This window comes from Myotis myotis, unplaced genomic scaffold, assembly GCF_014108235.1.
Source record: "Myotis myotis isolate mMyoMyo1 unplaced genomic scaffold, mMyoMyo1.p scaffold_m19_p_3, whole genome shotgun sequence".
NCBI lineage: Eukaryota > Metazoa > Chordata > Mammalia > Chiroptera > Vespertilionidae > Myotis > Myotis myotis.
The window spans coordinates 125,387,314-125,531,492 of NW_023416335.1; the positions used below are offsets into that span (position 1 = coordinate 125,387,314).

The 144,179-nt window shown below is 41.3% G+C and overlaps 2 protein-coding genes and 1 pseudogene across 11 annotated transcripts; 2 read left to right on the forward strand and 1 right to left on the reverse strand.

Moving 5' to 3' along the window:
* Nucleotides 1-7,740: 7,740 nt before the first annotated feature.
* Nucleotides 7,741-52,545, forward strand: UBE2N (ubiquitin conjugating enzyme E2 N). Of its 3 annotated transcripts, XR_004965807.1 has the most exons (5): nt 7,741-7,955; nt 50,544-50,790; nt 50,980-51,120; nt 51,286-51,432; nt 51,824-52,545. XR_004965807.1 is itself a non-coding variant. In XM_036297571.1 (4 exons), exons 1-4 carry the CDS (start codon nt 7,926-7,928, stop codon nt 51,321-51,323), a joined length of 456 nt encoding a protein of 151 aa, XP_036153464.1. In that variant the 5' UTR covers nt 7,741-7,925; the 3' UTR covers nt 51,324-51,752. The 3 variants fall into 3 exon arrangements, 2 of the variants coding, with proteins under 2 accessions (XP_036153464.1, XP_036153463.1); XM_036297571.1 differs by lacking the exon at nt 51,824-52,545 and having other exon boundaries at nt 51,286-51,752; XM_036297570.1 differs by lacking the exon at nt 51,286-51,432 and having other exon boundaries at nt 7,748-7,955.
* Nucleotides 34,139-81,488, reverse strand: NUDT4 (nudix hydrolase 4). 8 transcript variants are annotated; one of them, XM_036297563.1, is made up of 6 exons: nt 80,994-81,488; nt 67,439-67,549; nt 66,197-66,241; nt 63,395-63,482; nt 35,970-36,114; nt 35,770-35,823 (listed from the first exon to the last, which is right to left on the reverse strand). In XM_036297563.1, the coding sequence occupies exons 1-6, from the start codon at nt 81,090-81,092 to the stop codon at nt 35,796-35,798; spliced, it is 516 nt and encodes a 171-aa protein (XP_036153456.1). In that variant the 5' UTR covers nt 81,093-81,488; the 3' UTR covers nt 35,770-35,795. The 8 variants fall into 8 exon arrangements, with proteins under 8 accessions (XP_036153462.1, XP_036153456.1, XP_036153454.1 ...); XM_036297569.1 differs by lacking the exons at nt 35,770-35,823; nt 35,970-36,114 and adding an exon at nt 34,139-34,179 and having other exon boundaries at nt 63,395-63,479; nt 80,994-81,481; XM_036297561.1 differs by lacking the exons at nt 35,770-35,823; nt 35,970-36,114 and adding an exon at nt 60,001-62,848 and having other exon boundaries at nt 80,994-81,481.
* Nucleotides 81,489-109,622: 28,134 nt separating this feature from the next.
* LOC118650578 lies at nt 109,623-116,031 on the forward strand (annotated as a pseudogene).
* Nucleotides 116,032-144,179: the final 28,148 nt, after the last annotated feature.

Consider the following 144,179-nt stretch of genomic DNA (forward strand, 5'->3'; position numbering starts at 1 on the left):
ACAAATGTATTTTTTTGGAGCTCTCATGTCGCAGGCCCTGCACTGAAGCCCCAGGGGTACAGGGGTGACCATAATGGAAGAAATCCATGACTCTGAGGAGCTCAAGTATAAATGCCCTAAGATATTACCTGAAGGGCAATGCATTCACTATTTTAGGACCAAAGTAAGGAACCTGGAATATTAGAGGGTAGAGGGTGGGGAAGTAGAAGGAGGCAGTATAATAATGTTCTGGGGAGTAAAAGGTTTGCTCTAATTCCTCTAATTCCTCCAACACTGCATTCTTTTTTTTTTTAAATATGTTTTTATTTTTGTTAATCATTGATTTTTTTGAGAGTTAGAGGGAAGAAAGCAGGGAGGGAGAGAGAGAACATGGATATGAGGTAGACACATCTATTGGTTGCCTCCTACATGCCCCTTCTGGGACAGAGCCCGAAACCCAGGCATGTGCCCTGATGGAATGGAACTGGCGACCTCTAGGTACATGGGACAATGCTCAAGCAGCTGAGCCACATCGGCCAGGGGTCCAACACAGTATTCTTGCGTTCTCTTTTCCTATATTATAATTAAAAGGCACCTGTAATTTGAGTCTGGGAAGGAACGTGGAAAAAAACCATGGACGAGAGTGAGGCCTGACAAAGAGCTGAAGATGATTAATTAGCTAAGAGTTCTGCTTAGCACTGTTCAGCTCATTGAAGCTCTCCGATCACTATAATTTACTCAAATGCCATGAGCTAGCATCGTTTTTATAAATTTTAAGGATATAATACTTTTTGATCAGTGTTGAAAGAGCTTTGAATACCTCTTAGACTGTTGAAATTAGTGAATTGGATTCTTATTTTAATGGTTTGAATAGGTATCCACGTGGCTCAAACTAAAAAGGGTACAGGAGTAAAGAGTGAAAATTCTTCCTTTTACCACTGGTCTCCAGCTGTCCTCTCCTCTGAAAAAATCCATTCAATTAGTTTTGTGGATATCCTTATTATAAACCATATTTTATGGATATCATAAGTAGAACTCTAAAGCAGCTTTCCAATGTGAGAATAAACCTCATCTTGGCCCTGTGGCAACCTGTCCTGGAATGTATCCTGTTTTACAAAACTTTAATGAATCAGAAGTTCAGACTTTATTTTACTGATGAGTATAATATGAGCTGTTCTCAAGGAGGAAGAGTGGGAAAAACACCTAGAAGAGACATGAACATACACAGTGCTTATACCCTAACAATCTCTGCCATCAAACAATCTCTGCCAAACTAGGTTATACTGTCATTTAAAAAATCTGTTTTTTTAAGGAAATTATACCCAGTTCTATCAATATCTATACTAATAATAGAGGAATATGGAAATTGTCTGGGATGCTGTCACAGTAAGAGTAACGACAGAACAGGACAGCTGCATGGGAGACCAGACTGGCAGGGGGGTTAGTGAGGGACGACCAAACGACTGAACAGCAGGCTGTGTGGGGCAACCAGGCTGACAGGGGAGGCATTTGGGGGCAACCAGGCCAGTGGGGGTGAAGGGGGCAGTTAGGTGCGATCAGGCAGGCAGGCAGGTGAGCAGTTAGGAGCCAGCAGTCCTGGATTGTGAGAGGGATGTCTGACTGCCAGTTTAGGCCTGATCCCCAGGATCAGGCCTACAAAATAATAGCCATGCTAAGTGCTATGTTATCTTCTATACACATATAATTGAAACTTCAAAAAAACACAATAAAGTACATTTTATAGATAAAGAAAACCAAGGACAGGCAAAATTCGAAATCTGGGCAGGGACTCCAAACCCCTCACTTTTTTTTAAATTGATTAATTCAGAGAGAGGAAGGGAGACAGAGAAATAGAAATATTGATGATGAGTGAGAATCATCCATGGGCTGCTTGCTGCACACTCCAAACTGGGGATAGAGCCCGAAACCCGGGCATGTGCCCTGACTGGGAATTGAACTGTGACAGTTTCATTGCTCAATCACTGAGACATACTGGCCACGCAAACCCCTCATTCTTTTTGTTTGTTTTGTAGTTGTTTTTAATCCTTACCCGAGGATATTTTTCCATTGATTTTTATGGAGAGTGGAAGAGAGGGAAAGACAGAGAGAAACATTGATGTAAGAGAAACACATTGATTGCTTGCCTCTTGCACAAGCCCTGACCAGGCCCAGGCCCGGGAGAAGCCTGCAACCAAGGTATGTGCCCTTGACCAGATTTGAACCTGGAACCTTTGGTCCACAGATCAATGTTCTATCCACTGAGCCAAACTAGGTGGGGCAGCAAATCCCTCATTCTTAATCTGCACGTACTTATTCCAGAGAATAGCCAAAAGAAGGCGGGTGACTATTTTTTGTTTATATAGTTTGTTCTTGTTTATTCAAAAATTTTCACTAAAATATTAGGATCCATTAAAATTACCCATGATGGTCCTAACGGGTTTGGCTCAGTAGATAAAGCGCTGGCCTGCAGACCAAAGGGTCCCAGGTTCGATTCTGGTCAAGGGCTCGTACCTTGGTTCCAGGCACATCCCTAGTGGGGGGTGTGCAGGAGGCAGCTGATTGATGTTTCTGACTATCCCTCTCTCTTCCTCTCTGTAAAAATATCAATAAAATATTAAATAAATAAATAAATAAATAAATAAAATTACCCATTATGTTTATGCACACGAACAACAGTGTGGTGATTGTGAGGGATGTGGTGGGGTGAAAACACAATACAGTGCACAGATGGTGTGCTGTAGAATTATGCACATGAAACCTGTATAATTTGGCTATACAGTGTCACTTCAATAAATTCAATTAAAAAAAATTACCCATGATGTTTAAATACACATACCCAGGTCTCAGCACTGACCTAAAGAATTAGAATCTCTGGTAGGGTGAGTGGGGAGATGGAGAGAGGGGAAAGTCAGCATCTGGGAGACTGAGGCCCAAAGGGAAACAGAGGCAGTGGTGGTCAGGGAGAATGGCAGCTGCTTTTCTGGCAGAGGCATGGGTGCCAGGCACAGCACAGAGAACTGGGCCAAGCTTACTGAGAGCCTGGGAGACCAGACACTGGCTGGGATTATGTTTCTCTCTCTCTCTCTCTCTCTCTCTCTCTCTCTCTCTATATATATATATATATATATATATACAAACTAGAGGCCAGGTGCATGAAATTCATGCACAGGTAGGGTCCCTAGGCCTGGCCAGCGATCAGGGCTGATCAGGGCCTTCCTTACCCCCAGCTGCTGGCCGGAGCCTTCCTTCATTCCGCGCTGCCCCCTGGTGGTCAGCACACGTTATAGTGAGTGGTTGAACTGGTCCGTTGAACTCCCCAGGGGACAATTTGCATGTTAGCCTTTTATTATATAGGATGAGTCCCTTGGTACATGTATTTAACCATGGGTACGTGTGTGTGTCTGTGCAGTATACATGTGGTCTTGCCACTTTACTTTCAAGAGGTGGAGTCTATGCCCCCTATCATGTTTTTTTTTTTTTTTTTTCAGTTTTTCATTGATTTTTTTTTGTTAATCCTTTCCTGAGGATATTTTTCCATTGATTTTTTTAGAGAGAGTGGAAAGGAGGGAGAGAGACACACACACACAGAGAGAGAGAGAGAGAGAGAGAGAGAGAGAGAGAGACATTGAATGATTGCCTCCTGTATGTGCCCTGAGGTATGTGCCCTTGACCGGAATGAACCTGAGACCCTTCAGTCCTCGGCCCAAGGCTCTATTCACTGAGCCAAGTTGGCTAGAGCAATGCCCCCTACCTTTGAATTGGGTGGCCTTTTGTAACTTAGGTAACCAGTAGATTGTGGTAGGAATGATGCTATGTGACTTCCAAGGCTAAGCCAAAAAGATGATTCAGCTTCTGATTCTAGTTTTGCTAGCTAGAACAATCACTCTTGGAATCTAGCCACCATGCAGTGAGGAAGCCCAACCTGCCTCAGGGAGAGACCTACTTGGAGAGGAATTAACAGCCAGAACCAACTTGCCAGCTATGTGAACCGAAGTGGAAATGGATCTATCCCCAGTTATGCTGCCAAGACTAATGTAGCATCGAGTAGAGATGTGCCTTCCTGCCAAGTCCTGCCCAAATTTGAAGATTCAAGAGCTAAATAAATGCTTGCTGTTATTTTAAGCACCAAGTGAGCTGGTTTGTTAGGCAATAATATACTTCTAACCTAATAGTCATTCTATCTTTCTTCCTATATGGATGAATTCTGGGCTCTCTCTAAATATTCTGATAGTGTTAGGGGCAAATTTAGAATAGTGGGGACTAGCAATCATTATAAGAAATATTAATCATGCTCTGTTAACCATGATTGTTCTATTCTAGTTAGAGAAAGCACATACTAGCCTGGCTGAGTTGTATGCCCCTGGACAAGGGAGTTAAGGAATCCAGTCCATTCTCCGTATTTGAGAACTGCCTATTATCATGGAAAGATTAACCACCTTATCGTCTAAAGTTTAGACTCTAAACAATGGAGTCATGGAGATGCCCACATTGCCTGTAACCATTATACCCATTCTTATTCCTTTTGCCTACTTGCCTATGTCATCTGTAGACGAAAAGGGGCCACATGCTAACCTGACTAGCTCTGGGAAGGCCTGTGTGGCAGCCTTGCAAACTCAGAGACTTAAAGTAACCACAAAGGATGGTCTGAAATTAAAACTTTTTAAACTAAAAAGCAGCATATCGCTGGTATATTCCCTGACAAAGTTCAATCTTTATCTTAACTGAGCCTGTCTATTGTATTTTTGCATCTATAATAACATCATTGGAATGTCAAAGTACTTTCCCTTTTTTCAGACCCCTCAAAACACAGGCACCAGAGACCACAAATCCCCTCGTAGTTATTGTTGGCTGTTAACTATCCTGCACCACTTGTGAGAAATCTCAGCTGTCTGAATTAAAATAATGGACTCAGGACAGAAGTATGGGGAAAACGAGACCTTTAATACGTCCTCAAGAGGTGGTGTTTGTCAGGTTGTACAGGCACACATGGAGTAGCGGATCACAGGCAATTTAATCCCTAAGGTGCGAGAGTCCCTCCTCCGTTTCCTCATTGGCTGAGTTCTAGGGGGTTAACAGTTTCCTCATAAATTGCCTCAACAGTTTCCGCATAAGTTTTTGTCTCTTATTGGGTTATTTTAAAAAAAATGGGCTGAGGCCTTTTATAGTTTCCACCTCCCCCTGTCTAGTTGAGGCGGGTGCCTTGCGGGGGGGGGGGGGGGGGGGGGGGAGGGGGAGGTGGGGTCCACCATGCTGCTGGCTCACTTACACAGTTCTTTGTTTTTATAGCCTCTGTTCTTATATCCTCTTCCCTCCTCCCTACGGTCTGTTTGCCTTGGGGAAATTTAGTAACCGTTTCCATTAAAAGTTGACTGTGCTGAAGATGGATCACAGAGGCCTACTTTCTACACCACTTAAGTAAAAGAAATATGTCCATAATTTTACTTTTTATCTAATCCCAGAGGTTTTCCTGCTTTGCTTTCTCCCACCTCCCTAGTCTATCACCAATGGATATCATATAACCCATTTATGTCTCCTCTTGGGATTGTAATGTATAAAACAAAGTACAAAACTGCCAATCTCCGGAGCATTATCTCAATCCGTTGAGATTCTGCTTCCTGGCAATTATCGACAGTTTGGCTCAAACTCACAAAAATTCTTCACAGGTTTGAATGTTTCTTACATTAACAAATCTTTGTCTTTCTACCCAATATAAGCAGCTGGCTTGTGGGGGGGGGGGGAGGGTGGCGTGCAGAGCAGATTTTCCCACAATGTCAGCATTATTGGAATAAATACTCATACATGATTCACCCATCTGCTTAATTGGCTCAAGTAGTGACAGGGAGCCCGTACCCAATTGTTGTCTGGTTTCAAAAGTATCCTTGTCCAATTTACTTTACTTTCCCAGATTCCTCTAATCACAGAATCACACAGTTCAGACTTCTGGTTATTTGAAGTGCTCATTATTACCTTTGAGGTTTGGTTTCTCATCTAAAAAGCACTGGTAATAAGAAAGCCTATCTTATAGACTATATAATTGAGATAATTCATGTAATCATTTAGCATTGTGCCCAGCACAAAATGTTTTCTTTTATTATTCATATAGATTTCTTGCATTTATACCCCTCATTTCTTTTTTTTTTTTTAAATATATTTTATTGATTTTTTTACAGAGAGGAAGGGAGAGAGATAGAGAGCCAGAAACATCGATGAGAGAGAAACATCGATCAGCTGCCTCCTGCACATCCCCCACTGGGGATGTGCCCGCAACCCAGGTACATGCCCTTGACCGGAATCGAACCCGGGACCCTTCAGTCCTCAGGCCGACGCTCTATCCACTGAGCCAAACCGGTTTCGGCTACCCCTCATTTCTTTACTGCACTTTTTTTTTTCCTTATAGCTTAACTAGAGGTCCGATGCACAAAATTCGTGCAAGGGACTTGCCGCAAGGGCTGCCTCTGTCTCAGCCCCCCGCTGCCACAGCTTCTTCCAGAAGGTCATCTGGAAGGATATGCTTTTATTGTTATAGATGCCACGTCACAGGCTATTTTCTATGACTGGCTTGCTCTTCCCTACCAGATCAGTTACAATCTTACCTCATCTTTTAGGACTCCCACTTCTCCTTTGGGAAGCCTTCTCTGACTTCGCTAAGTAATTAATACCTCTCCGTGCTCAAAAAGCGCCTTGGAAGAACCTCTATTATAGCCCTTAACACATTGGGTTGTGATTAATTTTTCACTGGTGTTTCTTCTCCACTGGACTTTAAGTTCCTGGAAGGCAGGGTCAGAGACTTTGTATTCTTATCTTCTAACCTAGTACCTGGCACACCTTCATTCACTATCTATATCTGTACGACTATGCCAGGAAACACTGTCGGTAAGCAGTTAAGGGGTCCAAGTTTTGGCAGGCTTCCCCAGGGGACAAAACAGCTCCACTGTCTCCTGCAAAATTTTGGAAAACGTTAGTTAACATCTCGGCCTAATTTGTGAGGTGGAGACTACAGACCTTCTTAAGACTGCTGTGTAGATTAAGTAAAATAATATCTGCAAAAAGCCCAGTACATAGCATTCAAACATCAGGATGTCACGAAATGCTTACCCAACCACCCCAATTTTGGGGCCCCTGCACACTATGGGTAATCCCTACGGCTAAGCGATTACTCTGGGCTCTCTAGTCCTCTCCTTGGTCTTTCCTCCAGCTCGTAACTCTGCGTCTCAACCACTAGGTCCAGAGGTTCAGAAGCCATTCTTCCTCCTTGCTCCAAACCCTTCTGTTTTAGCCTTCCCCAGGCTAAAGTGTGTGTCTAAGAAGCCTGATTTTTGCGAACTTTAGATATCAAAACTCTCTGGCTAGGGTTTTCCTGAGTAACTTGCGAGCCGTTAGAAGATTTGCGACCACATTTTGGTCCTCCCCCTCTATGAGAAAGAAGCCTGCGTTCCAACTAGTAGCCCGAGGTCGTTCCCTGCAGCGCCAGCCCCGGCCGCGCTCAGAGCAGGAACATTGAATGCACAAACGAACGAACGAATGAATGGGCTGCGTCGGCGGCCGGCGGCCGGGCCTCTGTTACGTCGCCACGGGCGCGGCGTGGCCGCGGATAGGAGCCCGCGGAGCGCGCCGCCCGCTCCCACCATCGCACGGAAGGCTCAGTCTGGAGCATCGAAGCTCCCGCCGCCCAGCGCGCCCCCCCGCCCCAAATCCCTGCCCCGTCGCGTGCGTCACTTCCGCCACCTCAGGGCCGGGGCTGGGGCGGGGAGCGCGGGGGAGGGCCCAGGTCTGAGGGAACCCCACCCGCATCCGCGTTCGAGCAGGGACTACATTTCCCGAGGGGCCTCGGCGGCGGCGGCGGGCGCGGCAACGTCCCCCCGGAAGTGGAGCCTGGGACTTCCACTCGTGCGTGAGGCGAGCGGAGCCGGAGACTAGACCGGAGGCCGAACTTGGGATCTGACAAGATGGCCGGGCTGCCCCGCAGGATTATCAAGGTAACCGCCCAGACCGGCCTCCGGCTCCCTGCTCTGCTCTTGCCCGCTGGGCAGCGCGGTTGCTCGCTTCCGCCGGCCCGCGCTGGGAGGCCGCAGGCAGGCGGAGAGGGTCTGGCCAGGCGGCGAGCGAAGTCTGCGCTGGGGAGGGGGCGCGGGGAGACTTCCGGCCGCGGCGGGGCAGCCCCGCGGCGAACACCGGGGCTTCCAGGCGGCCCCCTGAGAGCCGGGAAGGCCTGGCCTGCGCCCGGGCGGAGGGTGGGGTGGTGGGGTTCTGGTCTTGGGCGCGGGCCTCCGCGGTCTTTCAGACCACCCCCAGGCGGAGGCCGCGGGCGCGCGGGAATCGCGGCGGGGCCCGGACTTTGGGCGGGGGTGGTGGCCCGACACGGCTCCTCGATCCCGGATCCCCCTTCTCAGCCGGGGCGGGAGCTCAGGGGCGCCGCCGCCGCAGGTTCAGAATGAATGAAGCGGGAGGGTGAGGCCGGGCCGGGCCCTGCACCCGGGAGGGCCGCGCGTCCTGCCGCCGTCGGCACATGCTCGCACCGGGCATCCATCCTGGGTCCGGGGAATGGGGGCTCCAAGCCCGGCTGCCCCAGCTTCCGCGATCTCTTCCTTAAATCCGCTTCCGCTCGTTGTCTCCGCGAAGTGATTTTACTCTGGTTTGCAAACTCAGACCTGTTTTTGTTCAGAGGAAATAGTTCAGTAGGGAACTGGGGGGCTCAGGTCTGGGGACCTTTTGAAATCTTTTGCCTCTCGATTTTGTACGCTTTTAATTATTAGATCGTTCTTCTGCTCTTTGTTAATACTATACTTGGACAAGCACATATTGAACCCTGAAAAAATTCGGAATCGTGGTTTTGTAAATTCTTTACATAGGTCCTCAAAGGTGAAATATTACTTGAACTCACTAAAAACCTTGCATTTTTTGGTGCCTTTTAATAAAGGAAGTAAGTTGAATCTCTGTCTTGTTTAATATTAGGTGGGGCAAAAGTAGGTTTACCATTGTGAGTACGTGAAGCACTTTATTCTTGTATGATTTTTATTAACCGCTGTGTTTTCCATAGGAATACCTACTTATGCCCCACCCTGTATGTAAGTTAAAGGGATTAAATTGCAGCATCACTTTGCTTGATAAAACCAGGTGAATGTGTGTGTTTCAAAATTTGGGGGAGAAAACTATGTGAAAGAAAGACCTGTTGAAGGATGATGGGTTGGGTAGTGCTTCCTGCAGTTTCAGTTAAATATGTATGGGTGTCTCTGATCTAAAAGATGCTTAATTTAGAGAAACAGGACATTTTATGAGATAGAAATTATAATAATGTGGACCTTCATAGTGAGAAATTCGTTGTACTGTATTACAGATTTGTCTTGGACTTTGTCCAAGGAAGTTTATTGCTGTATGCGTTCCGAGGGCCTTACAGTGTGGTTTTAGTTATAATGCAGTCACGGCTGCAGTGGTCATGTTTATTGAGGGCTCAGTTGAAAATGAGGGGTGGAGGGAGGCTAGAGCTGTACACCAAATATTCTCGAATTATTATTTACTACTCAGGTTATTGATTAAGTACATAATATAATTTGACATTCAAGATAATTCTCCAAAATACATAATGAATTAAAGGCTTAACATATTTTTCCACTTTTGCTTGATTCTTAAGATACTGTGCAGTAACATGAAAGCCTTGATGGAAAAATAAATTCTGTCTAACCTTGTTTAAAGTGATAATGACTTAAGGTAATAAGTTCGTTTTCATAATTCAATTCATTTGGCACACAATAATGTTGTTTACACTAGGCATTTACATTTCACTATTTAAACCAAGACAGCGATAACTCATAATTTAAATTTTACAGTATTTTGTTGGTATCATCTCTTTAATGAAAGGTGCTGTGATTTGGGTTTTATCTTATAAAACTCAGGCGGTTCTTTATGCCATTTGTAGCTTAAAAGAACTTCTTTCTCCAGTCCGTAGGAAGGATTAAAAGATTATGCTGTGTGTGTTTTTTAGTGCCCATGCTTATATGATGTAGGTTTTTCCATAATCAATGAAAATGTCTATTTTTTTAAAATATATTTTATTGATTTTTCACAGAGAGGAAGGGAGAGAGAGAGTTAGAAACATCGATGAGAGAGAAACATTGATCAGCTGCCTCCTGCACATCTCCTACTGGGGATGTGCCCGCAATCCAGGTACATTGCCCTTGACCGGAATCGAACCTGGGACTTTTCAGTCTGCAGGGCGACGCCCTATCCACTGAGCCAAACCGGTTTCGGTGAAAATGTCTATTTTTAAATATCAGAATTTTAAAAGTTTGCTTCTTCTCTCACAACCACAACACAAATTTCTTTGTGGAATTTAATGGTGGTGGTGGTAGGGTAACTCTACTGTCCTGAATGATAGGAACATATCCTTCATTGGACAACTGTAATATGATGCTATCTATCTCAAAATGGTCATATTTACCTTTGCAAAATTCTTTAACCATTTGATACCTGCAGGAATCTTGTGATGTGGACAATACAGTTGATAGTCTAAAACCCCATTGAAATCACTTTTGGCAAGAGGAAGAATTTGGATATTGATACAGTATGACCTTCCTCAGTCTCTTGTTATTATGAAATGAAATAATGTATGTAAGAGTACCTTGAGATCTGTAAGTAACTACACAAATATAAGAATTACTATTCATCCAGTTGGATTTCCGTTTTCAATCCAGTAGCAAATCTTATAGGCTCCACTTTCAAAATATATCCTGAATCAGACTCATTTCATCATCTTTCTGAAACCACTGTTCAATTCCATCATTTGTTGCCTGGCCTACTATATCAGTCTTCTTTCGGCTTAAAAGGAGTTTTAAAAAAAAATATTCTATTGATTTTTTACAGACAGGAAGGGAGAGGGATAGAGAGTTAGAAACATCCATGAGAGAGAAACATCTATCAGCTGCTCCCTGAACACCCCCTACTGGGGATGTGCCTGCAACCAAGGTACAAGCCAGCCGTGGGCAAACTACAGCCCGGGCCGAATCCGGCCCGCTTGAAATGAATAAAACTATTGAAAAAAAAGACCGTACCCTTTTATGTAATGATGGTTACTTTGAATTTATATTAGTTCACACAAACACTGCATCCATGCTTTTGTTACGGCCCTCCTGTCCAGTTTAAGAACCCATTGTGGCCCTCGAGTCAAAAAGTTTGCCCACCCCTGGTACAAGCCCTTGCCCGGAATCGAACCTGGGACACTTCAGTCCGCAGGCCGACACTCTATCCACTGAGCCAAACTGGTCAGGGCAAAAGGAGATTTTAAAAAAAATATAGATCATGTCACTACCCTGCCCAGAATTTTACAAAGGTTCTGCATCCATCACACTTAGAATAAAATCTTGACTACCCCCTCCCCCCCCCCCCCACCTCTAATACCTACAAGGTCCTCCATGTCACTGGGATCTGCCTACCTCTGAGATTATCTCCTGCACTTCACTCCTTTTGTTGCTCCACTTCAACCACACTGTTGCTTTGCTGTATCCTATACACTGGAACCTTGTTTATTCAGGTCACAGGGCTTTCCTCCTGTTTATTGCATTGCTTATTGTTCAGTTCTTGGCTTACATGACATATCTTCTGAAAGGTTTGCCTTAGGATTCCTAAGACACAGTTTTCCTCTCCCCCTCCTCCTAGTTTCTCTTCATTCTCATATTTGCCTCTCTTCTGTCTAGCATTACCACTACTCCAAGTTATATTACTTACTTTTTATCTCTACTTCTACTAAACTCTATGAAGGCAAGGAGTCTTGAATGATTTGGGCATTACTCTAATGTGTAGAACATGTAGTAGGCACTAATATATTTTATTGATTTCTTTTAGAGAGAGGAAGGGAAAGGATAGATAGAAACATTGATGAGAGAGAAACATCAAATATCTGCTGCCTCCTACATGCCCCCCACTGGGGATCGAGCCTGCAACCCGGGCATGTGCCGTGAACAGGAATCGAACTGGTAACTTCTTGGTTCTTGGGTTGACACTCAACCACCGCGCCACACCAGCCAGGCAGCACTGATATATTGATTGGATGAATGGATGTGCTTCAGTCTCTTTGGAAGAAAGCTTTAGGAAAGTTATTCTATATCATAATTTGACAGTGTTACTACTTAGTAGCTTCTATCTGAACCAATCACTGAGCTAAACAGTCTCTTTTTCCACCCATAATCATTAAAAAACAAAAGCCAGTCTTTTATTTTGTTGCTTAGGAAATATTTGAATTGAAAGGTTCTGAAAGGTACATAAGAGGAAGATTTAAGGTTCTAAAAGGTACATAGAGGAAGATTTAAGACTCTCATCTGTCCCTTCAGCATTCCAGTTTTATCCTCCCCAGACAACCACTATTTTTATTGTACTAATATATCCTTCTAAAGACTAGAGACTTGGTGCATGCATATATGTTAATCCCATTCCCTTCCTCATGCAAATACCTTGATTCTCTGCTCTCTCCCATTATATAGAGGTGAGTAATGCTGTAATGAAAAGTCTTATATATAGTGGTATTTTGCACATGTTTGAGTTAATACTGAATCTTAGCAGTTCTGTGTTCAGCTAGACGCAGCGGTTCTCAACTTGTGGGTCACGACCCCTTTGGCGGTCTAACGACCCTTTCACAGGGGTTGCCTAAGACCATCCTGCATATCAGATATTTACATTATAATTCATAACAGTAACAACATTACAGTTATGAAGTAGCAACGAAAATAATTTTATGGTTGGGTCACAACATAAGGAATTATATTTAAAGGGCCGGAAGGTTGAGAACTACTGAGCTAGAGGTTTAAAAAATTTTTTAACTCTTCCCTCCAGGGCCAAAGGGACGGAGCAGTTAAAGCTTAAAGTCATATAGGTTAAAGTGTACCTAAAGTAAGAGGTCTTTCCTAATTCCTCTGTCACAAAAAAGAACCAGTTATTTTGGGAACAAATAAATGAGATCAGTAGTTGTGGCCTTGGTCAAAAACAAATTTATTTCAGCTTTACATGTTGCACTGATAGTGACATTCCTTTGTCTTCTCAAAATTAATCATGAAAACAATAAAATATAACCTTAGCAAACTGTGGTTAACTTACTGAAGGAGTTGCCAATATTATCACCGATAAGGGTTTAATCTCCAACATTTACAGGGAACTCATACAACTTAACAAAAAGAAGATAAACAATCTAATAAAAATGGGCAAATAGATACTTTTCGAAAGAAGACAGAAAGAAGGCCAAGAGGCATATGAAAACATGCTCAAAGTCACTAATCATCCGAGAGATGCAAATCAAAACGACAATGCGGTACCATCTCACACCTGTCAGAATGGCTATCATCAGCAAATCAACAAACGACAAGTGCTGGCGAGGATGCGGAGAAAAAGGAACCCTCGTGCACTGCTGGTGGAAATGCAGACTGGTGCAGCCACTGTGGAGGACAGTATGGAGTTTCCTCAAAAAACTAAAAATGGAACTCCCATTTGACCCAGTGATCCTACTTCTAGGAATATATCCCAAGAAGCTAGAAACACCAACCAGAAAGGATATATGCACCCCTGTGTTCATAGCAGCACAATTCACCATAGCTAAGATTTGGAAACAGCTAAGTGCCCATCAGTCGATGAGTGGATTAAAAACCTGTGGTACATCTACACAATGGAATAAATACTACACTGCGGTAAAAAAAGAAGGGATTCTTACCATTTGCAACAGCATGGATAGAACGGGAGACCATTATGCTAAGCGAAATAAGCCAGTCAGAGAAAGATAAATATCACATGATCTCACTCATTTATGGAATATAACGAACAACATAAACTGATGAATAAAAACCGATCTAGAGACAGAAGCATTGATCAGCCTGTCAAACCTCAGAGGGAAGGTAGGGGAGGGTGGGGGTAAGGGGGAGAGATCAACCAAAGGACTTGTATGCATGCATATAAGCCTAACCAATGGACACAGACAACAGGGGGATGAGGGCATGAGTGTGTGTGTGTGGGGGGGACTTGGGGGATTAATGGGGGGGATGAGGACACATATGTAATGCCGTAATTAATTAAAGATAAAAATAAACTTAAGGAGTTGACTTACTTGGTTAAAACCTAGCAAACTAATCTGAGATTAGAATTTCATCAGTCTTTCCTAAAATTTACTTTTCTGTTTGGTGAGGTTTAGTTTCAAATTATTAAAAACCTGATATGGGAGTCTCAGGCCTGGTGCCATCTTCCACACCCTCATCTTGAGAGGGCCTGAGGGGCCTGTCCGCTCTCACCTTGCTTCTGGGCTTTTGGACTGTTTTATTTCTGCTGTGATTTTTTTCCCACACCCAAATCCCCTCCTCCCTCACATTCCAGGTAGCTGAGACTCAGCACTGCCCTGACCAGGGTTTGAGGCTGCAGATGACCAGTACTCAAAAACAAAAACAAAAAGAAAACTTGATATGATCTGACTTTGCATTGAGACTTGAGTTCTGCTTATTTTTTACTTCAATAATTTTGATTTTAAAAACACAGCACTTTTTCCTATCACTATTTAAAAGCCACTCATTTAAAATATATACAGTAGTTTTTAGTAAGAAAAGTGATCCAGAAAACTGCGACTTAAAAAAAAAAACTTCACCGAGGATATGTTTTTATTGATTTAAAAGAGAGAGAAACATTGATGTAAGAGAAATATCGATTGGTTGCTTCCCCTTTAGCACCCTGATCAGGATTGAACCCAAAACCTAGGTATGTACCCTGACCAGGAATGACCAGGAATTGAACCTTTGACCTTTCACTGTATATTGGACAATGCTCTAACCAACTGAGCCATGCTGGCAAGGACAAACTGAGCCTTTTTTTAAAGTCTTGCAAATTGTTGGTGGATAATGTATCGTCATCCGTTGGCCCCTCTCTCTCCACCATTTAAAGAAAGGCATGAACAACTTACCATGATGATGATGGACTTGTTATAAATTGTAATTAAAACAACCTTAGGAAACAAAATAAACTCATAGTAAAAATTTGACTAGGGACAGTATGGTTTTTAGCTCTTTTGGTTGTTCCAATTGAGTTTTCTGACCTTCTTAGGACAATAAACCATGGTTTTTGTATATGACTTCTAGGGATCCTGTCTCCATGGATTCCAGGTTAAGAATCCCTAGACTACTTTTGGTAATGATTAAACTTCCAAGCTTATAAGGATATTGTTTAATATGTTACCTAATGTTTTTATTAAATATGAGCACAATTGAAAAGTTAAAATAGTAGGTGAGTGTTATTTTTTAAGTTTCTCTGTGTCAAGCACTTTCTTCAGGTTAGAATGATCAACTCTCACGCTATAGAAATTATCAATTACTTTCTGAGTACCCACCATGCTAAATGATGATAGCATCAGAAATGCTATGTGTTTACTTTGTGGAAGTTCTGAGTTATTTTCACACTTGTGACCATCTATAGCCATAGAGATTTAACACAGTAAAGATACCATCCTTTTTCTTTTCTGATGAGTCTGTAGGCCAAAGGAGTTGGATCACTAGGAGTCCCCACTTGCAAGTCAGTACCTTTGCTTTTTTCTTATACCTAGTAGTTTGGTTTACCGGTGGGTAAATGGGTTTAAGAAGAAAACAATTTACCCTAAATAGTATGGATTCTGAACATACATTTAAATCTGTTATTTATTATGGGGTGGGGATGCATATGCCAGAAATGAGAAAATGAGATTAGCATCCAGCAGGGGCTTTGAACATTACAGTTGTAGTCAACACAATTGTGATGTAGGTGCCTAATTACTGTTATATAATTTTACTTTCTAAGCACAAAATAGATCTAAAAGGCATAGTATATGTAGTAATGTGATAATCAAGAAATCAAATTATTTTTTGTGTGTGAAAGTTGAATCAGTGGCATTATACAGTTGAAATTTTCTTTGCAAATGTAGTGAATGAAGGACATCAGCGTGGATATACAAATTAGGAGATGTAATAATGGGGAGACAGATAACTTCAGCTAAAATCTCAGCAGCTTTAAAATATATATATATATATATATATATATATATATATATATATATATAAACCTCTAGGTGCACAGGATTTCACCTAACCAACTGAGCCACAGTCTTAGCAGCTTCTTAAATGAGGTTTTTGTGTGTGTGTGGTTTTTTTTTTTTTTTTTTTTTTTAATCCTCACATGAGGATACAGTGGGGCCTTGACTTACGAGTGTCCTGACTAACGAGTTTTTCGAGATAGGAGCTGTCTCTCGGCTGATTTTTTGCTTTGAGTTGCGAGCTAAAATTCGGGTTACGAGCCAGCTTCAGACACCCCACCACTAGTTGGTGCAGCGAATGTCACAGTGAACGCCACAACATCAGCCCAGCATTCAGTTCATTGTAATGGTGAAAATTGATTTGACATACGAGTAATTTGAGTTACGAGCTCGGCCACGGAACGAATTAAACTCGTAAGTCAAGGCCCCACTGTATTTTTTCCATTGATTTTTAGAGAGAGAGGAAGGGAAGGAGGAGTGGGAGAGAGAGAGAGAGAGAGAGAGAGAGAGAAACATAGATTGGTTTCCTCCCGCAAGTGCTCTGACCTGGCCCAGGGTTGAACCTGCAACCAATTGGAATCTAGCCGGAGACCCTTTGGTGGGAGGGCCGACACTAACCACTGAGCCAAAGCAGCCAGGGTGAAGTTTTTTGTTTTTTGTTTTTTTTAATGTTAAATATAGTCATCTTTAATTTGTAGATTAGATAGGATGTAGGATCACCATGACCATAGTGTAAGAGAGTGAGAATCATGGCCCTAGATAGAACCATGACTTCTCTGGTGGCAGAAGTCATTAGTGTGTGGTTGGAAGAATTGGATAACTGGTTAAGAGCCCTCAGAGAATCAACAGAAAGAATTCATTAGTCATTCTTTCAAGAGCTACACCATGTCATTCAGGCATCGTATATTTGCTAAAATCCTATTCTAAAATCTTCTAAGGGTACTTGGCATAGATATTTTTATAATTCTGAATTGGCCTCTAATTCAGCTGTTTCTAAATAATTCAGATTCAGCTATAATTTAAAGTATTTTAGATGTTGATTTCAGAATCTAATGTTGACACATTTTACCTAATGTTGACACATTTTACCTTTTAAAAAAGTTGGCTATTTCCTCTTAGATTTTTAAACTCCTTTACTTTTCAGTACCATCACAATGTCACTATTAGAGGTTTAGTCTATTTTGGGCAAATCAAATCTATTTTCAAAGTCTTTATAATCTAGAAATTGAAGGCATGATTACCAAGGGAATACTAGAAAGAAATATAATGTGTTATTTGTGTCTTGAGACCATGGGTGCTTTTTATTTCTTTACTACTTTTTAAGATTTCTTTATAGTCCATACTAAAAAAAACGTTGACCCTGTAATGTTACTGTTTTTACTGATCCTTGAGGACTATTGGTATTACCATTCCCTACCCCCTTTTACCATGGGGTGGGGCAAAAGTGGCTTTCGTAAACTAGTAAGAGCCCAAAGCCAAATTTCGGTCTTTTGTAACATTGTGATTTGTATGCCTCTTTATTATCCATTTATAATATATGTTTCAGTTCAATTAAATTAACATTTATTGAATACATAATATGTATTCAGCACAAAGCCAGGTGAACAAGATAAGGCATCCTTACCTAGTAGAAAACAGTTGTGAAACACAAAGTTAGAGTGAGGTATGTTATGAAAGAAGTTACACATGGGCTTTAAGGATATCTAAGGATGAAGGAAAGATACCTGTTGAGCAAGTGTTTTAAATTTGAAGAGGAGGGAGAGTTTCGGGCAAAAGGAATAGATGTAAAAGTTGGAAGGAGAGAGAGAATGAATGAATGAATATGAATGAGAATATATATAAATGCATAGCATATTCCAGAAATCCAGTGTGTGTGGTGCCTACTATTTAATTACTAACTTCAGAGAGTTCGCATTAAGCATTCTTGGGCAAACAAAGGTTTGTTGGGTTTTGAGTTGTTAAATTAATACTTAGTCTTTGAATTATATTTATCAGAGTGTGGCAACTATTCTCTAAGTGGGATTGGTTTTACAGTTTTTATTATGTAAACAATAGAAATATTTTATGGAGCACTTAACTGTATATGAGGAATTGTTCTAAGCATATTACATGCTTTAATTTATTTTAACAGCAATCCTATGATGTGGGTACAGTTTTATCTCTATACTAAAGGCCCAGTGCATGGATTCATGCACCGGTGGCATCCTTCGGCCTAGCCTGTGAGGATAGGGCCAAAACCGGCCCTCTGACATCCCCCAAGGGGTCCCGGATTGCAAGAGGGTTGTTCTCAGGTGATGCACCCCGGAATCGGGCTCCCTCCTCTCTGGTTCCAGGTGCGTCACCTGAGAACCACAGCTGCCAAGTCACTGCAGCTCCTGCGTCAAGCGTCTCCCCCCTAGTGGTCAGTGCATGTCATAGCTACTGGTTGGAGCAGCTGCCCCTTGGTGGTCATTGTTCATCATAGCTACCAGTCGGATGGTCGGATGGTCACTTAGGCTTTTATATATATAGATTACGGATGTGGATAGCTGCACAGAGGGATTAAGTAATTGATGGAGGCAATCTGGTTTTATAGACTGTGGGTACTGTAGGTCGAATGTGCCAGAACATATCTGCTCCTATGTGATAACTGAGTATATGTATTTTTTTTTAAAACATCTGAGCAAGGATATGAGAATGAGTGCTCATTTCTTTCTTTTTTAAAAAATATATTTTATTGATTTTTCACAGAGAAGAAGGGGAAGGGATAGAGAGTTAGAAACATCAATGAGAGAGAAACATCGATCAGCTGCCTCCTGCACGCCCCCTACTGGGGATGTGCCTGCAACCAAGGTACATGCCCTTGACTGAATCGAACCTGGAACCCTTCAGTCTGCAGGCCGACGCTCTATCCACTGAGCCAAACTGGTTAGGGCGAGTACATGTATTTTTATATTTTATCATTTAGATGCATGAAGTGAAAATATGTTCATGTGCAGAGTCTATAGTGCTTATTTAGCTTTCTTTTTTTAAAAAAAATCAAAAGTCTACTTATTGTAGTTGGAGTTTCTGTTTTGTTTGCCTTAATATGGTATGCTCCTGCTCTCTAGTGGCATATTTCTTACCTGCCCTCCTGGTTGTCTGGATTTGGGGAAGTGTGGGGTTCCAGTGAGAAGGAACTAAAGAGCAGCTATTTCTCTCCTGGCCTGCCTGCCTGCCTGCCTTCCTTCCTTCCTTTCAACATACTTATATTTGATAGCTCACTTGCTGTTTCTTACCAGCAAAATTCATTTTAGGAATCACCGTGTTAGACTATACCACTCTAATATTAATTTTAAACAAGGTTTTTTGTGTGTTTTTTTTTCATTCAGTAAGCCTAAAAATGAATTACAATTAAATTGAATTTTGTGTTTTCCACTCAGGGATGATGTACGTACCTACTTAATTTAATTTTTGCTTTTACAGTTGAGGCACAATGATTTACATAAAGCTTGAAGTTTCTTTAGATGTGAAAGAGCTAGTACCCCTATTTATATGTATCTTTTCAAATACAGCACTCTGTCCGTTCTGTCTTTATTGTTGCAATTCAGTCAAAGGGTTAAACTGAAAGTGCTGCAAGCTCCATTCAGGTTCTGCCATTGACTGTGATAGATCAGTGAGTCTTTGGCCAAACCTTGCATATTTCTTATCAGAATCTTCTCCTAGTTTAATTTTGTGGGATGCCAGTGTATTGAGTGGTAGGAACTAGAAGATATTTTCTGTGAATACTGGTTTTTACTTTTATTTTTCAAACTATAAAAGACAAAGTTTTCTTAGAAAGTCACAGAGGTAGAAGTGAGTCGTAGAAGAAATGGACTCTGGAAACAAAGTTACAGAGGCAAGCCCTAGCCGGTTTGGCTCAGTGGATAGAGCATCAGCCTGCGGACTGAAGGGTCCCAGGTTCGATTCTGGTCAAGGGCATGTACCTTGGTTGCGGGCACATCCCCAGTAGCGTTGTGCAGGAGGCAGCTGATCGATGTTCTTCTCTCATCGATGTTTCTAATTCTCTATCCCTCTCCCTTCCTCTCTGTAAAAAATCAATCATAATAATAATAATTATTATATATATATATTTATTTATTTACAGAGGCAAAAGGGGCGGCCCTTGGAGCTTAGGAGAGAGAAAGGTAAAGGTAAAGCATTTAGGGGTAAGAGGAGGGGGACGGGAAGGATGCTGGTGTGCTCCTGGGAGTGAGAGCGCCTATGAACACTTGTTTTTAATCAGAGGACTTAGTTCATGGTTGTGTATCAGAATTATCTGGAACACTTACAAATTTAACAGTTGCTAGCCCAAGCATGTTTTTTTATGTTTCGTTTTAAGATCTCTAGATTTTATTGTGTGCCTTGCAGAAACAATGGCCTTGAGTGTACGTGGCTTTAGTGCAAAGATGGGTAGAATGTGGAAATACAAGTAAAATCATACAGCCAATACCTTCTCATATATAGAAAACAAAGGCAACAATGAGAACACCAAAGATGTGACTATCTGGATGGGGGAACCCTCAAGATTGGTTTTTAAGGAAAGAGATTTTTAGAAGTCTGAGATTTGAGCTAAATTTTGAAAGATAAATAGAAAAGTTGGGTGGGGGAGTATAATGCCATTGGAGGTTAACAGCAAACTCTAGGAAGATATTTGAGCAGTGCTAAAACTATAACATGAGTCAGCACGTCTTTGCATGGACCACAGACACTTCAAATGTGATCGTTCAACTTGCAAAGTTTTTCTTCAGTTCATTACTGAACTACATTCATGAGTTCATTACTAAAAATTCAGTTAATAAATATGTTATTTGCTGAAAATAACCAAGTAGTACAGGTAATTATCTCCCCTTCACTTTCTTTTGCTATTCCAGCCTGCAATTCATAGGTAAAATACTATTTTACTGAATATGAAAGGAAAATCTAAATGCTTCATTTATTTTTTGAGATATAATTCACATACCATAAAATTTACCCCTTTAAAATGTACAATCCATTCATTTTAACATATTAACAAAATTGTGCAACCATCACCACTATCTAAATAGAACATTTTCATCGCCCCAGAAAAGAAGCCCTATACCAGCCGTGGGCAAACTACAGCCCGCGGGCCGGATCTGGCCCGTTTGAAATGAATAAAACTAAAAAAAAAAAAAAAAAAAAAAGACTGTACCCTTTTATGTAATGATGTTTACTTTGAATTTATATTAGTTCACACAAACACTCCATCCATGCTTTTGTTCTGGCCCTCTGGTCCAGTTTAAGAACCCATTAAGGCCCTCGATTCAAAAAGTTTGCCCACCCCTGCCCTATACCCATTAGTGGTCACTCTCCACCTCAACCCCTGGCAACCACTTATCTACTTTGTTTCTATGCATTGGCCTATTCTGGATATTTCATATAAATGGAATCATATATGGCTTTTTAAAAAAATATATTGATTTCAGAGAGGAAGGGAGAGGAAGAGAAGGAGAGAGGGATAGAAACATCAATGATGAGAGAGAATCATTGATTGGATGCCTCTTGCACATTCCCTACTGGAGATCAAGCCTGCAACCTGGGCATTAGCCCTTGACAGGAATCGAACCTGGAACCCTTTAGTCTGCAGTCCGACGCTCTATCCACTGAGCCAAACCAGCTAGGGCATATATGCCTTTTTGTGTCTAGCTTCTTTCACTTAGCATGTTTTCAAGATTCATCCATATTGTAGTATGCATTCCAACTTCATTCTCTTTAAAATTTTTTAGCTGGAGTTTTTTAATACTTTTAGGAAATGACAGTGCTGAATGAAGCAAAGCAGAAGTTTCAGCAGGTAGATAATCCATATTGGCTCTCATAAACTAGTTACATTTGAAACCTGTATTGCTTAGAAAATGTCCTTCAGTCTTGTGAGTCCCCTCCCTTTTCCCCCTGGCGACCCCCCCCACCCCCCAGGAGAAGACTACATTTATTATGTGGAAGTGGGGATTTTAAAGACTGGTTTAATAGAACGTTGTTCTAAGAAAGCAGTTTGTTTTTTTAATTATTGATTTGAGAGAGAGAGAGGAAAGGAGAGGGTGAGAGTGAAACATCATCAGTGAGAGAAACATCAATCAGCTGCCTCCTACATGTCCCCTACTGGGGATCAAGACAGCAACCGGGTGTGTGCCTTGACCTGGAATTGAACCAGTGACCTTTTGTTGCATGAAATGACACTCATTCAACTGAGCCATATTGGCCAGGGCTAAGAAAGCATCTATATATATAAAAGCCTAAGTGGCCATCTCAACCGAATGGACGGCCGAACAGGCTGCGTGCGGCGACCAGACCGGCAGGGGGGTTAGTGAGGGACGACCAAACGACTGAGCAGCTGGCTGCATGGGGCGACGAGGCTGACAAAAGGGTTAATGAGGGAAAACCAAATGACTGAACAGCAGGCTGCAAAGATGGTAGTGCCCACAGCCACAAGATGGCCGGCAGGGGAGGGCAGTTGGGGGCAACTGGGCCTGCAGGGGAAGGTAGTTGGGGCTGACCGGACGGGTAGGGGAGCGCAGTAGGGGGTGACCGGGCTGACAGGGGAGCAGTTAGGCGTCAATCAGGCTGGCAGGGGAGCAGTTAGGGGGTGATCAGGCCGGCAGGCAGAAGCGGTTAGGGGCAATCAGGCAGGCAGGCAGGCAGGCAAGCGGTTGGGAGCCAGCAGTCCTGGATTATGAGAGGGATGTCCGACTGCCGGTTTAGGCCCAATCCCACAGTCAGACATCCCCTGAGGGGTCCCAGATTGGACAGGGTGCAGGCTGGGCTGAGGGAAAACACCCCCTGACCCCCCCCCCCCCCCGCACAAATTTCATGCACCGGGTCTCTAGTCTTATATAAGAAAGGTGTTCCATTTCATATGCTGCATTTGTCTACCCCCCCCCCCCCACCTTTAAAAGATTTGTCAGTAGTAGTAAATCTTTATCTTTAAAGATTACATTTAATTGCTGGCACTGAGAAATTCAAGCCACTTCTGGTGAATAAAATCACTTTTACCTCTAGGATTAGGAAACTTTGCTACCTTGGCTAAGTCACTTTTCCTGGCCTCAATTATTTCTAATTTCTATTTTAACTTGATGATTATATGATCCCTTTGGCCATAATTTAAAATAATTAGAAGCTATAATCATACAATCCTGGAACTGATTTTCCCTTTTGGCTTTTAAACTGGCTGTTAGGCATTTCAGAGAAAAAAAATTTACACAGATGCTGAGCAGTAGCAGTATAGCTTTCTAGTAGAAGGTCTGTGTCATATCTGCTGCAATAGTTTTAAAGCCTTTAAATGTTCATGTTCTTTTGGGGTTCAGACCTTGGAACTCGTTATGTGTTCTCCTGATCACATTTAGTTACTTCGCTTCAGTCCATATTGATTCCAAATCCAGCACAGTTTCAGGTTTCTCCAATTGCCTACTTTATCACCACTTGCAGACATTTTAAATGTCTTGCAGACATTTTAAAATCAACTTTTACTTTCAAGGAATGTATTCATTTTGCGTCTCCTTCATATGTCTCAGCACTTGTAGTGTTTCTTTATTATTCTATCAACATTAATCTAGTTGCCCAAGATTTACTCCTCTTCACTATTCTCTCCTCTCTTCCACATGCAGTTTGTTATTAAGTCCAATTGATTCCAACCTCAGAAAATGCCTCTGCTTCTCCTAACCCATTCCTGCCTTTCTTTCTCCCAGTTATCTTTGTATGTGGGCTCAGGATTTTTTTGCAATAATTTAGGAACCCTCCTTCTCTTACCTTCTTTCCTTTCCCACTCCCCTCCCTCCCTTCTCCCCTTTCCCATGCTCTCCTCCCAAAATTTTGACACTTCCACATTCTACTGAAAATACAGATGTCATCATGTTGCTCTCCACTGTGTATAAGTTGTTCAAAATCATTAACTTGGTATATAAGGCTTTTCACAGTCTGGTCTTTTCACCTTATTTATTTCATTGACAGCTCCTTCTTTGTCTCCCCTTTCATACAACCTTTGATACTGATATTGTTTACCAGTCAAAATGATGTGTTTTTTAACTCCTAAATTATGCTGTGATTGCAGAGGAACACCTGTCATATGAAATGTGACTGCCCAGGTACTCTGTGTTGGTTGGGTTTGTTTCCTCTGCTCTTCTGGGGGAACCTTGATTGTAGTCATCTTGTTTGTATTCCTAATACTAAGTAAATTATAGTTTAAGATCTAGAAGTACTATATTTTATTATTTCTACAGGTGCCATGAAAAGAAAATCAGGGATAAAATTTAAGTTACTTGCTTTATTTTCTAGGATCCTGTTAAGGCACTCTGGGAAACAAGTGTCGGTCCTGCCTGTTATTATAGTGAAAAAATATTTAAAATTTTTTTACTTATGATAAATAAAAACTGTACACATTTAAGGTGTACAAGGTGATGTTTTAATAAATGTGTACATTATGAACTAATGCCACAAACTAACATATCTATTACCTTTTTGTTGTTATTAGAACACTTGAGATTTCTTGTAGCAAATTTCAAGCATGTAATACATAATTATTATTTTTTAATATCTTTATTGATTTCAGAGAGGAAGGGAGAGGGAAAGAGAGATGAAATATCAATGATGAGAGAGAATCATTGATTGGCTTCCTCCTTCACCTCCCCCAGTGGGGATCAAGCCCATAACCCAGGCATGAGCCCTTGACTGGAATCGAACCTGGAACCCCTCAGTCCACAGGCTGATGCTCTATCCACTGAACCAGACCAGCTAGGGCACATAATTATTTTCTAAGGCATTTTTAAAAAATATATTTTTATTGATTTCAGAGAGGAAGGGAGAGGGAGAGAGAGATAGAAACATCAATGATGAGAGAGAATCATTGATTGGCTGCCTCCTGTATGCTCTCCACTGGGGATTGAGCCCGCAACCCAGGCATGTGCCCTTGACCAGAATCAAACCTGGGACCCTTCAGTCTGCGGGCCGACGCTCTATCCACTGAGCCAAAGCAGGTAGGGCCAATACATAATTATTCGTTAACTATAGTCATCATGCTGTACATTAGGTCTCCAGAACTTACTCATCTTATAACTGAAAGTTTGTACCCTTTGATCAATCTCTTTTCCACCACCTCCCAGCTCTGGTAACCACCATTCTCTCTGTTACTAAGATTTTGACTTAGTTTTGTTTTGAAGATTCCACATATAAGTGAGATTATACATATTTGTCTTTCTGTGTCTGGTTTGTTTGTTTGTTTATGTATTTATTTAAAATCTATTTTATTGATTTTTTACAGAGGAAGGGAGAGAGATAGAGAGTTAGGAACATCGATGAGAGAAGAACATCGATTAGCTGCCTCCTGCACAAGGGGATGTGCCCGCAACCAAGGTACATGCCCTTGACTGGAATCGAACCGGGAACCCTTCAGTCCCCAGGCCAACACTCTCTCCACTGAGCCAAACCGATCAGGGCAGTGTTTGGTTTATTTTGCTTACCATAATTTTCTCCAGGTTCACTCAGGTTATGCAAATGTCAGAATTTCCTTTCTTAAGAGTTGATTTGAAAAATAATTCGCTCTTTTTGACCATCAGAAAAATAAAATATTTGTTACTTCCTGGGTCAAGGTTTTGAGCATCATATAAATCTTAGAAGAGCTGTAGCTGGTTTGACTCAATGGATAAAGCGTTGGCCTGCAGACTGAAGGGTCTCAGGTTCGATTCCAGTCAAGGGCATGTACCTTGGTTGCAGGCTCCATCCCTGGTCCCCGTTGGGGTGCGTGCGGGCGGCAACCATCAATGTGTCTCGCTCACATCGATATTCTTTCTCTCTGTCTTTCCCCCTCCCTTCCACTCTCTGAAAATCAATAGGGAAAAAATAACCTCGGGTAAGGATTAACAATAAATCCTAGAAGAAAACATAGACAGTAAAATTTCAGACATCTCACATAGAAGAATTTTTGCCAATACATCTAAGGCATGAGAAACAAAGGAAAACAATAAACAAATGGGACTACATCAAACTTAAAAAGCTTCTGCACAGCAAAAGAAACCGTCCTCAACATGAAAAGGGAACCCACTATATGGGAGAATATATTTGCCAATCATACATCTGATAAGGGGTTAATTTCCAATATATATAAAGAACTCATACAACTCAACAGAAGGAAGACAAAGAACCCAATTAAAAAATGGGAAAAAGACCTGAATAGACACTTCTCCAAAGAGGACATGGGATGAACAAGAGACATGAAAAAATGCTCAATGTCACTAATCATCAGAAATGCAAATTAAAACTACAATGAGGTATCACCTCCCATTTGCCATAATAGTTACCATCAGTAAATCAACAACAGGTGCTATTGGGAATGCAGACTGGTGTAGCCTCTGTGGAAAACAGTATGGAGATTTCTCAAAAAATTGAAAGTTGTACTTTCCTTTTTTTTGTTTTAATATGTCTATTGATTTCAGAGAGAGGAATGGAAAGGGAGAGAGAGAGAGAGAGAGAGAGAGAGAAACATCAGTGATGAGAGAGAATCATCAGTTGGCTACCTCCTGCGTGCCTCCTATTGGGGATGGAGTTGCAACTGGGCGTGTGTCCTGACCCGGAATCGAATGCCATCTGGTTTATGATCAGTGCTGAACCACTGAGCCACATTGGTCAGGCTGAAACTTCCTTTTGACCCAGTGACCCCACTTCTGGGAATATAGCCTAAGATCCCGAAACACCAGTCAGAAAGAATTTATGCACCCCTTTTTTAATAGCAGTGTTACAATAGCTAAGATCTGGAAGCAGCCCAAGTGCCTGTTAGTAGACAAGTGGATAAAAATACTGTGGTACATTGACACAATGGAATACTATCTATATCTATAAAAGCCCAGCGACCCTTACGGCAGAATGACTGGTCGCTATGATGTGCACTGACCACCAGGGGGCAGATGCTCAGTACAGGAGTTGCCTCCTGGGTGATCAGTGTGTTCCCACCGTGGGAGCTCTGCTCAGCCAGAAGCTGGGCTCATGGCTGGCGAGTGCAGTGGTGGTGGCAGTAGCCTCTCCCGCCTCTGCAGCAGCGCTAAGGAGCGAGCAGGTGGGCGGTAAGGAGTGGCGAGCCAAGTGGTAAGGAGTGAGCAGGCAGGTGGTTAGGAGTGAGACGTCCCAGATTGCGAGAGGGGGCAGGCCGGGCTGAGGGGACCCCTTCAACCCCCCTCCCCATGCACTAATTCCGTGCATCGTGCCTCTAGTCCTATATAATCCTATATACTAAAGAGGTAATATGCAAATTGACCATCACACCCTTGCACAAGATGGCTGCCCCCATGTGGTCACAATATGGCTGGCAGGGGAGGGCAGTTAGGGGTGACCAGGCCCTCAGGGGAGGGCAGTGGGGGCGACCAGGCTTGCAGGGGAGGGCAGTTGTGGGTGACCGGGCCAGCAGGGGAGGGCAGTTGGGGGTGATTGGGCCGGCAGGGTAGGGCAGTTGGGGGCAATCTGGCCAGCAGGGGAGCAGTTAGGCCTCATTTAGGCTGGCAGGGGCGTGGTTAGGGGGTGATCAGGCTGGTAGGCAGTTCAGCGGTTGGGAGCACAGTCCCAGATTGTGAGAGGGATGTCTGACCGCAATTGGACATCCCCCAAGGGGTCCCAGATTGGAGAGGGTTCAGGTTGAGCTGAGTGCATGAATTTTGTGCACCAGGCCTCTAGTACAGCTATAAAAAAGAAGGCTCTCTTACCCTTGAGATAACATGGAGGGACCTGGAGAGTATTATGCTAAGTGAAATAAGCCAGTCAGAGAGAGAAAAATATCACATGATCTTACTTGTATGTGGAATTTAATGAACAAAATGAACTGACAAGCAAATAGGTTCAGAGACATGGAAGCATGCAACAGACTGACAGATCTCAGAGGGAGGGGCGTGGTCAGGAAGAGATTAACCGAAGAACTTATATAAATGTGTGCATAGCCTATGGACACAGACAATATTGTGGTGAAGGCCTGGGTTGGGGTGGGGGCTGGGTGAGGGGAGAAAAATAGGGGACATCTGTAACACCCTCAACAATAAAAATAAAATTAAAAAAGCCTATAGACTTTTGCTCTCATGGTTCACACACATACATACTATCACTTTGTTTTCAACTGATTAATTGATAACTGTGAATTAATCATAAGAGGGTCATAAAGCAGGGGGTCATTGGAGAACTCCGGTGTCATCCCCCTTCATTTTAAGGATTGCCCTAGCAGGTTTTCTTATATTTAGGATGCAACAGTACCCTACCAGCAAAGAACACAGTCCTAGCCTATGAGTAGGCTTTAGCTTCCTATGACCCACAGGTGTGTGCTTAAAAAATGTAAATATTTAGGCTTACTATCAATGAAAAAGTAAAACTAGCGTATGTTTCCTCTTATGAGTTATTTGTTACAACAATTTTAATATTCTGAGAGTGCCCACACACACTTCTTTACTTTATAATACTTTATTTCTTGAGTTGGATCATCAAGCCAATTATGGTTATATATTTATGTGTATAAATTATGACCCGTGTATGTTAATCTTTTAAACATTACAAGTATTAGTAAGGATGTTGAATATTTACTGTGTTCCTTATACTGATTGTACACAGTTCCCCCCATTGTTTATGGCAGATTGGAAAAAATACTGAAGTTATTTCTGGTTGGCATATGTAGTCAAAGAATAATTTAGTTCAGGTATTTGATTTTAGTAGATGAAAGCAAATGTAGATGGTTGGAGCAAGAAGGGAGGGATAATGTGGAAACACACCAATACTCATTTAAGAAAAAATAAGATTTTATTGTGTTTTTTTTTTTAAAGAATAGTTTATTGATTTTTTTTAAGAGAGAGAGAGAAGAAGGGAGAGAGAGAGGGAGAGGGAAACATGCATGGATTGCCTCCTGCAAGCCCAAAACCCAGGCATGTGTCCTTGACTGGGAATTGAATTGACACACTCCTGGTGCATGGGATGATGTCCAACCAACTGAGCCATACCAACCAGGTCCAAGATTGTATATTTTTTAAAAGCCCCAAACAAATGTTGCATTCTAAGTCCAGAGATTCACTTTATAATTGTAAATTTGTAGCTGTTTTACATTATCATGCTGCTTAATCTCTTTTATTATATCATAGAGTTAGTCATACTTCTGTTGGAAAGTAAAAGAAGTGCCTTGAAAAAATGTGATTGTGAAAAATGGAAGTGTCTTGAAAAAATGTTATTAATTGTGAACAACAGAAATGTTGCTCATTTTGCTCAGATAAGAGCCTTACCACCCTGGCCAGGTGGTTTGGTTGGAGCATCATCCCATACACCAAAAGGTTGTGGGTTTTATTTCAGGTCAGGGTACATACCTAGGTTGTGGATTCCATCCTCGGGATGCAATTGATTGATGTTTCTCTCTCACATTGATGTTTCTCTCTCTCTCTCTCTCTCTCTCTCTCTCTCTCTCTCTCTCTCTCTCAGATTAATGGAAATATATCATCAGGTAAGGATTAAAAAAAAAGTCATACTGCTTGGTTGGCGTGGCTCATTGGTTGAGCGTTGACCTGTGAACCAGGTGGTTGTGGTTTGTTTCCCAGTTCAGGGCATATGCCCAGGGTTGCAGGCTCAATCCCCAGAGTGGGGTGTGCAGGAGGCAGCCGATAAATTATTTCTCATCACTGATGCTTCTCTCTCTCTCTCTCTCTCTCTCTCTCTCTCTCTCTCTCTCTCTCTCTCTCCCTCTCCCTCTCCCTCCCTTCCTCTCTGAAATCAATAAAAATATATTTTAAAAAAGAAAGTTATACAGTTATCATGTCTCAATTGAAAATGCTTTATAAGTGAGAAAGATCAAGAAAGAATATTTATATCCTCTGACAGGAAGATCCTAGAGTTTATTCCCTTTTTAATCCTGATTTTTGCAGCTTACCTTTTTCTTTAGTTTCATATGACTCAAATATTTGAAGGTGTTAACTCAAAGGATTAGCTAAGCTGTGTGTACAATTGCTGGGCCCTCAATCTTTTACCCTGGGTACGGCAGAAGTGTGGTTGTGGAAAAGTTGGTTGTGTGGTGGTTGGAAGTCTCAAAAATCTTCCTAGATTGTGAAATTCTGTTTGGGCCATTCACACCTTGGGTGTGGCTTACTTTGACCATAATATCAGATTCTCTGAAGAGCATCTAGGGAGGTATGCTGCTTTGTAAGATGAGGAAGGATGGATCTTAGTATAGGGTTGGTCTTGACTTCTTTGAAACTCACATATTCATACCAGTAAACAACCTTTTGAATCCTGAATTTGATTATTTTCAAGTTATTGCATCTGGGCATTGTGGCTTCTGCCCCTGTCAACTGGAAGGGCTCCCAGACATCTGGGGACCTGAGATGTTTGCATGGGCACCATCTAGGGTTGGCATTTCTTTTAATGGAATAACTGCCCTTCTACTTCCTAGCTGTCCTTGTATCCTTTTATAAGTGGAGGTCAAGAGGAGGAGTAGTACTAGGTGGTGTGCAGCCCACTGGGCTAATTCTTGCTCTGGCAATTCTGCGAACATGTGGGAACTGTCACATATATAAAGTTGTTACGTAGGTGACAGAATGGGAGAAAAGAGAACGCTATGGTGTTTTGGAGTTAGTAACTGTAGAAAGCAGCTATCACTCCTAAGACAAAACAAAGGTTGAAATTATTAAAATATAGAAACCTGGGAGAAGTATCCCCAGTGGGATCCAGATCTCTGAAGAGTCTGGTCTTCTAGGGCAGTGGTTCTCAACCTTCTGGCCCTTTAATACAGTTCCTCATGTTGTGACCCAACCATAAAATTATTTTTGTTGCTATTTCATAACTGTAATGTTGCTACTGTTATGGATCGTAATGTAAATATCTGATATGCAGGATGGTCTTAGGCGACCCCTGTGAAAGGTCGTTCGACCGCCAAAGGGGTCGTGACCCACAGGTTGAGAACCGCTGTTCTAGGGCGTGCGGTGATGACTAATGTAAGCTGTGTCTCTCAGTTGCGATAAACCGTGCTTTGGATGAATGTGCTACAGGGACGTTGGGTGATGCACACAGGCATCTCATGGGCCCAAGAAGCCCTGAAGATGCAAGTCCCCTCTTGCAGCTTCCCTTTAGCAACGCCCCCCCCCCCCCCCGTCCCCACCCCACCCCCCAAACACACATCTGCAGAGTTTAATGGGAAATCCATGGCAAAGCAGAAATGTGGTTTGCAGAGTACCACCCCCAGAATTGTGAGAAAAAATTACATTACTTTACATCTGGCACAGATATAGATTTCCCAGTGTGGAGGGTTTTAAAAAAATATTTATTTTTATTGATTTCAGAGAGGAAGGAAGGGGTTGGGGGAGAGAGAGAGAGAAAGAAACATTAATGAGAATCATTTATTGGCTGCCTCCTCCTGCACACCCCCAGTAGGGAGTCGAACCCCCAACTCTGGGCATGTGCCCTGATTAGGATTCCAACCGTGATCTCCTGGTTCATAGGTTGACTCTCAACCACTGAACCACACCGGCTGGGCCCAGTGTGGAAGTTTTAAAGATAGAAAGCTGTCTGATCACCTGACCCCACCTTTGAGATGTGGCAGTACTTGACTTGCCTTCAGTCTTGCAGAATTAGAAATTTTTAGGGTTTTTAAAAATGTTTGTTTTTGTTTTGATAAAGCTTAGGGGAAGGACCCTTTCCCCACTCCCTTGCTTGACGGTCAGCTGTTGGGTTTTTTTTTTTTAAAGTGAATTTTAGTGTATATAAATAAATGTCTTTGTTCTAAATCAGTTGAATCTTTCCCCTACTTGATTGGGCCAGCTCTCAAATTTCAAGACAGAACTATGTGCCTTCAAGCTAGGATGTTAGAGGAGAAAGTAGGATTAGAGAGAGACAATGCCAAGGGACTTAGGCAAATGGTGCCCCAAGAGTTTACCTTTCCCCCTGTCCTTGGTGACTCCCTCTGCATCAGCTCCAAGGACACTTATACTGTTAGAACAAATTTAGAAACCTTTTCTGTTTTTAGCTCTCATCCGCCTTTTTTAGTGATAATCCTTGGTCATTCACCTAACATGAATACATAGGTATAAACACTGCTGGATGCTGAAGATTCCAAGTTCTAGCTGTGATATGTGAAAAGAGCCCTTGATTCTAGAGTGGGCTTCTATTCTGTGTTCTGCCACTTGATAAAATTTGGTGCACATTTCCAGATAGTGTTTTCAGAAGTGGTTCTGAGGATTAAATGAAACATGTATGTGAACATTCAACTCAGTTTTAAGGATTAATCCATGTGTCAGTCCTTGGAGTTCATTTTTACTTGTTTCATTGATTTTAGAGAGAGAGAAAAAGAGAAACATCGTTTGGCTGCCTCCTACACACACCCCAACTGGGATTGAACCCTTATGTGTCCTGGGAGTAAATTCAACATAAAAGTAATACTAATAAAAGTGTTAAAAAGTCCACCAATTGCAAGCATTTGCAAGTTCAGTGATTTTTATAAAAGTTAGGAGTTTAGCAATAAATGGCCATTAGCCACCTTATCGGCTCTTGATATTTTTTCCTCTCTTTCTTCCCATTTCTTTCCTTCTGCATTGCTCTATTGCTCAAAAATTCTTATTCCTGGTCAAACAGTATAGCTCCTGCCCACAAATCCCAACAAATATTCAGGTGAATAAGGAGCCCTGCCTTCCCAAATGAAGACCCAGTGCCTGCCCTCAATAAGCTCTAGATGCACATTACACATTTTTTCCTTTTAAATTAACTTAATAATGTGTAATTTACATATAATCAAGTGTATCCATTTAAGTTAAGATTTAGAAATGTCATTTATTCCATCACAACGCTAGTTAAAAGATTATACTGTTGGAAGGATGTTTGATATTTTTTCTGGTGTTACACATTATATTTATAGTCTTTTCCCATAGGCTTTGTTGTGATCATTACTTCTGGAGGTGTACCATTGAGCCCCTACCCAGTTTTTCCTGCGAATAAATTCCAGGAGGTGAAATTGTTAAAGGTTAGGTCAGCTTGTAGTCCCAAAAAGCCATGCATATATAGTCAGTTTTCTCCACAACATTAAATAGCATTGTTTTTTTCTTTTTATCTTCTGAGTTTTAAGGATTGTCTTGATGACAATGAGACATTGTCACTTTCAAAATAGGATACTCAAAATGCTTATTCAATTTCCTTAGGTGATCTAAAAAATATTTATATTTTTGTTGATTTGGGAGAGGGATAGAGAGATAGACACATCAATGATGAGAATCACTGATTGACTGCCTCCTGCATGCCCCCTACTGGGGATCGAGCCTGCAACCTGGTACCCTTCAGTCCACAGGCTGATGGCTCTATCCACTGAGCCAAACTGATCTAGGGCTTCCTTAAATGATTTTATTTAAAAACACTATTTGTTAATTTTTTGGGTAAGTGGTACTTGCACATGTTCCAGAATTCAACTCATTAAAAAATGTCTTCCGCCCTGGCCTGTGTGGCTCAGTTGGAGCGTCGTCCCGAGCACTGAAAGGTTGCTGATTCTAATCCCAGTTTGGGCATGTACCCAGCTTTGCAGGTTTAATCCCTCGTCTGGGTGCATATGGGAGGCGGCCAATTGAGGTTTCTCTTTCTCTCTGTCCCTCTCCCTTCCTCTCTGTCTCTCTTCAAAACAAAACAAAACAAAACAAAACAAAACAAAACAAAACACACATGTCTTCCACAACTGTGTCCCAGTTACCTAATTCTTTTCCTCAAAAAAACCTCTTTTTACTTGGATTATTTAAATCAGTTATTTTATGATTTTGTAACCTCTTATTTTTATTTAGGTGCAGTTTTACATCATATCTTACCAGCTCACATTATTAGTAAGCCCAAAGTCTAGCATTCATATTATTTAAATGTATTGTTTCAGGACTCAGGCCATTACATGAAGTGGATGAATTTGACCCAGTATTACTGTAGACAGGGTTCTATCACATAATATGTCTGCCTCAGTATGTATATTTGTGTTTATTTCAGTTATACAGGCATACCATGTTTTATTGCACTTACAAAACACTTGTGTTGTTTTTTATAAATTGAAGGCAAGACCCTCCCAGCAAAAAGATTACAACTTGCTTTATTAAGAGACTCACTTTATTGCTGCAGTTTGAAACTGAACTCACAGTATCTCCAAGGTATACTGTATTAAAAGTCTGAGTTGTCTGGGTCATTTCCTCCTCTGAATCAGTAGCACAGGACAAAATAATCCTCTGAAATTACAGAAGAATAAAAAATCTACTGAGTTATATATCCCAGCTGGATCTCTTAAGATTATTTAACTTTCAAGCCACATTGGTAGTCTGTGAAATATTAAAATTTTTAATCTCATGTTAATTTGGTTTCTTGAGCAGTTTCATTTCAAATTCTTCTAAAAACCTTGTGTTTAGTAAAGGACTGAATTTTTAATATGCTAACCAGTCAGTATTGAGCAAATGATCATTACTAAAATAGAAGGAAATGGCTATAGATCATCAAAGCTGCTAGTGGACAAAAGAATCTTAAGTCTGGTATCTCTACTGCCTAGTTTTTGGTCCTTTAAGTGTACAACCTTTAGGAAAGATATCAAAGCCAAGGCTTTTGAGCAAAAGTATGGAATAGTTTGTGAAGGTTGGGTTTGGAATTTTTAAAAGTCCCTTTTTCCTACATACTCCTGCCATTTACAGCCACCGTCTGGCTCCGTAAAGCCTTGGGCCTAGTGTTTTTGGGGATTCTTGAAGTTATTTCTATTCTTTCAACTGATATGGAATGTATGGCACTCTGTAGAGCTCAGCATTGGAGCTGGAAACATTAGACCTGGGCCTTGGCCTATAGCATTGATGGTGAACCTATGACATGCGTGTCAGAGGTGACACGCAAACTCATTTTTTTTGGTTGATTTTTCTTTGTTAAATGGCATTTAAATATATAAAATAAATATCAAAAATATAAGTCTTTGTTTTACTGTGGTTGCAAATATCAAAAAATTTCTATATGTGACACAGCACCAGAGTTAAGTTAGGGTTTTTCAAAATGCTGACACACCGAGCTCAAAAGGTTCGCCATCACTGGCCTATAGGAATTAGTATTGTTGGGGAGGCAGATAGTGGGGTAGCCCAGTATGTAAGGGATGTCTTTCTATAGAAGGTGCACCCCTACTTTTCATTAGTGTTCAGTAGCATTTAGTCAGTTGCTTACTTTTTAACTAACAGTTGGCTTTCAGAATGGTAGAAAAGCTGCTTTGTGGACAAAATAATGTTTTATGGCTTAAACGGCTTAGGTCTCCTAATTCTCAAGAGCAAAAGAATTTGGGGTATGTGTGGTTTTATGTGGTAGGAACACAGAATCTGGGGCCAGGATCTCGGCTTGACTTCTAGCCAAACACTGGCTTGGACATCATCACTTGACCTCCCTGCTGCTTTATCTGCTTAATATACTAATCTACAGCTACAGTGGTTGGGAGGTTTAGAGTACAGAGCAAGCATGTCAAACTCAAAGGCTAACGTGGGCCAGATATACAAGGTTTAATTTTATGTGGGTCGCAAAAAAACAAAAGCTTCAATTTTCATAGAAACGTAGGTTTATTTAGGTAGAGACATGCTGGATACAAAGGGCTGAAATAAATGAGTAATCGTTAACATAAAATAATAGAACATTTTAATAAAATTAATATTTTTTCTTGAACATTAACTTACCAGACACTGAACAACTTAACTGCACAACTTAATAAGCGTAACGCAAATAAATCTATTTTTCTTGTTCTCCGAAAGCGAAATATTTCCTGTTGTGCACACCAAACAAGTCAGTCCAAGACTAACGATGTGGCAATCGGCTGCTAAAATATTCGCTGTTAGTAGTAGTGGAGAGAAATGGTGCGCCTGTGTGTAAGGTGCGTAAGGAAAATGAATGCAACACGATTATAGTAATCAGTCATTAGCGAATGTTGTAGTTCATTATTAATAATTATGTGTAACAGGATATTGTAAAAGTTAAGTTACGAAATTTTTATTAAAACGTTTCTTACATACTGTTATATTGGCTGGGCTGCAAAAATATTTGTTTATGGGCTGCAGGGCTGTGAGTTTGACATGCTTGGTGTAGAGAATAAATAGGTTCTAACATAACACTGAACCATATTTGATATCTGATTTTGCAAATATGCTGCTTCACTATAAATATAAAAAGAATTAATGTCTTTCAGTATGGGAAAACTGTATTCATTTATGTATTATTCCCACAAAATAGATAACATTAAACATAACCCTCTGGCCCAGCCGGTGTTGCTCAGTGGTTGAGCGTCGACCCATGAACCAGTGCAATTCTCAGTCAGGGCGCATCCCCAGATTGTGGGCTCAATCCCCAGTAGGGGGCGTCCAGGAGACAGCTGGTCGATGTTTCTCTCCTCTCTCTAAAATCAATAAAAATATATTTAATAAAACAAATAAGCAAACAAAAAACATAACCCTCTGAAGTGGAGCATAGATTTTTGTTGTTAATCCTCACCTGAGGATATTTTTCCATTGATTTTTTTTTTTTTTTAAGAATGAGAGTAGAAAGGAGGGGGCGAGACACAGAGAGAGAAACATTAATGTGTGAGGGATCAAGCTTGCAACTGAGGTACATGCCCTTGACTGGAATTGAACCCCAGACCCTTCAGTCTGTGGGCAGATGCTCTATCCACTGAGCCAAACTGGGTAGGGTATGAAGCACAGATTTTTAAAGCACAGTGAATGCCCATTTATCAACATGGGTTGGAAAGTGGGATATTTGGGGTAATATGTTTCCATTTTATTAGAATTATCATATGTAATCAATTTTCCATGAGTTAGACAATAAAAAAACTGATTTTTATAGCTGCTAGACTGAAATTTAATTCTTTAATCCCAACTACTTTAGGATCTTGCACTGCGTAACTTTAGGGGGTGTGATTCATGCAGATTATGGTGTGAATGGTAGTCTCTTGGCGCTGTCCAGTTTGGCAGACTTGTTCAAGGAAGCTTATCTTGGAGGAGACAGAAACCCTGATATCTGATTGCTTCCCAATTTATCTCAGTATGCAGAGTGTGACAAAAACTTATTCTTCCTTCTTGGTGGCTTAAATTTTGGACAAAATTATGTTATTGGCACAATTGGATTCCAAATCTGGAACAACTGTAACTTGTTTTTATTTGCCTCTCCAAAAATTTCAACTGCTCTGCTTCCATCTGTCTTGTCTGTTAATATAAGCATAGGCCTTTCCTATGGAGTCCTCAGGCATTAAGCACTTAAATTTGTTGTGATTACCCCTTTGGGAACCTGAAATAACTAGTGATCAAAGAAAGGGACTAAGATTACATGTTAACTGTAGCAGTGTAGCCACTAGCTTGTCGGCCAGGAAAGGTGCCTGTTCCTGCCGTATGGTTTGCAAAGCATATTGATTCATTTGCCTATAAAGCAACCAGGAAAGCAGAGTACAATGACAAAGTAAAAAAGACAAACAAGGGTAAATATATTAAATTTTTTAAGGACTTTTTATCAGAACAAAATAAAAACATAACTAGAATGTTAACCAGATTTCGATTGCTAGGAGTATGGCTAATCTTAAATTGATCTTCTATTTTTCTGTAATCAGCAAGTGAAAAGAAAAACTTGGAGGGAAAGTGGGAACCATTAGCAAAAATTTCTTTTTTATTTAAATATTTTGCACAAAAGGAAAAAAATTGTACATCAACATATATGCTGGGGATATAGGTATAATATTCTTCCCCCTTGACAAGGAAGATGAAGTATTCAACAGTTAATTACAAGATCAAAAAGTATTTACAAAAAAGGCACCTTCCAGTAGAAAATAGCCTATAGCAATAAGGTTTAACTCATTCCAGCAATAAAATGTTCAGTCACTTTTCAGTCTAGAACTCTAGATAGAACTTTTGAAATGCTCAAGGTACTAAATTTTAGAAGGCTTGGGATGTAAATGAATTTGTGTGGTTGGGTAACAAATTGGTACAATTAGAATTGGGATTACATTCAGATGTCTTATCTCTGACTTTTTCCCCTAGTAAGTACACTGGGCTGCCTAGTGGAAATTAGCCCTCTAATTTGAAATCAATCTCTCTCTCTCTCTCTCTCTCTCTCTCTCTCTCTCTCTCTCTCTCTCTCTCTCTCTCTCCCACACACACACACACACACACACACACACAATTATCTCTTACTGTTTATTTTCATAACTAGTTTAGGCTTTGTATTTTTAGAAAGAATTGTTGAGGATGCTCCACTAGAACCTCGCTGTCTAAGGTAACTAACTACTGCTGTTCTCTGCAGAGTGGAACCTTCTTTTGTAGTTTGCTTTTGATGCACAGGTTTTGACTGAGCCCAGGTCTCACATGCTTAGCTGCAAGAGAGTTAGGAAATAAGACTAAAGCTTCTAATGAAGGAGGTGAGAATCCATGAAGATTGGAAGGAGGAATGTTATTTCCAAACGAGGGTGTTCTAGCTATAGGGTGGCCAAAAGAAATGACAAATGTTCACTTTGAACCTCATTTTGCCTTATGCTGCCAGACAGTCTTCTGATAAGTTTTTTGTTTGCTAAAAAGTTACCGTGTTTTCCCGTGTATAAGACGCTGTTTTTTCTAAAATTGTTAGACCGAAAATCGAGGGGCGTCTTATACATGGAAGTCAGCCAAGGAGGGAGCCGCACCCATGCGAAGCTGCCCACACCTTGTCAAACAGGCTTCCTCCAATCACGGGCCTTATTGTTACTGATGTCAGCTGATGCCATAATTGGAGGTAGAGGTGGAGAGTGCACAGATGCAACAGGGACTGGAGTGTTCTGAGCCCATAAAGATGTCAAAAAATGAAAAGATAAATACCGGTAAGCGATTATCTTATTCTGCAAAATTCAAACAATGTAATCAGCTATGCAAAAGAGCGTGGAAGTAGAGCTGCAGAGAGACAATTTGGACCTCCTCCCACTGAGTGTATGATCAGACAGTGGAGAAAACAGGAAGAACAACTCCTTAAGATGCCAAAAAAGAAGAAGGCCTTAAGAGGAAAACCAGCAAAAGGGGCAAACTTGGACCAGAGGCTTAAGACTTGGATTATGGAGCAGCGCCAGAGTGGCTTATGTGTGTCAACCAAGCTTATTCAATGTCAAGCAAGAATGTTTGCAAGCAAAATGAACACTGTTGATCTTATAGGAAAGGCAAATGGTGCTTCAGTTTCATGAGGGGAGAAGGGTTGGCCATGAGAACGAGAACAAAGTTAGCTCAGAAAATGCCACCAGTTTATGAGGATGATCTCACATATATAGACAGTGACTCGTAAGACAGCAGTGATACAATAGAAGTTGAAGAATTTGATAGATCTGGAACTAATGATAAATAAGAGAGCAGTGGTATGTAAACATTATCTGCAGTAATTACTAAATAAAAATGTGTTGTTTTATGTTTAAAATACTGATTTCTTAATTTTGGATTAGAAAAGTGGGGGGCATCATACATGGAAAAATATGGTACTTTAAATTCTCACATTCTTGCTCAACATGTGGCTCAGTGGTTGAGCATTGACCTATGAACCAGGAGATCAGGGTTTGATTCCCAGTCAGGGCACATGCCTGGGTTGTGGGCTCAATTCCCAGTAGGGGGCATGCAGGAGGCAACTGATCTGATGTTTCCCTTCCTCTCTCTGAAATCAATAAAAACATTTTTATTTTAAAGAGCAGAATTTTTTCTATTTCACTTAATAAGACTGTATACTTATTCAGTTGCAGTCTCAAAAGGGGAAGGATGATATTGTGACTTAAATTAATTGACCTCTTTCATAAAGCACTTAATTGTGATTATGAAGGACTGAAAATAGCCCTTCCTTAACTTCTATGCTGTTACTGTCCTGCCAGACATTTGACATTTATTGTCTTTTTGTTAACTGTCTTTCTATATCCCATTGAGATTAGGAAAAACAAGCTCTGAAGCCAGACTGAATAGAGCCCAATAGCCTAGATTTCAGTCTTGGCTCTGCCATTTGCTAACTTGGTTATACTCTTAAGTGGCCACTCTTACTTCTCTTCCTCATTTGTAAAATGGGTATGAGGAATAAAGAGTTAATGATACATGTAGAGCCCTTAAGTCAGTGTTTGGCACTGTTAGTTTTTATTGTTACTTGGACTTCTATTTATTTTTTTGCATATCTGGGAATAGTACTTGATAATTGCATAGAATCCCTGACTTGAAGGAATTTACAGACTAATGCTGGGAAGGGAAGGAAAAGAAACAGAGTACAGTATAACCTGATGTGTTCAGTAGGGCAGAATAATTGGGGGGTTGGAGGGGAAAGGGGGGGAGACAAAGAAATCAAGGAATTCAGCCTAACAGTTTCCTTGTTAAAGGCACAGTTTGTTAGTAGGATTTTCAGATTTACTCATTGAATAAACATTTATAGCACTTAACCACCACCATATGCTGCTGGAGTTGCCATCTTCAAATAGTTTAGGGTCTGACAAATAAACCAACAATTATTGTGATAGTTTTAGGAGTTGTGGTAATGCACAGTAAACTGGAAGTACAGGGTAGACAGTTCAGGTCTGAGAAACAATTTGGTTAGATATTTAGCCTTTTGGAGTCCCTCTCTGACTTCCAAGTCTCCGTTCTTTTCACTGAACTTCACAGGAGCATTGATCTGGTTTTGGGGTGAGGGGTAAATTAGAACATAGAGATTTCTAGCCCATGGTGTCCTATCCTGTCTCTTGGAATACAGGATACTTTCCTGTTCAAGTTAGTCAAGTAGGGTAAAATAACTTGTATGAGTGTCAGTTTTTTCATTTGCGAAGGAAATGGGGTTGAAATAAGTAGATGTTGTCTTATGTCCACTAGGGGGTAGTGTGGACTATAAAAATTAAAATTATTTCTTAACTCTTACACTTTAATTTTGTCATGAGGTTGCCTTGTTTTAGTTAATTTTTGTCCAAGCATTTTTTGAATTGCTACAAGTATTTTCAGATACAGTCTTGTGACTATAACAAACAAAAACAAATATACTAATCTCTGTTATAGTGATTCAGATGTGCTGAATAGAATTACTTATTGTATAGAATTTTTTTGAGAAAATAGTGACCATTTAAAGTTTTTCTAACAAATTTTTCTCACTATATAAGCTAAATTCTTCTTAATGACCTCTAAGTAACTTCATTATAACAGGATTGTTTTGTGTTTTAACTGTCCTATAACCATGTAAGCCCCATGTGGCTATTGAGCAGTTGAAATGTGGCTAGTTCGAATTGAAGTGCTGTAAGTATAAATCACACACTGTATTTTGAATGCTTATATTGATTACATGTTGAAATGATACTATTTTGAATTACCTATTTCTTTTTACTTTTTAATGTGACTTAGAAAATTTAAAATATATGGCTTGCATTGTATTTTTGTTGGATAACACTGCTATAGAGGAAAGTATTCATCAACCATTTCTGTCATGGTGTACCTGGAGCTGGCCTTATGACTTACTAGAGGCCCAGCTAGCAAAATTGTGCGAGACCCAGATCCGCTGTGCTGTCGGGACCCCAGACCCGCCCTGCGTGAGCCACGGGCCCTGCCTCTGCAGCGCCACCAGCCCCATGCAAGCCCTGAGTCCCGGACCGCGAGAGGTGCTCCATGCACCTCCTGGTGACCGGTTGTTCGGTTATTACACCGTTACAGTGTCACGACCACAGGCCTTTTATGATATAGATAAGTAAGTAGTATAGTTAGGAAATCGAGGACAACTTTGGTTCTCTTTCTAATCCCAAACAGAATACATACAGTCAGTTCTATAATGAGACATATGTGTTCCTAAAATTCATTGTCTTAAGCAAAATTGTGTTATAAAAAAATGTTAGGGGTACTTAAAAATGTTGTTGGTAACATTTAGAAAATGCCCACTCACATATACAGGGTGAACTTCTAGATACTTTCAAGTACTTTACAGTTGTGTATATAATGAAAATTTGATTTTTGCCTTATTTGTAAAGGAGCCCCTGTTTGTTAATATTTTAGAATCACTTAAAAGATGTAGTCACAGAGGTTGGAGTAGACAGAGTAGGTATCATTGAGGCATCTCAATTTTGACTTATTTTTATGATAAAATTAATAATTATTTATTGAGTCAGCTCTTGGGTGAGATGAACTAAAAGATGTATAATTGGCATTATCAGTCATATATTGCACTTTTGCTTCAGAGAATATTTTTTATTTTACTGTTATTTTTGTTGACAGTATTATAGATGTCACCATCTCTCCCCCCTCCCCCCACCCCTACCCCTTTGCCCATCTCTACCCAGCTCCTGCCCCCCTTTCCCTCTGGCCTTCACCACACACTGTTGTCCATGTCTATGGATTATGCATATATGTTCTTTGGCTAATCCCTTCACCCTTTTTTCAGAGAATATTTTAAATGGAGAACAACTTAATTGCTATACAGATGATGTGTAACTATATATAGATAGTTATAAACTGGACCAGCTTTTCTTATACAAAATTACCATTCTTTCTAAGACTGGTAATTGTTTACCTAAAATGTCACTGTACTTAATTCAATCATTACCTTACAAAATGTGTGAGAAATCTATCTCTCACCGATCTGGAGGCTGGGAGTCTGAGATCATGGTGCTGCCATGGTTGGAAGAGGGCCCTCTTCTGGGTCGCAGATTTTTTATTGTATCCTCATGTGGCAGCAAGGGCCACCAATTATTAATGAACTTTAAAATGGGAAATTTTACTAGTTAATAGGGTTTAGTTGACAAGTGTTGTAGTGTACTATAGTATAATTCTGAGATTTGCTTTTCCAGTCACAATAAATCTGTTGATAATCAGATCAGTTTGATATTTCTTTTTAAAGTATTTGCAGCATGAACTGTTGTATACATTCTGTGAGATGAGACAGTTTCCTAGAGACTTAATCTTGTTGCCACTTAAATCCATACTCTATGTACTTCCTTTTCTACTTCCTTTTTAAAAAATATATTTTTGATTTCAGAGAGGAAGGGAGAGGAAGAGAAACATCAGTGATGAGAGAGAATCATTGATCAGCTGACTCCTACAAGCTCCCTAGTACGATTGTCATGTGCCCAGACCAGGAATTGAACTGTGACCTCCTGATTCACAGGTTGACATTTAACCACTAAGCCACACTGGCTGGGCAGCTTTTCTACATTTTAGTAATAAATTTCCTTTTTTTTTTTTTTAAAAAATATTTTATTGATTTTTTTTACAGAGAGAAAGGGAGAGAGATAGAGAGTTAGAAACATCTATGAGAGAGAAACATCGATCAGCTGCCTCCTGCACACCCCCTACTGGGGATGTGCCCACAACCAAGGTACATGCCTTTGACCGGAATCGAACCGGGGACCCTTGAGTCCGCAGGCTGACTGATGCTCTTATCCACTGAGCCAAACCAGTTAGGGCAGTAATAAATTTCCTTAACGTAGCCAACAGTGCTTTCTGCTGCATGACTTATGCTCGGTTTTACTGGGATTCAGTTTTAGGATTGCTTTTAAACAAGTAGGATTACAAAATGCAACTAAGGGTTATTCTGTTTTCATTAAAACAAATGCGTTACTTAATAAATTTTGAAATTAATTGTTAAATTGTGTTTTGTTCTTAACCTATATTCCTTTTTAGTTGGTTACATAGGATTATGGTCTTATGATCCATTTGTCAAGTCATTTACAATGTTACTTCATTTGATCTTCATAGCAACTCTGCATGAGCAGTAATGTTAACTGTATAGATGAAGCTGAGACTCTGAGAAATGTAAATTACTTGCTCAAAAATATAGTTAAGTAAACAATCCAGTTAGGAATTTGAACTTGTTACATCTAGACTTGAAGAAATCATACTGTATTTCACTGTCTTTCTACCAAAGAGGAGTATAAAACTAGAAGGTGTTCTACAGTTAACCTTGTGTTGAATAGTAGCAGGAAGGTTTTATTTCCTACCTAGTTTTTGCCTTTTTAGGGGAGGGAAATCAACACTAACTTCTGTGGATGAGACTTGTCCATTTGGTTTGGATTTTATTCTTTTTCCCTCCTATAATTTATGCTGTGGGTTATTTGACTACAATGCCATTTAGTCAAGTAATTATGCACCTCTTTATTGTATCAAAGTCCATTAGAACTTGAGAGCATATGAAACTATTTCAAAAAGTCTTCCATACCTAAAAGCTTATTCTAAAATGCATTCCAGTTAAATCTTAACATTTGATCAGGCCACGTGAAATGTTTAATATATACATTTTTTTAGGAAGACCATCTGATTTTGAGGGTGAACTGAAGATGAAATGATTGCTGTATCTATCTCACTGACAGTGTACTAAGAGTGATGTTGAAGCTATTTTGGGGTATGATCTTGGAGGCCCTTCTGGCAGCTTTTTATAGCTTTGAACAGAGCTGCTACTATTTTGTGTAATCAGGGAGTGGTGTTTTGGGGCTCTTGGAACTCAGCTTTATCTTTTTCCCAGTTTTACTCTTTTATGATGTTCTAAAAATATGAAGACCTGGGGCAAAACAAAAGGATAGAAGTGAGAGGTCACAATAAAAGGAATTTTAGCATCCAGTTAAAAAGACTGGCCTCTTTTGTTCTAGCTGCATATGGGAAGACTCCCCAAGATGGGAGAGGCTTTTCATTATTGCCTCTTGAGATTTTTAGTGCTCTAAAAAATGTTTTACTGTAAACCTAAAGAACATTTTCTTGAATGTGGTTTACAGTATTTAGCTTTCATTTACCCTTGCATTGCCACAATTAAAACAAAATCTAGTCTTGAATTAAAGTACTAAAGGTATTACTTTTTTTTAAATTTTTTAAATTTAATATATTTTTTATTGATTAAGATATTACATATGTGTCCTTGTCCCCACGTTTAAAGGTATTACTTTAAATGGCTGTGGCTTGAACACATTCCGAGGAAGGAGTTGTTAATGTAAAAAAAACCATTGAAACCTGTAAAGAATTTTTTGTGAGTTTATTTGAGCCAAACTGTCGACATATGCCGGGAAGCAGAACCTCAATGAATTGAGATAGTGCTCCGAAGAATGGCGGGGTTACATTTGTATTTATACATTTGCAATCAAAGGAGGGACGTAGATGGGTTACGTGAAATTCATTGGTGATAGATTAAGGAGGAGGGATAAAGCAAAGCAGGGGAAATCCCTCGGATTGGATAAAAAGTAAAATGATGGACACATACTTAGGTGGGTGCAGGATCAATTAACATGATAATGAAGGAATTTGTAGTATCTGTCCTGGTGCCCAGCACTTTTGGTTGTGCCCCAGGGGCTCCAGAAAAAGGGAAGTTACAAGTTACCCAGACATTTCAAGGGGATGTTATCTTAGAGGCAAAAAGGCAAATGGGCTCAGTAAGGATCAAAGTTGATCTTGTCAGTGAAGATACTGGCCTAGGACATAACTGCCCACCATAACTGCTTTTAGTTAAAGTTTAATTTCAGACCTCTTTGTGGTTACTTTAGGTCTCTGAGTTTGCAAGACTGCCATGCAGGCCTCCCCTGAGCTTGTCAGGTCAGCATGTGGCCCCTTTTGTCCACAGAGTTGATTTTATATATGCATCTTGTGACTTTCAGTATATGACTGCTGACATTTTTTAAAAAAATTTATATTTTATTGGTTTTTTTACAGAGAGGAAGGGAAAAGGATAGAGAGAGAGAAACATCGATGAGAGAGAAACATCGATCAGCTGCCTCCTGCACACTCCCTACTGGGTATGTGCCTGCAACCAAGGTACATGCCCTTGACTGGAATCGAACCTGGGACTCTTGAGTCCGCAGGCCGATACTCTATCCATTGAGCCAAACTGGTTAGGGCAACATTTTTTTTTTTTAGTATATGAACTATAGGCTGTAGAATGAAATGGTATAAGGTGTATAATTTTTTTTTAAAGCAAAAGCAGTATAAATATAGTGTTCACATTCATTTTTTTTATACCTAAAAGCATAGGTTTAGTAGTGTTCTAAATGTTTATTACTACACTTTGCCTGTTCAAAATGTTGACAATCTATTACTAGTATATATATATATACTGATACCTGGTCAGGGCACATGCCTGGGTTGCGGGCTTGTTCCCCAGTGGGAGGCATGCAGGAGGTAGCCTTGTTTCTATCTGTCCCTCTCCCTTCCTCTCGGAAATAAAAATATATTTTAAAAAGAAGATGAAATTCTGAGTTTATTCCTTTTTTTTAATAATATCAAATAGATCCACAATTCAAGTATTTATTGTACATCTATGGTTATAGGCACTCTTTCAAATGCTGAGGAATAAAGCAGTAAATAAACCATGCAAATCTCTCCTTTTATGGCACTTTCATTCTGATTTAAATGATATATATGTAAAATGTTAGTAGTGCTGAGGAGATAAAGTAGGGGAGCAAGGATAGGGAGGATTTAGGATAGGGTAATATGGGGTTTTTGTAGCTTCAATCATGGAGGTTTTACTGAGAAAACACTTTAGAATGAAGACCTTAGGAGCTGAGGAAGTAAGCCATATATTAGTAGAAATTTGGAAAGAAGAGCAAATGCAAAGCCCCTGAGGGAGGAGTGTGCCTAGCAGGATGAAGAACTACAAAGGAGCTAGTCTGGCTGGAACAGAGCAGGTGAGGTTGCGGGTAAGGTGTGGAAAGCATATCTGAAGATGAGTGAAAGGTTCATTTAAAGCCTCTTGGGGGAGGGGGTGTGTTATAAGGACTCTGGGTAGATTTCAAAGTTAAAGCTAACAAAATTTGTTGATCAGGTTAAGTGTGTGGGGTATGAAGGAAAAGGTGGATCAGTTGGAATGATGGGTCTGTGGTTAACTGACATGAGGAAGGCTTTGCGAGTAGGAACAGGTTGAAGGTGACAGTCATGCTAAGTTTGGGATGCTTATTAGACATTCAAAAGGAACTGTCAAGCAGGCGGTTATGGATAGAAGAGGCAAGATCAGGGGAGAGATCTGTGCTGGATATGATTTTGGAGAAACTTCAAATACAGAGTGTATCCTATCTAATAATAGAAAAACATGGTAATTAGCCATACCTCTGCTACCCTTCCCATTGGCTAATCAGGGTGATATGCAAATTAACTGCCAACCAAGATGGCGGCCGGCAGCCAGGCAGCTTGAAGTGAACAGGAGGCTTGCTTGCTTCAGTGACGGAGGAAGCCAACGTTCCCCGCCTGCCTTGCCGGCCTCTGAGCTTGCAGTTTAAGAAACATTGTTATAAATATAGAAGCTAAACAAAACCACAGAAACCTGCTTTCAGCGAGCGGGGCTTCAGCCAGCAGGACCGCAACATTGTTTCAATTATAGAACAAACGCAGATCCCTGCTTTCAGCCAGGCCGGGATCTCAGAGCTGGAGTGAGCAGGACCGCAACAGTGTTTCAATTATAGAACCCAAACAAACCAGATACCTGCTTTCAGCAGCCGAGGCCTCAGAGCTGGAGCCAAGCCTCAGAGCTAAAGCTGGCCCAGAATGAAAAAAAAGGAAAAAAGGGACAGGTTGGGAGCTTCAGTCACCTGCCAGCCTGAAAACGGCCCTCAGCCCCTCACCCAGACTGGCCAAGCACCCCAAGGGGACCCCCACTCTAAAGGGGGCAGCTCCTCAAGGGGTTGCAGCTCCTCAGCCAGCTGCAAACAGCCATCAGCCCCTCATCCAGGTTGGCCAGGCACCCCATTGGGGACCCCTACCCTGAAGGGGGTGTGACCAGCTGCAAACAGCCATCATCCTCTCATCCAGGCTGGCCAGGCACCCCCGTGGGGACCCCCACCCTGATCCAGGACACCCTTCAGGGTAAACCAGCCGGCCCCCACCCGTGCACCAGGCCTCTATCCTATATAGTAAAAGGGTAATATGCCTCCCAGCACCGGAATCAGTGGAGCTTCGAGGCCTCCCGGCACCGGGATCAGCATGACAGGGGGCAGCGACCAAACCCCCTGATTGCCATGCGGCTCTGTGTGTGACAGGGGGCGGGGCCACAACCTCCCTATCCACCCTGCTCTGTTCGTGACAGGGGAAGGCACCCCAACCTCCTGATCAGCCCTGCTCTGTGCCTGATAGGGGGGAGCTCCCCAACCCCCTGATCGCCCTGCAGCTCTGTGTGTGACAGGGTGCGGCGCCCCAACCCCCTGATCAGCCTTGCTCTGTGTGTGACAGGGTGCGGTGCCCCAACCGCCCCCCACGGGCCCTGCTCTGTGTGTGACAGGGTAGAGCCATAACCTCCCCATCGGCCCTGCCCTGAGTGTGAGAGTGGCGGCGCCCCAAACCCCTGATCCGCCCTGCTCTGTGTGTGACGGGGGGTGGTGCCCCAACTCCCCTATTGGACCTACTCTGTGAGTGACAGGGGGAGCTCCTCAACCCCCTGATCGGCCCTCCTCTGTGCGTGACGGGGTGGCGCTGCAACCTCCCTATCAACCCTACCTTGAGTGTGACAGGGGGCGGCACCCCAACTCCCCAATCGGCCCTGCTCTGAGCCCGACCAGGGGCTGCACCTAGGGATTGGGCCTGCCCTCTGCCACCCGGGAGCAGGCCTAAGCCAGCAGGTCGTTATCTCCCGAGGGGTTCCAGACTGCAAGAGGGCACAGGCCGGGCTGAGGGGCCCCCCTCCGCCCCGAGTGCACAAATTTTTGTGCACCGGGCCTCTATATATATAAAAGCCTCTAGTTTAGTATAAATTGATTGTGCTAGACGAGATCACTACGGAAATGTATAGGCAGGGAAGAAGCCCTGGGATAGAGCCCTGGCACACTTCAGCTTTAGGGTGTTGAGGCGATTAGGGAGGAATCAGCTAGGAGGTTGCTGCCAGACAAATCTGCAAAGAGAGCCCAAAAGTGTGGCTACAGGAAGCTAGATAAAGCCTTGGAACGAGGCCTAGCCAGCTGGGTAAGATGTTATATTTAGGTCAAGAAAAATGAAGATTAAAACACTGGTCATTTGATTTAACCATGGGGAATCATTGTTGACTTTAATAAGCAGGTAGTGGCTAAGCCTGATTAGAGAATTGTGTTCAAGATAGAAGGGAAGAGATTGGAAACGAGCAGGTATAGATAACTTAACAGAGGAGCAAAGTTATGAGGCAGTAGCTGGTAGGGAGTCAAAGTCAGATTCTTCTCTTATTGGGAGAAATTACAGCAAGTTTGTACAGTTTAGAGAAAGACCCACTAAAAGGGGAAAAACATGATTTAGGAGAGGAAAGAAATGCTAGAGCAATGTCTTTGAGTAGGTGAGGAGGAGTTAAGATCTAGTTCTTAAGAGGAAAGGTTGGCCTTAGCCCAGTGTGATAGCCATTTCATCCATAGTGACAGGAGAAAAGGCAGAGCACAGATTTAGGGAGGTGTACACATGCTACAGAGGAAACTTCAGGAAGTTTTGGTTTTCTCATGACATATTGAAAGCAGAGTCATCAGCCAAAAGTGAGGATGAAGATGGAGATGTCAGAGGTTTGGAGGAGGAGGAAGAATGTTACAGTTTTTTTCAGAGGGAGAAAGATGGAAAAGAAAACTAATATGATAGTTGGGGACCAGTAAGGGTCCCTTTAAATTTCATCAATCTTAGAGACTTAATTGGCATGGTTGTATGTTATATTTCTCTAGACCTGATTAGGAGGGGAGATTTTCAGTGGCTTTAAAACTAATTTTACTTTTTATTTTTTTTAATGTATTTTATTGATTTTTTACAGAGAGGAAGGGAGAGGGATAGAAAGTTAGAAACATCAATAAGAGAGAAACATCGATCAGCTGCCTCCTGCACACTCCCCCACTGGGGATGTGCCTGCAACCAAGGTACATGCCCTTGACTGGAATCGAACCTGGGACCCTTGAGTCCACAGGCTGATGCTCTATCCACTGAGCCAAACTGGTTAGGGCCTAATTTTACTTTTTAAACAACTTAGTTTTGGTAGAGTTTTATTTTAATTAATTAATTAATTAATTAATTAATTTATTTATTTATTTATTTAAACTTTTTAAAAATATATTTTTATTGATTTCTGAGAGGAAGGAAGAGGGAGAGAGAGATAGAAACATCCATGATGAGAGAGAATCATTGATCGGCTGCCTCCTGCAAGTCCCTCACTGGGGATCGAGCCCACAACCCGGGCATATGCCCTTGACTGGAATCGAACCTGGGACCCTTCAGTTCACAGGCTGATGCTTTATCCACTGAGCCAAACCAGCTAGGGCTTGGTAGAGTTTTAAAGGGCAAGTTGCCTTAGCTATATGGTAATCCTAGTGTTATTACCTTCCCTTCCCCTCCCCTCCCCTCCCCTCCTTTCCTCCTCCCCCCTCCCTCATCCTTTTCCCTTCCCCCCCTTTTCTCCCCTCCTCTCCCCAGTATAAAATCAGTTTCATTAGTCTAATTTATCATCAGCATATTTGTAGACATTGTACCTGGAATGTATATGTCACCAGCATTTACTTACAGTTGCATTAGCTGACTATTTGGATGGCCTTTTCTGTGAACTTTGTGTTTTATAAGCTACATAAAAACCCATCAGGAGATTGGAAAGGTTCAGTTGTGTTCAATTTTAAGAGATGAACTTTCTAATTTTTATGTAGGTGTTTAGCAAAATGACATTTGTTTTACAAATGTGTTATGTTTTTCTGTTGTAGGAAACCCAGCGTTTGCTGGCAGAACCAGTACCCGGCATTAAAGCAGAACCAGATGAGAGCAACGCCCGTTATTTTCATGTGGTCATTGCTGGCCCCCAGGATTCCCCCTTTGAGGGAGGGACTTTTAAACTTGAACTATTCCTTCCAGAAGAATACCCAATGGCAGCACCTAAAGTACGTTTCATGACCAAAATTTATCATCCTAATGTAGACAAGTTGGGAAGAATATGTTTAGATATTTTGAAAGGTAAGTGTTACCTTTATCAGTATGCGCTATTAAGATTTCTTCATTTTGTCTTAGGCATTCCATATTGAGAATCTGTACATTATAATCTTGCCTTATCCAAAGACCACAGAGGTCTGTGGGAGGGCAGTGCAGCAGTTCTGGGGCTGGTTTTCCCTGTTTGATCATTCTGGGCCTGTTGCCTTCATATAGATAAGTGGTCCCCAGCACTGCAGATTCGCACAGTTCTGCTATCGATCCAGGCTTTGTTAAGTGCTCCTAATCCAGATGACCCATTAGCAAATGATGTAGCGGAGCAATGGAAGACCAACGAAGCCCAAGCCATAGAAACAGGTATTTAATATTCATTCTCTTTTACACCATCTCCACTTTTTAAACATATTTGTGTACCTTTAAAAAAACTTCTTTTAGAGTCTTAACAAGAAAAAGGAAATATATATTAAAGGGAGTAAATCAGATCCTGCTTATAATATGTAAATAAATACCTCTTAACAAAAGATCTTCACGCTCCATCTTATGACCTACTTACTACGTGACCCCCAAGTTTAAAGACAACACATAATTGGGAGATCTTGGACTCTTGTGTAACCACGCCTAATTTAACAAATACTGAGTGTCTACTATTCATCTAGCAAATACACCAAGGTAATGGAAAACTTTTGAACTATGAGTTGTTTTTGCAAGCCATTTGATTATTACATCGGTTTATGTAGCCAGGGAGTTTGAAATCAGTAAGCTTTTTCTACAGATTATAACAGAATTAGTGGCGGGGGGGGAGGGGGCATTATATATCTAGAAATGAGGGTGACAAAAGGAGATAATTCTTTTCATCCTGTTGAATTTTGTAGAACTTTTGGTAATTAAACATATAGACAATCTTTCTGCCCTGGTCCAGATTATGAAAAATTGCATGAATTTAAGAGATAATAACATGACATTTCCATAACTAATATCATAGTGTTTGCTTACTTTTTATAGAGCTTGGAGAGTAACATTGAACTAAGTAAAGTAATTGCATGTTTGTTTTTGTCTACAGCTAGAGCATGGACTAGGCTATATGCCATGAATAATATTTAAATCGATCTCATCATCAGGTGTGCATCACTTCTCCTGTTCTGCCAAGACTTCTTCCTTTTTTGTTTGCATTTAATGGACACAGTCTTAGAAACATTACAGAATAAAAGCCCAGACATCTTCAGTCCTTTGGTGATTAAATGCACATTAGCAAATCTATGTCTTGTCCTGATTCACTGTTATAAAGCATGAGCAGAGGCTAGAAGTACCATCTGGACTGTTGTGAAACGTTTAAAAGCAGTGACCCCTCTCTGCTTTTATTCATTTCTCCCCATCATGGTTTAAGTATAAAGCACTGTGAATGAAGGTAGTTGTCAGGGTTAGCTGCCGGGGTGTGGGTGTTTTCTTTTTTTTGAGGGGGTAAGTAGTTTAATTTTAATTTTATGGGCTCCTTCCCCCCTTTTTATGGTGATCTAATTGCATTGGTTAAATGCAGCTAACCAGTTCTTTAGAATATGCTCTCTAGCCAAGTCTAACTTCATTTAGACGCTGTAGGTGGACAAGCTTGATTGTTTGAACCAAAATGGGAACATTAAACAAACACCATGGCCCTCACAAATAACATTGTGACTTTGCTGTCAGATGTAGAATTCCCCCTTCAAGAAAAGCTTGTGACCATTTGTATGGCTTGTCTGGAAACTTCTGTAAATCTTATGTTTTAGTAAAATATTTTTTGTTATTCTACTTTGCCTTTGTACAGTTTATTTTACTGTGTTTATTTCATTTTCCCAATGTGACAATCGTATTTAAAAATTAAAACTAGTGAAATATTCTGTTTTGGTCTTCACCATCCAACAAGTTGAATGATAAGAGGTGGATTATGCCAGTTTCTTTTCACTGATGCAAATTTGTGTTATGAGATCACTGAATGGAGTATTTTTTAAGTTGGCCCTGAGCATGCATATAAAACATCCGTATCTTAACATTTTTTTACCTCCTTGAAATTTGAAATAAATGTATTTGTGTTGTCTGATTAGCTAGATGAGCATTGGTGTCTTGCCACAATGTTTGAAAATTAACTGTATATGAGAGTCCCAGCAAAGCAGCGGTGTGACTGACTTTGTGTAGGACTTTCCCATGTTGTGCCACATTTGTGACAGGCATTTGGGTTATGACCCTTTCCTTAGTTCTTGTCTGAAAACTTCATGTAATCACTGATGGGTGTTATTAGGAAACACAATCTGATAAGCATTTGGGATTTGCTGAGAATTTTGAGTCTTCCTTATAGATCCAGTGAGCAAATCTTAAGCTATGAGTTTGCAGAAGTGTCATCAGAACGACTTCTTCATTTGAGTGTCAAATTCTCAGTTACTTATTATTATATTTATCCCTCTAGTATTTGCTATGGGAGCTCCTTTTATTCTTTAATTTGATAATTCAGTAATTTTTTCATCATTGACAGAGTCCTTTGCCCCACAAAACTGTTCTTTCCCACACCTCTCCATATCTAATTCTGATTGTTGTTATTTTAAAGTCATCAATGTAGCCAGTCCTAAGTATGTATATGTTAACCTATGGGTTGGAACCCTTATCTCTTGCAGTTTCAAGGTAATGGATATTGTAGCCTATCTGAATTTCCCCCACTTTTAATCTCATAACTTTTGGAGTTTCTTCAGAATGTGGTGTATTTTATTGTGCTCCTATGTAAGATGAAGAATTATCTATTAAAATTACATTTTCAACATACAAAAGTTTTTTTATGACTGGTAACTGGTATCCTACTGAATAAATGCATTGTTTGGAAACAAATCTAAGTTTAATTCAGAAAAAAATTGTTGATAACCTGAATATTTTAAACTTAAAAACTATTCTTAGGCTATTTAGAGAGTGTTTTAGAACTAAGGAAATAATCTTATTCTGGGGCTAAAATGAATGAACATTCAAGGTGGCACTGCTCATGGTGATAGCTAGTCTCACATAGTGATTTATAATTCTAAAATTATACATTTAAATCTATTGTACTATAAAAATCTGTCTAAAATAGGACTGATGTCTACTAAGTTTGTAATAGAAGCACTGAAATGGAATAATTCAGTTTTCATTTCAAATATATAAATTCCCAATTTCATGGCATCATGTTTTTTTCCTTTGTAATTTTGATGAGTCAGGATTGTTTGGTAAAATCTGCTTTCTCAACCTTTGGATTGAAATAAGAGTCAGTGTGTTCACTGAACTTTTAGAGGATTTCAGGGAGAGGCCAATGCAGGGTTTGCAGCTATCTGGAATTTTGGCCTGTTTTTCTTGGCCCCCACAGTGTGGTTGGTTAAACATTTTAAATTGAGTGCCAACATTTATAAAAATTGGGAGATTTTCATGAAAATACAGAATTTTGGTAACTTGTTCTTACTATCTGGCAACAGAGGACATGACCCACCGTTGCATGTCATTGGCTGGGAGGAACTGAGTGGCAGCCTTGCCCTCTTATCCCGTGGCTCTGCAGTTGGCTAAAGTCTCACCTGCCTCCCAGCACACCTGCTTCTTTATGCAGTCCTTTTCCCTTATGAGCCTTTGACTTTGTAACTCCTAAGCTTAAGGAAAGAATTTACTTAACAAATAAAAATCTTTAATGTGTGCTCAAGACCAGACTACTTGTTAGGGATGATTAGGGCCTTTCTTTCCCTCATGGCCTTTTTAATCTAATGAGGGAGGACAATGGATAAATAGTTGCAATTGTCTTGGAGTGGGGAAATAGTACTTGGGAAGGCTGTTCTTCTGGAGTCCAGCCACATGAACACCTCCAGGCAGGGGGAATAGCATGTGCAAAGTCCTGGGAGCAAGGAGGAGAATCTGCATCTATACTAATAAAAGGGTAATATGCTAATTAGACCAGGTCGACCAGACACCTTCTGGTCGTCTGGTCCTCCTTCCAGACAAAGCCACGGTGGCGGGGGCCGAGGCAGAGGTGGTTTGTGTTGTGCCCAGATTTCAAGGTTCCCAAAAAGCCCATCAGGGAGCCAGCGAGTCCGATGCAAAAGCAAAGAGTTCTTCATTTCGAACTAGTTCGGCTCCCCGACCACACTCACCGATGCAACAACAGTAAGCCCAGTGGCCGAGAGAGAGCGAGGCCTGATGGGATTGTGGGTTTTATAGTAAGGGCAGGGGAGGGGACTGTGGGCCCCGCCGATTGGCCAGGCGCGAGTTGGGTCTTGTTACACAGGATGTAGTCATCTCTATGGCACGCATGTCCCTTGATTGTCATTGGTTAGTTTAAAGAAATCCTGGGCGTGGCCAGCAGGGGCCTGGGCTTCCGGGAAGAAGGCACTCTCCTGAGCACATGGCGGCCGCCCCAAAAATGGAGGACCCAGGGCAAGATGGAGGGCGCAGTCCTAGCCCCCCCTAGGGCGAGCTGAGCCCGGGCTCCAGGGGCCAGTCCGGTTGCCGGGGGTCCAGCAGATCGACCAGTTCCAGCCCAGACAGGAAGTCCACGTCCTCCGTCTCGTTCCCGGGGGCGCCGGCGATCGCCTCCTCCTCCATCTCCTCGGGCGAGGGCACGCGCCCTGCCGCCGCTGCTGCCGCGTGGGTCCGGTCCGGGGGTGGCGGGCTGGTGGCGGCCTGCGCCGGGCTCCCGCCATGGGCTGGGGAGTCGGTGCCCGAGGCCGCCAGCAGCACGGTCAGGCTGCGCCTCATGGGGCCCGGCGGCCGGCCCATGTAGGCCCCGTGATGACTCGCCCTTTCAGTTAGGGGCAGTCAGGCCAGCAGGGGAGGGCGGTTAGGGGTGAGCAGGCAGGCAGGCAGGCAGGCAGGCAAAGGAAGTTAGGGGCGATCAGGTCAGCAGGCAAAGGAAGTTAGGGGCAATCAGGTCAGCAGGCAGAGGTGGTTAGGGGCAATCAGGCAGGCAGGCAGAGAAGGTTAGGGGCGATCAGGTAGGTAGGCAGGTGAACGGTTAGGAGCCAGTGGTTCCGGATTGCGAGAGGGATGTCGGAGTGCTGGTTTAGGCCCGAGGGGTCCTGGATTGGAGAGGGTGCAGGCCGGGCTGAGACCCCCCTCCCCCCTATGCACGAATTTCATGCACAGGGCCTCTGGTATATTGATAAGTGGCTTCTTGAGAGTCAACTCTGCCCAAACTCGGAGGTGTTGATATAGCTTTGTGTTACTTGATTTTTAAATTTTGTTGTAGTCTACTTTGCTGTGATTTGCTTCCATAGTTCTTTGAGGCAGCCTAATAAGATCTTTGTCTGATACAGAACTTAAACCCTGCTCTAGACCGAGATTAAATACAAATAGATACAAAAAGCACAGGTGGTTCCATGGTTTAGCACTGTTTAAGGAGAGTGTAGGGGGAAGGAAATCTGGTATTCTACCAGACATTATGAACACAATTCTTGCTAAATGGAACTAAATGATGTCATGGGAATGATAGGGATTGGCTTTATATTTCTACTAGAGGCCTAATGCACGAAATTTGTGCAAGGGGCTTGGCCCTCGCAGCCGCTGCAGCTTCCGGCCTTCGCTGCCCCAGCTTCTGACGGTTGTTCTGCTGTTCAGTCTAATTAGCATATTAGCTCTTCATTATATAGGATTTGAAAGCCCAGGAATCTTTTGGTTATTCTAGCCACATCCATTTTTGTTGTAGTAGCAAACAGTTTAAATATAGTCTTTTCTAGAAAAGCTACCCCCTCCTCCCAAATCCCATGATTTATACAACGGCTAATTCATCAGTCTGTTTTTGAAATAATGTATTTTGGGGCCTCGGGCAGTATTTCATTTAGCTATTTGGCATGCTGCTTAGTTTAAGGAATTAAATAGGGGTTTATTTTTTAAAAGACTTGATCACAAAAGCAAAACATATTGAATGTAATAACTTGAAAGAATATAAAGACTGGCGATACTTTGTTTTCTTAATTATAACCCTGCATTAATTTCCATTTTATCATTGAGGTTGGAATTTGGGAGGATTGGTTCCGAGTGTTGGCTTTGCTTACAGCTGTTACAATTTGGGCAAGTTCCCATTGGATGCAAAACTAGGAGTTGGACTAAAGTTTTTACTGTTAAGTGTAGAGTTCAACATGAAGAGTTTGGGTCCTCCCCTTTGCCCCCAATTTCACCTTTGTCACCCTTCAGTTGCTTTCATTTCATATGGGCCTGAGATACTTCAAGTGTGTGAATGTAGACTTGCTACCAAGCGGAGTCTCTACTGATTTGTATATGTGCTGCCGAAGCGAGCACGGAGTCTCTACTGATTTGATAGAATTCTTTCAGTTTCTGGTTGTAGAAGCATATAATAATTGCCTGAATATTTAGACCTTGCTAATGGTCTCCAGTTGGCAGAGCGACTGAAATTCTATTATCTGTAAAAGTACATTTTATGGTGCTCATTAAGGAGCTTTAACATTTTACCTCCTCTAATCATTGCGTCAAAACATGTTTTAGAAATTAGAAGATTTGATAACCTCATGTTCTTACCAAGAATAAGATTTACTTTTTACATATTCCTGAACCATTTTCACCCACCACGATTCTTTTGAAATAGTCCAATTACTAGGTTAGTAAATCCCAATAACTTAAATTTCATTATAACCTAACCTAGCAAGTTTACAAAGTAGACTACTTAAGACTTAGACCAGTCAAAAGCAGCTTAGGCATGTTAGATTGGTTGCACTAAATTTGAACTTGTGCCGTTTTCCTTCAGTTTTGGCAGGAAACAGGACTGGGTAATCAAGGGCCAATTCTTGCAACCTCCTTTTCCCTTCTAAAGCTAAGTATTTTGGGCTTTGCAGGCCATGGATCTGTCTACACGCAGTGGTTCTCAACCTCTGGCCCTTTAAATACAGTTCCTCATGTTGTGACCCAACCATATAATTATTTTCGTTGCTTACTTCATAACTGTAATGTTGCTGTTATGAATCGTAATGTAAATATCTGATATGCAGGATGGTCATAGGCGACCCCTGTGAAAGGGTCGTTCGACCGCCAAGGGGTCGCAACCCACAGGTTGAGAACCACTGGTACAGTAACATACTCAGCTCTGCTATTGTAGTGAGAAAATATCCATAGACAATTTTTAACAGAGGCTTCTGCACTCTGATAAAACTTTAATTTTTACATGTCACAAAGTATTCTTTTAAATCACTTTGTTAACATTCTATGTTTCTGGGCTGTTACAAGTTGGGGCTAGGTTTGGCCTATAGGTTCAGCTTCCTTCCTCCTTGGCAGTGATTGATAAGCCACTGCTATAGTGCTAGAAGCAAATGTGTCAATACTTCCCCTTTTAAAAAGTGATACATTACTTTTACTCCAATAATAATTAGATTAAACACTTGTATAAGTTTCTTCTTTCCCCTTGATTATATTTTTTGATAAATGCATAGATCAGGTCATTAAACCCATTTTTTTCATGTAAGATTATTGAACATTGTCACATAGAAAGTTTCAATATTTTATTTAAAAATAAAATCTGAAATGTGTACAGGCTCCTTTTTAAAAAGTGAGCTTTAACAGGTAATGCTGTGTAGTGTTTTTTAAAATCAGTTACTAAAAGGACCTCCACCTGTGGCAGTGTAATTCAAGTGATATCTATTGACTAGATGACCATAACTTAACACCTCCATTTGCAATTCAAATTGATGAATTAATAAATCCTGCAATATACATCTTTGATACATTTTGATTGTGCAACTTGAAGTATCTCCCAGAAATGGAATTGTTGGGTGAAAGGGTTACATTTTATGTTTAAAATAGTCCATTATATAGACATGTTACTAGCTAACCATTACCCCGTTAGGCAGGCCTGGGCATTTTATTTTCATGCCTTAACATTTTAGTTGCCTATCTTAGTACATAAATCTTTAACATTTTTGGCCATCTTGTGTAGTTAATTCATCAAAAGGTATGTTTAAGTTTCTTGATACACATTGAGAGCCAAATATTATTTTTACTTCACTAATTTGAGTAAAAGTTGAGAAAATAAGATTTACAATACTTATATACATATGTGCCTGGCACTGGCGTTTAATAACAAGGAAATGTGATGTCCAGAGGGTAGTAATCCACATATTGGGAAGAGTAATTTTTGGGGTCACATTTAGTTGAAATTACATCAAATAGAGGAATTTGAGACTAGTTTCTGGCAAAAGGGCCTTCTCATCTTACTCCTATAACTTAGCCAATGGCACTAGTCAGGAAGGTATTGAAAATAGGAAAGCAAAGCAGCACCAAGGGTAAAATCACTTTTCCACCAAATAGCAACATTTTATATGGAACTGTACAGCAAAGTATTTGGTGGGGGAATCATTTTTAAATAAAATATTACTTTTGAAGATGGTGCATGTCTTTTAAAAGCAGAACCTGATTACTGTATGGGTTAAGAATTTATGAAAGTGTTGGTTGGAAACAGACAAAACCAACCACAGAAATATTCCTGCTATAACCAACTCATTAAAAATTATACTTTAGTAAATCAACTGTTTAGCCCTGTCACTTTTGTCTACAGAATTCTGCTTACAGAGACCTGTAGAGAATTCTTGTATTTCAATGGGAAAATAATACTGGAAAATGCCAAACTTTCTCTTTGCCTACTATTTTTTAAAAAATGTTGAGAGGGAGAGGGAGAAAATCATAGAAACATCAATGATGAGAATCCTTGATCGGCTGGGGATCAAGCCCACAATCTGGGCATGTGCCCTGACCAGGAATCGAACTGTAACCTTGACCTGGCTCATGGGTTGATGCTTAACCACTTAGGCACACTGGCCAGGCTTCTTTCCTACAATTTAAATAAGATTTGTGTAGAACATTTATGTAAGGACTCTAAAGTTGGTCTTATGGCTGGCAGGGTACCTGTAGCCAGCTACCCATTTAAACAGTAAAATGATTAAAATGAAACACCCTACAGCAAAACACAGAATACATCAAGAGCTCTTGAAAATCATTGTAATAATTATAGCAAAACCCGATTAGGGCAGGGGAACAGTGCCATAAGACAACTATAGCCGCCATGCACCATTAGGCTACTGTCTAAGAAGATGGGAAATATCCATTGGGAGAGTAATGGCAACATCTTATTGGTGACCAGTTCCTTTTATAACCCAGTTAATCATAAAGGGAAGTGTATAAATGTACTTTTACTGAGATAACATATATGACCATCAGTGGGAGAAGAGTAATGTTACTGTGGAATGCAAGACAAGTTTTTTCTTGGTCTTAATATAATAAAAAAAAGTTACTTTATTTCCATTTTTATTTGATGTTTCCAAATATAAAAAAAGTCAAGATTCTTACACCAATTATCTCAATGAGACCATGCAAAGCAATTCAAGTGTATACAACAATCACCCCCCTTCAGTTTTGCTTCTTTATACGACTGTGTGATCAACACCGGAAAACTGAATGGCATGTGTCTGGTTGGAAAATTTCACCTGTTTACAAAAACCAAAAACCCAACAACATGCAGGCTAGTTGCTACTTTGTGTCTGCAAGTCAGTCACTTTACAAACTTGTTGTTTTAATTAGGAGGCACATGGTACTGAAAAATTTAGCTGTCCAATTTTATCCAACTACCCCACAGAAAGCATAAATGACAATCCCAACACTGTAATAATCTTTAGAGGGTTGAGATAGTAGATACTTTTTGTTACCCATAGTAGATTCAACTGTTGAGCCTGAAAATGTAGGCTTTTTCTCTGAACAGAAATAAATCCTTAAGGCCCTTCTCTAATTTTGCTAGACGGGGTTCTAGGAGAATAGTGAAGAACCCCTCATATGAAATTGAAAGTGTGACAACTGTAAATCTTCTGTTGCATCATTCAAATTTCTGCTAGTTGCATAGACTAAAGACAGTTAGTTTGCTAAATGGCACTGAAGAAATCCTGACTCGAGTGGCACTACTTCGTCCAAATGTTTCTGACCAAAGAAAATTACACAACAATATTTATAGGCTCACTTTTAAGAGATGGCTGACATTAATACTGTACATATTTTACAGATCAAATACATAGTCTAAGAGTTTATAAAATAATTTCATGCATTAACTCTCAGAATGTCATGTACAAGATACCCACCTCCCCTCCCCGCAAGCACTGTGATAGCATTTCAGGTGGACACAGTCCTATATACAAAAACAATCCAGTTTCTCTGCTGTGTTAAGTATGTAATTTAAAGAAACTTCAGAGATTACTGAGAACAAAAATCTTAGTCCATTGAAGACTGATAGAAAGCGTCAATCTGTGGAATTTAAACACCCAGAATACATAACCTCTGTACAAAGAAAAACAAAAATTCTGGATGATCGTGTTTGACCACACCACATAATTTAGAATGAAGTGTCATTGGTTAATTACTCATTCCTTTGACAGCATTAATTTGTGAACTAATGTTTATATTATATCTAGTTCATCTGCATTTATGGCACAAGATCTCATTTTATAAAGTGGCACCAATTTTCCTCAAGTGTAACAGCACTCTATTTTTAGCAGCAATTACATTTTTAAGGTTAATAATTTGTAGGACAAATGTATAACTACTTATTTTCTACTTTATGCTCATCAGTTACAATATTTACAAAAGGCTAATGTCTACATACAGAATGATCTTGCCTTCATCTCCCACCCCACATCTTACTGAAAGGTTTTCCCTCCCACCTTATTCCTGGCCTGTTTGGGGTAAATACAGGAGTTTCAGAAAAGGTACCTATATATTTTAGCTGGGATTCTTGATTTTAATACATATAAAGACAAATATAAGACAAAATAATTCTTAGTTCTGGTATGTTCCAGTGCCCCAAAAGTAAGTAAGTCGTGATAAATAGTACCTATTGACAACCTATAAAAGATTAGACATTCTAAAGGTACCCTAACAATCTAAGTCTGTAACAGCTGAACAGCAAGAAGGCCATTTTAATTGTGAAGCCGTCATCACTGACTGGCATTTGAGGTTATTGATTCCAAACCCAGGTATGGTTGGTTATCAGTGACCAACAAGTTTGAAGAGGTGTCACTAAATTGAAAAACTGAAAATATATTTTTAAAAAGCAATTTACATTGAGGGAAATTTGGTTCTCAGATATTTGGTGTAAAGAGATTATGGATAAAGGGAATTGGCAACTGGGTGTGCTAACTCAAATGCCATGAATCCAGATTTCATGATAAGATGATGTATTTACTACATGTGTTTTGCTTACATTAAATAGCTCCCTAAAAATTTCCAACTCTATAGAGTTAAAATTTTGTGTTAAAGGGCTATTGAGCAATAGGGGAATTATGTTAGTGACATAATACCAGTTGTAAAAATTGAAACAAATGAGTTAGCAATTCCTGAAAATAGCAAATTAGGTCCTTTGTCAAAATATTGGGCCATACAGAAATATTCCAAATATGAAATTTTTGAAATAAATTGTGATACTGTGAAAAAGTTTTCCGTTAATATCAAGAATTATTTTTGTAAATTCCCACAACAGAAGGATTTGTTGAATACATTAATGCTGTGAATGAGAAAACAAATTGGGGTAAAACATACCCACGAGTAAGTTGATCTGACAGAAACCACAGACTGACGTCAAATGGACGAAAAACTGAAGAAGAAAAAAATGACAACCAAAATAACATGGAGGGTGGGAGGGTCAGGGGCACAGTTAAGGCATCTAAAAAAAAAACTCCAAATGGCTTTGGCTTATTAAAATATTTTACACTATTAAAAAAAAGATTCAAAAGCATCTGAAAAACATGCAAATTGTTTGAAGAAAACCTTGTATGGCAAATTCAGACAGTTTGCAAGCGTCATTCAGATGTTTGCCAAGGAAAATAAAAAGCCTCTCCCCATGAGATTGCACATGGTGGGAGTGACCTCCCATTCTATCTTATAGTAGATGGCAAGCCAGAGGTCTGTGCAGCAGTTACAAACAAGGTGTTATTATCTGGAAGAGAAGGGACTGTGGAATTTCCATTGGATGGAGAACAACCCAGCTTTAATTTTTCCAGATACTCTGCATGTACAGGCTTATGACATTGGAGAACTTTGATGGCATCTTCTACTTTGAACCACTCTCTCTTCCTTCCTAGAAAACAGTGATGACATTGATTACTATACAATAAAGTCAAGTTTAAAAAGTAAGCCATACGCTGTTAATAATATTCCTCACTCTTCACAAATGACTATTTTTTTTGGAATGGCTTAGACAACAGTATGTTGAAGAATTTTCAAATAATTCAAACATGGAGATGTATATTCATCTTCCCTTCTCTAAAAGAAAGGTAACCAAAAATAATTTAAGATGAAAATTGGATACAAGCATGCAGTATTTTTTAAAAAATATATTTTTGTTGATTTCAGAGAGGAAAGGGGAGGGAGAGGGAGGGAGAGGGGGAGGGGGGAGAGATAGATAGATAGATAGATATCAATGAGGAGACAGAATCATTGATTGGCTGCCTTCTGCATGCCCCTACTGGGGATAGAGCCCGCAACCCAGGCATATGCACTTGACTGGAATCGAACCTGGGACCTTTCAGTCCGCAGGCCCACGCTCTATCCACTGAGCCAAACCAGCTAGGGCATGCATACAGTATTTGAATTAAGAGAATTCTGATAGCAAAAGGAAACTTACCTATATTAACAGAATCTTCCCAATCTTCTAATATTTCAGTGACAATAAGAACATAGACATATGTTCTGTGCTTTCGGTCTTGGTTCTGCTTGAATGTAAAAAGAAAAGCATTTTAATCTATAGGAACTAGTCATGTACATATTTTTAAGGGAAAAAATCAGTTGTGGCACACTGCTGATTAGCATAGCCTATTTACCAACGTGGGCAAGTATACTCAGTTGTATAATCCAGCATAGAAGTGAGTTTATGTAAGAGAAAATACTAAAGTGATGAAATTAGCTCCCAGTACTAAACTTTTAGCTTTCTGTTTCCGTCCATCAGGTAAGTAATTAAAAGAACTACATTCCTATCCTTTTTAAGGTCCTATTCTGTGGGGCTAATACTGATAGCCATTCCATACTATGGAAAACTGCTTCCCTCACAACTTGTAGAGCAGTATCCCCAGTTAGTTCAGAGCATTCCCCTCAGAGGTTTACAAGACACACACAAGAGCACAGCTCTACTAACCTAGACTAGGGCTTCTCCATCTTGGTCACCCATTACATCACCCAGGGCAAATGGTTTTTTGAGACACCAATTCAGTTTGAGGTAAGGCCTAGGTTTTGATATTTAAAAGCTTCCAGATGAACTATGCACAGCCAAGGTTGAGAATATCTGGGTCAACCCAATCATGGAACATTATTTTTAGTCCTATATTCAACCTCAACTTTACCCATATTAAAACTGCCACCTAGTCTTGTCTCTAGACAAAATTAAACACAAGTTGGCCTTAAGACAAAGGGGCTCACATTCATCTCAACTAAAATTAGCCTTGTTTGGTATAGTCTATGACTATAGATAATTGTCCTAATTTTTTCTACCACAAATAACCTGAGTAATCCACTCAAACAATGTATTTTGTCTTTGGAAAGGAATAAGAACAGCAATAAAGTAGAGGCATCTCTCACAAACATTACTGTTCCTTATTTTGAAGAACTTGTTATCTCTGTGCCTGGCAAATCAATATCTTTATTATTCTATGATCACAAATGCATTGAAATCACCAGGATGAATGAGTAGGGCCATTCTACTTCTGTTATATTTCCTAAGGGGAAAGTATATTGATTACCATTTTCTGTTCAAATTCTATAAAATATAAATTGTACTCTATAAAAACAGTAAAAGCATTTAATACAATTACCTTCCCATGTTATGTAAACATTTATTTATAATGTGAGAAGTTTTCACCCTAGCCAGTTTGGTTCAGTGGATAGAATATCAGCCTGCAGGCTGAAGGGTCCTGGGTTCAATTTGGGTCAGGGGCATGTACCTTGGTTGCAGGGTTCCTGGCCTTGGTTGGGGTACGTGCAGGAGGAAACCAAATCCACGTGTGTCTCTCACATCAATGTTTCTCTCTGTCTCTCCCTCTCCTTTCTACTCTCTCTAAAATCAATGGAAAAATATCCTCAGGTGAGGATTAACAAAAAAATAAAATGAAACATAATGTGAGAAGTTTTCTTTAAAAATCTTGTCAGCATACTGACAAATGTGCTCTTTATATCATGGCTATTCAGAATTATAGAAAACTCAGTATGTTTTTTAGTTTAGAAGATAGTGCTATTTAACTGGGCAAAGCAAGTGCTGAATTCTGGGAAAGTTTGAACATTATCTTAAGAACTTTACTCCTTTTTCTGTTATTAAATTGATTGGGGTGACCCTGGTCAACATGATGGAACTTTACTCAACAATTACTATATTCTGGGAATTAATTCTACCAAGTACTGTACAATCAGAATTTTTTCTAAATTCCTTTAAAAAGGCTTAAAAATAAAAATTTTATGGTTCTATCACAACTATTCTATGTATCTGAGCTTTGTATTTTTACATAGCCCTTTAAGGATAGTCATTCTGTATGTCATCTAATGTTACATGCTGATGGTAAGGGTACATTTCCAGACATCCTATCTAATAAAGAGGGAATATGCTAACTGACCCTCATGCCATCGCAAAAGATGGCAGCACCCAAAGCCAATAAAGAGGAAATATGCTAATTGACCGCCCCTCCCTCAAAGATGGCGGCGCCCACAGCCAATGAGGAGAGAATATGCTAATTGACTGCCCTGCCCTCATCTCCCCTCAGCCCCAGTGGGGCGGCAGGCGGGCCCAGCTACTCCACGAGCCTGCCTCCAGAGTCCCCCAGTCCTCTCAGCCCCCCAGGGCGAGCCCCAGGCACAGGCAAGCCTCGGATGGTGGCTGCCCAGCCGCCCAGGGCCGCCTGAGGCTTGCGCTGCCAGCAGTGGCAGCAGCAGAGGTGTGACGGGGGCGTCGCCTCCCGCCCCTGAGGGCTCCTGGACTGAGGGAACCTCCCTCCAGTGCATAAATTTTCATGCACCGGACCTCTAGTTCTTCATAAGTGATAAATGTTTCTCCATCAACTCCACTGTATTGTCATAATATGCTGTATATAACTAATGGTACAGGCAAGTTAAGTAGTTTTTACTTCCCTCCCTCCTAATTCTTATGACTTACTTCCCTTCTGATAGTTTTAAAGGAAGAAATTATTAATTCTCTTAACAGCAAACCAAGGATTATTTTGTTTGTTTGTTTTTGAGAGAGAGAGAGAGAGAGAGAGAGATATCTATGTGAGAGAGAAACATTGATTGGTTTCTTCCCACACGTACCCCAACCAGACAGGGATCAAATCCACAATCTGGGTATGTCCCCTGACTGGGAATCAAACCCTCCACCTTTTGGTGCATGAGAGGACATTCCAACCAACTGAGCCACACCAGCCACGGCCCAAGGTTTACTTTTGTAACTCACCTCAAATATGCCCAGGAGCCTGCCCAATTTCCCTTTGACTCCAGCCTATTGAAAAAAGATGAAATGTACAAATTTTACCTTTTCATAACAAAACTGATATGAAAATTACTTTCTATTTCAACTTGTAAATCTAAACACATTAGCCCCTTCCATACTAAGCATGCTTCTGTGATTTTTTTGATGTGCTGAGATTCACAACCCATGGTTTGCTATAACACATTGACTTCATTTGCTCTACATGCAGCTTCCTGTTGATCAGACTTATTGCCATTTATTCAATAAGAAATGGGAAGAACTGACCAAAAATTAACTCCCTACAAATTTGGGACAAATTTCCTGAATGAAAATAGACTTTTCTCTGTGAACTGATAAATACTCCTCCCCCTTCTTACTTAAATTTAGGCCAATCTTCCTTTAGTCACACATCTCAGGAGGTATAATTCTTTCTATAGGCAGAGTCCTCATTACAGTTACCAAGTAAAGAGTGATTGGAATGTCAGTGTGCCCCCTACTCAAATCCATCCTGTGAACTAATAGACTGGTACATGCTTGTCTTCTCTATCTCAAATGTGTTCTTCCCTTAAGAAGCCACTCATCCTTCAAGACCCATCTCTATGAAACCTCCAACTACACACCAAGGCCCAATGAGAGCTTTAGCATTATTTTCCCATTTATACTCTTAACTGCTGTTCAATAACTTTTTGTGGCACTTACTATGCTGTTTTGCTTGTGAGTAAAAGCAAGGTGTATATCATCATGTGTAAGAAGACAAGCAGGCCATGTACGCTTTTGTGCGTGCGTGTGCCATTTTATTGAACTTTCAGACAAAACAAGTAAAATAAAAGCAAATTTGTTTCTTATTTACTTGAAAAACAATCATAGCACATGATTAACATCTCTGTATGTTTTTGCTCAGTGTAATACTAACTTTGCTCTGGGCAAGACCATCATGTTATATATTGATCACTGATCAGACTTATTGTTATGCAATTCCATGTTCCACATTGATGTTAGCTCTGTTTTACCAGGTAGAAAAAATATCTGCTTAGCAAAATGCTAGATATAGTCACATGCTTTAAAATGTTAAACTAGGCAACAAAAAAAACACACCTATGTGACCTGCCTTCTTGACTTCTCAGTGTATGTAACAAAGTCCCTTGTTTGTGAACCAGAAGGATGTCTGTAAAACCCCAAAATACAGTCTGTGTGAAAAGAGAAAATGCAAACTACTGTTCACCTCACCTCTTCATAAACCTCCCTCACGGCAGCACCACCAGGCTCCTCCTCGGGCTCCATTCCTCCTCCTGGGACAATCCATTGGTCTGGGTACCGACTGCTGCTCACCAACAGCACCTGAAAGAACCACCATAACCATATATAAGCAACATTCTAAATCTTTTATAAGACTGTACTTCTCTTCTAGACTACCCTACTTTTAAATTTCATTAAAATTAGAACACATTATAGTACAAAAAAGCAGTTGACAGCCTTTGTAAACACCATCTCTGTGAATTCAGAATTCAACAATAACATGATCTCACCACTAAATAATTCTTACCTAATTAAATCATGTAAGCTGCCAGATTCAGTTAGTAAAACTCTCCAATTTTTAGATATTAACAAAGGATAAAAGCAAGAGACTTTGTTTTTTAGCTCCAGAGCTGTACACCCTGAGGTTTGTGGTCAGATCCATTATTCTTCAGTTACATTATCTTATTATTTTTCCAAATGTAAGGATATGTAACCATAGGCAGGTCACCCTGTTCTTTCATCTACAAAATGTAAGAATATTCTGTGAATATTTTTGTGCTACAACTTGAGTAGTAGTGACAGAGATTATATATGGCCCACAAAGCCGAAAATATTATCTGGCCCTTTACAGGGAAAGTCTGTGGACCCCAATCAAGAACATCATTAAGCTTGAAATGTGCAAATACTTAAAAAATACACAACAGCTATTATCACAGAGTATCCTAGAGGCTCACTATTTTTTAAATTTTCAGGTATGTAGTACCTGAAACAAGTATTACATATCCATCTTATAAATGAAAAATTTGTGAGCTAGGTTAGGTTGAAATTCACCCAAGTAATAAAAAAAATAAAAGAAGTCTATGATAAATAACCAAATGACGTTTATTAAGATAACAGATGTCTTAACTGACCTGAAAATGTTACCTCAGTATATTGCCTTCAAATAAATATAAACAGTGCTCACCAGATAAATCAATTTAGTACAAAGTTTAATCCCCTGTGTGGGTCCTGATTTTTTGACATGCATGCCAGTCGTTTTCTCTGCCCAGCTCCCTCCCTCCCTCCTGCCAGAGGAACTGATGGCCTGAAGAGTTCAGAGACAGCACAATATTCACCTCCTACTTGAGTAAGTTGCCAGGAACTCAATCTGTCCCAACTGGAAAGTTCCAGGCTGACAATAGTTCGGCAACTCCCAGCTTTCCCCTAAAACCTCTAAAATGTTAAGTAGAAGATATAGTAATACTGATTCAGGCACATTAACTTCAATTTGAAAAAAGCAGACACCTTTGCCTATGGACACACCATCACTGCGGAACAGTGATCAATTAATGCTGAGGGGGTCTGAACATTGTTTCTCTCATTCTTGATCTGGTAGGACTCTATTGCTCCCACCAGCATCATTCCTTCAAGTAAATAACCAACAGAACAGTGGCAAACCCATAGAAAGCACTAAATTGACACAATGGTTGACAAAGCCTTAGCTAAAATAGAAAATACTAATGGCTGACATTGAGGGTACTACCACGTCGAAATACAGCAATCTGGGTGAGATAAAATGAAATGTCTTAAATGTAAGCTTTCTTTTAAAAAAAAATTATTTCATAGAGAAAGGGAAAGGGAGAGATAGAAACATCAATGATGAGAGCAAATCATTGATTGGCTGCCTCCTGTACACTCTGAAATCAGGCATGTACCCAGACCAGGAATCAAACTGTGACCTCCTGGTTCATAAGTCAATGCTCAACCACTGAGCCACACTGGCCAGGCTAAGCTTTTTTTAAGTATTAGCAAATAGGGCTTAGATATCAAAATTGGAATTAAAGAGCCAGCATAAGCAAATCGAGCAAGAACCTATGGTATTCGAAGGCTTTGGCCCTGGCCCTAGCCAGTTTGGTTCAGCAGAGAGAGCATCGGCCTGCAGACTGAAGGGTCCCAGGTTCAATTTCGGTCAAGGGCACATACTTTGGTTGCAGGCTCCATCCTACAGGCATGGGAGGCAACCAGTCGATGTTTCTCTCCCCCTCCTTTCCACTCTCTCTAAAAATCAATGGAAAAATATCCTTGGGTGAGGATGAACAACAACAACAAAAAAGGCTTTCACCCTGTTACCAAGACTGGCAAATGAATTTAAGTTTTTTTAAGTTAAAACAAAAATGTTTAAGGTACACACAACCATTATATCTTGCAACAAAGGAAAAGTAAATGGTAACTACTGGTCCTGACTGCAGAGTTGGAGGCCTCTTTTTCTCATCTGGGTTAAGGATAATCTAGTTTCTACTGCCTGGATGGAATTCTTACACACTTCTATGCTGTCTAAGCAACTTCCTTGATTACCTTAATAATGGGACAGAATTGTACAGGTGGCTAGCCATCAGAAAAGTACATTTTCATTTAGTAAATAGATGGTTTCAAAACCATATATTCATATTTGAGTCCTAAAAACATAACATTCAGTGTCATGTATCTAGGTCAATGACTGTTATAGTCCCACTAGAGGTCCGGTGCAGGCCAGTGGAGTCCCTCGGCCTGGCCTGCGGACATCCCCTGAGGGGTCCCAGATTGCCAGAGGGCGCAGGCCAGGCCGAGGGACCCCACCAGTGCACGATCAGCCAGGGAGGGATTGTGGGAGGATTCCAGGGCGTGTCCGGCCCCATCTTGCCCAGTCCCTATCAGCCGGACCCAAGCAGCAAGCTAACCTTTCGGTCGGAGTATCTACCCCCTTGTGGTCAGTGCCCTTCAGAGCGACTGGTCAAAAGGTCGAATGAACAGTTGGACACTTAGCATATTAGGCTTTTATTATATAGGATTTGTCCAAGATAAAAGCTAAATTACATTAAGATTAATAATGTAGGAAAACCCCATTAGTCTGTATCTGCTTTTCTGAAACTAACACTTAAGCTTCCAATTTAATACACCTTTATCTATAGGACATCATTAACATGACTAAACTTCTCTTCCAAAGTCAGTGACATGGAAGCCCTGTATGGTCCAACATCTCCCTTCATAAATTACTGTTTAGAAAGCCACAAGAAAACAGGCCCATATACATTTTGGACAAATGATTTAGCAGAAACCAAGTAATTATTGTGCACTGACATTCCAAAAATGATTAAATTGGATCAAACTATTAACTTGAAATGCATTTTTCAAAAAAAACAAAACAAAAAAACGATCAATTTAAATTAGTAATTAATACCTGTGTACAGAAATGATCAATGTCTGAACTACTAGCTTAAGGGATTTGCTAAAGAGTCTTTGGTGATGGTACAGACTGGAAAACCAGTATGTTTCATTAAGTACTTGCCTACACATCTTCAGTACTGGGAGTTCAAATGAGGTCATGGCCACAAATGTTTTGTACAGCAGAGGGGGCAGAGGGAGGGTGGTAATGAAAGAGCAAGAACTGAGGGATATACTCCATAGACAAGAGTAGATAAAACTATGGCATGGGTTTGCCAGGGCAGAAGAAATCAATCCGAGGAGCATAAGCAAAGTCAAGGACAATTAAAACCCCTCCAACACACCTGGCTAGTGTGGCTCAGTGATTGAACGTCCCGGGTCAGGGCACATGCCCAGGTTGTGGGCTTGATTCCCAGTGTGGGGCGTGCAAGAGGCAGCCGATCAATGATTCTCTCACATCACTGATGTTTCTAACCCTCCTTCCTTTTCCCTTCCTCTCTGAAATCAATAAAAGTATATTTAATGGAAAAAAACAACAACCCTCCAACACACTGGGAGAACCTAAACCTATAGAACTGCATCCCAAAGTATTATTATTCAATAGTCTCTCCCCCAAAGCCATCTAAACTTTTCTAGAACATCCTCAATCTACTAGGATCTATAATATAGTATTAGCATGCTAACTAATGCTCTGAAAATGGTATTAGTGAAGAAACAAAGGCTATAAAAGCTTATTTGGTAAGGCTACATCAACAACTAACAGAACCATACGTGGTCATTTACAGGTTTTAAATTTCTTTTAAACTACCTTTCTGGGTATATTACACTTTGTATAGCCAAAATGATGACAGTTTGTCACTTTAGTGACAAGACGACAGATGAAAGTAGGCATTCAATGTCCTGGATGAGCCAGAGCCAAGACCAGAGAAAAGTTTATAAAAAAGAGGCTTGTCAACCCACCAGACTACAGAATTAGACTTGAATCGCACTCAAACTCGAAAGCCAATGCTGGTAGAGTGGTGAAAAGTGAAGACATTCTTCCCCTTTGATCCAACCTAACCACCTCCATATAAGCATTCCTCCTACCACACTAACAGACCTTACCCCTCTTTGCATGTATGATGATTATCGGAATAAAACACCACTTACCTGGCATTGTTGAAAAGTCATTTCTCACATTTGTTTATTTTCTTAGATACTAATGTTTTAAACATTTGGAATAGAAGTATTTCTCATTTTAAGTAGTAATAGTGGTCATGTTGGAAACAGCCCCGAGTCTATGAATTATTGATTCTGTGCTTTACACTGCCCAACAAATCCTTCTCATTGGGGAGATGTAAGAAGAACATGTAAACTGCCCTGGCCGGTTTGGCTCAATGATTGGAGGGTTGGCCCGAGAACCAAAGGGTCAAGGGTTCAGATTCCCGGTCAAGGGCACATGCCTCAGTACAGATTAGAACCCCAGCCCCCATCAGAGCATGTGCAAGAGGCAATCAATCGATGTGTCTCACATCGATGTTTTTCTTCTCTCTTTCCCCCACTCCTGCCTCCCTCCCACGCTCCCTAAAAATCAATGGGAAAAATATCCTCAGGTTTGGATTAAAAAATAAGAGCTTATAAACTAAAAATGCAGTTCAAATTCTATGCAATTCAGTTATGCCTCCAGAGGCTGGAGGAACATGGGATAAGTTAGTCCTCTCCAGTCAGTGGCTCCAAATTGCCCTTTATGTTTCACCTGCTATCTGCAGGTACAGATGCAGAGGTTAGTGACATTTCCCTGTGTTTAGAAAATGCTAATTTAGATGTTTATTTCATGAAGTGGTCTCCACTTGAATCAGGTATCTTCAAAGACTTTAATCTCTGAGGAAGTATAAGTCCCAGAATATACCTCTGAAAAAGGTGGACCACCTGATGATTCTACACGTAAAAATGCTAGTAGAGACTTAACTGCATTGGTATTTCTTATTATAATTTTTATTTATTAGAGCTCTGGTTTTAGAGTTGTATAGGTTTTGAGACTCTACTTTCCGCATAAGCCTTAGTTTCAGTGTATGATTTCATAGAACTCAGACATTTTGGGGATACATACATTCAGGATTCTGGAAGACGTTGCCCCTGGTTCAGGGAGCTTAAAAGCTATTGAGAGCAGTAAATAAAAATGGAAGCCAGCCCAGGAGGCAGGGTGAGTCTCCTCCCCGCTCTGCGTGAGTATTCAAGTGTGTGTCCCTGGGGCATGGGGGAAGTAGCTGTGCATTCCCCCTTCCTCAGCTCTACACCCCCCCACCCCAACAATAAATTGTCCTCTCTTTTAAAAAAAGTCAGTTCTTAAGACTGTTTTCTCAATGTTTTTCACTCACAACTCTGCCTGGATCCCACCCAGGATCAAGTCATTTCTCCCTTTAGCACTCTATCCTATTTTGCTGCCAGATCATTCTCAACCTTGAATACATCTAAGAGCTCAACGTTACTTGTTTGAAACTAAAAGTTCTTTTCTTGCCTAGATATTCTTCAGACTTATATTTAAAGTGCTGTTTTTCAACTATTTGTCTTATGCTGTCCTAAGCTGTAGTCCAACCAGACCACAGCAACACCCAAGTCTTGCTCTGAGGTGCTTGGTTCTTCCTTACACACTAACTGCAATACAATGCCAAATGACTCACACTTAACCCTGGAGTAGCTGCTGGCACTTTCACCCTATCGATCACCCTCCCTTTTTATCAGTCATTTATCTAACCTGCTATAGCAGTGGTTCTCAACCTTCCTAATGCTGCGACCCTTTAATACAGTTCCTCATGTTGTGGTGACCCCCAACCATAAATTATTTTCGTTGCTACTTCATAACTGTAATGTAAATATCTGGTATGCAGGATGTATTTTCATTGTAACAAACTGAACATAATTAAAGCACAGGGATTAATCACAAAAACAATATGTAATTATATATGTGTTTTCTGATGGTCTTAGGCGACCCCTGTGAAAGGGTTGTTCGACCCCAAAGGGGTCGCGACCCACAGGTTGAGAACCGCTGTGCTATAGAATATGTTCCTTAGGAGCGGACGTTTGATCGCTGCATCCCTGTTAAAACTATCAAACATGCAAATACAGTATGTTCTAAGGAATCCTTTTTTTTTTCTTCTTAACATTTTGTGAATATTCACAAAAGCACAGTATCCCAACTACACTATGGGACATGTATTTGTGGGCTTGTCCAGAACCCCAACTGCTAAAACTTAGGGTGATTCCACACAGAAGTAACTAGCTGAAGAGAAGATGATTAAATGAATATAGATTTAGAAGAACTTGGGGTCAAAATGATCTGCCAGCTTCTGTGACCTTGATAAATTATTTCTGCTGCCCAATTTCTTCCTATAAAAATGTAATGTTTATTACTTAGTTCACAGAGCAGAAAAACATAAAATGAACAAATACATAAAGCCGCCCCAAAAGAATATAGATTTGTTAGAACAACCTGTTCAAAAGTAAGGGCTACTTGAGAACTCCTTCAGTATAGGGACAACCATATCATTGCATTGCACAGCTTTTTGGGATCAAACAGCAATTACTATTTTAATTTACATTCTGTAAACATCTCATCATAAAATACAGCATACATTTAAATCTCCCATCCAGGATCTAGGTGTTCTTAACCCCGTAGGGGAAAACGGAATTTCATCTATTAGCTAAAGAGAGGGGAGTTCAGGCTGGCTTGTATTCTAGTCCTGAAAAGCTAGCAATGTAATTTCAACAGAATGGGAAAAATTCATAGCAAAGCACCAAGATGTCCAGGAAAGCTAACTAACAGGGTTCATTCTATAATTATCATATTATAGAAGGATCCCCCAACTGTACACAACTACAGAAATGAAGATGATCCTGAAGTACTAAACCAAATATTAAAAGTGGCTGTGCATTTCAGAGAATTCAGAGCCTTCCCTCGGAGCATATTCTAACAAAATGATTCACTTGCTTTCTCAACTCAGAAATGATCATATTTACACAGTTTTATGTAATGGATTTATGTAATAAATTCTCCAAATCTTGCTCCTTACTTTATTTTATCTAATGACACCAATCTCTTGACTCAACTAATAAATGCTAAATTACTGCATTTATTACAATAAAAATAATTCCCCAGCACAAAAAGACCTTATTTGCTAAGGCAATTTCTGAAGTTCTCAGACTTTGCTTTACAATTCACACAATACAGACCATTTCAACTTCCTCCCATTTCCCATATTTTCCCCTGAGAGCTTGTGTTTCACAAAACCTGGATTCCAAGTTCAGGTTATGACAAGACTTCAAAGTCACTACTTTCAGGAAAACCTCCAAGCTCAGCCTCACAAAATCTCACTCATTCAGCAGATAGTGTGCACCCAATTGCTATGAGCTGGGCCCAGTGATCTGACTCTACCACTTCTTAATTAGTCAGTACTTAGGCTCTGCAATTGTCTTCTCACCTATAAACCAACATTAAGCGGGTTAAATGTAACAAAGTTAAAAGTGTTTAGGCAATGCCTCCACATTATAATCAAACTAAGAATGTGACTACACCATAGTGAGCATATCAGACAAGATCCTTAACCTACCTTGATCACTTTGGGGCTATTACGTTTTATCCTCATGTGCTCCTTCCCTCAAGGACCTTCTAATCTTTTATCTTTTTAAATAGAATACACTTCATGCTTGTTGAATTTATTACTTTGTAAATGTTTCCCCTTTTACTTTTGAGCTCTCCTAAGTAGGCCCAGCTCAGAGACACAGACCCAGTGTGGGGCGTGCAAGAGGCAGCCGATCAATGATTCTCTCACATCACTGATGTTTCTAACCCTCCTTCCTTTTCCCTTCCTCTCTGAAATCAATAAAAGTATATTTAATGGAAAAAAACAACAACCCTCCAACACACTGGGAGAACCTAAACCTATAGAACTGCATCCCAAAGTATTATTATTCAATAGTCTCTCCCCCAAAGCCATCTAAACTTTTCTAGAACATCCTCAATCTACTAGGATCTATAATATAGTATTAGCATGCTAACTAATGCTCTGAAAATGGTATTAGTGAAGAAACAAAGGCTATAAAAGCTTATTTGGTAAGGCTACATCAACAACTAACAGAACCATACGTGGTCATTTACAGGTTTTAAATTTCTTTTAAACTACCTTTCTGGGTATATTACACTTTGTATAGCCAAAATGATGACAGTTTGTCACTTTAGTGACAAGACGACAGATGAAAGTAGGCATTCAATGTCCTGGATGAGCCAGAGCCAAGACCAGAGAAAAGTTTATAAAAAAGAGGCTTGTCAACCCACCAGACTACAGAATTAGACTTGAATCGCACTCAAACTCGAAAGCCAATGCTGGTAGAGTGGTGAAAAGTGAAGACATTCTTCCCCTTTGATCCAACCTAACCACCTCCATATAAGCATTCCTCCTACCACACTAACAGACCTTACCCCTCTTTGCATGTATGATGATTATCGGAATAAAACACCACTTACCTGGCATTGTTGAAAAGTCATTTCTCACATTTGTTTATTTTCTTAGATACTAATGTTTTAAACATTTGGAATAGAAGTATTTCTCATTTTAAGTAGTAATAGTGGTCATGTTGGAAACAGCCCCGAGTCTATGAATTATTGATTCTGTGCTTTACACTGCCCAACAAATCCTTCTCATTGGGGAGATGTAAGAAGAACATGTAAACTGCCCTGGCCGGTTTGGCTCAATGATTGGAGGGTTGGCCCGAGAACCAAAGGGTCAAGGGTTCAGATTCCCGGTCAAGGGCACATGCCTCAGTACAGATTAGAACCCCAGCCCCCATCAGAGCATGTGCAAGAGGCAATCAATCGATGTGTCTCACATCGATGTTTTTCTTCTCTCTTTCCCCCACTCCTGCCTCCCTCCCACGCTCCCTAAAAATCAATGGGAAAAATATCCTCAGGTTTGGATTAAAAAATAAGAGCTTATAAACTAAAAATGCAGTTCAAATTCTATGCAATTCAGTTATGCCTCCAGAGGCTGGAGGAACATGGGATAAGTTAGTCCTCTCCAGTCAGTGGCTCCAAATTGCCCTTTATGTTTCACCTGCTATCTGCAGGTACAGATGCAGAGGTTAGTGACATTTCCCTGTGTTTAGAAAATGCTAATTTAGATGTTTATTTCATGAAGTGGTCTCCACTTGAATCAGGTATCTTCAAAGACTTTAATCTCTGAGGAAGTATAAGTCCCAGAATATACCTCTGAAAAAGGTGGACCACCTGATGATTCTACACGTAAAAATGCTAGTAGAGACTTAACTGCATTGGTATTTCTTATTATAATTTTTATTTATTAGAGCTCTGGTTTTAGAGTTGTATAGGTTTTGAGACTCTACTTTCCGCATAAGCCTTAGTTTCAGTGTATGATTTCATAGAACTCAGACATTTTGGGGATACATACATTCAGGATTCTGGAAGACGTTGCCCCTGGTTCAGGGAGCTTAAAAGCTATTGAGAGCAGTAAATAAAAATGGAAGCCAGCCCAGGAGGCAGGGTGAGTCTCCTCCCCGCTCTGCGTGAGTATTCAAGTGTGTGTCCCTGGGGCATGGGGGAAGTAGCTGTGCATTCCCCCTTCCTCAGCTCTACTCCCCCCCCCCCCCAACAATAAATTGTCCTCTCTTTTAAAAAAAGTCAGTTCTTAAGACTGTTTTCTCAATGTTTTTCACTCACAACTCTGCCTGGATCCCACCCAGGATCAAGTCATTTCTCCCTTTAGCACTCTATCCTATTTTGCTGCCAGATCATTCTCAACCTTGAATACATCTAAGAGCTCAACGTTACTTGTTTGAAACTAAAAGTTCTTTTCTTGCCTAGATATTCTTCAGACTTATATTTAAAGTGCTGTTTTTCAACTATTTGTCTTATGCTGTCCTAAGCTGTAGTCCAACCAGACCACAGCAACACCCAAGTCTTGCTCTGAGGTGCTTGGTTCTTCCTTACACACTAACTGCAATACAATGCCAAATGACTCACACTTAACCCTGGAGTAGCTGCTGGCACTTTCACCCTATCGATCACCCTCCCTTTTTATCAGTCATTTATCTAACCTGCTATAGCAGTGGTTCTCAACCTTCCTAATGCTGCGACCCTTTAATACAGTTCCTCATGTTGTGGTGACCCCCAACCATAAATTATTTTCGTTGCTACTTCATAACTGTAATGTAAATATCTGGTATGCAGGATGTATTTTCATTGTAACAAACTGAACATAATTAAAGCACAGGGATTAATCACAAAAACAATATGTAATTATATATGTGTTTTCTGATGGTCTTAGGCGACCCCTGTGAAAGGGTTGTTCGACCCCAAAGGGGTCGCGACCCACAGGTTGAGAACCGCTGTGCTATAGAATATGTTCCTTAGGAGCGGACGTTTGATCGCTGCATCCCTGTTAAAACTATCAAACATGCAAATACAGTATGTTCTAAGGAATCCTTTTTTTTTTCTTCTTAACATTTTGTGAATATTCACAAAAGCACAGTATCCCAACTACACTATGGGACATGTATTTGTGGGCTTGTCCAGAACCCCAACTGCTAAAACTTAGGGTGATTCCACACAGAAGTAACTAGCTGAAGAGAAGATGATTAAATGAATATAGATTTAGAAGAACTTGGGGTCAAAATGATCTGCCAGCTTCTGTGACCTTGATAAATTATTTCTGCTGCCCAATTTCTTCCTATAAAAATGTAATGTTATTACTTAGTTCACAGAGCAGAAAAACATAAAATGAACAAATACATAAAGCCGCCCCAAAAGAATATAGACTTGTTAGAACAACCTGTTCAAAAGTAAGGGCTACTTGAGAACTCCTTCAGTATAGGGACAACCATATCATTGCATTGCACAGCTTTTTGGGATCAAACAGCAATTACTATTTTAATTTACATTCTGTAAACATCTCATCATAAAATACAGCATACATTTAAATCTCCCATCCAGGATCTAGGTGTTCTTAACCCAGTAGGGGAAAACGGAATTTCATCTATTAGCTAAAGAGAGGGGAGTTCAGGCTGGCTTGTATTCTAGTCCTGAAAAGCTAGCAATGTAATTTCAACAGAATGGGAAAAATTCATAGCAAAGCACCAAGATGTCCAGGAAAGCTAACTAACAGGGTTCATTCTATAATTATCATATTATAGAAGGATCCCCCAACTGTACACAACTACAGAAATGAAGATGATCCTGAAGTACTAAACCAAATATTAAAAGTGGCTGTGCATTTCAGAGAATTCAGAGCCTTCCCTCGGAGCATATTCTAACAAAATGATTCACTTGCTTTCTCAACTCAGAAATGATCATATTTACACAGTTTTATGTAATGGATTTATGTAATAAATTCTCCAAATCTTGCTCCTTACTTTATTTTATCTAATGACACCAATCTCTTGACTCAACTAATAAATGCTAAATTACTGCATTTATTACAATAAAAATAATTCCCCAGCACAAAAAGACCTTATTTGCTAAGGCAATTTCTGAAGTTCTCAGACTTTGCTTTACAATTCACACAATACAGACCATTTCAACTTCCTCCCATTTCCCATATTTTCCCCTGAGAGCTTGTGTTTCACAAAACCTGGATTCCAAGTTCAGGTTATGACAAGACTTCAAAGTCACTACTTTCAGGAAAACCTCCAAGCTCAGCCTCACAAAATCTCACTCATTCAGCAGATAGTGTGCACCCAATTGCTATGAGCTGGGCCCAGTGATCTGACTCTACCACTTCTTAATTAGTCAGTACTTAGGCTCTGCAATTGTCTTCTCACCTATAAACCAACATTAAGCGGGTTAAATGTAACAAAGTTAAAAGTGTTTAGGCAATGCCTCCACATTATAATCAAACTAAGAATGTGACTACACCATAGTGAGCATATCAGACAAGATCCTTAACCTACCTTGATCACTTTGGGGCTATTACGTTTTATCCTCATGTGCTCCTTCCCTCAAGGACCTTCTAATCTTTTATCTTTTTAAATAGAATACACTTCATGCTTGTTGAATTTATTACTTTGTAAATGTTTCCCCTTTTACTTTTGAGCTCTCCTAAGTAGGCCCAGCTCAGAGACACAGACCAATTTCTTCTGAAAATGCAGGTTTAACACTTAAAGACCCCCCCACCCCCACCCCAACTGAGCACTGATATCACTAAAAAGCTTGGTTTCTTTAAAAATAAATAAATAAAGACAAAACAAAAACTGGAAGAGAACCACTGTGAAGCACTTAGACTTTTGTTAACATGCTAAGGACTGTGTGTACACAATGTCATAGTAGCCTAACTACAGGGACTAGCAATAAGGAAGCCATTAGATTCCCATCTCCAGCTTTCACCTGGCATTTTATTGTGCAGAACTCAGAATGCTATGTCCCCTCCTGTCTAATCATTTTAGAGTGGAAATGCTAAAAAAATTCTTGCCCTAAGCAAATTTAAAGCAGTGAGCCATTTTTAAATTAAGTAGATGTAACTGAAATAAGTAAAAACTGCCCCAAGAGGGAAAACTCAAGGACCTCACTATCAACCCAAGACAAATTATAGACGGACTGCTTACTCTTAGAAAAAGAAAACAGCTCCTCTCCAGATGTCAAACCAAACACAGCAAAGCAAAAAAGCGTTGATCAATATGCCGAGAGCCAGAGACTGTCTGGAAAATGGCAACTTTGCCCACCTCCAGTCCATCTCCTTCTGGCGTTATTCCACATGTTTCACTGACCATTTGTCTGCAACCAGAGAACTTTACAAGGAAGCTTTTTAAAAAAAATTCAAGTATAATTACGACAAGTGCACATGAGTTCAACGAGCCACTTAAAAGTGGGACGAACAGAACTAGACCGAATGGGCTTGTATCTGAAAGCTCGGGGTCTGCGTGGCTATTCCACAGCCCAGCCCAGATTTCGTACGAAACCGCAAACGGCTGTAATACAGAAGGAACATGGAAGGGGCAGGCAGGCGAGAGCGGCAGCACTCACGCCATTTCCACTCCCTCCATGAGCACTCGCGATTCATCGGGCTTCAGCTCGGTTCGCACGTTAAGATGGTGACTGGCTAGGCGCGACCGGACGGCGGGGCTCCCCAGGGTCGGGGGGCCGGCTCGGCCGCCGGCGCGCACCGCGTCCCCGCGGGAGAAGGGCAGGCTGGGCGAGCGCCTTTGTCTCGTCTATCAACCCAGAGAAAGGAAGGAAGGAGGGAGGGAGGCCGGAGGGCGGAAGGGGGGCTGATCCCTCCCAGCTCGGCAGCCAGACGGAGGGCCGGGGGGAGGGGGAGGCGAGGGGAGAGCGGGGGCACCCCGTCCGGCCCGGCGCCCCGCGGGCGGAGCGCGCTCGCCTCACCTCGTCCTCCTGCTCGCTCCGGAAGCACAGGCACGCCGCCCGCTTCTTGAAGCCCTCGCGGTCGTAGGTCCGCGTCTGGTTGGGCTTGAACTTCATCATAGAGGCGGGCTCTGGCGGCCGCTGCTCCTCCAGACGCCGCGGCGGGGGCCCGGCCGCCGCCACCCCGCCGGGGAGTGGGGCCGAGGCGGGTCGGGCGCAGGGGTGTCCGGAGGCGAGGCGGCGGCGGCGCGGGGTGGGCAGCGAGGCCGGTCAGTCCCGGAGCCGGCGGCCGCTCCGACGCGGGGCAAGGCGCGAGCGCGGGTCACTGGAGCCCGGGTGCCGGGGAGGAAGCGCCGCCTCTGCTCCGGCGTCCGCCGCTCTCCATGGAGCCCGCCGCCCGCTCGCTTCTGTTCCCTCCTGTCGCCGCCGCTGCCGCCACGGGAAGAGCGAGGCTCGAGGGTCGCACCACGAGGAGACAGTTGCGGAGACTCGCTCGGACTGGATGATGGCAGCACCGCCCCCGCCCCCGTTTAAGCGACCCGCGCATGCTCCGCCCCGCGCCCCGCCCCGCGCGCCAACGCGCCTGCGCGCCGCCCCGAGCGGCGGGGGAGGGGAAAGGACCCGCCTCGCGGCTGGGGAATCGGCTTCGGCGAGGTGCAACCGCCGAGCGCGGGACGGCAGAGCCCGCTACAAAGCCCGTGAATGGAAAGCGGCAAAGACCCCTTCCTCCCCGTGTGCGAGCCCTACGGCTTTCCCCGGAAGGACCTTAAGCCCCGGCTCCGTGCGAGGGACCCTGCCTGGCACAGCCGCGGCACAGTGCGCCCTGGGAGCACGGCCGGGGGCGCCGCCGTGGCCGCAGTGCCTGGGTGGACGCGTCCAGAATTCGCCGGGGAAGTGAGGGGAGAGAAGAGAATGAAGGCCTACAGAGGTGAAGGCGTTGGCTCAGAGGTCTTACTGTTTTTGTTTGTTTTCCAGAAGAAAGGGAGAAGGAAAAGCCCTCCCTACCCCCCTTTTGAAACCGGTGGTTGAGGAGTCGTTTGTATTCTGTGAAAAGTCAGCTCAAGCTTAAACATTTCTCCATATAACCACCCCCCCCCCCCCCCCAAGCATGCATTGCTTCGTGCTGGCAATGGCCAATATTTACTAAGTGGTTTTCTTGTGTCTCTTATGCTAAGTAACAGGTAAGCTCGATCCTGGGGCCACAACACTAAATATAGGGGGGTGCCTGCTATTTGAGAGCGTCCAGCCTCCCAGGGCCTGGGGACAAACAACGTTTAGATTGCAGAGTGCCACACGGGGGCTGAGGCCGGCGCCGGCGCCGCAAAGCCTGTGGCTAATGGAGCTAATCCACTCCATTCTGCCCTTTCCCGAGGCCCGGGCTGCTTAGATCCAGGCGCATCTGAATGTTCCTTTTTCACTCCTGGGGGCCTACTGTGTGCCAAGCACCGACGGCTAAAACCAGCCCCCGCCCTTCCAGGATCATAGGCACCTGAGAGCAGAGAGTCAATATTAAAACAATCATACTAGCACCTGTAAAACGACAAGTGTCATAAGGGTCAAGGTGGGAGAGGGTGTCATAGGGATATATGACCAGATCTGCAAGTCCGAAAGGCTTCTGAGGCAGCCTGGTGGTGGCCGAGTGCTGAAGGAGGAAGAGGAGCTAAGTAGACCAAGAAGAGCCTGGTGAAGTTTCATCACGGCGGAGGAAACTGGGACTTATGCAATGTCCAGTGGAGGAGGTCGTGCAGGGAGCCTGTAGAAATGAAAGGAAAAGTCAGCGGACAGGATAGGGGGAGCTGGGGTCCATCTCTGTCCCAGAGGGGTGTGAGGCCTGGCCATTCAGAACCTGGAGGCTCTTGGAGAGCTTGGAGCAGTGCATTGGTCTGTCTTCCTGTTCTAGACTCCAGCCTCCTTTAAGGTCAGGACTTCTGCGCTAACTCAATTTCCTACCCCCAGAGCCTAGCAGATGCAACTTTGTAAAATGAGTTAATGTTGAATTAAGTGATTTAAGAAATGAAGTTTTACCACAACACAATTAGAAATCTTATCAACTCTGTGCAGGCGTTTTCTAAGCCTTAGCTTTCTTATAGAAGCCACTGAAGTTTATTTCCACATTTACAAACAGGAACAGAATACGTCTAGCGGTGGACTCCAGTTTGGCTAATATGCAAATATTCTTTTTAGATAATTGGTCCCAACTGATAAAGTAATTAATTTCACTATAGTGACAAAGTGACATAAGTGACAAAGAAGATTAAGTTTCTCCTTAAAAGTCTTCAGCCCAGCTGACATGGCTCAGTGGTTGAGCATCGACCTATGAACCAGGAGGTCATGGTTCGATTCTTGGTCAGGGCACATGCCTGGGTTGTGGGCTGGATCCCCAGTGGGGGGCTTGCATGAGGCAGCCAATCAGTGATTCTCTCATCGATGTTTCTCCCCCTCTCCCTCTCTGAAATCAATAAAAACATAAAAACAAAAAACAAAAAAAACCTCTTCAAAGGGTCTGGCTTCTAGTGGACATTTAATAAATACTAGTTGATTAAATGTTGGTTCACTCAATCAAGTCTTTCCCATTTAGTAATTACACGAGGTGAGGCACGAATCAGAATTAACTGAGTAGGAAAGAGGAAGATGTCTGGAACCAACTCCATTAGGAGCAGCAGCACCCCAGTGAGCATGAGCATGGGGCCACTTGCTTCAGGTTCCAGACCATTGGATGTAGTTCAAAAGACATGGATCAATTGCTACATGTAGCTTTCCCCACCTTTCAAATAGGTGTATGGTTTATACCATCTGGTATAAGAACACAGTGGGCCTGAAAGTGCTTTAAAAGGATCAAGCATTTAAAGCAAGGGTGGGGAACGTCCGGCCCCATATAAGGCCAGAGAGATCATTTGGCCCTGCCAAAGCAACTGCAGGTGGGACTTGAAATTCAATAAATCTAGGAGCTTTTTTCATAGCAACATAAATTTTTATTAAGTGAATTATATTAAGCGAATGATGTTACAAATATCCAAATGGCCCTTGGCAGAAAAAGGTTCCCCACCCCTGATTTAAAGGAACATAAGATTTAAAAAATACTGTATATATATATATATATATATATATATATATATATATATATATTGATTTCAGAGAGGAAGGTAGAAGGAGAGAGATAGAAACATCAATGATGAGAGAGAATCATTGATTGGCTGCCTCCTGCATACCCCCTACTGGGGATGGAGCCAGCAACCTGGACATGTGCCCTGACTGGGAATCGAACCTTGACCTCCCGGTTCATAGGTTGACGCTCAACCACTGAGCCATGCTGGCCTGGGCAACATAAGATGTTATTAACAATATTTTACTGGAGACCTCTCCCTCTTCCTTTCCTCAAGGAGTAGAGAGGTGTAATGGAGAGGACCAGGTGCTTGGGGAGAGCCATGAATTTTCACACTGTGAGGGAGGAGGTTTTGATTTAAAAGGAATTCTGCAACAAATGGTTTAAACTATGAATAACCACTCCCCCCCTTCCACTTTTTTCTTTATAAACTAATTTATTAGATTTTTGCTATTACTTGAGAGGGACCCAACAGAAAAGGAAACTTGTGTGACCAAAATGAGAAAATAGAGAAAGGCCGAATTATAAATGCTAGGTCTTCATTTTCCTGTGTAAGTTCCCAGATTAGTATTGTCAAGCACGTATTATGCATAAAAAATGCACTTAGGCACCGTCCAAAGCTTAGATCATATCCAGCCAGATCACAGTTGAGATAGACAGACGAAAGCTGGTTTTTTTCTGCGGGGCTGGTAAAGACCGGGTTACACCAGTCGGTTCCCTTGGGGATCAGAGTCCAATTTCAGGTTAATCTCTGCTTAGTTCATTTACCACAGTATTGTCTTACCTAGAACTTAATATACACAGTCACTTCTTGTACTTTTTTCAAATATTTGGAACCTCAGCAAGGGAAACTTTAACATTGCCCAGGCAAGGTGCTGCTTTTCCCAGGTTCCTTTTAACAATGTAGCAGAGTATCTGGGAGAGAGAGATAGAAACATCAGTGAGAAACATCAAAATGATGGGCTGCCTCCTTCACAGCCCCTCTCCCCTCCCAGGGACGAACCTGAAACCCCGGGCATGCGCCCTGACTGGGAATCCAACTGGTGACCTCAGAGTGCATGGGTCGACTTGCAGCCACTGAGCCACACTGGCCAGGTGTAACCCACTTTCTTAACTCCTACCCTGTTACTGTGAGCTCCTCCTGCTTCCTCTGCCACATGGCAATTTAATATGTATGTGTACGTATTATTGTTTGCATTGTGTCGTATTCTAGCACTAGGTTTTCAGTTTTGAAGTGAAAAACATGTTTTGTTTCAGGTGTGATCCTTAAGAGATGATCCTTCTGGTGAGAGTCTGATTTCCTATCACCTAACGTGATTTTCTTGTCTTTTACCAAAGGCGCAGAGTAGAATGGAATAAGCAAAGTTTTGAAAAATGTAAAAGCCTTACATTAAAGTCTTATGATTAAAAATCCTACACATAGTTCATCAATCCAAGCAGCATTTGCAAAACTTTAAAAGCAGACTGTTTGATTTGGTCATTTATAAACTTTTCTTTCATTGAAATGAATATGTGATTTTCAGGTTTACAATTCATTTTCTATTTCCTCAATTCCTATTTACTGCAGAGCACTTTGTTTCACAAGCATCATGTCTGTATGCGGTTCTCTGGGGCTCATAAAAATGTTTACCAGGAAGCACAGTGCCTCCTTCCCTCCCTTATCATTCGGGGATAGGTGTGTGCTAACTGGTTATCTCTTTGGTCAAGGCAATGACTTGACATTTCACCCACTTCTTCAAGACAGCATTTGGCACTCCCGCTTCATCAGAGAGCGCTGCTTTTGCTATATAACAATTCTGCATTTTTTTTGTTTGAGAATAAAGACTAAGAAAAAAAGAATGTTTGTCCATATGACACGTTCATCAATTGCAATGTGTAGACCTTGTTTTGATCTAGATTCAAACAAATAGGATGTTTATAAGACAATTATGGAATGTGAACACTGACTGAATGTTTTATATTAAACAATTGTTACTTCCTTTGGGGGCTGAGATAATGTTTATAATAAAGGGGAGTCCTTACCTTTTAGAAATAGCTACTAAAATATTAAGAGCTGAAGTGATATGGCATCTGAGATTTCCTTCAAAATAATCTGGATTGTCGAAGCAGTGAAGATGGGTGGGAGTTTGGAGGAAACGAGATAGCTATAAGTTGATTGTTATTGAAGTTGTAAGCAATTAGGAGAATTGGAGAGGAAAAAAAGGGGAAAAGGAAGAGAGAAATGTCCCACATTTTATAGGGGCTTGGAAATGAATCTCCTCACTGTTAGAATATAAGTTGTGCACACTCACAATACAAGCATTAGAGTCTAGAATGGTTGGAATAATAAATAGTGTAGTTTGCAATTATACAATGTATTTTATACAATATAAAAAAATACGACAAATTAGAAGACACCCCTTCCTAAAAGTTTAACCAATATTATTACATTTTGTAACAGTCATTTCTAAGTGAAAATTAAATGGTGATTGACTAGGTTATCAGCATTCACCCTTGCCTGGTGAAATAAAATTTCATTATAGACTACAAGCCCCAGGAGGGTAGAGAGCTGTGTGGTCCGGTGACACTATTGTGTTCCCACTGAGTTTTAGGCTGTGAGGCAGTCCATAGATAATTGTTGCTGATTTCTTCTAACATAGTAACTATAGTATATAATGTATCAAATTATTCCTCTAGAGCAAATGCAAAATACAGTCTCTCTCTCCTCTCTTAGTTTTTATACAATTTTTAAATCTCCTTGATTTTTGCTTCTTGTTTTGTTTTTAGTTTGTGGACTTCAGGTGCTAAGGATTGAGTTGATTATATTTCTTAGGGTAAATGTATATATTTTTTCTTATATATTATTGCAATCTATATATCGTTTTATGTTTGTTTTTTTAATCCTCACCTGAGAATATTTTTTCCATTGCTTTCAGAGAGAGTGGAAGGGAGAGAAGGGGAGAGAGGACACATCCACTGGCTGTTTCCCAAATGCACACTATCCGACCGGTATGTGCCCTTGACAGGGAATGAACCTGCGACCCTTTGTTGCATAGGCCAACCCTCTAACCACTGAGCAATGCTGGCCAGGGCTATGTGGATGTATTTTTAACCTATGCAAATGATAATTACATTTCTTATTTTTTATCATCCAATGAGTAAAATGAGTTTAGTTATTTCCTATAGATTTTGTTTCCTAGTTAGTTAAATTAGCTTTCCCTTTCCTCAATGAAGGATTCACAAGTAGAAGGAAAAAGCAATACATTCAAATAGAGAGAGTATTAACTGTTCCCAAGTGCTTAAATTCCCATTAAAATATTACAAGAATCACATCTTCTTTGTACCAGCGATAAAACATTACTCAAAGCACCACTTATTTGAAAAAGAACTTGCACTGACTTTTTTTTTTTTTTCAGATGTAGCTTAGGAGGATTTTTGCTTCTATATTCAGAAGTGAAAAGGGCCTTTCTACAAAGGTCAGAGAGATAGGTGCTCACTGCTAAGGTCTAGACAACATTGGAAGCAACCAGTTAGAAGCACACAAAGTACATGGATTTTTAAAAAAGCAACATGGAGCCCAGCTGGAGTGGATCAGTAGTTGAATGTCAACCTATAAACCAGGAAGTCACTGTTTGATTTCCGGTCAGGTCACATGCCTGGGTTGTAGGCTCAATCCTCAGTATGGGGCGTGCAGGAGGCAGCTGATCAATGATTCTCTCTCATCATTGATGTTTCTATCTCCCTCTCCCTTTCTCTTTGAACTCAATAAAAATATATTTTAAAAAACTGATCCTAGAGTCTTATAGATGTGCACTGTTTTTGTAGTTTTTAAAATTACACTCTACATTACTACTAGCAGAAGACTCTCAAAAGGAGTCTCTAAGTATCATTAGCTTCTTGAAATTGTATGCCAATATTTTGTGTTTGTGTGCCTATGTACAATTTTGGAGGGAATGAGTTAATAACTTTCATACATTTTCAAGGAACCCTTCTAAAGGATTAAGAACCACTACTTGAAACGGATTGACCTATAAATCCTCAACAAGGCCAATAGGAATCTGCTCTGATTTTAGGAAATTAGGGTCAACGTTGGAATCAGGTGACACAGTTAACAATGCAGATGCAAGTTTCAAGAATAAGATATTATAGTTATGGAGCAGATCATAAGCTTGTACGTAAGAATCCAGATGCAGGGACAGGAACTATCTGGAACTGGGAAAGAACAGAAAAAACACAACAAAGCCATTCTTAATAAATACCGATTGCACAACCATCTTTAATGAAAGTAGCTTGATTTCGGTGTTGGGTAAGACAAGAAGTTTTCTAGTAACAATTATGTATTCTGGTGTGAGTTAATGTGCCTGAGGTCCCCGATAACTAACTATATGATGACTCCAACTCTCCTTCCAAAGGGATTTCTCCACACCCTGTAATTGATCTACAGGAGATTCAGGGATGATGCACTCCTTGCTTTCTACTACTTACTTGCCCCTCCCTGTTCACTACATTTATAAAATTATATCTGAGGCTTTAAAATATCCAGGAAGCAAGCACGAAAAAACCCCATCACAATTATGTTTCACAATAATATTCGCAACTGTATCATATAAAGGCAGGTTATTGTAAGTTCAAGATATACCACAAAATAATATTAACATTCAGTTTTACACTTCAGAGAATGGGAACAATTTATTTTAAAGATTGGATGGTTAGTAGAACTGTTTTTTGAACATTGGATGAATTAATTTCTTTGAATTTAATATAAACATTGTGGCAAGCACTGTGGAGGATACAAAAGAAATACAAGACAGAGTTCTTAACCTCAATATTTATGGTCTTTTCAGGAAACAAAACAATGCCAGGCTGTATAACAGTATAAAGTGTTAATTTTAGTGTGTGAAGTGCCAAATTGTAACCACATTCAGAGGCTGGTTGAGGACTCTTGGAAACTGCTCTTCAATGACAGTAACATGTGCACATGTGTGTACTCGTGCATGTGTATGCACATACACACATTCCTAATGAAAGTAGTTGTTAATGTCACATTTCCTTTAATTTTAAAAAGAATATATTAAAATATGATATATACTAGTAGATGTGTTCTCTTTCAATTGTATGTTCTCCCAGAGTCTTATACATCTTCTCTATTACACAACAATCTATAATAATAAAAGCGTAATATGCTAATTAGACTGGACGTCCTTCTGGATGTCCTTCCAGATGACCTTCTGGACAAAGCTGGGGCTGCAAGGGAAGCCTGGGTCCTGGGTGCCTGCCGGCAGTCAGAGGGAAGCCCAGGTCCTGGGTGCCAGAGGGAAGCCAGTGCCAGCAGCTGGGGGAAGGGAAGCCTATTCTTGCACAGATTTTGTGTATCGGGCATCTAGTCCTATCTAATAAAGAGGTAATATGCTAATTGAGCCTCAGGCTGTCGCAAAGATGATGGCGCCCATAGCCAATAAGGAGGGAATATGCTAATTGACTGCCCCACCTCAAAGATGGCAGCGCCCACAGCCAATAAGGAGGACATATGTTAATTGCCACGCCCTCAAAGATGGTGGTGCCCACATCTTTCATCAGGGGAGGGCAGTTAGGGGTGACCAGGCCAGCAGGGGAGGGCAGTTAGGGGAGACCAGGCCAGCAGGGGAGGGCAGTTACAGGCGACCGGGTCAGCAGGGGAGAGCAGTTGGGGGCGATCAGGCCTGCAGGGGAGCAGTTAGGCATTGATCAGGCTGCAGGGGAGTGGTTAGGGGGTGATCAGGCTGGCAGGCAGAAGTGGTTAGGGGCAATCAGGCAGGCAGGCAGGCAAGCAGTTGGGAGCCAGCAGTCCTGGATTGTGAGAGGGATCCCAGATTGGAGAGAGTGCAAGCTGGGCTGAGGGACACCCTCCTCCCCCACCAGTGCATGAGTTTTGTGCACCAGGCCTCTAGTCTATAATAATAAAAGCATAATATGCTAATTAGACTGGATGTCCTTCTGGATGAAGCCAGGGCTGTGAGGGAAGCCCAGGTCCCAGGTGCCTGCTGGCAGCCTGAGGGAAGCTGGTGCCAGCAGCCAGGGGAAGGAAGGCCTACTCTTACACGAATTTCATGCATCGGGCCTCTAGTAATGATCATACAGTTTTATAGAGAAGTCACATTATTTAAAAAGGCAAGTGTCCATATACCAATCTATTTTCTACTGACTTTTTCCATCTGAGCCCTTACATATATAGTTATCAATAAAAGTATTTTTCTACTTTACTTGACAGAGCTTGGTAATATTAAGATAAATATTCCCTTATTCAATTTAAACTACACATGAGTGTAGATTTTTTCTGCATTAAAGAAACACTTGCATTTTTTAGTTTTGTCATTTAAATGTCAACTGTAACTTTTCAAATATGTTACAGTATGTAAACATTCATATTGATTCCTTCTATTTGGAAAAATTGATGCTAAAATTATCTTTGAGTTCTACTTTTATATGGGTCAATTAGATAATAAATTTTTAAAATTTATATTTGAAGAAACCTGGAGATGCTTTAAGACAATATATCTATGTGTACTTCAGGAAAACACCCAGGATTTATACGAAAGATTTAAAACAAGTATAAGACTGCTTTGGGGTATCTGAAGTATAGCCATTTCTCTGTAGACTCTCTAACAATGTCACCTGCCAAAGCCACTGTGACAGTCTGCAGGAGAAGGCACACAGGGCCTAAAGACAAGACATCTGCGTGCTGGTGGCAACACCTGAACTCTCCATCTGTTTTCTTGTCTCTGAAACAAAGATAATAATAGCTGCCCTACCCGTCTCTCAGGGTTTTGTGAGGACAAACTCTGATCATAAATATTTGGCAACACTTTGGGCAAAGCATGTAGAGTGAATTAAAAATTTTAAGGTAACTTTCTAAGAAAAAATTCACTTAAATAAGAATCAAATGGCATTGTGTTTTCCCCAGATTGCCACAAAAATCCAGGGAAACTGAATCTTATTAAGACTCTAAACCAGTGGTTCTCAAACTTCTGGCCCTTTAAATACAGTTCCTCATGTTGTGACCCCAACCATAAGATTATTTTCATTGCTACTTCATAACTGTAATGTTGCTACTGTTATGAATCGTAATGTAAATATCTGATATGCAGGATGGTCTTAGGCGACCCCCGTGAAAGGGTCGTTCGACCGCCAAAGGTGTCGCAACCCACAGGTTGAGAACCGCTGCTCTAAACTATCACTTCTGCCCTAGCTGGTTGCTCAGTGGTTAGAGCCTTGGCCCTCAGATTGAAGGGCCCCAGGTTTGATTCTGCTCAAGGGCACGTACTTCAGTTGCAGGCTCAATCCTTGGCCCTGGTTGGGGCGTGTATGAGAGGCAACTAATCGATACGTCTCTCTCACATTGATGTTTCTCTCTCTGTCTCTCCCCATCCCTTCCACTCTCTCTAAAAATCAATAAAATATCCTCCGGTGAGGATTAACAACAGCAAAAAATACCATTCCCATCATGAGGATTCTAGCCATGTGGATTTTGTGAAAGAACTCTGGCCACCTACTCTGTTGCTGGTAAAGTCTAAAGATGAATGCGTTGGCCCTAGCTGGTTTGGCTCACTGGATAGAGCGTCGGTCTGCGGACTGAAGAATCCCGGGTTCGATTCCGGTCAAGGGCATGTACCTTGGTTGCAGGCACATCCCCAGTAGGGGGTGTGCAGGGGGCAGGTGATCTATGATTCTCTCTCATCGATGTTTCTAACTCTCTATCCCTCTCCCTTCCTCTCTGTAAAAAATCAATAAAATATACTTTAAAAAAAAGAACTAATTAAAAAAAAATAAAGATGAATGCGTTGGTGAAATGACACTTAGTAGATAGGAGATTACTATTAACAACTGGTTGTTAAAATTCTTTGTTTAGGAAGGTGTTCTTCTGCCCTGGCTGGTTTGGCTCAGTGGATAGAGTGTTGGCCAGCAGACTAAAGGTCCTGGGTTTGATTCTAGTCAGGGGCACATGCCCAGGTTGTGGGCTTGATCCCCAGTAGGGGGTGTGCAGGAGGCAGCCGATCAATGATTCTCACATCATTGATATTTCTATCTCTCCTTCTCCCTTCCTCTCTGAAATCAATAAAAATATATTTTTTAAAAAAAAGTGTTCTGAGATTTAAGAACTTGTATCAAGCTTATCAGACAGAGTCTAGTCACCAATAAAGGCTGCCGTGGGTGGGAAACTGTGCTAGGTGTCACATTAAGAACCCTAATCCCCCCCCCCAAAAAAAAACTCACAAAAAAAATTCTAATCTTTTCCCAACTTTGGTTCGTTTTGTCTTTTGGGTTAATCCTCACCCCAGGATATTTTTCTATTGATTTTTTTTAGGGAGCGTGGAAGAGAGAGGGAAAGACAGAGAGGAACATCGATGTGAGAGAAACACCTCAGGGGTTGATGACTGGAATTGAACCAGAATTAAACCAGAATTGAACTCGGGACCTTTTGGTCTGCAGGCCAATGCTCTATCCACTGAACCAAACCAGCCAGGGCCCAACTTGGGTTCTTTATACCACTTCACATATATTTGTGCTCCTTTACATATATTTAACACTCCTCTCTTCCCCAAAAACCTTCCTAGAACTGGTCTCACCATCAAGTCAACAGAAGCTTAAGAAATACAATATTAGAAAACAAATAAAGAAACACATTATTCTTTTTAAAATATATATATATTTTATTGATTTTTTACAGAGAGGAAGGGCGAGGGATAGAGAGTTAGAAACATCGATGAGAGAGAAACATCGATCAGCTGTCTCCTGCACACTCCCCACTGGGGATGTGCCCGCAACCCAGGTACAAGCCCTTGACTGGAATTGAATCTGGGACCCTTGAGTCCGCAGGCTGATGCTCTATCCACTGAGCCAAACCGGTTAGGGCCACATTATTCTTGAGGAAATTTCAGAGTATTTCCTGCTTTTGTCCATCTCTTGGTGATATTGTACCTGTTTTTCTTGGCTAAAGGAAACCAATGACTAAAATGCTTGCTAAACTTGTCTCCTACTGCTGCCTACACCTTCTTTGGAGTTGTCATTCATTTCTTGCTGGTTTAAGTCCATATTATTCCATAATATGATAAAACTAAATGCCTATAGTAGAGATATGGTTACATAAATTACAATATATCCACATAAAGAGTACTTTGTAGGTGTAAAAACAGTGCTTAAGCAGTGTTCTAAAAACAAGGCAAGAGCTTGTTACAAAGTTATTTTTTTAAGTAAAAAGTAAATACAATCACAAATAAAGGTCTTTAACAGGTGTTTTTTTTTTTTCCTAATTTCTTTTTTCTTCTTTTGCGGAGTTTTTCTCTACATTTCCCCCAATTTTCTATTATGAGCATGTTCATTTTTAGATTAGAATGGAGTCTCTGTGAGCTTTCCCCAGTCAATATCAAGTAAATTGCTTTCATAATGGTTAATAAGAGTACAAGCACCTATAATTCCAACAATAATGATAAAATATACATTTAATATTCTAGGAGGAACTGGTATATAACGAATGAGTTCACTCTGGACCACTCAACTTTAAGTCAGACCTAGAGTTTGGCCTGTTAAGTGTGCAAAGCAGGAAGTGGTAGGTCACTGTAACTTTGAGGTTGACTTAATTTAACCTCAGCCACTCCAGGCATAGATACCTTGATAGTCCCTTTTACTGCCCTCCCTTCATCCTTTACTTTCTCTTCCCCTTCCAACTTCCCATTGTATTCCTATACCTCCCCATGGCTTAAATCAATGGACAGGAAGGGAGGAAAAAATGAGGCAGGCCAGGCTTAAAGGTGTAAGAAAGATTCCTTTTCCTTCTATCTCTGCAGGCAGGAAAGGCCCCTTTGGACAAGTTCTGAGAAAAAGAACTATTTCATGTGACTGAGCACTCAACCACCTGAGCCAATGAAGCCTGTGACCCGGTTGTGAGAGTGGAGTTGAGTTCCCTTTTATTTCTTAGAGTGGCTTTTTAAAAGGCACTGGAGCATGTGACAGTTTCTCTCCCCCATCCCCCCACTGTTTTCCTTTCGAATACTGAAAAGTCATGATAATGATTAATATTACCCCATTAGCAATTTTGTGAAATTGATCAAGGCCTAGAGTAGCTTTTCTGGCATAAGATTGTTGCACTATCAGATTCAATAAGAGTTTAGTTGGCAGAGACTCTAAGGACATAGAGTAGTAACATATTTGAAGGCCTCCCTGTATCTCCATTAGCTCTTAAAGGACACCCTCTGTGATGCAAACAATATTTTTTCAATCCCATTTAAAATGTTATGGAGGAGTCCGGCCAGCATAGCTCAGTGGTTGAGCATCAACCTATGAACCAGGAGGTCATGGTTCGATTCATGGTCAGGGCACATGCCCAGGTTGTGGGCTCCATCCCCAGTAGGGGGTGTGCAGGAAGCACCCGATCAATGGTTCTCTCTCATTGTTGATGTTTCTATCTCTCTCCCTCTCCCTTCCTCTCTGAAATCAATAAAAAATATCTTTTAAAAAATGTTGGGGAGGAAAACTGTCTCTATGAAATTTTACCTTTGCTGCTTATTTTGTAACATATAATTTGTGAACTTATAAGACAAGTCCCCCAAGTATTATCTCATAGGGAAGAATAAAATATCTACAAACCAAGAAAGAAGAACAATAACAGATATCATGTCCAGGGTACAACTCTCCCCTGGACTCTGGGAAGGCTCCCAGTAGAGGCCTTGAAAAGACAGTTTCCAGGCAAGATACAGAAAGAAGAAAGGCCGGGGCCAAGGGAAGATCTTGTGCAAAGGCACTGCTTTGTGGATCTTCAGGAAAATGAAAGCTACTGACTGAGAATAACTGAAGAGGAAACCAAAGAAGCAGGCTTCCTCTACATTGCAGACTGAGAGAGAGAGTTTGGACTCTACTGTGTGAACCAAGAATAGCCAAATGGCCTCAGAAAGAGTTGACTAGGCTGGCACAGTTGTTTTAAAATAGTTTTAGATGTGAATGCCTTTATTATTTATTGATTTATTTTTTTTTTAATTGTTGAAAGTAGTACAGATGTCCCCCATTCCCCCTTCTTTGCTTCCCTCCACCCAGCCCCCACCTTACACCAGGCCTTCATTATACTATTGTCTGTGCCCATGGGTTATGCATATCCTATATACTAAAGAGGTAGCATGCAAATTAGCCCTCACCCCATCACAAGATGGCTGAGCCCACAGCGGAGGTGGGGTTGCCGTAATGAGCCTTAATGAACGATCATCAGGGACCTGAGGCTGCATGGCACAGGGCTGGGGCGGGGCACCTGAGTCCTCGCCCCCACCTGGTGGGGCTTGACGGGGACCTGAGGCTGCACACCCGCCTGGCGGGGCTTGACAGGGGTGGGGCTGGCCAGGTATGGATCTCGTGAGATTGCAAGGTGCATGCAGGTGGGCGGGGACTTGACTCTGGGTCCTGCAGTGCACCCCAGACTTTGACAGGAGGAAGATTTTCATATACCTTTTACTAATTTTCTTTCATCTCTGACATTTCTATTATAGAGAAAGGGTAAATAGCAATATTAAAATAGTTCCTCTAATTAATTCCCTTTTAATGTGCACGAATTTCATGCACTGGACCACTAGTATGCATATTAATTCTTTGGTTAATCTCTTTCCGTCCCCCTAACCCCTCCCTTCTGAGATCTGTCAGTCTGCTTCCATACCTCTGGACCTATTTTGTTTTTCAGTTTATTTTATTTATTAGATTCTACATATAAGTGAGATTATGTGATATTTGTCTTTCTCTGACTGGCTTATTTTGCTTAGTGTAATAATCTCCAGGCACATCCACGCTGTCAACCTGACCAGGAATTGAACCGTGACCTCCTGATTCATAGGTTGACACTCACCCACTGAGCCAGGCTGGCCGAGCACCACAGCTTTTTACTCCACTCATCTACTGATGGGCACTTGAGCTATCTCCAAATCTTAGCTATTGTAAATAACACTGCTATGAACATCCGGGTGCGTATATTCTTTCTGATTCATGTTTTGGGATTGTAGGATATAGTCCCAGAAGTGGGATCACTGGGTCAAATGGCAGCTCCATTTTAAATTTTTTGAGGAAGCTCCATACTGTTTCCCATAATGGCTGCACCAATCTGCATTCCCACCAGCAGTGTACTAGGATTTCCTTTTCACCACATCCTTGCCAGCACTTGTTTGTGGATTTACTGATGGTAGCCGTAATTTGCATCTCTCTGATGATTAGTGAGATTGAGCATTTTTGATAGTTTGATATCCAGTATTGTGATCCCTCTAACTTTGTTTTTCTTTCTCAAGATTTGAATGCCTTTAAATGGGTCAGGTCTTTTTCAGGTCCATATTGCCTCCTACTTTGCTATAGTAAACCCTGTGACTTTACATATTTAAATACCTGGTAGTGAAAGCATTTGAGATTGTCTCAAGAAGCCTCTGGGTAGACAATGGAGAATGGAAGGACTAGAATAGGCTCATGGCATGATCAGATTTGCAGTCTAGGAAGGTCATTCAGGCAGTAAAGTGGAGAATAGGTTTTGTGACAGCTGGTGGCACCAACTGGAGGGAAAGGCTGATCAGAAAGATATTTAGAAGATAGAACCTACAGGACCTGGTAACTGATCGTATGTGGAAAATAAAGGAGGAGGTCGAAAAGCCTTCTAGGTCTTGCTCCAGTAAAGGGGTGGATTGGAGTGTCCCTCACTGAGATGGGGGCTTTGCTAAGTCCTGTGAGACATTTTTGGCAAGCTGCCCAGTGGGCTGGAGATATGGATCCCATGGGCATTTGGCTTCACCCCTCGTCCAGAAGCAAGCAAGGTTTTTGGGTTCAAGCTTCTCTTAGCACTGTTTATGTTCATCAGCTTCTTTGGCTGTATCCCAAGGAAAAGCTAAATTTCTGTTCCAACTTGTTCCTACCTACCTCAGTTCTCAATCTGTAACCATCCTGAGGAGGAGTGTAATTATGTGTCATCGTCTTGTAACTGCTCCCTTCCCCTCCCACCCATCAACTCACTGCCATGGTTGTTTGTGTTGCTATTGTCAGTAAGTAATTGTGCCTGTGTATCTAACCACCCAGCAGCCCATGCTGAGATTTGTGGGCTGCATGTGAATATGAGCTACTACTAGCAAGAGGTGGCAGACACCCAGCCTTGGCTGTGAGCACATCTGGCACAGCAAGCTTTCCTACCCCATGAAGACCAGCTGACTTATCTGTAATAGGTCTGCTGAATGGGATGGGGCTTAGACTATGCTGCTTATGGGGTTGGAACTAATGGCAAAACCGTCCTTAGAAACTTGTCATGACACACCTAAAAGAACAGCTAACTCCCAGCCCATAAGCATTTGCATTGCCTTCAGTAACTTGAAGCTCTCTCCTCTGGACCTGAGGTGGCTTTGGGTTCTATAAATAAAATCTACTTAAAGCCATGCCTGAAGATGACCAAATTCTTTTTTTTTTTTTTTTAATTAAATCTTTATTGTTCAGAATATTACATTTGTTCCTCTTTTTTTTCCCCCCATAACTCCCCTCCTCCCAGTTCCCGCCCCACCCTCCGCCCTCACTCCCCACCCACTGTCCTCATCTATAGGTGCACGATTTTTGTCCAGTCTCTTCCCGAATCTCCCACACCCCTTTCCCCCCCAGGAATAGTCAGTCCATTCCCTTTCTATGTCCCTGATTCTATTATAATCAACAGTTCATTCTGTTCATCAGATTATTTATTCACTTGATTCTTAGATTCACTTGTTGATAGATGCATATTTGTTGTTCATAATTTGTATCTTTACCTTTTTCTTCCTCTTCCTCTTCTTAAAGGATACCTTTCAGCATTTCATATAATCCTGGTTTGGTGGTGATGAACTCCTTTAGCTTTTCCTTATCTGTGAAGCTCTTTATCTGACCTTCAATTCTGAATGATAGCTTTGCTGGATAAAGTAATCTTGGTTGTAGGTTCTTGGTATTCATCACTTTGAATATTTCTTGCCACTCCCTTCTGGCCTGCAAAGTTTCTGTTGAGAAATCAGCTGACAGTCGTATGGGTATTCCCTTGTAGGTAACTGAGTTTCTTTCTCTTGCTGTTTTTAAGATTCTCTCTTTATCTTTTGCTCTTGGCATTTTAATTATGATGTGTCTTGGTGTGGTCCTCTTTGGATTCCTTTTGTTTGGGGTTCTCCGCGCTTCTTGGACCTGTAAGTCCATTTCTTTCACCAGGTGGGGGAAGTTTTCTGTCATTATTTCTTCAAATAGGTTTTCAATATCTTGCTCTCTCTCATCTTCTGGCACCCCTATAATTCTGATATTGGTACGCTTGAAGCTGTCCCAGAGGCTCCTTACACTATCCTCGCATTTTTGGATTCTTTTTTCATTTTGCTTTTCCGGTTGAGTGTTTTTTGCTTCCTCGCATTTCAAATCATTGACTTGATTCTTGCGCTCCTCTGGTCTGCTGTCGGGAGTCTGTATAATATTCGTTATTTTAGTCCGTGTATGCTTAATTTCTAGTTGGTTCCCCAATATAAGATCGAGGGTCTTATTAGTTTTCTTGTAGATCTCATTAAGTTTATCGGCGGCTTCTAAACAGTTCTTGAGAGACCTTAAAAGTGTGGTTCTGAACTCTATATCTTCCTTTGACAATTTTGTCCTGTTTCTTTGTCTCCGCATTTTGTTATGCTTCCTTGGTGCACCCCCTAGTGGTCTTTGTTCGCAGTCTTATAGTTAAATCTTGATTGTTGTAGCTAATTCCAGGGAGGGTTTGACCTCCAGGCCAAGTGGCTATCAGATGACCAAATTCTTGGTGTAACTTTGACACCTAGAAGATGAAACCAATGACCAATGTGGGCACACCATGGAGCACCTCCACACCCCAGTTATATTTCTCTATGGAAACATATGGCACTGAACCCTAGGGTGGTTCCGTGAAGCTGGGGCAATCCACACACTAACCTTTGAGGAAATGGGAGGGAATATCTGGATTAAGAGCAAGGGAGGCCAGGCTCGTGTGGCTCAACAGTTGAGGGTCGACCCAGGAACCAAGAGGTTGCTGGATTGATCCTGGTCAGGGCACATGCTGAGGTTGTGGGCTTGATCCCCAGTAAAGGGTGTAAAGGAGGCATCTGATTGATGATGTTCCTCTGTCATCAACGTTTCTATCTCTCTATTTTCTCCCTTTCTCTCTCTCTCAAAATCAATAAAAACAGCCCAGCCTGAGCCCAGCCGGCATGGCTCAGTGGTTGAGGGTCAACCTATGAACCAGGAAGTTATGGTTCAATTCCCGATCAGGGCACATGCCCTGGTTGTGGGCTCAATCCCCGGTGGGGGGCGTGTAGGAGGCAGCCAATCAATGATTCTCTCTCATCATTGATGTTTCTATCTCTCCTTCCCTTCCTCTCTGAAATCAATAAAAAAAAATATTAAAAAAGAGGTTCAGCTTTGTTTAATATTTTTAAGAGGACCATTGGTGTTTTTTTAAAAAAATATATATTTTATTGATTTTTTTACAGAGAGGAAGGGAGAGGGATAGAAAGTTAGAAACATTGATGAGAGAGAAACATCGATCAGCTGCTTACTGCACACCCTCTGCTGGGATGTGCCTGCAACCAAGGTACATGCCCTTGACTGGAATCAAACCTGGGACCCTTTAGTCCGCAGGCCGACACTCTATCCACTGAGCCAAACCAGTTAGGGCATGGTGTTTTATTTGAAGCTCATTGAACTTGAAATACCTCAGTTCCTTATTTGTAGAATTGAGGAGCTTAATTAAGTTTAACTAAAAGGTCTTTTTGGGCCCCACTACATATTTCTAGAGAGATTGGTACGAACCATTCGTATGCACCTGAAACTCTCCTGCAATGTCCTACTAGATCCTGAGTTACCATATGACTCAATCTGAAATTACCCCTCTTGTTTTGGGGACCTTGCTAACTGTTATCTCCAACCCTCCCTTAATTCTTTCATCAGAGCAATAGCACTGTACCTTATAGCTAAAGTTAATTACATAGGAGTCTCCCTCCTTGCTGGCCTAGATATGAAGCTCAGTAAACATGATAAAAGAATGCCCGAACAAAACAATTCCCATTCTTCACAGTGATGTTCAGGGCTTGCCTAAGGAAAAGTTTTCAAAGATTTCATAAATACTTCCTTTCACTGCAAACATTGGAATGTACTCTACTTCCCCAAGCAGGAGGATTCCTTCTGCCTGCAGATCTATATATGTTATCTTATCTTCACTATTACCGTAAAGGCTGGTTTTATTTTCCTCTCAAGCTCAGAGAGATATGAAGCAACTAGCCCGACTAAAGATTGTCAAATGGATTGAATTCCAGGTTTGTCTCACTCCAAAGCCCAATGTTCTTTCCATCTTACCACACTGTCTCCAGAAAGAGGGGCTGACAGGTGGTGAGGTCTGTCATCTAGTTGTCCCATCGCCTCAGGTGTATGTAGGTGGAACTCCAAAGCTTTCACAAGTAGGCAGTACTGTTTTGAGCCCTGTGGGAAAGTGGGTGGTGGTGGTGTCTGTTTTGAATGTGGCAGAAGAGCTTGAAATATCACTACCAGCGTGTCATTGATATTTAAGGGTCTTTTGGCTCCAGGGATTGTTCTCTATTAAAACAATTAAGTTGACCTGGGAGAAGCAGGGCATCTGCAGTAAGTCATTTGTAGCTTATAGACTTTATCAGGTCAAGCCCAAATGATGCAGTTTTGGCCAGTGACATATACTAGTATATAATTCTCAACCAAAATAAAGAGGTAAATGGAGGCAAGCTCAAATGACCAGAAACTGAGTTTATTTGGTAATAGCAGAGTAATTACGAATCGAGAAATGCATGCTGTAGCAAGCTACAGGCAAGTCCACTGAGGGTTGGCTCAGCTGTTTTTGTGAGCAAAGAATGTAAAGAGGGAGAAGTCCAGCTAGAGTATAAGTCAGCCGTGGGCAAACTATAGCCCGTGGGCCGGATCCGGCCCATTTGAAATGAATAAAACTAAAAAAAAAAAGAGACCGTACCCTTTTATGTAATGATGTTTATTTTGAATTTATATTAGTTCACACAAACACTCCATCCATGCTTTTGTTCCGGCCCTCCGGTCCAGTTTAAGAACCCATTGTGGCCCTTGAGTCAAAAAGTTTGCCCACCCCTGGTAAGCGGAGAGTTTATTGGCTTGATGATGGAAGGGATTCTTGGCAGATGTACATTAGTCAGCAGATAATCTTGGTCTTCTGTAAATCAGGCATTTAATGGAAATCAATCTCTTGTTTTTTGTTTTTTTTTCTTTTTTAAATATATATTGTTGAAAGTATTATATATGTCCCCTTTTTTTCTCCCATTGATCCCTTATAACCTGCCTGTGCCCTCTGCCCCAGGCCTTCACCACCCTATTGTCTGTGTCCAGGTGTTATGTATATAGGCACACAAGTTCTTTGGTTGATCACTTCCGACCCACCCATCCTCCCAGGCCTTCCCTCAGAGATTTCAAAGTCTGTTCCATGCTCTATGTCTCTGGATCTATATGTTCAACAGTTTATTTGTTCCACATATGAGTGAGATCATGTGATACTTGCCTTTCTCTGACTGGCTTATTTTGCTTAGCATAATGCTCTTCGGGTCCCTCCATGCTTTCTCAAAGGGTAGGAGATCCTTCTTTTTTACTGCTGCATAGTATTCCATGGTATAAATGTGTCACAGCTCTTTTATCCACTCATCTACTGATGGGTACTTGTGCTGTTTCCAAATCTTAGCTATTGTAAATTGTGCTAATGAACACAGGGTTGAATACATTCTTTCCGATTGGTGTTTCAGGTCTCTTAGGATATATTCCTAGACGTGGGATCACTGGATCAAATGGGAGTTCCATATTTAATTTTTTGAGGAAACACCATATTGTTTTTCATAATGGCTGCACCAGTCTGCATTCCCACCAGCAGTGTACTAGGGTTCCCTTTTCTCTGCATCCTTACCAGCACTTGTCATTTGTTGACTTGTTGATGGTAGCCATTCTGATCAGTGTGATGTGATACCTCATTGTTTTTTTAATTTGCATCACTCAGATGATTAGTGACTTTGAGCATTTTTTTCATATGTCTCTTGGCCTTCTGTATGTCCCTTTTAGAGAAGTATCTATTTAGGTCCTTTGCCTATTTTTTAGTTGGATTATTTGTCTTCCTTTTGTTAAGTTGTATGAGTTCTTTATATATTTTGGATATTAACCCTTTATCAGATGTATCATTGCCAAATATGTTTCTCATACAGTGGGCTCCATTTTCATTTTGTTAATGGTTTCTTTTGCTGTGCAGCTTTTTATTTTTATGTAGTCTCATTTTTTTCTCTTTCTATTTCTTCTCATTACAGCAGTCTTTTAGCATTTCTTGCAGTGCTGGTATGGTGGTAACAAACTCCTTTAGCCTTTTTTTTTTTGGTCTGGGAAGCTCTTTGTTTTGAAGTATGGTAGCAATCATCTCAGGTAGAAACTATAGTTTAACTTTAACCCTGCTGTTTGGTTTCTGTACTTGTTTGCTTGCTAAAATAATAGAAAAGTTATTTTAATTTTCTGAATTATATAAATCACCCCATTTGATTAAATACCCTATTGATTGTAATGTGACTATCCTGTTGGTTGTGGTCATTCTGGTCTTAGAAAGCACATTTTCCTTTACCTGGGAAGGACAGCACAATTATCCCAAGGTCAGAGGGCTCTAGTTAACATGTCCCTGTTGACTCAGTGTTCCAGAGACCCCAAAACTGTAATTTAGATCACATGCTTAAGTCTGACCAGGTTCCTCATTCCAGACCCGAGGGCTCTAGATAATGTGTTTCTGTCAATTCAGTGATCCAGAGACCCAAAACTATAATTTAGATAACATGCTGATTCTGCTTCTGTAAACAGCTTTTTTTGTGAACCAGGTTCCTTATTCCAAACCCTGGGATGTAATCAATACCTTTGTGATTTTTGCCTATATAAATCTGGTGTTGCGGCCATCTTATCACTATGAGATCTGGGAGAGTGAAATGCCCCCTCATAGTTCCAGATTTGCAATAAATGTGACTCTTTAATTAGAATTCTTGAGGCATCCTTGTGTGATCTGCGGGGTACATTACAACAGTTTCACTATCTATTTCAAAGGATAGCCTTGCTGGATATAATAATCTTGGTTTCAGATCCTGGCTTTTCATTTCTTTGAATATTTCATGCCATTCCCTTCTGGTCTGTAGATTTCTGATGATAAGTCAGCTGACAGCCTTATGGGAACTCCTTTGTAGGTATCAAATTGCTTTTCTCTTGCTGCCTTTAATTTTCGGCATTTTAATTACGATGTGCCTGGCCATGGGCCTGTTTGGGTTCTTCTTGCTTGGGACTCTCTGTGCCTCCTGAGCTTGTGTGACTTTTTCCTTCACCAGTTTAGGGAAGTTTTCTGCCATTATTTCTTCAAACATGTCCTCTATCACTTGTCACTTTCTTCTCCTTTTGGCACTCTTATTATGTGAATATTGTTATGTTTCATGTTGTCCCATGGCACCCTTAAGCTGCCCTGTTTTTTAATTGTTTATTTTTCTTTTTGGTTCTCTGATTGAGTGTTTTTTTTCTACCCTGTTTTCATATATATTGATTTCAGAGAGAAGAAGAGAGAGCGATAAAAACATCAATGATGAGAGAGAATCATCGATTGGTTGCCGCTAGCCCGCAACCCAGGTATGTATCCTGACCAGGAATTGAACCGTGACCTCCTGGTTCATAGTTCAATGCTCAACCACCTAGCCATGCCAGCTGGGCTCTACCCTGTCTTGTAATTCATTGATCTGATCCTCGGCTTCCCCTAATCTGCTGTGTATTTTTTCCACTGTGTTCTTTATTAGTACTATGTCATTCATCATAGTTACTATATCCTCTCACACTGTTGAACATCTTTTCCATCATTATTTTGAACTCTATATCTAATAAGTTTCTTATCTCCATTTCATTTAGCTCTTCTTCTGGAGAATTCTCTTGTTCTTTTTTTTGGGGCTTTTTTTTTTTTTTTGTCTCCCCATTTTGGCTACACGTTTAAGTTTGTGACTGTGTATTAGGTAGATCTGCTTTGCCTTCCAATCTCTAGTGCAGGACAGTATCAGACTCTGTTTCTGACTGGCCTGAGTCCTCTGTTTTGAACTATCAGCAATCCATAGCTTGTGGCTCCCTCTGCTCAGGCTGGGTGCCTTTGGAAAGGACCAAGATGTGCACCAAGGACTGTTTTTCCTAGCCCCTGGCTCTGAATTGGATCTGGCATGGGAGAAATCTCCAGAGACCTGCTTCTGCCTGTAGTCTGATTATCTTTAGGCTATCAACCACAGGGTGGGGCGAGAGGTTTTCCACCAGAATTGGGCAATTGCTTTTGCCTGTAGGCTGATTATTATTCTCAATCTCTTAATTAATCTCAGAAACTCTATAGCAGTGGTTCTCAACTTTCCTAATGCTGCAACCCTTTAATACAGTTCCTCATGTTGTGGTGACCCCCAGCCATAAAATTATTTTCGTTGCTACTTCATAACTGTAATTTTGCTACTGTTATGAATTGTAATGTAACTATCTGATATGCTATATGTGTTTTCTGATGGTCGCAACCCACAGGTTGAGAACCGCTGCTCTATAGGATGCGACAAGGGGGTGGGGCAACTGCCTTCTTCCAGATAAAAACCACCCGGATAGCAAAGGTTCGCCAGATAAAGATGTCCTCCTCAGCATGAGGGAATGACTCAGCATAGGAAACCAGGGTGTCTGCCTTCCTAGGTCTAATCCCAAAGCCCCCTACCCTGGCTTCTGCTCACACAGCTCTAGTCCACTCTGCCCTCCCTCTGCTGGAGCCCAAGGTGAATGGCTGCACATGAAATTTTGTGTGTGGCCCTTTAAGAGGGTGCCTGGTTTTCCAGCCATCTCTCCCTAGCAGACAGTAACCCTGATGCTTTCCACAGCCAGGTGTTATATGGGCACCTTTCTCAGTTCTGGTGCTCTCTGTTGTCAGGGGGAGGAGGGGCAGCTTGGGGATTAGACCCCAGAGTTTTCAGCATCAATCCCCCAACAGCTGAGATATCTCTGGCCAGCCCTTTTGTGCTTCTGCCCTTCCTACTAGTCTCTATGTGGTCTCCACTTTCTGTCCTTGCTTATCAGTGTTCTCTCCAGTTAGTCTTTAATTGATTATTCAGGATGGCTTTCTATATTTTAATTGTAATTCCAGTTTGGTCCTGGAAGCCTGTCAGTGCAGCTTCCACTTTCTTCACCACTATTTTTTAATCCAATTTCTTGGTTCTTAAGTTCTGTTCTTCTTCTTCTTTTTTTAATCCTCACCTGAGGATATTTTCCCATTGATTTTTAGGGAGAGTGGGAGAGAGAAAGACAGAAACATTGATGTGAGAGAAACACATCGATTGGTTGCCTCCAGCACAAGCCTTGACCAGGATCCCAGGCCAGGGAGGAGTCTGTAACCAAGGTATATGCCCTTGGCCAGAATCAAACCCAGGACCCTTTGGTAAACAGGCCAACACTCTATCCACTGAGCCAAACTGGCTAGGGTGAAGTTCTGTTCTTCTAAGGGTGCATGTGTGAGATTCTCCATTTCATATTCTCTGGTTCCACTTTAGTTTAAAATCTTTTCACTTACATCTATCTATCTATCTATCTATCTATCTATCTATCTATCATCTATCTATCTATCAATTTAATCTTTTTAAAGTAAGACAATCTCTTTTGGTGTCTTTCTCCTGGACGTGTGTTATTCAGAGATCTGTTAAATTGGGTGTTTGTTTTTTTTGTTTCTTTGCTTTGTCTTTTTTTTTAAAAAGATTTCCAAGGGACAGAGGGGCATGGGTATCTTTAAGGAGCTTAGCTTCCCAAATCTTTTTTAAAAATATATATTTTATTGATTTTTTTACAGAGAGGAAGGGAGAGGGATAGAGAGTTAGAAACATCAATCAGCTGCCTCCCTTGCTGGGAATCGAACCTGGGACCCTTCAGTCCGCAGGCTGATGCTCTATCCACTGAGCCAAACCGGTTAGGGCTTTGCTTTGTCTTTTGTAGCAAATTTTAATTGTTCATGAGTCACCTTTTAAATATGAGAAGAGATTGCTATTTACAGGAATCCAAAGAAGAATTTTAGTATTTTAATTTTCTAAAAGATTAATCTATCTGGTAGCTATATGTTTTGGTAATTTTATGAAGGCTGCATGTGCATATTAGAGTAGTTTTTAAAAAACATTCTAAAACAATATATTAGTATTAAAGCAATGAGATGATATACTTTTCATTTTTCCTGCTTTACAATGCTTAGCAGGCTCAATGCAGTATTTCCAGAAAATTTAAATACCTCATTGAATCTTTCTTAGTATTATCAAAATTAAAAAAAAATTTTAAAAATAAAAATATCAAGAGCAAGATTAGATAAAATAAAGTGGGAAAAAGAGAAAGATTATTGTTAAATTTGCACTTATGAGGAGAGAGTAATAAAGGAGTTAATGACTGGGTTTAGTGGTGTAAGGCTCCAAGAGAAAGCATCTGATATCAGAAATACAGGATAACAATGCACATCCTTAGATGCAATTGCTACGTCAATGGTCCTTTTGTTTTAGAGAGTGCAGTTTATAGTAATTGGGGGGAAAAAGCCCTTGTGCCATTTTCATTGTTTGCTCCATTTGTTTGCTTTTATATAATTGAATTTCACACAAAGGAGAGAATGAAGACTATTTTCAGGTGCATCATTGTATTTTCTACAGATTCTTAAATTTAGAGGTTAGTTCTTATTAAGTATTCTCCATGAAGTGTGTGTGTGTGTGTTTTATGAGATTCAAAGAAGAAGAATTACATTTCTTTTGAAACCAACCTCTAATTTGATTGAATGTTACATTTTTTAAAAACAGAAAAAATTGGCTTTCAATCACATTTTGGGTTTATTTCTAGCCATTTGCCACAGCAAGCCTTACTGAAATTGGAAGACATAATTATATTGCACATTTTCTAAGGCTGTGTTTCCAAAAAACACGGAAACACAGATATAAAGCACTTTGCCACACAAACGTTATAAGATGTAGTTCTCAATCACACTGCACTTTCTCATGTCTTTTTGTCAGTGTTTGGGGGTTTATGTCTGGGTGAACTGAATTGGGGAAAATTTAGTATGCCCTCATTTTAAAGCAGCAACTCTTTACTACTACTTCCTTTTATGAATAGTGCATGAGATTGGCAAGTGGGAGTAAATGGGGAAACTATAAGACGTAGAGTAACATTCAAAGGATTTAGGGGAAAGACAATGAAAATGTTTTGTATGGAGTTCATCTATAAACCCAAGGATAGGAGGTCAGAACTATTTGCTCTAAGCTTAATTGACTGTTTTAATTTTTGTATTACGGACCTACTTCCCAGAACCACAACAAACAAAATAAATAGTTAAAATGTATTTTTAAACATAGATCTCTGGATACCATTATATTAGATTTTAATGATCAAAAAGTGGTTCTGTGAGATTAGTGCGGTTTTATGAGTGAGGACAATATTGATAGATTAGAGGAAAAGAAAATAGTCTTTCTTGGGGAAAAATTGACTAAGCAAGATATAAATGACAGAGAAGTGTGTTCATTCATGCAAACATTAATTCATTTTTTCATTTATTCATTTAACAACTATTTTTTGTCTGTTATGTGCCAGGCATTTGGCTGGGTTGCGATAAGTCTGGGAAAATATCAACGGGACTGATATGCCCTAGTATATTACTACCTGTTATAAGTTTCATTCCATTCCATCCATTTTAAAAAATTGAGATATAATTGACATATAACAATTATTAGTTTTATATGTACAACATAATGATTTGAGATATATATATATGTGTATATATATATATATATATATATCCAAAAATATTACTACAACAAGGTTAGTTAACATCCATCACCACACATAATTACATTTTTTTCTTGTGATGAGAACTTTTAAGATTATTCTCTTAGCTACTTTCAAATATACAATACAATATTAGCTGTTGTCACCATAATAGTGTATAATACATCCTCAGGACTTATTTATCTTATGACTGGGACTTTGTACCTTTTGACACCCGCCTACCCCTGCAGCCACCAAGCCATCATTTCATTCCAATTTTAACATGAATGTGTTATGCACAAAATTTAGTTTGCTTTGAATCCAATAAGAATCATCATTATCTTATTCAGTTGGACAAATGTACAATCTCATAATTTTGTTCTATGACAAAGGAATAATGTGTTTATAATGTTTTTATTTCAAAAGTACTATGTGTAATGATTTTAAAATGCAAGTCTAATCAAAATTTCAAATTCCTATAAAAAAAATGGGTCCTAAGAAAGAAAACTCTTTTTCCTTTCAATTTCTCTCACACAAGAGCTAATGAGCACATGGGAATTCAGTATCATCCAATCTAGACTTTATGATTCAGACCAAAAAAAAAAAAAAAAAGCCTTATAACTGTTTATTAAGATCATTTTGCTTTAGAATATTGTATTCATGAGACTTATTAGTGTAAATACTTACATTTTATGTTTTGAGCATGTTACCTTTGGGATACTCTAGGACAGTTTCCACACTGCCTTTTATATGGACTAAGTATATTAACTTATGCCAAAACTATCAAGAACGCAGTCTTGTTATTAATACCAAGGTAGGTGGGAAAAGTAACACTTAAATCCATCAGCTAATGAAAGAAAAATTAAGTTTGTCCCCGAAATTGTCCTAGAGCTGTTCCAAGTAGGTATGGAACTAGGGCCTAAAGAGAGTTTAGGAAATGTTTATCACATCAGCCTTTGGGAAAACCCTGGTGCAAAGGATTTGTAAAAGAATCCCTCCAGGGTTCAAGCCAATTAAGGACGGGCCTCAAAAAATGTACTGGGTGTGATTAACCATGAGCCTTTAGTTTCCATCCATGTACATGGATCACAGTTTGCTTTTATCTTCCTAAATATGTGAATCTGGGCTCAAAGAATCAAAGCCAATACTTGGTGTAATGCTTGCAAAACGAGTCCTTGAACAAATAAATTAACTGTCATAAAAAAAATGCGCTGGGAATCCAGTAGCCTGCAGATTCCTTGACCTGTAGTGTACTGTAGTAAGACATCTGGAGTCAGCTGGACTGGGCTTCTGCTCTGGTTTCAGCTCTGTGACCTTGGAGGAAATGTTTCCTCATCTTTAAAGTGGCCTTAGAGTAATGTCCACTCCCTGATCACAAAGAATGGCAGCGATGCAATGAAATAATGCTGCGCACTGTGCAAGGCACTTAGCGAGCTCTGATCAAATGCTAGTTATCGTTATTAGACATTTGTTAAATATGTGCCTGATAACTAGTGAATGACTTAAAAAACTGGCCAACAAATAATGAAATAGCATTATTCATCCTAAACAAGTTGTTTCGAAGACGGAACAATTGCAGGTTGATCAGTCAATATCTCTGCCCTTAAGTGCAGTTCACTAGGTCCCCTAAGCATTTGTGTCTCCTTTCAGATCTCCCTTGGAAGTAATTTGAGTCCTGGCTCTTCCACAAGTGATTTGGTGTTTAGGTGCTCAGGAATTTTATTTCCACAAAGCGGAAATGGGGTGTGAAAATGGGGTATGTACAGTGATTGAAAGTAACCTCCCAGGGTGATATGATTATAAATTCCTAACTGGGCAGGTCACGGTGAGTAATCACGCCTATGAAATGTTTATCTTCACCTTAAGCAAACCCTGCCTGTTGCTTTTGCGCCTTTAAGTTTACACACCTTTGAAATGCCTCTTTTTTAGATCCCTCAGAGGCCTGACCACCCCCAATCTTGTTAACTATCCTGTACCTTGTTTTCTCCCACCTTCATGTAATCTTCCTCACATCCCCCACTTAATTCCAAAGGTATAGAGGAAACTGCAAAACTATCATTCCTTGAAGCATCTGAGATCTTGCTCCCTGTCAAACTATCATCAATTTGGCTCAAATAAACTTATACAAATTCTCTATAGGGTTGGACATTTCTTATGCTGACAATTTCAACAGTTTTATAGGAACTCATCTCTCAGAATAAAAGTAGGAATGTCAAGTGTCCTGGCGAAAAAATGGGTTTTAGCTTCACTTTTATGTTCTTCCAGAGCCATATAAAACAATGTTTCTTTTTCCTCTATAATTTGCATCTTGCAAAGACAGTAAGTTGACCTTATGATCCTAATATTTTTTATTCACATAGTTCAAAAAGCTGCTGTCCAAATTCTATAATTAATTATTTCAGAAAAAGTGAAAATCTTTACTAATTAGTAAAAAAAAGAAAAAGCAATGTAAGAGTTTTGGAAAATGTGGCTGTTCAGTGGTTCTCAGACACAACGAACAAATAACATGTCCACTGCTTCATGTAAAAATGAGAAAAATACATATAATGTAAAAAAGTTCTCTTAAAGCTAAATACAATAAGTCATTTATTCTGACATTATGTTCTCTCTAAATTTTAGTGCTATTAAAATATATTTTCTTTCTATGAAATGATTATGAACTGGGTTTTTAAAAAATGTTATTACTTGGGAAAAGTAAATAAGAAAGGCAAACTCATATTGATTTTCAAAATAATTTTTTAAAATAAATTTTTGAAGTCCAAAGTCCCAGAACTAGGGATGATTATAATAATGTGGACAAAAAAGGGGTTCTATGGAAAGTAACCTCGAAGGGTGATCTGGTCATAAATACCTAAGGGGTAGGTCATGGTTGGTAGTTACGTTCCAGGCTTATAACTTGTTTAGTGAAAGGTTTAAAGCCAGCCCTGTTCATTGTTTTTGTACGTCTAGGTTAACACACCTTTGAAATGCTAGAAGTAATACCCCAGAAAAGGGGTATTAACCCTCAAGAGAGCACATCATCTTGTTAACTGTCATGTAATCTAATCCACACCTTGCTTTCTCCCACTTCTGTGTATGTTCCCCCCTTAATTTCAAATGTATAAAAGAAGCTGTGCCCTAGCCGGTTTAGCTCAGTGGGTAGAGCATCAGCCTGGGGACTGAAGGGTCCCGAGTTCGATGCCGGTCGAGGGCACTTGCCTGGTTTTGGGTTCGATCCCCAGTAGGGGGCATGCAGGATGCAGCTGATCAATGATTCTCTCTCACCATTGATGTTTCTCTTTCTCTGTCCCTCTCCCTTCCTCTCTGAAATCAATAAAAACATATTGAAAAAATAAAAATAAAAGAAGCTGTAAAACTGTTATTCTTAGGTCTGGTTGGAGTGTCTCAGTTGGTTGGAGCATCATCCTGTGTACCAAAAAGTTGCCGATTTGATTCCCAGTCAGGGCACAAACCTGGGTTGTGGGTTCGATCCCCAGTCGGGGTGCCTACAAAAGGCAACTGTCTTCTCTTTAAGCATGTCCTCAGGTAAAGATTAAAAAAAAACACCCCAAATTGTTATTCCTGGGAACATTTGAGATCTTGCTTCCCAGCATTATGTCATCAATATGACTCAGATAAATTCTTATAAAAATTCTCTATAGATTTGGACTTTTCTTATATCAACAATAGTGAACACTTATGTAAGTCTCACTATGAGCCAGGCCCTGTTCTAAAAGCCTTACAAATGTTAATTAATTTGATTCTTACAGCAACTCTATATCAGTGAGTACTGATATTTATAGATAAGAAAACCGAATTTATAATTAAGGAAACAGAAAACAAACAGAGGGTTAAATAACTTGCCCAAGACCACACAACCAACAAATGATAAAGCTTGGTCTCAAACCTAGGATTTTGTTCCTAACCTGTTCCTTAGTTACACTTTGAGAAGAGTCCTAGAACCTTTCATTGAGCTAGAAATATTATTCTGATATGTGAATATCTGGAGGGTATTTTTGCAATAGATACCAAAAAAAAATAAAAGAAAAAAAGCTTCAATAATGTGTCTGTTTCGACCCAGCATTTCTAGGACTTTATTCTAAGGAAACAAAGAAATATGCCAAAATGTATGTACAAGGGTATTAATTATAGCATTATTTACACCGAAGAAAAATAGAACCTAACCAAATGCCCCCATAGAGGGGATTGTTTAGATACTGGAAATGCCAGCTATGCAATAGAGTGCAGACGTGAATAAAAAAAAAAGCTACGTAGCGGAACTGACAAGCTCAGGGCAGGCCAGTAAAGCTGTAAAGCTCACTGACGGAAAGTAACCACACAGATGGTCTGATCATAAATTCCTAACTGGGCAGGTCCTGGTGGGTAGTCACATCCCAGGCCTATAGCTTTCTTAGCAAAAGGTTAATCTTTACCTTAAGCGAGCCCCATCCGTTGTTCTCCAGCCTCTGGTAACATACCTTGAAATGGCAGCGCCATCTTTTCCAGACCCTTGGGAGTCATAGCCACCCTCACAGAGCACACGCACCACACCTCCTCCTTGTTACCGTGTGGCCGCACACCACCTCTACCTGCTGTAGTTGTGAAATGTTACCCGCCCTGTACGCGCCAATGTAAAAGTAGGTGTCTCTCCATTTTCCTTTATATTCAATCCTAGGGATTTCCCCTGCTTTATCTTTTCCCACTTCCTAATCAACCACACTGATTTTCTTTCTTTTTTTTTAAAAAAAATATTTTCTATTAATTTCAGAGAGGAAGGGAGAGGGAGAGAGAGATAGAAACACCAATGGTGAGAGAGAATCATTGATTGGCTGCCTCCTGCATACCCTCCACTGGGGATAGGGCCTGCACCCCGGGCACGTGCCCTTGACCAGAATCAAACCTGGGACCCTTCAGTTTGCAGGCTGACCCTTTATCCACTGAGCAAACCAGCCAGGGCTTTAAAAATGTTTATTAATTTTTATTATGTATTTATTTATTTTTTAATTATTATTTTTTGAATTTCTTAAAAATATATTTTTATTGATTTCAGAGAGAAAGGGAGAGGAAGAGAGAGATATAAATATCAATGATAAAAGAATCATTGATTGGCTGCCTCCTGCATTCCCCACACAGGGGATAGAGCCAGCAAATGGGGCATGTGCTCTGACCAAGAATTGAACCATGACCTCCTGGTTCATAGGTTGACGCTCTACCACTGAACAACATTGGCGGGGAACAGTGAATTCTATGAACTTTCCTTACATTTTCTCTTTCTATTCTAAATGTATAAAATGAACTGCAAAACTGCCATTCTCTGGATCATTTTCTCAATCTGTTGAGATCTTGCTTTAGGGCATGATTTCAAAATTTGACTCAAATTATTTTATGATTCTTTTATAGTTTGGGTGTTGTCAACACTAATAAATAATTTTTAATTGATTTAGGTTTTAAAACTGCGTTTCTCAAAACCCTGGGGTAAATTTGATATGCATTAGGGCTCTCCAATTTTGTTGTTGTTAATCCTCACCCAAGGACATTTTTCCATTGCTTTTTAGAGTGAGTGGAAGGGAGGGGGAGAGACAGAGAGAAAGATCAATGTGAGAGAGACGCATCGATTGGTTGCCTCCTGCACGTGCCCTGATCAGGCTTGGGACTGGCTTGAGCCTGCAACCAAGGTACATGCCCTTGGCTGGAATTGAACCTGGGACCCTTCAGTGGGTGAGCTGATGCTGTATCTACTGAGCCAAACCGGCTAGGGCAGGACTCTCCAATTTTTTATCTGAATTTTGTAGATTGATATACTGTTGTCTCCAAGCACCCCTCTCGACAAAAAAGAGGTGCTGTAATAAATTATAAATATCGAACTAGGCAAGTCATGGTGGGTAGTCACGCCCCAGTCATATAACTGTTTAGTAAAAGGCATATCTTTGCCATAAGCAAGCCCTGTCCATTGTTTCTGTGCATCTAGGTCAGCGGTTCTCAACCTGTGGGTCGCGACCCCTTTGGGGGTCGAACAACCCTTTCACAGGGGTCGCCTAAGACCATCAGAAAACACATATATAATTACATATTGTTTTTGTGATTAATCACCGTGCTTTAATTATGTTCAATTTGTAACAATGAAAATACATCCTGCATATCAGATATTTACATTACGATTCATAACAGTAGCAAAATTACAGTTATGAAGTAGCAACGAAAATAATTTTATGGTTGGGGGTCACCACTACATGAGGAACTGTATTAAAGGGTCGCGGCATTGAGAACCACTGATCTAGGTTAACATAACTTTGAAATGCCTCTTTTCAGACCCCTTGTAATGAGTGAACCACCGTGTGGATCCCTCCTCAAGAGAGCACATAATCTTGACTCTCCTGTAATCTAATCACCACCTTGCTTTCTCCCAGCTTCCTTACCTCTGCGCCTTAATTTCACATGCAAAAAAGAAATTGCAAAATGATTATTCCCCAGAGCATTTGAAATCTTGCTTCCTGGCATATGTCATCAATTTCTTAAATGCTCCAGACAATTTTCTACAGGTTTGGGTGCTTGCATCAACAACTCTGATTGAGCCTTTTTGTGTTTGTAAAACACGTTCTCACAGATTTATTTTAAGATGAGTAAATGTTCTACATTTGAATAGTAGCTCATCCTTATGGGAAACAGATGCCTTTTTATTTATTTATTTTTTGAAATGAGGATGCTTGTAGACTAAGCCTATTTTCAACACCACCTCACTAGTTATGGTGTGGTAATGAGTGTTCCCATTTTAGTTTTCTGGCTGGCTACCTTGCCAGCCTGCCTCCAATATATTTCTTCTACTGAGCACAACCAGGGTTCTCCATGTTAAACTAGCCTGTAATCTGCAAACTTCTTGAGGAGATTCCTCTCTATTGTACTTTATTCTGCTTTATGTATCAACAACCATGTAAAAAGCTTCTTCCTTGAAACTGAGTCTTTACAACTACTGGAAGAGGTAAGTGGATTACTGACTAGTGTGCATCACACAGATAACTTTTTGCAATTCAAAGCTCTTGGGAGCCCTGTTTATGCCTGGTTTTCTCTAAAGCTGAAATGGCAGCGAGCACCTGCTCTCTGAAGTGTGGAATGTTGCTATTAATCACGTGGCATCTTATAAGCTGCACCTTAGTGATGCTTATTTACCTACTAGGAGCCCAGTGCAAAAATTTGTGCACCTTGAAAGGAACTGTGGGCTGCGAGGCTGCGGTAAGCACAGGGGCAGGTCTTGGCCCATCCTCCCTCCGTGCTCCCACCCGGCCCCTCCCGCCACGGCCCCTGGTCCCCTGTCTGCTGGCGATTGGGGCCGGCACCAGCAGCGGGTGCGAGAGGCGGCTGCAGGCCCTGATTGCCCCTCAGGAGCAGGGGGAGGTGGAGAAGCCTTGAGGGGCGAGTGGGGCTGGCACTGGCAGCAGGTGCGAGTGCCGGGCAGGATCATGGCATGCAGGAGCAAAGAAGTTTTAGTAACCACCAGAGGCTAATCGCGATGACAGCAATTGGCACCCTGCCTTGGTCTGGTGCCCCTGCTCACCTGGTCCACCATCCTGCCATGGCCAATGCTTGCTATGTTTCGCATGCGCCCCGGTGTTCAGCGTACATCATAGTGATCGGTTGTTTGGTTGTTCCATTGTTCAGTCTATTTGCATATTATATATATATATGTATACACACACACACACACACACACACACACACACACACACACATATATATATATATATCCTATAACTTCATTTATATATAGACATGGCCTATAATTCCACTGAAGACAGTACAACCTCTTTTTGCCACATTCTTGAAGACCAAGTTGAGGTGAAAAGGGAAAATGGAAAGGGATTTCTAAAATATCTAAGAAGATGTGAGAGTAAAATCTGCCTTCCAATGTTTAAGAGGCCTAAGATAGATAACTGGTACACTGGCATACAAGCTCTAGAGTCTGCCCTGGAATTGGAGAACCAGTTAACCAGGTTCCTGCTAGACCTGAGACCACGCTTCTGCCAACAATGAATATGATGTCTTATGCTTCATGGGAAAGTACCTGGATGAGCAGAAGGATAACACAAACCACCTGTAGTTCCAGCTAGGATATCGTAAGGATTAGAAAATCAGGCCCGGGAGGAGGAAGACCCATTTTAAAAACCTGCTGATATGTTAGGTAAATAGACATTTGAAGGCAACAAAGCAACTCTTCCCACTGTAGTAGGTCCCAAAATCAGCCACTTAAGAATCTTGATCTTCTCCATTTGACAGAAGACTGCTTTCCTTCATTGGTGTGTGTACAAATAAACCTATTTTTTTTTTTTTTTAAAAAAGCTCTTGGAAGGAGGCAGGGGGAATAAAGGGGACACATGTAATACTTTCAACAATAAAATGTTTTTCCTAAAGCTCTTGGAAATGTAGCCCTGGCTGGTGTGGCTCAGTTAGTTGAGTGTCGTCTTGTGCACTGAAGGGTTGCCAGTTTGATTCCCTGTCAGGGCACATTCCCAGGTTGGGGGTTGGATCCAAGGTCAGGGCCTGTAGAGTGTCTCTCACATCGATGTTTCTCTCTCTCTCTCTCTCTCTCTCTCTCTCTCTCTCTCTCTCTCTTCCTCTCTGAAATCAATAAAAACATATTCAAAAAATAAAATAAAATCTCTTGAAAATGTAACTGTATCTGGTGTGTAAAGGACTTTGAAGAACATAATTTCATAAGCCAGTCTGAGAAAGACAAGTATCACATGATCTCACTCATATGTGGAATCTAATGAACAAAATAAACTGTTGAACAGAATAGATCCAGAGACAGAGAAGCATGGAACAGACTGTGGAATCTCAGAGGGAAGGCAGGGGAGGGTGGGTGGGTGGGAAGTGATCAACTAAAGAACTTGTATGCCTGTATGCATAACCCATGGACACAGGCAATAAGGTGGTGAAGGCCTGGGGAGGAGGGTGGAGGCGGACTAGAAGAGATTAATGGGGGGAAAAAGGGGACATATGTAATACTTTCAACAATAAAGATTTAAAAAAAAGAACAAAATTTCACTGACTAACTTTGAAGACCTAATTGGCTTTATTAAGTGATTCACGAATCGGGCAGCATCTCATTTTAGCAACTAGAAGGGCATTCCAATGACCTGTACAAGAATGAATGGGTTACTTTAGGCTAGGACACCTTCCTGAGGGAAAGGCTGGGGGTCTTATCAGGTAGATTACCTCACTAATGTTGATCAGGAAATTCCAGACTGATTGGTTTACATTTTCACTCCTGAGAGAGTGAAATCTAGTTATTTAGTTTTGATTTGGAGACATGTGTTGCAAAAGTGGCTTCGTTTTGGCCTATGTCTATTTTTTACAGGGAAGAGGCAGTTGCTTTAACAGACAATTGTGAATTTGCGTTAGCTGTTCACTAGCTGTGAAACACTGGCAAGTTATTGGATCTTTCTGAGCATTTAATCGCTTGTCTGTAAAATGGAAATTATCATCTTTCAAGTTGTTTTGCGGATTCTAGGAGAGGCACTGAAGCACTCCACAAATGCTGACATGAAAGGTATCTGACTAATTTAGATAGTCGGGAAAACTTCCACCAGTTTAATATTTTCTCTGTACCCATCACCAAAAATAACTGGAGGTAATTTTAGGTAACTGAGAAATAGAAATGTATTAGACTGCTAACTTTGAAATGTTTCTGATATTTTACCCTCAGAAATTTTCTAACTTATATTTGTTTAGAATTTTACAACTTACATTAAGGATAATATTATTATCACCCGTTGCTTTGTAAATTTTGCAAAGTTCTCTAGCCAAAAGCAATACATTTCATTCTAGCAAGATCAAAGACTATTCACATAATGTGAGTATAAAATATTGCACAACTTGCTTAACTTATGGTCCATTTATACCAAGACTCATTGCATTGCTTCTTGGTTTTTGGCTAAGATCAAGTGTAGTACGAAGACTCATTGCTGTAAGAGAAGCATCTCAATTGTTTTCTGGTGATGGCAATAGTTTTATGAAATGCCATTTCCACTCTCTCTCCCCTTCCCCTCCCCTTTAACTCTTTCCCTCTCATTTGCCTCTCCCCTCCCATGCCCTCTCCTCTTTTTCCCCCTCCCCAAAGTTTTCCTTGGCCCTCCCTGACTGAGTTGGGTGCCTTTTCAATAGGCTTCCACAGTCTGAATTCCGAAGGTAATCTGAAGCGCACTGTTCTGTCATTGTACATGGGTCTTCCCCAACTGACTGTGAATTTGCAGTGGGCAAGAATTCTGAGTGTTCCTGGCAAACACTCATCCCCTGGTTCCCAACAACCACAGCTGTGGCATTGCTATTAGTCCTGCACTAATCCCATCATGCCTTTCTCCCTATTTATATCAATCCTGTTCTCCCAGGTCATCTCTCATCTTTTGGACTCTGATCTCCACCTGGCCTTGCACGTCCTTTTTCTCACCCCATGTCTCACCCCTCCCCAACTTCTGAAACCGTTCCACAGTGACCTCACAGCACTCCCTCTTTACCTTACTTTTCTGAATATTCTCTTCAACTTCTTGCTACAGTGAAGACCTGCTTCTCCCAAGGACACAAATTCCCTTGCAGATAATGACCATTTTCTCTCCCTCTCTGCTCATATCATGGGCCTATAAGCAGACTGGGTATATACACTAAGTGTTTGTGTACTCCATATTCATATGCTGAAACCTAACCCCCAAAGTGATGGTACTGGAGGGTGGGGCCCTTGTGAATGAAATTAGTGCCCTTATTAAAGAGACCTCAGAGAGTTCTCTTACCCCTTCTGCCTGATGAGGACACAGGAGAAGATGGCCATCTATGAACCAGGAAGCTAGTTTTCACCAGACACTGACTTAGCCTCCAGAATAGTGGGAAATAAATTTTTGTTGTTTATAAGCCACCTAGTCTACGGTATTTTTGTTATAGGAACCTGAATAGACTAAGACAGGAATATTCTCATTACTGTTCCAGACCATTTTCCCTCCCCCTCTTTCTTCATCTTTCCTCACCAACTCCTTTTTAAAAAAATATTTTTTTATTGATTTCAGAGAGGAAGGGAGAGGGAGAGAGAGAAAAACATCAATGATGAGAGAATCATTGATCAGCTGCCTCTTGTACGCCCCCTACTGGGGATCGAGCCTGCAACCCAGGAATGTGCCCTTGACCAGAATCAAACCTAAGACCCTTCAGTCCATAGGTGATGCTCTATCCATTGAGCCAAACCGGCTAGGGCTCTCCTCACCAACTCTTGACTCTCAAGTCATCAGACTGTCCCCCACCTTGCTGTCCTCCACTGCCTCCTTTTTCTTTTTCTTATTCCCTACCTGAGGACATTTTTCCCCCAATGATTTTTAGAGAGAGTGGAAGGGAGAAGAGAGGGAGAGATATATATAGAGAAAGAAACATCAGTGTGAGAGAGACATATAGATTGATTGCCTTCTGTACTCAATCCCACCGGGGGTAGTGGAACAAGCCTGCAACCCAGATACGTGTCCTTGATTTGGAATCGAACCTGAGACCCTTCTGTGGGAGGGCTGGCTCTCTAACCACTGAGAAGCACCATCCAGGGCCACTGCCTCCTTTTTTTGGCACACAGCCTCATTCTTTAAGATTTTAGCTTTAGACTGACAAATCTCAGAGGAAGGTGGGCATCGCAGGGTGTGTGGGAGAGATTAACCAGGGAACTTATATGCATAGCCCATGGTCACAGACAAAGTGTGTGAAGGTCTGGGAGGGGTGGGTGTGGAGTGGAGGGGTCAATGGAAAAGAAAAGGGGGACATCTGTAATACTTTCAATAATAAAGATAATTTTTTAAAGGCCCCCCCCCAAAAGAAAGATTTTAGCTTCAGATACCTTTCTCCCTTATTACTTCTGTCATACTTCTTGATGACTGTTTTATCCTCATCAGTTATTTTTTTCTGGTCTTGGTTTTCTCCCCATTTTCCTCTCTAATGCCCTTGTTCTGATCTTACCTCATGCCACTCACTCCCATGGTCAGTCCTTAGACTTGGTCATTACTAATAACTGTCCCTAATCTCAGTCTCAAGTGCTAGCTATTATTATTAATATTATTATTTTTACAGAATTTTTTGAGTTGGACAATTCATGAGTTGCATTACCACAGACAAAGGAGTTATTTTCTTTTAGCCCCTTTTGCTCTCTTCAGGGGCTGCTGTGGTGAGTTTGGTGATAGGATACCTGGGAGGAGAAGCAAGAGGAACTGAGCAATGAAGGAATTAAGGGTTTTGAATTAAGCCAGAAAGGAAGAGGTAAAGCTTGGGGGATAGGGGAGTGTAGAACAATCTTCTATTCTGGAAGGAAAGGATGGCCACCCACATACCAGAAGGTGGAAAATCACTGAAGAACAGTAAACAGCCCTGGCTGTGTAGCTCAGTTGGTTAGAGCATCAACCCAATATGCCAAGATTATGGATTTGATCCCTGGTTAAGGCACATGCAGGAGTCAGCTAGTGAGTGCATGGATGGCTGGGACAACAACAAATTGATGTTTTTCTCTCCCTCTCCCTTCCTCTGTCTCTCTAAAATAAATAAATAAATAAATAAATAAATAAATAAATAAATAAATAAATAATAAAACAGTAGACACTATAAACTAGAGGCTGGCAGGGCCAGCAAGGGTGAATGGATAGATTAAAGGCAGCCCCAGGGATCCAGAGAGAAGAAAATGTTCCAGAGCACACAGTAGGGGCTAAGTAAATATTTGTTGAATAAATGAATAAATGATAAGCCTCTAGGCTTAGGGTTTTGTTGTTTTCTCAGTCTGTTTGGGGCTGAGAAGTGCAAGGGTGTCACATTTTACGTGGGTATGGGGATGGGAAGGGCAAGGCTTCTGTTGGCATATTTCTGGTGCAAATTAGAAGCTGTCTAGGTCTGGGTGGATGGATTAAAAAAGGCTTTCACTTTTTCAGGCTCTAAGCAGCGTTGTGTCAGCAATGTGTGGCCTGGACTTAATTAGATTAATTAATTAATTAATTAAAAATAATTTTAGAGAGCGGAAGAGAGAGAGAGAGGAAACATTGGTGTGAGAGAGGCACTTCAATCAGTTGCTTTGCCTATCAGCCTCTACTGGGGATTGAATCGGCAACCTGGACATATGCCCTGACCAGGAACCGAACCCACCACCTTTCGGTGTACAGAATGATGCTCCAAGCAACCGAGCCACACTAGCCAGGGGTGTGGTCTAGATTTCAGCCCCTCCATCTTCGTGCCTAGGTTGGAGGCTGGTTGGTAAAATAATAATGTGGCAAGCGTCTATATTTCATTCTTGACCCTCTTCCCCTCCAGTAGTTCTTATACTGCTTGGACCTGGGCTACCACAATCTCTGAAGCCCCAAGCATTTTCAGCCTCTCCGCTGTGACTTTCTTTTGCTAAAACAGTTGAGGCCAAGGTCTAGTTTGAAATGAAGAGTTGGGGGAAAAAAAAAAAAAGGTAGTAATAAAGAAGAAAACAAATCAGTTTATGATGGGACTTCTTTTTACTTTCTATTAAGACATCACTATAGACACCTCATTTTCAATCCTCACAACAATATTCCCAAATATTAATTACCACATTCTTACTGAGGTCCAAAGAGAGCCTACAACTTGTGGCAGGCATGGAGCAAGGAATGAAATTGAAATTCAAACTCAAGGTACTCCACTGTGACACATGTTTGCTGTATTTTCTTCCGGTAAAATACACTCCTAGGTGTAAACTCATTGAAGTTAGGCTTTGCTTTATCTTTTCACCTTTGTATCTTTCCCAGAGTGTAGCATCATCCCTGACACTAAGAAAATGCGGAAGAAAGGTCTTTGGAGTGGAACTGAATGAAGATGAGCATGGCTGCTGGCCACCAGCTTTCCCCTCTCCCTGCAGTCATTTCACCCTGGGCACCAGTCCTCAGAAGGCTGTCCTCATGATTTGCCACTTGCCCCTTCCCCTCCTAAGGAAATGCTTCTCCTGATAGGACTCTGCCTGGTTCAATGGCTGTGGTCATTTGACCCCAAGGGAGATCTGGAAACACTCATTTCCTAGTGGCTCGCATAGTTGCTGGGGGCTAACCGTTTCCCTAATTACCTCTGGTGCTCTTGTTTGGCTCCTGTCTTTAGCTAGAGGTGTATCCAAGGACTCGGTAATTTTCAGCCCTTTATAAAAATTGACCTCAATGCAACACTATACAGCCTAGGTATTTTCAAATTATTCAATATTTTTGAAATGTTTAATGAACCACAGATTGTCTGTTTTTAAGTTGTTAAGATGCAACTTTCAACGAACTTAAAGCCACTGCCTGATTTTAGCTTTCTTTTGGTTTTCAAACATGTCCAAGCCATAGAGTTAGTAAACAGCAAGCCTGGAATTGGAAATCTTTTAGGTTTGGATTGGAATAGTGACTCTGTTGACAAGTTGGGCCAGTTTCTTAGCCTCTGTAGTAAAAAGATCTAATTGTTGATCACCTATGAGATTCCAGGAACTGTTCTAAAAGCTCTTCTCATCTGTAAATTGGTATACTAATAAATAGCAACTACTTAGTTCATAAGTGTTGTCTTAAAGGTGATGTGCAGGCATGTTTGTAACATCCTTTGAGTGAAGGATGGATTATTATAAATGCTCAATAATGTGGGTCACTGAGATGGTCATTGGTAATATTCTTCACAGCCAAGAAATGCAATGAGCCACAGAAATGCAGTGCTACCTCTGCCCTTTTCATTTTAAATGGCACTGTTCTGAAGAATGTTTGTAAACATGTCAAAAATACTCTTTTAAAAAAATTATTTTTAATTTTTTGTGACAAATACTCTCCTCCCCCCCACCAAATATTAAGTAACTTTTAAATTTTAAAATAGATTTCAAATTTACAGAAAAGTTGCAAGATGGTACAGAGAATTCCCCTCTGTCCCTTACCTGCATCTCACATTACTCAGAAGCCAACACTGGTACATTTTTAGTAACTGAACCGAGGACTTCTTTCATATGTCACTAATGTGCTTTTTCTGTTTCAAGCTCTAATAGAGGATGCACCTTACATTCGGCAAATGCTCCCTTCTGCACTAAGCAATCACTTCCTCTAGCCTTATCTCTGTGGCTGCTCTTAAATGCTATTAGTACATACGCCTTGTATGTACTAATTCTGGCGTTTGCAGCTTGCCACCTTCACTTTTCTGACCAACCTTTTTCTTACTCTCTGACAGATCCATAGAACTGGTCCATAACAGTGTTCATAGCCGTGTGACCTAACTCAAATCCTCTAGGAACCCTCAGTTTTCTCATCTGAACAATGGGGGTAGTGATAATTCCTACAGGGCCTGGCACATAGTGACTCCTCCTCAAAAAATGTTAATTACAGCTTTTGTTATAAAATTGTGTTCTCTTCTTCAGATCATAAGCAACCCTAGCTCTTGTGTCCATACTTTAGAGAGGAAGAGGAAGGGAGAGAGATAGAAACATCAATGATGAGAGAGAATTCTTGATCAGCTGCTTCCTGCACACCCCCTACTGGGGATTGGCCCACAACTCAGAGTTGAACCCAGGACCCTTCAGTCTGCAGGCTGAAGGGCTTTCCTTTTTTTTTTTTTTTTTTTTGGTAAGAGAACATTTATTGGGTAAGCTAATGGCAACATGCACGGGTGGGAGGTGGGGAAGGGAGAGGCATGAGCTGTGCTCCTAGGAGGGAGAGTGCCTGTCCATACTTTTTCAATCCTCTAATGTTATCTCAAATGGCACTCAGTTTATTAGGCGAGCTTGCTGATTCAGAGCCTGCTTTCTTACCAGAGAAGTTTAAGTGCTTCTTCTATTTATTATTATTATTTTTTATCATTTTTTTGTTAATCTTCACCCAAGGACACTTTTTCATCAATTCTTAGAGAGAGTGGAACAGAGGGGGAGAGGCAGAGAGAGAGAGAAACATCAATGTGAGAGAGACACATCAATTGGTTGCCTCCTCCATGTGTCCCAACCAGGGCCGAAGATGGAGCCTGCAACCAAGGTACATGCCCTTGGCTGGAACTGAACGTGGCACCCTTCAGTCTGCAGGCCGATGCTCTATCCACTGACCAAAACTGGCTAGTGCTTAATGCTGCTTTTAAAGTGCTTTGCTATTTTTCTTCCCTCATAGAAAGAATTTGGGAAGTACATAGTATAATGAAAGAGAATCTGAAATACCAGGTTCCCAAGCTCTCTTTCAAATGCTCTCCCACCATTTATTTTGGTCTTTTTTTAAAAAAATATATATTTTATTGATTTTTCACAGAGAGAAAGGGAGAGGGATAGAGAGTCAGAAACATCGATGAGAGAGACACATCAATCAGCTGCCTCCTACACACGCCCTACTGGGGATGTGCCTGCAACCAAGGTACATGCCCTTGACTGGAATCGAGCCTGGGACCCTTCAGTCCGCAGACTGACACTCTATCCACTGAGCCAAACTGGTTAGGGCTATTTTGGTCTTTCTTAGTGCTAGAACTCCTACCATATTGCCTATACATAGAGGAAGGCCCACCCATCCATCTGCTGTGAGCTGGGAGGGAACAAAACTGGCAGCTATGGTCTAGGGTGAGTGATTTTTAAGTATTTGAATTATTTTTAGTGGGATGTGCTTGGGTCACATGGTCTAATCAGGAAATTTCATATAATCTGACATTTCCGATCAGAGTTGCTTAGAAACGTAAGGAAGGCTCTGACTCTCAATGGCAAGGCAGTAATAAATTAGTCAGTACTGGGTCTAGCCATCTGCTTTTAAGTAAATCCCATATGGGATTTATCTAAAATAGCGACTCTCATATTTTTCCTCTTCTCGTTTTTCCTTTTTATTTGGGCTCTTTAAATTGGTTAACTTTGCATGGAATATCCTAACTGTCTTTCTCCTGTGCTTTAGGAATCTCCCACCTCTCTGCTCCCCAAGCAGGCAGCCAATCTCAGAGTCCCTTGTCGCCCACTGACCAGTCCTCTTTAATGCTGATACTTTTAACATTTCCTTTTGAAAATTGCCTGATGGGAGGCTAATGGATTTTGACTCTGTGTTTTTCAGCTGTGCCGCGGCAGTGCCATCCTCCACCATTTCCTCCTTTCTCATTTACCATCTCTGTTAGTCCCTCCCCTTCTCAGCCTAATCGACCTCTTTGATTGGTTTCCTCTCATCTGTCCTGCTACCGTTTTACATTTTCACTTTTTGCCTACCAGTAATCTTTTCTTTTTTTAATTTTTGTTTGTTTGTTAACCCTCACCTGAGGATATTTTTCCATTGGTTTTTAGGGAAAGTGGAAGAGAGAGGGAAAGAGAGACTGGTTGCCTCCTGCACGCACCTTGGGTTGGGGAGGAGCCTGCAACCAAGATACATGCCCTTGACTGGAATTGAACCCAGGACCCTTTGGTCCACAGGCCAACGCTCTATCCACTGAACCAAACCAGGTAGGACCCCCCCTCCCCCCCCAATTAATCTTTGTAGACTATTTTCATCATGCCACTCTCTTGCTCAACAATCTGCACTGCTTATAGGATGAGCCAAGTGTTTCTACCTTAAATTCCTCCATCAAATTCCAACCTGCCTTTACTAGTAAACCTCTTCTACTTCTTACTTGTTTTTTTCCCTGACTTCATTCCTTTGTCTTGCTCATTCTTTTTGGCATTTTAAATTACAGCCTTGTCCAGCCGGCATGGCTCAGTGATTGAACATTGACCTATGAATCAGGAGGTCATGGTTCGATTCCCAGTCAGGGTACATGGTGTTGCGGGCTGGATCCCCAGTGCAGGAGGCAACCAATCAATGATGCTCTCTCATATCTAGATGAGATAGAATGATGTTTCTATCTCTCTCTCTCTCTTTCCTTTCCTCTCTGAAATAAATAAAAAGATGTATTTAAAAGTTACAGCCTGCTTTATATCTTTGCTTTACTGCTTAATGTTTCTAATTCAACTATAAGCTCCTGGAAAGCAGTCTCTTTTGTAGTTTCCCACCCCATGCTCATCACAATTCTAGGCACTTGGAGGTGTTCATTAGCTATGGAAGGAATAAACCAATGGACTGCTTTGTCATGGTCATGCTTCTAGTGTGGTGAGACAGTTAAAACTAATAAGTACAATATGTAGTTGGTGAGACGGTGCTAACTGCTGTGACAAGAATTAACTAGAGGAAGAAGGTGGGTTGCAAATGTAAGATAGTCAGGAAAGGTTTCCAGGAAGGTAACAGTTGGGTAAAAACGTCATAGAGGTGAATCTGAATTCTGCAAGGCAGAGTTTTAATCATTAAAGAAAAAAATCCATTCCAAGGCATAGCACAGTAACATGCACAAGTTTGACAAATGCAATTGGAACGGCATATATCATGGTGTCATCAAAGACATAGAATATGATTCAAACAAGGCTGTTTTCTGCAAGTTATATTGTCCTAAAGGGGAACAAAGTCACCCATTTACATTTCTACCTCAAACTGCACACCATACTGAAGGAAAGAATGAGAGAGAGAGAGAGAGAGAGAGAGAGAGAGAGAGAGAGAGAGAGAGAGAATACATATGGCATAGAATGTAAGAAGACAATAAAGACAGTGCCTATGCGAAAACTAAATGGAATGCAGTACTGAAGATTAGGTTTTCCCTCGAGTCTTCGTGGGGGACCAGAGAGGCTGAATGAGCTTGCTCCAGTGGAGTTCAACTCAGTGTTTGCCCAAGCAAGCTGGAGAGGGAGGTGTGATTATTTCTCTCTTCTCCGTGTCCAGCGTGGCTAGAGAGCAGTCTGGTTCCTGAGTAGGGGCGGCTGGGGAATGAGAAAATGAAAGAAAGAGACAGACACAGAGATGGAAGGAAAAAGCTGGGGCCGGGTGGGACCACTGTCCTCTGATGGAGACACAGGGACAGGGACACAGAGCCGATACAGTGTGTTTATTTTATACAGCAGAAAACAGTAAGTTTTACTAAAAGCCAAGACGAAGGAGATTATGTGCATTCTTGGGTGGGCCCGAGTCATATTCATTCTTGGTGCTTGGCTGGATTTAAATAATAAAACCCACCCCCTGGCACCTGGGCTGAAGGTCAAGCTGACAACACTCCTGCCTCTTGGCAAAGCGTGTTTCCAGGACGTGGCTTTGCCAATGCCACTGGATTCAGCTGACAATAGTTAAAGAAATGCCCATGTGCCTTCCCAGGTGCTCTCTATAGAGAGGGAGTTTATCCTGAGTCTCAGGGGATTAAGAGGCCAAGGCCCATCAAAGAGGGTGAGTCACCCAGCAGACTGGGAAGTAGTTGCCAGGGATTTTCAGAGGTTGGCTTCCTAAGAATCACTTCAGTTTGGATAGTTCATTGACCTTGAGTGACACTAGGAACCTTAAAAGGTTTATTCTTTTTCATCTATTAATTTTGTATTTAGGAATCTAGCCTAAGGAAATCTTCAGAATGCAAATGTAGGGTTATATACTTGATGTTCTTCAGGCTAGCATTATTCCACAAAATAGTATTTAAATATTCATAAAAAATGCTTTTAAAATGGCATAGAAAAAAAATAAATAAAATGGCATAGAAAAATACACCTACTATATTGAGCAAATTTTAAAAAAATCAGAATTCTATACTGTATATAAATATGTTAAAATAAAATTACATTCATTCATTTATTCACCAAACATTTATTAACACATAGATGTTTCAGATACTGTGCTAGGTGCTGAATAGATGCATTTTTTTTTTAAAAACACACCTTTATTGTTGATAGAATAGATGAATTTTTATGTGTATATGAGTGTATGTGTTCATAGAAAAGATTAGAAAGAAATATTACAAAATATTAACAATGCTTCTAAGTGATTGATTTACTGTATTTTTTTTCTGAGAGTCTCAAAATATTTATTATCCTTTTTTTTTTCAATATAAACATAGATAATGAGGGTCTCACTAGCTCTCTCCTGTCTGTGATATGATGTCACAGGTGACTGTTTACAGCTTCATCCACTCTCAAACTGGTGGCCCAGGGGTACAAACTTCAGAATCCCTGGGTTCTCTTGTTACCCTCACAAATAGTAAGGGATCTTTCCCCATCCCATCTTCCTTCCCTCCCAGAACTTCTCCCCTTGGTGATTCCAGGGGACAGCCTGAAGCAAGAACTTTTCTTGATTATATCTGTGACTTAGCAGAATGACAACATCCATTTTAGACATCAGAAACAATGGGAGAGATACCAATATTAAAAACTTCTATACATCATTAAACACTCAGAACAATTCCATCAGGACAGAACTATATGATGCTCAACCCATAGTCTGAGAAATACTTGTCACAAGAGATTCTTTCTTTTTTTTTTAAAAAAATTCTTTATTGTTGAAAGTATTCCATGTGTTCCCTTTTCCCCCCACTCACCTCTCCCAGTCTGCCCATGCCCCCCAGCCCAGGCTTTCACCCCCCTATTGTCTGTATACATTGGTTATGATTATATGCATACAAGTTCTTTGATTGCTTTCTTATCCCCCCCTCACACCCACCTCCCCTTTCTGCCTTCCCTATGAGGTTTGATAGTCTGTTTGATGCTTTTATGTCTCTGGATCTATTTTTGTTCATCAGTTTATATTGTTCATTATATTCTGTAAATGAGTGAGATCATGTGATACTTATCTTTCTCCGACTGGCTTATTTCGCTTAGCATAATGCTCTCCAGGTCCATCCATGCTGTTGCAAATAGTAAAAGTTCTTTCTTTTTTATAGTAGCACAGTATTCCATTGTGTAGAGGTACCACAGTTTTTTAATTCACTCATCTGCTGATGGAAACTTAGGCTGTTTCCAAACCTTAGCTATTGTAAATTATGCTGCTATGTACATACGGGAGCATATATCCTTTCTGATTGGTGTTTCTGGTTTCTTGGGATATATTCCTAGAAGTGGGATTACTGGGTCAAATGGGAGTTCCATTTATAATTTTTTGAGGAAACTCCATACTGTTTTCCACAGTGGCTGCACCAGTCTGCATTCCCACCAGCAGTGAACGAGGGTTCCTTTTTCTTCACATCCTCGCCAGTACTTGTCATTTGTTGATGGTAGCTATTTTGACAGGTGTGAGATGGTACCTCATTGTCGTTTTAATTTGCATCTCTCAGATGATTAGTGACTTTGAGCATGTTTTCATATGTCTCTTGGCCTTCTGTATGTCCTCCTTTGAGAAGTGTCTAGGTTCTTTGTCCATTTTTTTTTATTGTATTGTTTATCTTCCTTTTGTTAAAGTGTGTGAGTTCCCTATAAATTTTGGAGATTAAACCTTCATCAGATGTAACATTGTCAAATATGTGTATGTGAGCGTATGTGTTCATAGAAAAAGACTAGAAAGACATATTACAAAATATTAACAGTGGTTCTAAGTGATTGATTTACTATAATTAAAAAAAACGATTTTGTTATTTTTTTATTGATCTTAGAAGAAAGGAGGGAGGGGAAAGAGAGAGAGAGAAAGAGAAAGAGAAAGACCAACACCGATGTGCAAGAGAAACATCCACCGGTTGCTGGGAGATCATGAGATCCAACCGGAAACCTGGGTATGTGCCCTGACCAGGAGTCAGCCGCCGCCTTTTGGTGTACAGGAGGATGCTCCAACCAACTGAGCCACACCAGCTAGGACTGATTGACTGTAATTTTTACTTTATTCTTTGTACTTCCTCTAATTTTTATATTTTCTGCAGGTTGTACCTATTTCTTTTAGAATGGAAAGAAGGAGCATGATTATAAAGACTGAGGCACAATTAAATTTGGGTGTTCCCCAGTAAATAACATTCATAAAGGTGCTCTTTCCCTTTGTGGCTTCCAAAGTACAGAAGGGACTGTTAGGCTAGGTTGCATTTTCTGCAGGCAGCTCACTAAAGACCTGCAGAGCCTTCCCCTCACCCTCACCCCTCAGTGTCTAATGCTTCTCCTTTCTGGAAGAGCGAGCATAAACCAGCAGAGCAAGTTGGTGGCGGCGAGCGCAGCGCATGCGGAGCTGAGCACATCTGAATCAGGATTAGCACCCTTGCAGCTGGACAGACGGGCCACTTGGGCAGCCTCACGTGTTCAGAGGACGACGGTCTGCTTGCGATTCTGAGTCAGAGGAGGACATGGAATCGGATACACCGGATGGAAACAAAGCAAAGCGAGGAAAAAAAAAAAAAAGATGCTTTTGTGCCAAACAAGGTTTCTAGGCAGCAACTCATTTAACCACTTCAATGTCCCTAATCATTCAGCTTTGCTGACCTTTAGAACCTGTCTGATAAGCTCATCAGATTTCCGCAGTGAAAGAGCTGACGTGTGCAGACAAGGTGGATCAACTTTTGGCTCCTGCCTCACTTTCCAGCCTCATCGACGTCACTCTGTGTTCCTGTCCCAACAAAAGACTGTCCTGGTGTCTATTTTTTGTCCTGGTGTCCCTTGACTTTGCTGTGCCCATGCTGGTCCCCCTCTGCCTGGAACGCCTTTTCTGGACCTGGCAGTCTTTTCAAGATTCAGTTCAAGTTGCACTGCCTTTGGGACACTCCTCTTGCACCACCATCTCCACCAGCTGTCCCCCTCATCCCCCAGTTAAGCACAGAGCACACTGTATATCTCCATGAGAGGGTCCTGGTTTCTTAGAAATCTCTGCGTGAGCCCCCTCAGTGCAAGGATATCCACCTCTCATTCCAGTGTCTGGCAAATATATGTTTGAACCAAGGAATTTTCAGTGAAGGATAGACATGGCTTCTTTGGAGACCAAAATGAATGATGAGTCCCATCCACCCATCAATCCATCCATCCATGCATCAGCCCATCCATTACCCATAAGTTTATCATTCTTCCACCCAACAGCCCTTCAAATGCCTACTGTGAGCTGCACTGAGACAGACATGGCTACTGTCATCATGGAGCTTATAACCCAAAGGGAAGATAGATACCAAACAAATAATTCTAGCTTTATTTTTCTCCGTAGTGCTTATTATGGACTGAAATTCAATTTCATGTATTTTTGTTTATTGTCTCCCTCTGACATAAGCTCTAGGAGAGCAGGGGCTTTATCTCATTTACCACTGGGCCTAAAACAGTGTCTGCCACTTTGTAGGTGCTTGATGAAAATTTGTTAACCACATAAACCAGAACTGTATATGGTACCATTTAAAACAAGTAAGGATGTGAATTTCCTGTGTTTAAAAAGATTCATTAAAAACAGCCCCCCCCAACCCCCCTTTTCAGGCATCTATACCAATAAAAGGGTAATATGCTAATTAGACTGGGAGACCTTCTGGGAGACTGGCCAGGGAGGGCAGTTGGGGGTGAGCAGGCCTGCAGGCAGAGTGGTTAGGGGTGATTGGGCAGGCAGGGAGGTGAGCGGTTAGGAGCCAACAGTCCTGGATTGCGAGAGGGATGTTTGACTGCTGGTTTAGGCCAGATCACTCCAACCAGCAGCCGGACATCCCCTGAGGGGTCCCAGATTGGAGAGGGTGCAGGCCGGGCTGAGGGACACCCGCCCCTGTGCACAAATTTTGTGCACCGGGCCACTAGTCTTTATATAAAAGCCTAAGGGACCATTACAGTGGGACAACTGAACGACCAGAATGACCAGTCACTATGACACACACTGACCACCCAGAATGCCTGATTGAGGCCTGCCGGCCAACCTCTCAGCCCCTCCCCATGGCTGGCAGGTGCCGATCGCCTGATGGGGAACTGGGAACCAGGAGAGGGTGGTGATGGCCAGGCCAAGGTGGGTGCGGGACAGGGGGTGGGGCCAGCTGTCGGCAGCTGGGGGAAGGAAGGCCCCAGCTGGCCAACCTCCCGGTCCTTCTCAATTGCCTGATCAGAGCCTGCCAACCAATCTTCTGGTTCCTCCCCCTGGCTGGCAGGAACCCATTGCCCATTGGGGAACAGGGAACTGGGGTGGGTGGCAGCGGACATAGGTAGTGACAGGCCAAGGTGGGTGCAGGCTGCTGGCAGCTGGGCGAAGGAAGGCCCCGGCCGGCCAACCTCCTGGTCCCTGAAGGCTTTTGATAAACCTCTTTCTGGGAGGCTTTTCTCTGCCCCCCTCCAGCTGTGCGCAATTCAAAGGCGCTAGCCATGGAGCCACCTGCCTTGGAGCTGCCCAATCTCTCCCTGTACCCAGTTGGATTGAGTCTGGCGGGCGGGGTGGAACACCCAAGCTGCTGCCTGCAGGTGGGAAGCTGGCAGGGGTGGGACATGGACACAGGGGCCTAGGAGCTGGACCACCCAGCCCCCAGTGCGCTCTCTGCCTGGAGGCGTCCAGCTGCAGAACTCTGACTCGATTAACTGGATCAGTGGTGGGGTGGAAAGTGACCCAGGAGGGTGAGGAAACAAAACTTGGGGCGAGTACCATGGGTGCAGTCCCCACGACCTTCCCCTCCCAGGATAATGCTGTGCTTCCTAACCTCCCATGTGCCAAGAGATAAATGTGGATTCGCAAAGAGGCAGGCCCCCGAGAAGCTTCAGCTGGGGGGTCGAGAGGCGTTACTCACTTCTGACATCCCCACCCTTTGCTTTAAGGCTGCATTCTCCTTCCCTAATACATGTTGCTTGAAGTACATGATGGTTTGTGTTTAGACATGCAATAAATGTGGGGAAAGCAAAGTTTTGTGCTTTAGAACAAAAGAGTCTGGAGTCTCTCTCTTTGTCTCTCTGTCTCTCTGTCTCTCTCTCTCTCTCTCTCTCACACACACACACACACACACACACACACACACACACACACACACTCACTCCTTCCTTCCCCCTTCCCTGGCCTGGCAAATCTTCACACAGAAAGTTAACCCTAGTTCCTTAGAACCCACCCTCACTGGATTGGCCTCTGTTTTGTTTTTTTTTTCTCTCACAAGGTTTTTTTCTAACCTCTAAACTGGCAGTCAGACATCCCCCAAGGGGTCCCGGATTGCGAGAGGGCACAGGCCAGGTTGAGGAATGCGCCCCCCCCCGCCCCATGCACGAATTTTGTGCACTGGGCCTCTAGTCTATATATATAAAAGCCTAAGTGACTGTTCGATAGTTCAACCATTTGACCAGTAGCTATGACATGCACTGACCACCAGGGGCAGACACTCAATGCACAGGCATGGAAACATGGCACAGACTGATGTATCTCAGAGGGAAGGGGGAGGGGGGTAGGCGGGAAGAGATTAACCAAAGATCTTATATGCATATAGAGGCCTGGTGCACAGATTCATGCACCGGTGGGTCCCTTGGCCTGGCCTGGAGGGATGAGGCCAAAACCAGCAGTCTGACATCCTCTGAGGGGTCCAGGATTGTGAGAGGGCACAGGCCAGGCTGAGGGACACCACCAGGGCACGAGTCCCTGCACCAGGCCTCTAGTCTTTCAAATAATAAATAAATCCAAAACCCAATATGAAGTGATGTGGTAACAATGACATATGCTTCACTCCTAAGTTCAGTTAGAGTGTCTGAGAGGTTCGCTCACTATGACGCCAAAGAATTTTGTGACAGACACTTGACGAGTGCTCTGCAGCTTTTGATTAATTGTGTGATTCTCCTGGCAATTTCAGGGAAAGGCTTTGTTGGAACCTGACCATGAGATAAAAATAGAAGGCAGGAAATAGAAGGTATTAAGTCAGCAAGGAATAGCCAGGATAGCAGTTATAAACTGTGTGAGAAAGCGGCATTCGAGACAGCAGTGTCTGCCTTGTATTGCAATTCTGTTTAGTTGACAAATAAACAACAACAGAAACAGGTGATCCTTCTAGCACTGCCCAATCTGCCCCCAGCTGGCACCCCCTCCCCCAGCTGGGGGCCTGGGTAGCTGGGTCAGAGTTAGGCTTTGGTGTGTTAGGAGCTTGGGTTGTTGGTGGGAAGGAGCAGACCTCCGCTGGAGATGTGCTCCAAGGTGGGGAGTCTGAGAGGCCCTGTCTCTGAGGGAAAGCAAAACCTGCCCAAGACAGCTGGAGCATCACAGCCAGAGAATCCAGGCGAGTCTGGAGTCCATGGAAACTGGAGGAGGGGAGGACCAAGAGAGAAAAATAGTATGAATTAGAGGCCTGGGGCTGCTGTAAAGAGGCAGCACAACTAGGCGGCTTAACCAGCTGAAGTTTGTTGTCTCAGAGTCCTAGGGGTTAGCAGTCTGAAACCCAGGTGCCCATAAGGTTGTTTCCTTTTGAGGGCTGTGAGGGAGAATCAGTTTCATGCCTCTGCCCCAGCTTTTGGTCCCCTCAGGTGCCCCTTGGCTTATAGATGACATCTTCCCTGTATCTTCACATTGTCTTCTCTCTGTGTCCAAATTTCCCCTTTTTAAAAGGACACCAGTCATAATAGATTGGGCCCCCACGCATGACCTCGTTTTAACTTGATCACCTGCGAGGATCCTATTTCCAAATAAAGTCACACTCACAAGATTTGAATATATTTTTTGGGAAGGGCAAAATTCGACCCAAAGAGAGAGAGAGAGGAGGGGTTGAAGGTGGGTAGCCTGGAAAATTTCTGGAATAGCTGGAACAAAGCACAGTACAGCAGTACAAGGAGTCTAGGCGGCCTCAGCCAGCTTTGGAGGAGGGCAGGGGAGCTGCTCAGCTTGGACACATACCAACAATGAAACAAACAAGAACCCCACCTCCCTTCAAGTGGCTGGAGCATCCTAGAAAGAAATACAACACATAGACACCATATTGTTTTATTTCTGAAAACAAAAACAAAAACAAAAACAAAAACACAGGAAAAGAAACTTTAGTTCTGGGGAAAATCATCAGAGGTAATTTGGTGGCTTGGGAAGTGGGTCACATGCCACTTGTCTGGTACTGGTTGTGTGACCTTATTTAACCTCTCAGGGCCCCAGTTTCCTCATCTGTAAAGGCCAGCGAGCTTGAGCTCACAGGGTGCTTGTGAGGGTTACACGAGATTAGAGATGGAAAGCACTTGGTCTCAGAACTCGCTCAGCAAAAGTCAGTTCTCCATTCTCCCTTTCTCTAGAGAGACTTTCTGTTTAAGAAAAATAGTCTCTTGTTTTCAGTATAATGGTAGAGTACAGAATCCTTTTAGAAAGATATGCTAACAGACATCTAAGTACCTTGGAGTTGGTTAGACTCTCCTTACAGGATGTTAGAGAAAATGATAAGGTGGAAATGTGTCTAGAGCCATATATTACCCTACTCATTAGGGTGGGAGGCCAGGAGGAGGGGTTACAGGGACCTTCCTGGTGAGTTACAATTTTCAGATGGAGCCTCTGCCTAATCCAACATACAGTAGAACATCTTTGCTGGATTCATAGACCTAAGTAACCAGTAAATTGAAAAAAAACCCCAAAACCCTCTTTGAAAGTTTATCATCATAAAGAATATGATACCTACAAGCCTTAACTATTTTCATACAATTCATAACATAGAATGCAGATTCATTTGTCTGATTTTGGTTTAGGTCTCAAAACTAAGGCTACTTTCAGATAGGTCTGCTGATTCAAGTTCTACTTTGCCTTTTTTTGCCTAAAATGTTTTCATAAATCATTATCCACATTTTCCAGTTTTGAGTGTAGAATTCTACCCCCCATTAAACTTCTAGTTTACTAGCTCACACCTAATCAGACAATACTTTTAATGATTTCTCTTATCAACTTTTCCCAATACATTCAACTTAATTATTGTAAAAATGGAAACTCTTGTTTTGCATTCTTAGTTCATTGGCTTATACAATACTTAATTAAATTGAAAATTATAATATCAATCACAGTGGACATAGTGGGAGTGGGAACAAAGTCAACTGAGTCTTGGAGAGCAGAAAGCTTAGCTGGTGAGAGCAGAAGCACTGAGACATACAAATGAAGATCCCTCCGGCTGCACCCCTTCGCTATGTTTCAGAGGTGAAATGGAGACCTACATTAATCCAGTGAGGTGGTTAAGTGAAGATGTGTTGAAGTGTTTTCACTGCATGAGGTGAGAATGGAAGCCATATGGTTCAACTATTGACAGATTTCTGTATTTCTCTGGTAAGGTTTTGTTATAAATTAGGAGTACCATCACCATCATTCCAACAACAGATCACCGATATTAGAATATCTTATATCACTCTTTAGGATTCTATATGGTTGGGTTTCAATTTTATATCTAAGCATCTTTCATTTTATTCATAATTGACTTGTTTGTTCAATTTATGAGCACCTACTATTGCTGTGCATCGGGATACAACAGTAAATAAGGTATGGTCCTTTGCTCTTAGGTGCCTTATAGTCTGGGGGCGGGGGAGGGGGGGAGAGCCAGGTCAGTAAATGGGCAATTATCGAGCAGCTGGCTAGCATGAGGTACAAACCGAGAAAGCAACACTGTACGTTCCACACTGCCAGCCTCTGTCCCAGTGGAGGTCAGAGGCGAAGTGTGGGCTCAGTGGTTAACAAGCGTCTGTAGAGCACCTTTATTTATTTATTTTTTAAAACATATTTTTTTTATTGATTTCAGAGAGGAAGGAAGAGGAAGAGAGAAAGAAATCAATGACGAGAGAGAATCATTGATCGGCTGCCTCCTGCACACCCCTTACTGGGGATCGAGCCCACAACCCGGGCATGTGCCCTTGACCAGAATTGACCAGAATCGAACCTGGGACCTTTCAGTCCGTAGGCTGACGCTCTATGCCCTGAGCCAAACCAGCTAGGGCTGTGGAGTACGTTTAGAGTACCAAGTTCTGTTTTAGGCATGGAGTCACAAGGATAAATAATTGTTCCCACTCCCATTGGTGTCCACTGTGATTGTTGAGCCCTGTACTCAAGAAACCCACGTAGGTAATAAAGGATCCTGAGATGAGTGTGGACGCTGGCCAGGCACTGGGCTTCAGTGAGCATCAGGGAGAGAAGGTGGGGAAAGGGGAGCTTCCTGCAGGAGGTAGAGCTCCTCTAGGCTGCAGCACCCTGAGGTCAGGGCCTGACTTGGCTTGTGCTTTGCAGTCCCCAGGTCCCTGGGGACTTGTGTGCTCAATCAGCATTCAAATGAGTGGATGAACTGCAGGATGCTCAGGAGTTAACTAGGGGCCAGGCACTGTCTTAGGTGCTGGGAACCTGAAGATGAGTGAGACATGGCCTTTGCCCTGATCTAGGAGATAATATTAATTAAATAATTAATAAATAATAAATTAAATTTATAAATAAAGTCTCAGGTCTAGCTGAATCCTGATACCGTATCAGGCAATGTAAATTAAAAGACTGGCAAACTTGGGCACGCCTTTCCCATACGTGGTGCTCCACCCTGGGCCATTTATTGGCCACAGGAAACACTTGTCACACACTCTCCTGAGCTTATTTCAGGGAGGATGCTGCCTGTTAAGGAAGCAGGAGACCTAGCAAGGCCAGCTCCAGCCCTGGCATTAAAAAGGCATCATCCAGACTGGCTTAAATCACAGTTGAGTCACAAAGCCATCAATACTCAACTCTAGAATATGGACAATCCAACTGGTAGCAGGCCATTGGGGTAGTGAGCAGTTTCATCTGAGGATCCCCAAGTGCTTTTTCAAATATTGATGACTCTTTCAAACTCCCCCTGCACCACCCCAGCCCCTAACCATGAAAGAAGTGGCAAGTATCAAATGCAATCAGAGCTTGCAGTTGCTGGCAGGTGCCTTGCTTCAGGTGACCAGCAATTTCAAGCTAGTCTCTGAAACACAGGAATTTGAACGCGGTCCCTCAGTTTATTACAATTGCTAATGCCTCTGCTCTAACTCCTCAGATTCTCAAATCCTGAACCATCAGAGGCAACTGAAGTTGGCCGAGGAGCTGGCTGAGCGGGGCCACCAGGCAAGACAGGACGGCATTAGACAGGATGGGATTTACATGTGACTAAGTGCCACAATTAACAAGACAGAGAGCCCTGCATTTATGTACTTTTCTCCCATATAACGAAAAGACAAGCTGGGGTCCAGAGTGGTGCAGGGTTTCACCTTGGGGTACACAGCAAGTCAGGGGCAGAAATGCTCTATTCCTTGAGTAGCCAGCAAGTCAGACTGTGAGTCTGTCCCAGAAAGAGAAAGGCCAGCCCCCCTGCTAAGATAGACACCTTCACATCACTGCCATTTCTTCCTAAGAATGTTCCTTTGTGGACTTGTATGCATGCATATAAGCCTAACCAGTGGACACAGACACCGGGGGGGGGTGAGGGCATAAGTGGGGGTGGAGGTGGAGGGCAAAGAGGGGATAAGGACACATATGTAATACCTAAATCAATAAAGAAAAAAAAAAAGGTAAAAAAAGAGAACATTCCTTTGTTTTCTCCCCAGATAGCAACCTTTCCCAAGTTCTCATTGCCATATGTACTCTTGGGAATCCACCTGTGAGACTCAAGCAGAATTACATTCTAATACCTCATTGATGCGCCCCACGTGCCTTCCGCCCTGCCCAGCTGAGGCTCACATTCCACTTCAGAAATAGCATCAAAGAGAAGCCACTTTGGGGTAGAGAGCTGGAGTGTAACTGGAAGTTGGGACCTCCAAGCAATGACTAATGCTGCTGACAGGCTTCTCTTTGTCCATTGTTAACTGAGAATAAATAGATCCCCAACCCCCTAGTTCTACCTGTAGAAGGAGGAGGCAGTGGGCAGAGAAAGTTCTTTCACCTGGACTCTGCCTTTTTATTTCTAGTTTTATTAGAGGTGTAATTGACAAACAAAATTGTAAGATATTTAAAGTGTTCATGGTGATGATTTGGTATATTTGTACATTCAGAAGAGTCCTTAATCTAGTTAATTAACATTCATCACCTCATATATCTTTTTTTCCCCCTTTGGTGAGAATATTTTGAATTATTGCCTTTTGTACTTTCCCACACAAATCACCAAGTCCAGTCATGAATTTTCAGCGAGTGTGAACCGCTTACAAATCAGAGGTTTTGACTCTGGTGAGCTACAAAATATCCCCAAGGCCTGCGAGGTAGGGGACTCCAGGTGCAGTTCTGTCTTAGCTACTATACACCATAGGCAACTGTGGGCACATTGACTTTATGACCTAGGCTTAGGTTTCCTCATCTGTAAGACAAGCGTGTCGGACCCATATCAAGTCACCAAATGGAGGTCTCTGGGCCATATACTGCTTGAAAGCATTTTAAAAAAAAGTATTTTCATTGATTTCAAAAAGGAAGGTGGAGGGAGAGAGAGATAGAAACATCAATGATGAGAGAGAATCATAGATCGACTGCCTCCTGCATGGCCCCTACTGGGGATCTAGCCTGCAACCTGGGCATGTGACCTGATCAGGAATCAATCCGTGAGCTCCTAGTCCATAGGCCAAAGCTCAACTACTGAACCACACCGGCTGGGCAAAAGCATTTTTGTCTGTATATTGTTGTTGTTTTTCACAAAATTTGAACTAGTATACATCATTTTTGACATTATAATTGACTCAATAACAATACAACAAACAACCAAATTTTAAAAATGAGCTAAGGACTTGAATAGATATTTCTCTAAAGAACACATACAAATGGCTAAGGAACACATGAAAAGATGCTCAAATTATACTAATCATTGGCCGAAATGCAAATTAAAGCCACAGTGACATATTATCTCATAAGAAAATAACAAGTGTTGGAGAGGATATAGAGAAATTGGAGCCATTGGTGGGAATGTAAAATAGTATAGTTGCTATGGAAAACGGTATGGTAGTTCCTCAAAAAATAAAAAATAGAATTACCATATGATCTGGTAATTCCACCTATGGGTATATACCCCAAAGAATTAAAAGCAGGGTCTTGAAGAGCTATTTTTACACCCATGTTCATTGCAACATTATTCACACTAACCAAAAGGTGGAAGCAATCTAAGTGTCTACCAATAAATGAATGAATAAAAAATGTCATATACACATAGCCTTAAAAAGCAAGGAAATTCTGACACATGCTACAACATGGATGAACCTGCTGGACATTACATTAAGTAAAATAGTCTCAAAATAAAAATGCTGTATAATTCCACACATGTGAGATACCTAGAGTAATCAAATTCATAGAGACAGAAAGTAGAATGGTCATTGCCAAGGCCTGGAGGAAATGGGAAATGGTGAGTTGTTATTAATGGATATATAGAGGTTTTATTTCTGTAAGGTGAAGAGGTTGGCGATTGGAGACTGGCTGCACAACAACATGAATTGACTTAACACTAGTGAATTACACACTTAAAAATGGTTACAATGGTAAATTTTATGTGTATTTTATCACAATAAAAAATGGAGGCCTCTCATAGACAGTTAGTCTGGAGGTCAAATCATCCCCGGTATTGCCGACAACAATCAAGGCTTAACTACAACAAGACTGCACACAAAGACCACTAAGGGGTGCACCAAGAAAATATAAAAAAATGCGGAGACGAAGAAACAGGACGCAAATGTCAGAAATGGAAGATATAGAGCTCAAAACCACACTTTTAAGGTCTCTCAAGAACTGTCTAGAAGCTGCCGATAAACTTAGTAAGGCCCTCGAAAAGACTGGTGAGACCGCCGATAAATGTAGTGAGATCCTCAAGAAATCTAATGAGACCCTCGATATTGTGATAAAGAACCAACTAGAAATTAAGCATACACTGACTGAAATAAAGAATATTGTACAGACACCCAACAGCAGACCAGAGGAGCGCAAGAATCAATGCAAAGATTTGAAATGCGAAGAAGCAAAAAACACCCAACTGGAAAAGCAAAATGAAAAAAGAATCTGAAAATACGAAGATAGTGTAAGGAGCCTCTGGGACAGCTTCAAGCGTACCAACATCAGAATTATAGGGGTGCCAGAAGATGAGAGAGAGCAAGATATTGAAAACCTATTTGAAGAAATAATGACAGAAAACTTCCCTCACCTGGTGAAAGAAATAGACTTACAGGTCCAGGAAGCGCAGAGAACCCCAAACAAAAGGAATCCAAAGAGGACCACACCAAGACACATCATAATTAAAATGCCAAGGGCAAAAGACAAAGAGAAAATCTTAAAAGCAGCAAGAGAAAGAAACTCAGTTACCTACAAGGGAATACCCATACGACTGTCAGCTGATTTCTCAACAGAAACTTTAAGGCCAGAAGGGAATGGCAAGAAATATTCAAAGTGATGAATACCAAGAACCTACAACCAAGATTACTTTATCCAGCAAAGCTATCATTCAGAACTGAAGGTCAGATAAAGAGCTTCATAGATAAGGAAAAGCTAAAGGAGTTCATCACCACCAAACTAGTATTATATGAAATGCTGAAAGGTATCCTTTAAGAAGAGGAAGAAGAAGAAAAAGGTAAAGATACAAATTATGAACAACAAACATGCATCTATCAACAAGTGAATCTAAGAATCAAGTGAACAAATAATCTGGTGATCATAATAGAATCAGGGACATAGAAAGGGAATGGACTGACTATTCTTGGGGGGGAAAAGGGTGTGGGAGATGCGGGAAGAGACTGGACAAAAATGGTGCACCTATGGATGAGGACAGTGGGTGGGGAGTGAGGGCGGAGGGTGGGGCGGGAACTGGGAGGAGGGGAGTTATGGGGGGAAAAAAGAGGAACAAATGTAATAATCTGAACAATAAAGATTTAATTAAAAAAAAAGAAAATTAAAAAAAAATGGAGAGATAACTTCTAAAAATATAGTCACCTTAAGTTTTTTTAAATTAATTTTTTAGAGAGAAGTGAAGGGGGGAGAGAAAGAGAAAGAGAGAGAGAGAGAGAGAGAGAGAGAGAGAGAGAGAGAGAGAGAGAGAGAAACATTGATCGTTTGCCTCCTGCACACCTCCCAACCAGGAATCGAACCCATAACCTAGGTACGTGTTGTGACCAGGAATCAAACTGGCCAACTTTCAGTGTACAGGATGACACTCCAACCAACTGAGCCACACTGGCCAGGGCTGAATAGTGACTTTTTTGGGGGTGGGGGTGGGGGAACAGAAGATCATGCACATGGGACCTTAGATAACAATTGGCAATAGTTAGCTTGAGTTGAGTATCTACTCTTCTATTTGGATGGACTATTCTTTGCTATTCTCCCAGGCCTCTTGCTATCTTCTTTCAATTAAATAATCTGTGTGGCCACTATAGGTCTTTGAGTTTGCAACCACTGGGTTAAACTATCTCTATGGTCCTTTCTATCATTAATATCTATGATTCTAGAATCTTAGTCATTATGAACACTGTAAATAAACAAGGTAAGAGAAGATATAAGCAAAGTAACGGTCAGGTTACCTCTTGGCGTCTCTTGTCTCAGGTCCTTGGAAGAGTTAACACCCATGTCTGTAATGGGCAGCAAAGACAACTGGCTAGGAACATTAGTTTAGTTGCTCCCTGACCTTTGGATAACCCCAGTCTCTGGCTGGGGTTTATGCTCTGTACTGGAGCCATTAGTATTACTAAGGTCATTTGGCTTGCTGATACCCTGATCCAGGGGAGACTATCATTACAAGATAGATGAAATCCTTAAATGTTACAAAATGGATGGATGACTCTATTGTATGGGAGAATTAGGAGAGAAATGACCTAGACAGAAACACTCCCAGGAAAAGAAAATGATTAAAATTGGTCTAAAGGAGACAAAGAAAAAAACAGATCTGTTCCTTAACCCTCATAATTTAGTGTCAATATGCTATGTATGCAATGTGATATAATGATATATGATACATATCACATACACTATATATTATGATATATACCACACACATGATATATTATATACAGTATGTCATTATATATAACTCTACTTTTGATCTTGGGCAAGAACAACCTCATTATTGAAATCTGGGATAAGGTAATTTTGAAATCTTCCCCTACCACTTTGTATAGAGGGGAATGAGGTCAGCTTGAATGGCCCAACTTAATGAAGATTATCCATGCCTTGGTCATTCATTCATTCATTCATTCACTCATTATTTAGTCAACCAATATTTATTTAGCACCTATTAGTGCCATTTCCTGACTGATAAGCAAGACAGTTAAGATTTCTGCTCTCCTGGAATTTAGGTAGTGGGGGAAGGCTGACAGCTAAAGAATAGCTTGCTGACATCTGGTCAATAGTTTCCTACAGGATATTATTTGGTATCTTTTTTCCTACTCAATATGTACTAGGCACTGTGGTCGTTGCTGTGGGGCAGTTTAGTGGGCAGTACAGACATTGAACGAGAATGATAAGATGCTAGTAAGGTTTGGATGTGTTATGAGTTCTGACTGCAAGGGATCTGGGAAGTTGCTACCGAAGTGGTGTTGGTCTCTGCAGATGTCTCATTCTCAGGAGGCAGAGGCTGGGAGGAGGTTTTCTCCAGGCTAAAGACAAAACATGGCCAGAGGAGGGAGGTGTGGAATGACAGGAATGTCTGTGGGGAACAGGACTTCCTGTGGAGCGGGGGAGCTATATTTCTTCTGGTAACCCTGAATATTGTGCTGAGATATAGTTATCGAGAGGGTCATTCCTAGGGTAGACACTATCACTGCTCTTTCCGCAGGAGATCTGCCTGCGAAGGGGCTGCCACAGACGGAAGGAGAGTCACGCTGAAGAACATTGTATTTTGTAACATTTGTTCAGAATTGGGGCTGAGTAGGTGTATATGACAGAATGGAAAGTTCACACATTACTTGCACCAATTCATAGACTGCACTTAATATATGTGAAATTCAGCCTTTGGACCATATGAGCAAATTTGAGAAATACTTCACAAACTCATGAAAAATCATCTGCAAATAGATATCTTACTATTCCCCCCAAATATCTGATTACTTTAACCTGGAGAGACTGTTTTTAAAAAGGTAGGGGTCTTATATTTGGCAAAATCATAAAATGCATTTATTTAAAAAGATGAAGTGTGTGGCCTGTCATTTTTGTGACTACTTTAGCTGAATAGAAAAAAAAAGGAAATGGTTTTGCTGATCTTCATAGAAAACTGATTACAAAATTAAATTGGCTTAATGGCATTTAACCCCCAAATGATCTCTTTACCAAAATTAAGAAATACTGGTACTATTTAAATTAAAATATTTGTATTAAAAATGTGGAATCGAGACATCCTTAGTCAAAATGGCAGATAAACACATCAAGCACTGGGATTCTAATATTGCTCTAACATTTGTTAACCATTTGTCGTACTAGTCTGCTTAGGGCTGCCATAGCAAAGCACCACAGACTGGGGAGTTTAAACAGCAGAAAGTTACTTTCTTATGGTTCCGGAGGCTGGAAATCCAAGATCAAGGTGTGGCCTGAGTTGATTTCTTCTGAGGCCTCTTCCTTGTTTGGTTGCTTTGTGTCCGTGTCTTCACATGGTGATTCTTCTGTGTGTGCATGTCTGTATCCAAGTTTCTTCTTCTTTAAAAAAAATATTTAATCCTCATCCAAGGATATGTTTTTATTGATGAGAGAGAGAGAGAGAGAGAGAGGGAGAGAGAGACATCGGCGGGAAATAGAAACATCGATGGGTTGCCTCCAGGATGACAC

Bases quoted from the DNA above. Each gene is read 5' to 3' on its own strand.
- NUDT4 (XM_036297561.1), bottom strand. From the start codon at position 81,092: ATGATGAAGTTCAAGCCCAACCAGACGCGGACCTACGACCGCGAGGGC. The intron at 66,242-67,438 runs GTGAGGTGAACA...TTTTTTCAATAG, and splicing joins TGAGGGAGGTTTATGAAGAG to GCTGGAGTCAAAGGGAAATT. The intron at 63,483-66,196 runs GTGAGTTACAAA...TTTACATTCAAG, and splicing joins GGCTCCTGGGCATATTTGAG to CAGAACCAAGACCGAAAGCA.
- UBE2N (XM_036297570.1), top strand. From the start codon at position 7,926: ATGGCCGGGCTGCCCCGCAGGATTATCAAG. The intron at 7,956-50,543 runs GTAACCGCCCAG...TTTCTGTTGTAG, and splicing joins TGCCCCGCAGGATTATCAAG to GAAACCCAGCGTTTGCTGGC. The intron at 51,121-51,823 runs GTATTTAATATT...TTTTGTCTACAG, and splicing joins AGCCCAAGCCATAGAAACAG to CTAGAGCATGGACTAGGCTA.